The 144,179-nt window shown below is 41.7% G+C and overlaps 1 protein-coding gene across 1 annotated transcript; it reads left to right on the top strand.

The window, feature by feature from the left end:
* Positions 1 to 43,343: 43,343 nt before the first annotated feature.
* Positions 43,344 to 143,760, top strand: COLEC12 (collectin subfamily member 12). The gene is made up of 10 exons (XM_082043940.1): positions 43,344 to 43,575; positions 55,923 to 55,973; positions 124,375 to 124,497; positions 131,756 to 131,854; positions 134,342 to 135,388; positions 136,817 to 137,305; positions 137,739 to 137,875; positions 138,658 to 138,767; positions 140,479 to 140,624; positions 141,856 to 143,760. Exons 1-10 carry the CDS (start codon positions 43,569 to 43,571, stop codon positions 141,873 to 141,875), a joined length of 2,229 nt encoding a protein of 742 aa, XP_081900066.1. The 5' UTR covers positions 43,344 to 43,568; the 3' UTR covers positions 141,876 to 143,760.
* Positions 143,761 to 144,179: the final 419 nt, after the last annotated feature.

Below are 144,179 nucleotides of genomic sequence, written 5' to 3'. Positions count from 1 at the left end.
CATCAATGAAGAAACTGGAAGTTGCATTGGTGGGGAACAAGCCTCTGGCTGGTAATGTGGCCTCTTGCTTCTGCTGCATTGAAAGTGAAACCTGCTCCAGTGCCTGCGGGACAGCAAGCCCAGAGAAGGATGTCTGAAGAGAAAGCTTCCTCAATATAGCAGATTATAGGACACACACAGTCCCCTTGCTTGCAGTAGCATGGAAGTGGAAGAAGCAAAGCTGGAATGCTGCCTGAAGCTGACTTTTTCTGCATTTCAGATATCAGGGACAATTTCTAAGACGAGCTTTACTGCAATTAGAATTAATGACTTCATGCTTCTAAGAGTTCTCACTTAATTGCCGTCACACTTGTTTTTACAGCTGTCCTTTTACATAACTTGTACACTGCCCCATGTGTTTGCCTCAGTACTCAAAGCTTTAAAGCGCTGTGAAAAAACAACAGCATTAGTTACGGAGACCTGACAAATGGGAGGAGAATAAAAATAAAAACTGAGTTCAGAGCAACTGAGGATTAGAAATGAGGAAAAAAAAAAGACAGGCAGAAAGGGAAATATAGGAATATAACCCTTTAAATCCTTTCTCATTCCTCCCGTTTCCTTCTGCTCTGGTACAAAACCATTCTGGCAAAGACTGGGAGATTTGCCCACACTTCAGGTTGCTTAATACATTTGCAGGCACTGTGAAATACTGGGCACTGAGAAAAGAATTACGGTACTTCTCAGTCGAGATTTGTGTGTGCACAGCATGTGCACCTCAGCTAGTGAGTGATCTAGGTTTTCTTTGTAGCCAAAGAAGAGCTCTAGGCTAAGATGCAATTTAAATGACCTGCTGTAGGCCTTGACCTCAGAGTTAGATGAGTTGCACTTTGGAAGACGTGTTTTTTTTCTCCCCTGACAAGAAAGTGAACACAGCAGACTAACCTAAATGTAGATCTCTAAAACTGGGACAGATGAATCTCGTTGTGACATGCAGTTTCAGCATGACATGGTCTGTTTGTGTTTACCAGCAGTTTCCTGAGCTGCATTAAGAAGAGGATTGCCATCAGGTCAAGTGAGGTGATCCTTTCTTTCTACTCAGCACCGATGAGGTCACACCTGGAGTTCTGGGTCTGGTTCTGGGCTCCCCAGTGAAATAGACATGGGCTCACTGGAGCAAGTCCAGTGCAGGGCTACAAAGATAATTAAGGGACCGGAGCATCTTTTGTATAAGGATGGGACAAAAGAGCTGGGACTTTTTAGCCTGGAGAAGAGAAGGCTTGGGGGGATCTTATCAATGTATATAAATACCTGATGGGAGGGAATGAACACAAGGGAGCCAGGCTCTTTCCAGTGGTGTCCCGTGACAGGACGAGAGGTAGCGGGCACAATGTGAAACACGTGAGATTCCATCTGAACAGAAAAAACCCACTTTTTTTACTGTGAGAATGGTCAGACACTGAAAAAGGTTGGCCAGAGAGGGTGCAGAGTCTCCATCTGTGGAGATGTTAAAAACCTGACTGGACATGGTCTTGGTGGCTCTGTTTGAGCAGGGAGGGTTGACTGGGTGATCTCAAGAGGTCCCTGTCAACCACAATGATTCTGTGATTTCCTCATTTATCCAGCTCTGGAGACCCCAGCACAAAAAAAAAGGCATGGACCTTTTAGAGCAGGTCCAGAGGAAAGGCACAGAAATGGATAGAGGATTGAAACACCTCTCCTATGAGGACAGGCTGAGGGAGTTGGAGTTGTTCAGCCTGGAGAAGAGAAGACTCCAGGGAGACCTTAAACTCATAAAATATGAAGGCGAAGCCCTACAGAGCACAACAGAGCACAATAATTTACTTTGGATTGGTCTTGAATACTTCAAAGCCATGCTACCTTTTCACTTGGGTTTTGGGTTAGCTACATTATAATGAGACTCCAGCACAGTGTCACACATCTTACTTCCTGGACAGTGGCTGGTAGGGCTTCCTGATGCTGATGTTTTTATTTTGTTTCCTACAGATAATGGATGTGAAAAAAATCTTGAAAGACAGAGCCATTATGGTTACTTAGCACAATGGGGAAAATGCTGTCTACAGATCAAGAAGTCCATGAACTTCTACTTGATGGAAGGATATTTGGGGTAGGATCTTATTTATACGTTTAGCTGAGAGGTATTCTTTTTCTCAAAAAATTGCCAACGTGAATTGCTTCACTGTTTTTCAGTGGTACAATTTTGTTTATGCCTTTGCATGTCTGACTCAGCAATTACATCAAAATGTTATTCCAGGAATTGCTGAAGCGATGACCTCTTTGCTCTTAGAGGGTCTCATTACAGTGGAGCCCTGTCTTTCCTGAGCTCTGGAAAACTAAGCTGCCTCCTATACAAATCAAAGCTCTTTTGCATGACTACACTGAGATTTTTATAAAATTTGAGGATGTGAAAAATAACCACACCTCAGCTCCAACAGGAAATTAGGGAGAAAAATGTAACCATTTGCTCATTCAACTTGAGTTTTATTTAGTTTTTAAATAATGTGATCTCTGCTAGGTACAATGTAGTTACCATATGCAAATTACTAATATGAAATTTCATGAAATAAGTTTTTCCTCTGGAATACTGACAAAAATCTGGAGTATTTGGGTAGTACTCTATACTAAAGAGTAGTCTCACTGTATACTCTGAGCACCTTACAGAACCGGTTCAGCTTCGCATCTGGCCAACAGACAGATATAGAAGCCTTTAGAAAATAATTGAAACCATGAGTTAGGCATTACTTAACTTCCTAGCTTGGCTGATCTGAAACGGCCACTTTGCATTGTTTGCAAAAGGAGCCAAAGCCCCCAGTCACGTATATATAGGACACAGGAATGGTCAGTGCCTACTACTAAAAATTCTGAAATAATGCAGATTTATTTAAAACACCTTAAGTGCTAGGAAGCTTTTGAAGATCCATAGTACGGATGTAAATATGTTGCAAACATTATTCAAAAGTATTTTACTATTTGCGCTGGGAGATGATACCATATTATATATTTTCATACATGACCTCAGGAAAAAATAAGCTTTAATTTCAGCCTTTTGCCCTTGTGTCTCTAATACGATATCTCACATCCCAAGAGCAGCTTACTGAAGGCCTATTCATTTGTCCAGGTCTTATATGTTTAACTGCGCACATACACACGTTTATATATTAACTCAGCAGACACCAGGTCAGATTCTTAGCTGATGTAAATAAGCGCAGCTCCCTCATCTCTGCAAACAGCTCTGATTCATACCAGCTGAAGACCAGTACATTTTCCCTAGGTCTGGATTCAGTAAACCACACACACACAGAGTGCAAAGCAGCCTATTGTTTGAAGGAAACCTTTCTTGTTTAGGGCACTGCTGAAAAAATAAACTAGGCAGCAGAGGGAATTAGCAGGAATGAAGAGCATTAGTTCCTCAGAGAAAATAACATCAAAAAAGCCCTTGGTATCCATCAGTCAGAATTCCTTCAGTGCTAGACAAAAGCTGCAATGGAAATTGCTGTGTTGTAACCTACGTGATCCCATGCTGAACTATTTACTTGAACTGCTGTGCTTCCAACACATCATGCAGATCAAGTATCATGAGCAAGGAATGAGAAATTAAAAAGAACTTAAATAGTATTCAGGCAAAGCACTTAACCATCCATTTAACTTTTAACCTGAGAGTAGTCCCATTGATGTCAATGGGATTACTTTTGTACTTAAAGTAAATCATGCGATTAAACGGTCCTCTGGATCAGGATTTTAAAAATCTGAGTGGCTATTACTTAAAAATGGATACAGTATAACAGGGGAAGGGAAAGAGAAAAATCTGTTTTCCATCCTCCGTTTCAAGTGTGCTGACAAAGGCATGATAAGATCTAGCACCGGGAAGTCGGAGTTGGAAAATTCCAGCCTTGAAATAAGACATTTCCTCATAGCTGTGAGGAAAATATTGAGACAGCTTACGAGAAGGAAGTGGATTTACCCTCACACAGAGTTCTTATAATGACATGAAATATATTAAAAGAACAAAGGGATCAATCCAGATTCTGGGAGTAAACTCAATGACTTAATAAAATATTAGGCAGTTCCTGGAGGAGAGACCCCTCCACCAGTTTATTGCAGTGTGCTGGTGCAGGTCCAAACTCCAGTTCAAGAGATTCCTAAACCACTGATGATGAAACAGATTATTTTATGTTGCCCTGCTTTTTGTATTTCTTGTAAGTATCTGCTACTTTGGAAGTAGTACTGAGCTATACATAATTTTTGTTTAACCTTGTACAACAGTATTTCTTTTTGATATTGTATTATATGTACACACACATCATGAGAGGATAAGGCTGGCCAGTATTTGTAGTCTTCTGTCCCTAAAGTATGTCAGCCTGGCTTCTGTTTTCCACCTTTGCTCCTGAGTTTGATGGGAAACAGCACTGATTAAACTTTTTTCAGCAGTCTAACAATCCTGAGCTTACTTCAGGATTTGGGAAGGAAGCGGGTACCACTGTGCAGTCAGATGCATCTCGGTGGCTGATGATGGAGCTGGAGTCACCAGCAGCCGGGGTGCCACACCATGAAGAAGTGACCTCTGTTTCTCCTCTCCATGACATGCTGTTTCAATACTGGCATGTCTGGATAAAACTTGCATATCCTGCAATTAACTAGAGATCAAACCAGATGATCTCATCCAGTTTTTTTTCTGGCTCCAAACGCTATAAACTCTTGTCCTAGACTAGGGCCCATCAAAGTGCATCTGATTCACTGGAAACGCTCCTATTGACTTCACTCCACATGAACAAGACTTCAGCTCAATCTAGATCCTCTGTCTGAGTCAGCAGGAGCCCATAAAGAATGCAGCTCAGCTTGCAGTAAATACATATACCTAAAGGACCACAAGCAGAGCTATTCAGAAAGGACGAGTAATAGCATCTTCACAGAAATTAAGTGCACGAATACTCAATTAGCTAAAGATATCTTCAGGAGACATTCTTCTCAGCTTTCTCTATGAAAGGTCTTTTGAAGTTTAAAGCTTTTAAAGTTACTTATAGGAGAGAAGTTTTGCACAGGCTATAGGTCCCTGCAGGATTCAGCCACTGGAGAAAAGCTGTTTCACCACAGTTTGTCCATTTCCCAAAACAAAACTGAGATCAGCCCACATAATTTACATGAGTATTGGCTGCATTTTAAATGAGAAAAGACTCAGGTTCTGGGCCAGAAGCACAGCTGGTATAACCCTAAGGCTCTAGTTCAGAGCAGTAATATTTTTCTGCAGTTTTAAGCCAGAGCTCCTGCAAGTTTCAGTATGAAAACTCTCAGCTTTAGACCCAAGACATAACAGGTACTGGGAGCAATTAAGTGTGCACTTTTTGACAAAAATATCACAATTTAAGACACCTGCGTCTCTCATGGCAGAGAAATTATTGTAGTTTAAATGTTGGGCTTTTGCTAAATACTAAGCTGTAATTTTTCAGTTCTTTTTTCTGCAGGGATATAGAATCAGTGAGAAACAGATGTGTATTTGCACATAACATAAGTTATCATTGTTGTAAGAAAGGTGTTTATATCACGTTTATGTGTCTGCCTTTTAAACAACACAATTTAAATAATAAGGTATTTAAGGATGTTGGTTAAGGAATGATGAGTATTTCACTTCGTACAGGTTGCAATAGCACAAATATCTCAACAAGTTCACAAAATTATTGTCATTATGTATAGTCACAACAAGTGATATTTGCATATGATTTTTTTTTGTCTTTGTGGGTGGATTAGTCTTCTGCACTTTCCGTCCTAGGAATATAAATGCTCAGGACTTTATGAGGCAAAGGTAACTTGAGATATAACTTTGATTTACTTGGCAATTCAAAATTCCCACAGGCAAAACCAAAAATTGTAAAGCGTATAAGGATTAGGGTCAGTTTTCTCAGTGTGGGTGTGTTAAATTTGGAAGGTAGATGGTTTGCCAGGCATGACAACAAAGTCCTGATTTTCAGATGTGTCAACCACCCCGAATTTATTTTCCAGAGTCTAAGTCTCCTTTGCTACATCTGTTCTGCCACACCAAAATTTGGACTTTGATTTGCTGAACTGTGTCTCAAAGTGTTGGTTTCTACACTGTCTGAAGAAAAGGGCCAGTTCCTCCCTTATTCCTGGGCTTTTCTAGTGGTCAGCCTACCAGCTTGCTCAGGACATCAGCCAGAGCTTGACAGCCCACATAGGCAGTGTGGACGATCCGATATTCGTGCTCAAGCACAAGTCTGACTTAACAGTTAACAGAGTTAACAGAGTTAACAGAGTTAACAAGTACTGATGTACCCAGGGTTGTCTTCTGGAGCTCCTTGCCCTGGCCCTAGCAGAAGCTGAAGGTGCATCACCTCAAAACACTTGAAGGGTTTGGGCCACATGTAAAGCACAAGAAAGAACCCAAAGTCTGTCTCATCTTCATGCACTGGCGAGCAGAAGAAACCACATTTATGGCCATCAGGTGTGACTGAGGTAGCAAGCAGTAGGAAACATGAAGCACTAAGTATGTATATGTGAGCGTAAAATGCAGTAGTTGGTCAGATAGCAGAGCTGTGTGTGTTTGAGAGAGAAGACGGACCTGGAAAATTTACTTGTGGCTACAATAATAACCTCTTTTCATAAGACAGGGATTTTTCTTCCACTACTTGTTTGTGACTTGTGCTTTGTTTGCCTCTGTTTTCAATTATATTAATTGTAATTGTTGGGTTTTTCTGAAAAATTATAACTTGGGCACATATCATTGAAACCCAAATTTCATCTGTATCACAGGCATGCACCCAAGACCATTAGAAGTGATGTGTTTGGTTTTTAATAAGAAATCAGCTTTCATGTGAAATTATCTAGTTAAAAAAATCCAGCAGAAGGTACTTTTGCTATATGATATATTTTAGAAATTTCTTAGCAGTCTCCAAACTGCAAAAACTATGCCTGCCATTTCAAAACACTCTGGGGAAAGGCAACTGAATCCCACTTTTAATTGTGAAATGATAGGCATAGTTTCATGCATTTAGGGAAATGCAAACTATTTCTATTATTGTTTCTTCCACTTCTCTTGATCCCTGCCTCCTCCATCTCTCTTTCCCCCCTCACTACTCAAAGCAACATTTGGGATGGGAGAGCCATTTGTCAGACATACATATAAAAAGCCTTCACACAGAGTTTCATCAAAAATACATGTTGATTAGAGGCCATGGGGACCAGGCTTTTTCAAGAACAGGCTTAACAGGTGAAACGGAGCATTTGATACTGGAGTACAGAGAGAAATTCTGGACCGTTACCATAGGAGCTGGCAGCTGAGGAGGGAGCAGAAGGGTGTGGGGTACCACAAAGAGATCAAAGTAGCAAAAATTTACCCAAAATATAAGGGGAAATACCCTGGCACTGTTGGCCTTGAATTGAGTCCAAAGGGAAATTTTGGTGTCTGAAGACAGAGACCAGACAAAGGACTGGAAACACTTCCTGGGCAAAGATTCTGCACTGACAGGGATGCGTGTCTGTCAGCTCAAATACTGTGAGGAGGGACACAGGATTACTCATGAGCTATGAACTTCCACATGGTGATCCTGGGAGGCTGCAGCACTGACACTGCCCATCATAAATCTCCTGTGAGAAGCAAGGTACCCAAGAAAGATGTTCAGCACACAGAACAAAGACCTGACTTACATGTATCACAATATCACATCCTTCCTGGTCGTCTTATTTGCTCAGATGCTGAGTTTCCTCTGGACACTTAATTCCAGGGAGGCATCTCAGTTATGTAGATCAGCAAATCACAGCTGTTTCTCAAACCAGATGTTAGAAACTGCCTCCAGCAAGCTTCTCCCAGGAGCTGCATTGCCTGTGGTCAGCTGCACAGCCAGCTCCTCCTCTGCCCTCCTCCCCATCCCACCAGACCTGAAAGCCCGTCCCCCCCATGCTCCTCAGTGCCACCCCACCAGTCTGGTTCTTATTACAAGTCAGGACAGATAAGCCTCAGTCTGACAGTTCAGAGCTGTGGTTGAAAGAGAACTAGGTAATTGTGGAGCTATGTATCATTTCAGATTGATAAGTAATGTTTTCATTACAGACGAGGCTGCTCAGGCAATATGTAAGCTATCAGAGCTGTCTTCACTTCCAGTTTCTGGGTCCAGGCTGTGCTCTGTTTCCAGATTGGCATTAGACACGGGTGTGCATCAGCCAGCCACCTCGTCTGTCCACCCAACCCTGACATGCCCTCACAACCTGGTCAACCGGGGGACTAGCACCTTGGACATGTGTGTAGATACAAGCTGAAACACACAGGAGGAAGCACGGTGTGATGCACCACGTTGTGATACTTCCCACAAAAACTTTCACTAATTGGGTGATGAGCCCAAGGGAGATGAAGAACAGCTGTAGAAGCTGCACAGGAACTCATCTCAGTTTGAGTTTCAGAGCCATAGCTCCAGGGGGAACTGTTGTTCCTCTGGCCACTGTTCTGCATTACCAAATAAAAGGGCTCCTGTCCTCTCCTGCCTCAGTGACCTTCCTCTATTAAGGGCTTAATTGTCTCATTAGCTGTCACTGTCTGAGGGGGAAAAATATACTGGAGAAAGGGTCTTAGGAAACCTGGTGAAAAACAAAGTATGTGGCCAGTACATTTAATTCAGTAGATAAAAGAGGTTTGAATTCTTAAATGCCTTGTGTGCATCTGACCTGGACTGACGTTTATAGTTTAGGTTTCTTTTCTTCAAGATCAAACAACATTTAATAAAGATTTACTATACAGAGTTGCAATTCATAGTTTTCTGATAGTAGTGCAGATCCTTCCATTAAATGACACTTTTAAGAGTGAATAATACTCATCCTTTTACCTAATAAATGCATAAAATATTATTTCTTGCTCACCCCCTAACAAAGGAATTTGACGCTGAATCATCTCCTGTTATTACATGCGTTGGGTGTTTTCACTACATCTGAGGAAACAAACCAGACAGGGGGCACTTATTCTGCAAAGTATACTTTAAAATGTTTGTTTGCCATATCTGAACATTCATTTTTCTCTGCCATTATAGAAAAGTATGGCTTCATACTTAACAAAGATCAGTGAGAAGCTTTCTATTCTTGTTTAAACAGAAGTAAACTTGAAGACCTTGTCAAAACAAGTAGGTTAAGCTTGACTAATCAGCTGAAATCATTCTATTCATAGCCAAGGTGGCATCATTATTCCATTAAGCTTTCTCTAGAATATTGGGGGCAGGTACCTATAATCATACAGAATTGGTTAGACCAGATGAACCTTTCCAAAATGAAAATATAATGATTGTCATTTATTCTATATTTCTTCAGTCTGGGAAAGACTATTGTTTCTGGCTGAACAAAACAGGACACATAAAACTGAGACTTTTTTGGAAAACGTTATTGTTTTGCATTCTGCAAGAGTACAGTTGCTTTGTTGTGGCCTGGTTAGGTGGAGCCTGAAGTGATGTTGTCGTCCTCATGGAATATGATCATATCTGTAGACAAACTATGTTCATTGTTCATCCTATACAAAGTACTTCTCAGACAAATTATGTCTCAGGAGCGACATTAAAGGCAATTTGATACAACTACCCTGTTCTCCTGAAAGTAAGACAGGGTCTTATGCTAATTTTTGCTCCAAAACTTATTATGTTTTACATGTGTAGCTGCCTGGACACTATTTAAATTGACTTTTTCAACTATAACCAGGTCTTATTTTTGGAGTAGGGCTTATATTTCGAGCACCCTCAAAAATCCTGAAAAAAGAATCATGCTAGGGCTTATTTATGGGCTAGGGCTTATCTGGGGGGAAACAGGGTAAGATAATCAGGAAATGCCCTTTTGATTTCTGTCAGCCTCATGGTAGAAGGATATAAAATTGAAAGAGAGGTAAAATCAGGTTTTATATTTTCAGATTAAGCAGACGCAAATTTATCAGCTACATACAAAATATGATTGATTACCCGGGAGCTCACATTCTGTTGCTATTCATCATTTCCTTCCTCCATAATATGAATCACTTAATCCAACGGTGCCTTGTGTAAAGAAGCAAAGTCAGCACTAGGGCATCCACTGACACCATTTGGGTTTAGTTTTCTTTTTTGTGACAGATTCCCCTCCAGCTCTAGCTGGTAAGTGTTGTCTATGGCTCCAAGAGAGAGCTGAACTTTAGATATTTCTGTGCATACTTTCTCTAAGTTATTATCAGCAGTACTGAAAAACCTGGGCACTTAGGTTGAAAACCCTTCCCCAGCAGCAGTTTCTCCTTCTCATCTCTCCTAGGAAAATGTCTCCATCTCAGAATCTTTAGCTCAAAGAACAAAAATGCAACAAAATTTTTACCTAAGAGAAAAGGGCTGAGACTGATGTTCAGCATTGCTTTTAGCCACCAGCCAAGGCAACAAACTGCAACTGAGAGCTGTTATCTATATGCTGCTGAAACCATACAGATAAGCAACTAGGACAAGCATCCCAAGGTCCCAAGTATCTGGGGTTTAGGTAAGAGCTGCATAAGCCACCCAGAATGCAGGGGCATCAGAGAAAAGCCTGTGTTTTAACCTGCATACCTCCAAAATATTAATGCTATCACTGAAACGTTTTCTCATGTTAGTAACATGGAAGCATCAAATGGACAAATGATCCCTGTCTCCATGCCATCATAATGTGGGGCACTCAGATCTCACTGTTTCAATAAAAACATTTGATAACCTTTGCCACAATCCTTTGTTGCCATCTCATGGCATCTATACTTTCTCCTTAGTAGTATAATCATTTATTGCAATGGTTTCTTGCAGGTGTAAATTTCCATGACTTGAGGAGATCAGATCCATCACATAATTTGTGGGAACATTAATGAGAAAAAAAAAAATAGACTACAATTGCCCATCTGTCTGGAACATTTCTGTTAAAAGAGCAGCATGCATAAGGGCAGGATGGATTAATAAGAGGAATGCTATCACATAAGTAAGTAGTAGGGTCTCTCTATGTTTCTTACAGGTCATTCTGTTAGAAAAGGATTTACTGCTATTGAAACCACATCTAACTTCTGTTCTGACTACACATGACAAGTATTGTAGTGTGTAAGTCAGGCTTCAGTTCTCACATATGCAAACAGATTTAGGATTTTTTTTGGTCATTGAAGAAGTATCCACACTCCCATGTAATTCTGAAGGGAACAACTACCAAAGAAATCATAATAAAAGGTCATACTCTGTGACACGTAGCAGCATGAGAAAATAGTAGTTGTTTTAATTGTCAGATTGTGTCCAAAACTCACTTCCAGTTTTCTTGAAGAACGGAAGTGGTTTTAGAAATGAAAAATGTGTACTTCATTTTGCAACGTGTTCAGAGGTATAAATGTGTTCAGATTAAGTCCTCTTAGACGTTTTTGTTATTCAGGCATAAAAATAAAATACTTCCATTTTAAAAAGCTTCATGTTTTTATACCCACAATTGCTGACAGCTACTGTATTTATTCACTCCTTCCTTTGAATTTTATAAGAGGAAGTGCTCTCTCCATTCCCTTCAGCTAAAGGAAGAGCTTCCTTCCTGTTCTAGCTTCAGAGGTGATAGATGATATTTCTTTTTTTTGTTCAAGGAAATTAGTCTAGAGACATTTTGACAGAAATTTCTTCAATAAAATGCTTTTACTTCTTTCCAAATGCTGTGAGCAACCAATATGAGTTGGTGAGCAACCAAGGAGTTGGTGAGCAACCAGTATGAGTTGGTGGGCAACCAATCTTCCATACCAGGAGAATCTTCCAATGTGCAACCAGTTAAAAGGATGCTCTTCTGGAAATCCAGCAAATCTTAGTTAAGACTGGGATAGTCATATAAAGTGGTCACTTATGCTTCATGAACTTGACTTATAACTGTTGCCAGAACAGGGAGCAGCTTAGAGAATAAAACCTAATAATCTACTTATTTCCACACCAGTCAATATTACAGAGCAATGTATATCAACAGCCTTCCAAGTGGGAGCAGATGCGCAGTTGCATTCACTCTTTTATATGCTTAAAGCAGCTGCTTTTTGCACAAAAAAGATCCCATGTAAATTTTATTCAACTAATGTTTCTAATGTTTACTTGCAATTAAATAGCATTTGTTGCTAAGCATAAGCCTTGGTGTTTGGAGCTACTGCAAAAACAGAAAAGGGATTTTTCATGTTGTGGAGAAAACAGAAAAACTCTATTTGTCAACAACTCACAACATTTATTCATATAATGTGAAAAGTCCACTTAAATGTGGACAGTTGCCAGAAATACCAAGTCTATATCCTTTGCACATAATTTTTCTGTTTCTTACTTTTAAGCTGGGTCCTCTAAGGTCTTGCTCTTCCATTTCTTATTCATTGTGTTCCAAGTAGCCAAAAAACTGATAGTGAAAGAGATTTACTGACAGACAACTCCTATTTTGTGCTTAGACGAAAACCCTATTTGCATATGCAACTGGTGGCAATTGTATTAGGAATCCAGTTATGTGGCTGTGCTTGCCAATGCAGATTTTGCAAGAGACCCTCATAGCCTGGCCAATCAAAAGTTTTCCTCAAATGTTGTCTATCAATCATCTTGCAGTTTCACTGGCAGGATGATTCACTCCTCCACCAAGAGCTGTAGCTAATCCCTCCAAGCCAAAAGAGGCTGTGCTGAGCATGTCTATACGGCAAAGACGGCACTGTCCAGGGAGGGAAACTTCCCTGGAGAAATGCTGTGGCTGGGAGAAATGCTTTTGAGATGTCCTTATAACCCTCATAAAATGCTTTGTGTCAAGGTGGCAGCGTGGTATTGAATGGCATTGGGCTGCAATAGCGATATTATTCACTGCGTGAGAAACCCTGCTATGCTCCCCCCATAAAGGAGCAGCCTGTCTTCACAACGGATAAGGAGTTTTGACTGAATGCCATTATTCAGGTAAACATATCCCCCTTGCCTAGCTCATCTGGCTTCTTTCACTGAATGAGGTGTTTTCTTCACCATCCTGCCCCTAAATGCTTTCGCGTTGATGCTAGCAACTGCAATAGCTGCATATTGCTGCTGCAGTCACAATAAGGTAGATGTTGTCTATTCCACTAAAGCACTTGGTATACAGTGTGTTTTGTTGCATTTTATTTTTATTTAATCCTATGCAAGCAAAACACCAAGCAAATCAAATCTGAGTAAAGACTGAAGGAATTCAACTCACCAATCAGTGCCTATTAAAAGTAAATGCCTCTTCCTATCTGATGACATACCAAGCCTAAACTGGAGAAGAACAGAGGCATTCACTGCATGGTCTAGTTTCTTGTTAGCTCTTCTTCTTCAGGTAACCCAGAATGTTTGCAGAGCCCTGGCCTGCTCTGCTTCGTCTGGAGTATTGGCCATAACACAGCAATAACTGCTTACCATACCCAGCTCATACTTTTTAACTTCTTCCAGGTTAGTCAGGACAGGAAAACTTACACTGCCTAATGTGCCAGAAATAAAAGTATTTCTGCTCATTGTCACATTTTTCATAATTCCAAGTTTAAGGCAATCTGCTTCACTTCTTTCTTCATCGTATTTTCTACATCTGCTTTCTTTCTATCCATTTGGATCATGGAGGTAATACATTTTGGCTGAAAACTTTTTAGCTGGTTTTCCAAAAAGCAAGATCAGCTCTTCCAGTTTTTTTTTTTTTTTTTCACTGTGTGTCTCTTTAACTGGAGCAACCTCACAGGGAAGTCATAAGGGAGCTTAATCCTAATGTATCTGTAACCAGTGGTACATAAGGAAGTATTTAGAGATGGAAAGTACCAAGGCTCAGGCTCCAGGCTCAGGCTTAGATTTGGATATATTGAGCAAAGAATATTATCAGTCCACTGTTTGGGGAATCTCCTGCTGGAGATTTCTGTGGAAATCATCTGAAACCATAGGGTTGCACAAAAGTAGCCCTGCTATAAAAGGGCTGTTGTTTGCAGAGGAGTGACTCACTTGCTGACCAATATATTGCTTTCTTAGGGGAAATAGCTCTCCTGCCCACTAAAGGATTCTTGAAAAATCAAAGGTGATAAATTCAGTCCTTGGACAGTATGGGTGGTATTTCCACTGAGGAAAGCAAAGGCAGTCCCACACACAAACTGTGAGGAGAAGACTTGGCTTGCAGAGTACATCCCGTAGGAGCACCTGATCCCCAGCAGTGGCCTCCTAAAGAAACCCGAGATACTGCTCTTCAGTTTGATCAAAACCTAAATGATGTTATTTCTGGATAACTTTGCTTCCTTCTCTTTTTTTTTTTTTTTCCCCAGTCTCTTCCTGAGAATTTTGTGGGATTTTGCTAGTTCCTTGTTATCCACCAAACATACATCGAAACTGCTTGGTGTCTATTAGCTTTTTGTACGGTACATGCAAAGGGAAGCGAGCAAGATGGCTTTGCTGCTGTCCCAAGCAGTCCTTGCGAAAACAGCCACTCTTATGTCAAAAGAAACAGTAAATCTCTGGCATAAGAAAAGAGAATCAAAGTGACTTACAAAAAAAAAAATGTTTAAGTGGTGTTATTTTCCCAACACACACACTCAACAGTATTGTAGAAAATTCCTTAAGCAACAGAAATGGAAAGAGAAACACGGTTTAACATTTCAGTGTCTTACTCAGCAAAGTTTTTTGAGGAAAACAGATCAGCTGAAATAGTATACTTTGTTAGTTTTTCCATATTCTTTATTCAAATAAAGATACGTGAGCTACATATGTTCCTGTTTAATTTGAAGATTTTATTCTAAATGCCTTTGATGTACATTAACTTGATATTTTTATTTATTAGTTTATTGAAAAGAGTGACACACGTGGATAATGTTGAATGTGCTGTAAGTCAGTGTGGTATTTAGTTTGCAGAGATTTAATCAGAAAAGTAAGATTTGTAGAAGGAGGAAATATCTTTTATTAGCCTAGCTGCCGTAGTTGGGAAAAAAGGACACAAATCTAAAAGCTTCGCCCATTTTTCCAATTAAGTCATTCAGTTTAATACAAAATAGTACCTTTCTTGTACTCTTAAACCACAAAAGTTACAGCAACAACAGTAAGACGGTACAAAAGATTAATCACTCGTGCAGACATGGCCACAAAGCTGTGTAATCTCATTGTCTGCATCTTCCCATCTCTGCCCAGAATATAAAATATGGTTATTGCACTCACAGATAATTATTTTCTTAGAAAAGCAGAGGCTGTGGTTGAGGGAAGAGAGCTGAGGCAGATAAGACCAGCCTGTCTCAGCCTCATGTTGCGGGCGGGAAGATGGTCTGTGTGGGACAGCTGCAGTATACGACAGCACCGCACATACGACCAGGAGCAAACTCTCCATTTCAGACCCTGAGCACTCACAACAAAACAAAAATAAAGCCCAGCTCTGTCATCCTTGTTTAAGTATTGCTCAGGCTGATGAAAAGACACAGGATTGAGTTTGAGTGACAAGTTTAGCCTCCTCTTAGGGCAAAGGTTTGAAATTCCTTTACCTAATGAGTAATTGTATCATACCACCCCCACTGAGTTGCTAATAGCAAATGAGAGACATTTTGGGACAGAAGGAAGCTAGGAGTCCTTTCTAATTAAGTGTGCCCCTCTCTGAGTCTCCAGATAATTTCCGCAACACTTTTTAGCCCATACTTGCATACCACACCTTTTTCTTCCTTTGCTGTTTTTCCTGCATGCTCCATCCAGTGCTCTGCAGGCAGAGAATTCCACTCGAATTCCTTTTGTGTCTGGTCATTCCATAGATTAAATCAGAGTCCCATGTTTTTTTTTATTAGGAATGCAATCACCTCTGCTATCGACATGGCTGTGGACCCTTCCCATTTCTATTTCCGCACTTAAGGTTCCTTCGAGTCTTTGATTTTGTAAAGTCAAAAGTGATATTTCTTCAGTCTTCTTAAACTATTATCTGTGAATTTATGCATCATCTGGTTTATCTCCAGCACTTTGCCTATGCCAATAAATATACAGAATGTCATAAAGTGTGCTCAGCTCTGCTCTGATGTATTGCCACTTCTCTCAGACTTCACCTAGATGTGTGCAAAGCCACTCTGAGCCCAGGACCCTGCTGTGGTTCAGGTGCTCTGTAAGGGCTGGAATGGGCTTACCACAGACTTGCACCTCATAGCTTCCATGCCTCTTGGAGAGTCATCCCATTTCTCCTTTGCATTTCATGAACATTCTCTCCCATGCCTTCAGTGCCTCTGATGTGCCCCATCCTTCCCACCACTGCAATATGGAAAACCACCTCCAGTGTCCTTCAGTGCCCCTAAATCTTATGGCCAGCACAAGCTGTGGCTGTGGGATGTGTCTGCATACCAGCCGGCCAGCTAACATGCACATGGGGATGGGTCGGGTGGCCACTTTCAGACCGAACAAAGGCTGAGCTCTGTCTGCATTCCCTTGAGGAACAGATGCTCCTCTGGCTCTTGTTTCTCTACACGAACAAATGGTTCCATCAAACGTGTGGAAACTGAACAACTTAGAGCCCTGTACCCTTCTGCCAAATCTGATTGAAACTGGTGAATTGCACTGCAAAGTTTTTAAGAAAAGAGTGATAGATGGCACACAGATCATCACATGAACAGGCTGCAAAAGTCATGCAGGAATCATTTTCTTAAGAAATGAGGCTAAAAATCTAATAGCCTGGGTGGAGAATGACATTAGGAAGCTGGATTGGGCTTCCGGATTCTGAAACTCAGCCTGTGCATTGCCATAAATAATGTTGCTGACAGGCAGTTTTAAATTGCACAACAAATGGACCAGGGCAGGGCTACTCAATGGAGCAGAGCAAAACACATCCCTTGCTCTTTCCTGCTTTTCTGCTCTTTGCTGCCAGATGCCTCCTCCTCCCCCTTCCCTTACACAACCAAATGCAAAGAAGAGTATCTGCACTTGCAGGCTTCTCCTGTCCTAAGGGAAAATAATTCCTCATGGTTATTGCAACTCCAGGTCTCCTCATGCAAAATATAGCCAACTGGTACAAATGGATCTCAGGAAGGTTGCAGCAGTGCTGGATCCCCTCATCCCCCAGGCAGCCCTGGTTGCAGTCGGTTCTGGTACTCATGTGTGGTTGAGTTCTGGTGCATATAAAACTTCATGTATTCAAGGCGGTAAAAATCCCTGTAGTGGACAACAGCTACTTGCAAATTTTTAGAGGACAGATACTAAAGTTGTCATAGAATCATAGAATAGTTTGTATTGGAAGGGACCTTCAAAGGTCATCAAGTCCAATCCCCCTGCAATGTTAAAGTAAACCAGGGGACTGCAATGAGTCCCTGCAATGAGCAGGGACATCTCCAGCTAGATCAGGTTGCTCAGAGCCCTGTCCAGCCTGGCCTTGAATGTCTCCGAGGATGGGGCATCTACCACCTCTCTGGGCAACCTGTGCCAGTGTTTCACCACCCTCAGTGTAAAAAATTTCTTCCTCATGTCTAGTCTAAATCTCCCCTCTTTTAGCTTAAAACCATTACCCCTTGTCGTATCACAACAGGCCCTACTAAGTAATGAAGGCATAAAGGGAATAAATGAGTAAGACCAGTGAGACACTATGCTTCTGAAGCAAATTTCATAGTGCGTGGGTCCTTTGCAAAAATTTTAACAGAAACTAGCAGTTTTCTGGGGTCTTTGTTATATTCCATCTTCCTGGCACCTCCTCCATGATGTGAAATGGAGCTGCTTTGGCACTGGAATTCTGTCACTCTTCAGATATTCTAATTATCTGCCCTAACAGGAGCCTAGTTTCCTAGTTCACTGTTTCTTTTTCCTCCCTCGAGACTATTTCTGGCATCTGTTTCCACATCATTATGTGAACACTGAGTCCAAAAATGTCTTTAATGTTTTAGCAAGACTCTACCTATCTTATCAAGTCAGTATGATTCTGTAAATCTGTAAGAAAATCTGTGGTCCTTTTTCTGACCCTTTTTCCCCTTACAATGAGCTTGAGAAGTGCCTTCTAACATGTATGAAAAACTTCTGATTTCCTCTCCCTTTTTTACTTCCTTACCTGGCTCACTTGATGTGAAGCATTTCTGGCTGATACTTCATTTATCTGCTCTCATACATTTAGTGCCCAGTCCTCACTGATGGTAGTGGATGTAGGGAGTAAGGGAATGCAACACCTCACAATTAATCTCTAAGAGGTAAAACAGAAATACTAGAGATGTGTTGAAGTCAGACTTTAAGTCTCAGACAAATTTTGAAAAGAGTAAGTTTAACTCATTAGGATATTGTAAACAGACTTCAGGGATTTCAAGGACTATTTGTAATTAAGCTGAAAAATAGTGTCAATTGCCAGAATACTGCTACAGACTCCTTATTCTGCAGAGAAAATTAAAGAATGGTGGCATGGGTAGATAGACAACATACTAGTTAAGTCAAGTAAAACATTTTGGTTTATGACTTTCCCCTTTAAACTCTGCATCCCTGTAAGATTATCTACATCCCACACAGACCTGCAGAATGCTCCCACTGTTCATGCAGACATTTCATACCTGCACCTTTAGCTCTTTTGTCCATGAAGAGAAACATGCCAATATAGTACAGAAGATAATTAAGATTTTATTGAAAACGTAACACCAGGAAGAATGTCTACTTACAAACTGCCTCCTCACACGTAAGTATAGGCTCTACCTTTTGTTTTCAGCTCAGGAATGAGCAAAACACACAGCAAGGATTTACATGGAATGCTTATTAAGAAACAGCAGTTTCAAAGAAGACTCCAAATTGCAGCATGCAAAAATACTAATGTGTTTTGAAGCAGATCAGAGTTGCAAACAAACTGCCTTTTTGTGTTCAGAAAGTTCACTCCTGGCAGCTGTTATTAGCTGATTCTCCATTTTACCCTCCCCAAGAAGTGTATATGTACATAAATGTCAAAGTAAAATTAAAAAAATATTGAAAATACTTTGTTCTTAATAGGAAAATGTCCATCTCACAAGTTTTAAAAGTGAGAAATCACTATTTGCTTTTTCTTCACTGAATGGAAAGCCTTTAAAATGTGAATGTGTGTAAAACAGGGCCCAAAAAACTCTTTACAGAACAAATTAGTTAGTTCTGTGGCATCTCACCATGCTGTGGAATTTATGAAAACCACATTCCTTGGATTCTAAAACACTGGCCATCCCGCTGCTCTTTCAAATAATGTTGATTTTGCTGACTAGCCTCTCTGAGAGCCAGCACAGTTGTCTAATTGTAAGTAAATAATCTCGGAACAAATCCATGTTTGACATACTGTCATACTAACATTTACTATTTTGCAAAAGGGATTTACTTCAAGGATATTGAAAAATTCCACTGGTGTTTAAGAGAAGTAGCAACCGTGACCCTCTATAAATTAAAATGCTTGACCCTGCTATATGATATGGATGATCTGAAGTATTTCACATGTTCAGATCAGTAAAGGCAGAAAACAAACCCTCCTGATGAAGGTGCAGTATTATGTTCGCACAAACATCCGCAAGGGCTGTAAAGGTTTACAAGGGTTAGCTATTTAAAACTGAGACTCTTCTGCTCATGTATAGCCCTGATAGCTTCTTTGGGAATGTATAAGGTTGATTATAAAGGTCTACCCTTGCAGATCGTATTGCTAGGAAGGGACATGTGGGCCACATTCAGAGATGCTAATATAGTGCTTGAGGAGGACACTGGTGCCTCTGCGATGTCAGAGTTCAAGAGCTTCATGAGTCGTTTAGACCACCTACAGTCCAAGGCTGCCAAATCCTAGTGTCTTCTGTGTTCAAGGGAAGAAGGAGTAATGAAACCTAGGCTAACAGTGTGGAGCAGACAGCCTGAGCATGGTCCACCACTGCTCTTCTGAGACCCTTGCAGGGCAGGCTGGGATCATACAGGGACTTGAGGTCCAGCAGCCCCACTGCTCCTGAACATAATGCCGTAGTAGCGGTGGCACCTAAGACAAGTGCCTGTAGCAGTGGGTTTGCATAGCTGAGATGTCACAACACTCTTTCTCTGTCAATATAAACAAGGACCTAGCAACATGGCATACCAGCAAGCTCTGAAAAGCTAGCTCATCATGCTCTTGAATGAGGGCACCATGGTAGCAACATAAGCACAGTGGTCTGCATTGCCCATAGTGCCTGGGAGCCCTTGCCTTGAAAACCACTGAGCCTTGCAGAGGACCTACTGACATCCAGGACAAGGCAGTTGACGTGGTGTATCTGAAGTGCAGGCTCGCCTCCAGGGATTACAGATACATACATGTACATTGAATATTGTGCCCTCTAGTCGGAAGGGTGCTGGTCTGGGGAATGAGGGTACCTGAATTCCCACCTCTCACTCTTGGAACAAATGTAAGAAGCTGCTTTGTGTGTTGTTGTTTTTTCCATCACCAGCATGAAGATACAGATCCATACATCCCTTTGTGAACCTCTTAAAGAGCTGCTGTTTATAATGTCACTATCATAGCTGCTGTTTTTATTTCCATCGGCACTGTTTGCCATAGCTCTTTTTTAACATAGCCATGAAAAGAACAGGTCCTTTCCTAGCACAGTTGCTGTAATATCACAGTCACTATACGACCTGCAAAGCTCATACAAGTTCCAGTGATGCAAAACACAAACTTGTGAGCAGAGTTACCCCAGCAAGATGCTCTGTTAAACCAGTGCACCTTATTCAGGCACAGACCAAATTCTGAACACAATGCAAAATTCCCAAAGATGTGTTCTTAGGCTCCTTAGATGTAGGCTCATGTTTGGGGTTTTTTAAGAAGAAAGCTTGCCAGGTTCTCTCAGCCTTAGTCCCAGTGCTGAATCCAGTGTGCCTCGTACCATCAAGAGGCAAAAAGATGACAGAATTTCACTACTGACTTCTAACCAAGAACAACTTAGGATATAAGTTTTCATATAATATTTTTACATGGCTGAATACTTTTTCTTTTTACTCTGTGTTTACTGTACATAGAGGGGAGAGCTTTTGCCTGAGACATATTCTAGTTCTAACCTCTTTAATAGTCCCCTTACAAAGATACGGAAAAAATGGCTTCTTGTGAACAAATTTAATAGAAATATTCATAAGAAACAACAAAAATGTTCTGTGACTAATGAAAGCACTTAAATTAGCTATCCAGATACCGAAACATCCCTGTTATTAACAAGTTTGCATTTGTCTGAGAACTCGAACTATTGAAGTACAGTCAGTGTTACGGAGGTATGTGAAGTTTTGTTTAAATTCTTGGCTCCTACAGGGAAATACTGTCTCTTTGGATTTGCATACATCTGTTTCTATCCAAAACTAAAATCCAAAGAAGCAGGAGCTGGAACAGGTTTTGGTGTTGATTCAAGTGATGCATGAAAAATCAGGTCAGTTCTCACTGGATCGGTACCAATTTCACTATTTCCAGTCAAAAAAAGCTATGATGCTTGCTATTTAAATGTTCTTGAATGGGACTGTGTAAAAAACTCCAGCGTGTCAATCCAGTTCTTTAGGACTTCTGTGCTACCCATGGAGAGATCACTAATAAACGCTGCTAACAAATTTGCCCTTTGTGACCTCATGCTGTGAAGTTACCGCAATAATTAAAAGAGTTCCTATATCAAATAACAAAGCCCCTTTTTTGACAGTGGAATGTGTAATGTTTGTAGATTTTCCTCTCCAGCAAGCTGTCAACATTTTCAAAGGAAAACAGGAAGACGTCTAGTGGGGAGATCACAAGGCAGGGAGTCAGGAGGTCTACGTTTACTCCTGGCCTTGCCACCATCACACTACATGACACATGGCTCCTCTCTGCTTCATTTTCATCATCTGCCACCCAACAGTGCTGGTCCTTATGGACGTTATCTGGGCTGTGCTCTGGGTGCTGGAGGCCATTGGGAAAGCGCTGGTAGCGGGAGATGTTCACAGCCATCCGGAGCTCCCGGGCACCTCCAGGAGTGTGAGTTTTCCAAAAACTCCAATTGCCTCTGAAAAAAACTGTGTGTTTTTTTGCCTCTCTGCAAAGTTCACCTGCTTTGCAGGGAATGTTAACCACTTTCCCATGAATGCATGTACTGGCCACGAAGGTGCCATTATAATAGTTGTCATTTAATCCAATGTTTGTCTTAAGCAATAAATTTTCAGCAGCAATCCAGTAATATTTCCATGGGATCCCAAATGGCTTCTTTTTTTTTTTTCTTTTCTTTTTTTGAAGCTGAATTAACAGTTACGTAATATAAGGAGGTTTGCTTTTTTTTTCTTGTGCTTCATAAATGATTTTTTGTTAGGCACAGTGGAAAAAGAACACCATATAACAACTCAAAATGAAGCCATCTGGCTTTGTGTCCATCTAACAATGTTAACAAATATCCCACATCTGAAAGAAACATGAAGCGCTATTTCTGTGCTGTGTTCATTTACTTCAAAGGAGCATAGCACATACATACATAAATATTTTAAATGAAGCCTGTATTTCTTCTTTTTTTTTTTTTTTTCCTGCGGCATTTCATTGTTTCTTTGCCCATGTTTCAGCCACCTTGCCCTCCATTGCGGTGAGCCTCAAAAAATCAGAAAGATTAACAAATTCTCTCCATCATGACCTTACTGTGCAGCACCTCAGTGTGGGCTCCTACCTTGCAGCCAGCAGAATGTAGGTTACACAGCCATGACTGCAGGTAAACTACATGAAGGCAAAATGGAAGGGGACTGCAGTTATCCCCAGGACACAGCTATGCTATAAGTTCATGCCTTTAATTTACTTCAAAGTAACTTATAGGCTTGCCCCATAACCAAATGGGTATACGCTTGCAGCATGCAAGCACACTGGATGATGCAAGATAAATGTGTCCCATATGAAAAATGTCTCTCTGTCTGCTGGCATTTTGATATTGCTTGTGGGAAGAAAAAGAAAAGAGCAGAAGGGATTTCAAGCTTAAATTCATGCTACTAGGAAAGTCTTACAATTAGTCTACACCCAGTGTTCCTTAATGTGTGGTCTCCAAGACATCAGAAGGGAGACTGTGAAACAATTGCGAAAAAATTAAAAGAACACACGCACACACACACATATTCCCACAGATGCAAACAAGCAAGAAGGCAAAAGGGGATAAAATAAAACCAATCAACATGTTTTTGAAAGCTAGCCTTAGCATTTGGTTGTAGTGAAAACTATCTTGGTAATACTGCGCAAGGTGATCCTTGGACTTCTTTTTTCCCCCAAAACCATTAGGTGGTACTTCAGTAAGGAGGACAGATTAACACCAGCAAACACCTTTAGTGAAGACACAGCTTTCACCAATAAATGGAGTTTTGCGCTCACACAGTAAAAGGACTTCAAAGAATAACATCGCAAATACACACAAAGTTTGTGGGGGTAAGTCTGTCAGGTTTGGAGTGTTTCTTTTTATGCTCCTTTCTGAGAAGACGTAGGCCAACAGAACTTCACAGTATGACTCTGGCCTTCCACCACAAGGATGTAGGCCATTTTGATGAAATAGTTCTGCTAGGAAGTGATGATGGGCATCTCTGTACCTGCAGCTGCATTATGGTGTGGACAGAATTGCATCGCTCTTGGATTCTCCTCCAGGAGATACTTCCTGGTGCATTATGCAAAAAACTGCCCCTTGCATGTGCACAGGGAAGGATGGGCAATGTCCACTCGTGCTGCTGCAACTCCCTCCATCCATCCCTCTTCTCCCATCTCTGAAGGGAACTGCAGGTGCTGCATAGTAGGAAATACTTCTGTGGGGCTGCTGTCTCACTTTCTGCACTTCTTCAGGCCCAGGATTGACACAGCTGAGTAAGCAGAAGTCCATAGAACACTCAAGCTTTAAGTCAGATAAATCAATAAGTAAATAAATAAACAAATGAATGTGTATATGTCCAACTCCTAATTTATATATAGCACCCGCTTACAGAATCACTTCTGAAAATTATCATCTGAGCCACTCAAAGGTTGAGAATAGTTTGGCATATACATTAACCATCACAATTTGTTGTCCCTGTTTATAAAAAAAGAAGAAAGAGTCCAAGGAGCCTCTGGCTTCAAAGGCAGGTGCCAGGGGCAGCCACAGGCAGTGGTGGGGCTCCAGCAGTTGTGAATGAGCTCTGTACCAGCTACAGGCTCTTCACAGAATCACAGAATGGTTGGGAAGGGACCTCTGGAGATCATCTAGTCCAACCCACCTGCTAAAGCAGTTTCACCTAGAGCAGATTGCATCGGAATGCATCCAGGCAGGTTTTGAATGTCTCCAGAAAATGGGACTCCACAACCTCTCTGGGCAGCCTGTTCCAGTGCTCTGGCACCCTCAAAGTGAAGAAGTTTCTCCTCATATTCAGATGGAACTTCTTGTGTTTCAGTCTCCTCTTGTGTTTCAGTCTCTTTGCCTGTTGCCCCTCATCCTATCGTTGGGCATCACTGAAAAGACTCTGGTCCCATCCTCTTGACATCCACCCTTGAGATATTTATAAACACTGATGAGATACCCTCTCAGCTTTCTTTTCTCCACTCTGAACAGACCCAGCTCTCTCAGTCTTTCCTCATAAGAAAGGTGCTCCAGACCCTTAATCATCTTTGTAGTGCCCTGCTGGACTATTCCTTGTCCTTCTTAAACTGGGGAGCCCAGAACTGGACACAAGACTCCAGATGCGGCCTCATCAGGGCGGAGTAGAGGGGGAGGAGAACCTCCCTCAACCTGCTGGTCACACTCAATGCACCCCAGGGTACCATTGGCCTTCTTAGCCACAAGGGCACATTGTTGATTCATGGTCAACCTCCTGTCAACCAGAATTCCCAAGTCCTTCTCTGCAGTGCTGCTCTCCAGCAGATCCACCCCTTCTCTCTCGTTTCGGGGATCCCAATGCTTGTGTGCACACACACATGCTTAGCTGATGCAGCTCTGCTGTTACAATCAACAGCTTTACTTCTTCTTTTTCATGACCATCTGTGATTTTGACTCATTTATTCCAAAACTGCACATCTAACTCTGCCCAGCTATCTAAAATTAAAGATCTTAGCTGATCTTAGTTGGCTTTTCCTTCTTTTTTCTTACTGTGTTTTCATTATAATTCTGCTTTTCTGCTCTTGTGACTGACAGGAGCTCATGCAGGTGTCCTAAGGCAGGGGAGAATAGCCCAGAAATCCTGTATGGTGTCATCTCTGTGTAGGCTCATGTGTCTGAGAGACCATTGAAATCTTCTGTGTCTCTGTCTCAGACTTTCTCTTTTCCTCAGCTGTGGTGACACAAGTGTTTTCTTTGCCATTAGCTCACTATGTGGGAATTGGTGGCTTAACATGCATAGCAGTGCAGCTAAAGTTTAGAATATGCTACAAAGCTTAATGACAAAAATATGTGTAGAATCAAATAAATCAAAATCTTACTCTTGGACTCGGTTTTGTGGGAAGAAGTTTGTTCTTGCATTTCATTTTAAAGCCTTCATTCATTCCTGTAATAGTAAGCTATCTGTTTTGTTTCTAATTTGGTCATTTCACACAGTTGTTCACATGTACCAGTCGATAAAAGGCAAAAACTACACTAACCATTAGATAATTGATAGATAAGACACCTCTTAACTATCTTGTTGCTTTATCCTGGATCTTTTTTAAAAGTATGTGATGTTTACAGTTGGACAGCAAGTAGTGTCTCTTACTCATCTTAGAGGGCTTAGCACCAGGGGGCCCCATCAAATGGGTGTCTCTTAATCATACAGCCAAGCCGCTAAGATGAAAAATATGATTCTTTTTAACATAAACTCACAAAAATATGTCTTGTAGAGGCCTCCCAATATGATGTCATACTAAAAAAATATAAACATAAGAATTATTCAGTGAAGTTTTGCAATCTTGACAAACTATTCATTATAAGATGGATCTTTTTCCTGAGAAGGAAAGTTAATCTTAGCATCAGAATAGAGCCACTGTCAAACTAAAATAAGTGAAAAGGGGGCTGTATTTGTTCACAAGTAGCTCAAATTTGTATAGACCTTGAAAATGTTGCAAACAAAGGAAGTCTGTTGAATTTTGCATCAACATGTAGAGAACTGCAGTAGAAACAGTAGGACTGGTATGAATGGAGCCCAAGTGGGAAAGTCAGGATGGGGAACCACTTGAAGAAGCATCGTGAAAAGGTTTATGAGCACAACAGCTACTGGAGGTTCCTGGATTAGCAGCTCACGGAGATCTCAGCTGATCTGTGTGTGGCTTCCCAGGACACCCAGACTGGGAGACACAGAGGTGGGACAGGCTGAAGTGACTGGAGTAATGACTCTCAATTTCTAGATGGTACAAAAGAGGCACATATAAAACCAAGTCATTGTCTCCAACTTAAGAAGAAACCAGGAGATGTGGAGAGGAGTTCATAGGTGGCATCCTTTGCCAGGGAGTCCCAACCAGACCACCTTGGTATTCACATCTGCATGCTCGAATGCAGCCATTTGGGTATATGCCCCTCCTGGTGCTTGTCAGCATCAACGTGTGGGCACAAGAGCATGAATATGAGTGAAATTTCCTCAGTTTTTCAATAAAATCACCTCAGCCTTTGCCTTTATCTTTTTTAGGCCATTGCTAGTGTTGTAACATTATTTCCTACAGGTCCATGGGAAATTCTGGCTTTGAAATGACTTTGTGTGGTGCTCTGAATCCGTGATCACTCTGCCACTCACTTGCAATGAGCACCAGCAGGCTGCAGCACAATTTGCCTCTAATATGGATACAAAGAGGAGTTACATATCCAAACCCATCATATGCTTGTTTAACTGTATTGGATTTGCACAGCTTTCTGTTCTCCCAATAAAATATGGGGGGGGCAAAAAAAAGGTAATCCTCTCAACATGAAGTTAAATCCTGGCTTCAACGAGACCAGTGTCAGATATCCCAGGGACTTCAGAAGGGCCAAGATTTCAGTGACAGCTTCTGGTCTTCCAAGATGCTGAATGTGAAGGTTTTAAGGAAAGGATGTCTGTAAAGGTGCCACCTTGCCAGACTCTCCAGAGCTAGCACCATCAGAAAGAGCAAAAGTAGATAAAAGTGCTCTAAAGAGTGTCTCCCAAGAGCAGCTGAAGTTCAAGCAGATATTTAATAGCTTTTCAAGAACTAAACAATACCCACCACTATAAGAGATGAAAAGTAAATAAGATATTTTCTGTGGACTTTAATGGTAGCTCAGCCCACCTCTCAGGAAGTAAGCAGCAATATCTACATCCACATCTGCATGTGTCCTTGAAATATATTAATTTCCTTCATACATAGGTTTTAATAAACTGCCATCCTGTCTTAGAACAGTACTTGAAATATTGGCGGACTTTTCCATCAAAATATTTTCCAATGCAATAGTGGTCTTTTCATCAAAATCAAACCATTTTAAAATAAGTTGATATAAATGAACTCCACCCCCAAAGGCTTTCAGCACAAATGTTGACTATTCAAGAAAATAGAATTCATCATACATCATGAAACTTCATTTCGGCTTTCTGAAATTACATTCCTATTTGTCTTGTATTCATTTTAAAATCATTTCTATAACTTATGGCATGTTATACACTACTGCAGTTGGCATAATACAGCATAGTATAATATAATGCAGACTAACATCATAGTTGAAATACTTCATTCCCTTACTGGGTGGTAATGTCTTTTAAAATCATTACTGTGTGCTGCTATCTAAGACTGAATGAAACCTCTTTCCTTGATCACGGTGTCTCCTGTTATTTTTGCAAAGAACTGCTATATCACTCCCGCCCAAGTATTTCCTGTTTGTATTGGAACTGAACAGTCTGATAAACTGTTTCAACTCAATAGAAACAGTGGAAAGTTACATCCAGAAGATAAAATGCTTTAATGACTAATAAACAGAAGCCAAACTTAATGATTTTTTAAAATCATAGAATAAAATATAGTCCCCCTGAAGTCATAAACTGATTCCAAAATACTAAAACGAGCATAAAGTAATATCAATATAAAAATGTAAAAACATAAAATAAGAAATACATCAAGCAGTTAAAAATCTTAGACCAAAATTTCAAACAAAAAAAAATTACAATTTTCTAAATAGATAGTCTTTAAAAAAAAAAAAACCTGTATCATGGGGTGTAGGGAAAATAGGTTCAAATGTAATTTCTCTTTTGATTCAGAAATTTAAAAAAAAAAAAAAAATCAATGAAAAAAATCCCCTGAACACATAAATTCTGTGTTTTGATCAGGACTAGTATTTACACAAACAAGTTAGAAGAAAATACCTCTTTCCAAAAAGCATCACATGGCTATAAAACAGCATGAGTTTGAGCAAGTATTTAATCAAAACTGTTTAAATTCAGAATGGTATTAATAAACCATGAAGGAATTCAGTCATTGTTCCAATATAAATTCATACATCATCACCATGTAGAGTGTAAGTTTATATATAGATTTCTTAATAGCCAAAAATGCTGCCCATCAGCATAATCAGGAAGCACAAGTTGAAGTAAAGCCGCGTGATTATATACAAACCATTTCAGTTCACTCTTGCCAAGAAAAACGTTAACAAAAGTATTGGCTGCATGACCAATTAATGCCTGCAGAAGGCTTAGCACATCAGACCATGACCGAGGCTCTTCACCTGCAATCCCTGAGCTTCCCAGCCCCACGCTGGCTGTGCATCTGCCCAGTCTTGGGTGTAAATGAGATCAGATATCAGTTGCTGATAGTTTATAGGGCAGTTAGAGATACTCAGTTGTCAGAAAACCCACGATCACAGACTATCAACAGGAAGAGAGAGTAGCTCTGAAGTCATTCAGTTGATTCGGTAACGCCAGGGTCTACGACCAAGTGAATAGGCCTAAATATATCAGTTGTAAGGGTGTTCTGCATGACCAGCATAAAGTTGCCATAAAACTAGCAACAACAGAGGCTAGAATCTATAACTGAAAATGAAACAAAACAATCTACTCAATAGGGTTCACCTGGACACATACAGGTTATGAACTTGCAGCTTTCACATTCATTCTTTGCAGTTCTTAGTTGCAGTCTTGTTTTCACAAGACTCTTCGGATTCAGAGTCACCTTTTAGTAAGAACAACCCATTATGAGAACTGCCACCACCCTGAGAAAAGCTTCCAGTGGTATAAAATGCTGCCGCCTACTTTGTTAGTGGAGCAGATCATATCCCAATGCTGCATTCTTCACATTTTGACCCCACCATATAAGAAATCCATTTCAAGATTTATTGTTTGGTGATCAGATGCCCACATAGCTATGTCAGTGGATGAGTTCATCTCCTGCATTATCACCTCCTACAACGGTTGTGTTTCTGGGGCAACTACCAAAGTCAGCAAAGAAGCTCCAAAGTGTAGAAAATGGAGGGCTCACAGGAGCAGTCTGCTTCTCGCTCCATGAAAGAAGTTGCGTCATGGCAATGGCATGTAACTCAGGACTATGTATTGTACCTGGTGTCAGTGCAGGGACGATTTTCATATTATATAGATTTAAAGTTGAATTGGGACTGGAATTCATTCTGAGAAGATATAAACAGGGTTACATACTCCATATTTTTCCAAATGCAAAACTTATGCAAAATTCATGCAAAACTCATGTTTGTGATTCAGCTTAGCTGCAACAGTTCCTCACGAGCACCTAGTGTGCACAGCAAATGCATTGCAATCAGTAGAAATTGGGCTGTTATTGACTTCAGTGGGACCAAGATGAATACCTCACCCAAATGAATACCTCAAACACTATAACAAGATAATTCATTTTGAATAAATAGAAAAGTGAGGATTTACTGTATTTCCTTTTTTTAAAGCTTGGAGCCAAGATGTTAAGGAAGTGGGCACATGGGCAAGCCCAGATGAGGACCCCACTGTAGAGCAAAAAAGACTGACTTTAGGGTCCCATTTTTAATTGGGACATTTGTCAAAACAAGTACTGGTCTCCAAATGCTTATGCATGTTTAGAGCTTGGCCATCCATCAATTCATCACAGTTGTCACTTTGGGAAGATGTTGAACTCTTCTTCTGAAATTGGAGGTTGCACTTCCATGTCCCTTTTTTTCACCCCAAAAGCTGTGAAAAGGTCTGAGGCATCGTGAAGAGTTACCAGAAATCGCTGTTAGTCAGAAGGAGCTCACTCCTTGCAGGAGGGGGAAGTGAGAGGTGGCTGCAGCTCAGCCAAGGCTCTGCTCACTGACTCGATTTGCTGGCAGCAGCTCCGTTCCTCTCAGGCAAGGTAATGTTTGTCCCTGTAGCCAGCAAATACAGCCAGTCCTCACCCTCATCCCGGGAGGCACTGAGCTGCTGCTGAATCAGGGTTACACCAAGATGAATGAGCCCAACGGGAAGAGGCAGGGAAGCAGAGACAGCTCACACTCATAAAACGAGAAACACAGAGTTAGAAGAATTACAGAAACTATAAAATCCGTCTACACTTTGGAAGGTCGTTCTATCAGCAGAGCCTGAGAAGTCCTTCCCCCTCCAGTAATTCCTCTTCTTTATCATCCAAACCTCAAATTCCTCTCTGGAAATGAATGTGGATGGGGCTATATTTCCCTGTGGTTATTGCTGTATGACTCAAAACTTTTCCTTCCCTTTTTCCTGTGAGACTCAGGGGCTACAGCAACGACCAGCAAAATTTTGCATTCTGTGTTTCAGCTCTGTGAAAGAAGTAGCATCTGGGTCAACAGTGCATGAAAAAGGCTTTCTTTAATTGCAAACACAAGTATTAGCAATACGTAAAATAAAATACGATAACATAAAGTTAAGCTCTTTGACTGGGTTAAGGGAGGCTTGCAGGGGTAAACAGAAAGTGTATGGCTCCATAGCAGATCAATTTAGATGTCCTGCCTTTACCACAACATTTACTATCGCTTCTATGAGCTGGGCCAAAGCAAACTGCTTCGAAGCATCCTTGCTCTATTGCCACAAACACCCCACACGCAATGTATGTTAACCTGGGTGGGGATGTCTCCAGTATATTCTTCTTATGAGTTGTCTGGTAAGGTCAAGGGAGATAAGACCACTGTCAGGTCCGCCTTATAGTCTCCAAGCTGGACCCACTGCTGAATGTAGTAGTGTCAGCAGATGCAAGGCTGAGCAATGACTTCGTTGCCTTGGTCTTCACCAACAAGGTCTCTCAGGTCTTTGTGCCTAGCAGCAATGGTCAGAGAGAAGGAAAACTCAAAAAAGAGGCAAAGAATTGACTCTGGTTTCTTGGGAAACCTTGATGCACACAAGTCCATGGAACTAGATAGTGTTTGTCCAAAAGTCGCAAAAGAGCTTCCTTATGTCACTGTAATATGTCATTACAAGTCTTCTTTGTCATCTCTGAAAGGTCATGGAGATCAGGGGAGGTCACCAGTGACTGGAGAAAGACAACTGTTGTACCAGTCTTCAAAAAGGGCAAGAAAGACAATTTGGGAAACTGCAGGCCAGTATGCCTCATTTCAGTCTCTGGAAAAATCCTTAAGCAGGTCTCATTGGCTTCCAGGCGGTTGAAGCAGAAGGTGGTGACTGGGAACCAAGGGTAAATAGTGCCTGACCAACCTCAGTGACTTGTAATGAAATGACTGGACCCAAGGATGAGGGGGCAGCGGTGGATGTCACCTCAATTTTAGGAATGCTTTTGATGCCGTCTCCCGCAATATATTTGGATTTGAATGCAAGATGGGTAGTTATGGTCAAGATGGGTGGACTATCAGATGGATAAAGAACTGGCTGGATCATCAGGCTCAAAGGATAGTGGTTAATGGTTCCCTCCTGCCTTGTCTGAAGACTAGTTACAAGTGAAATCAATCCTATTTTATACCTTTATTACTGACCTGAAGGAGATGATGTGGTGCACTTTCATTAAGCCTGTAGATGAAACCAAACTGAGGAATATATTCACTGTGCTTGGGAGCAGTGCTAGGACCTAGGCAGGCTGGGGGAATGGGCCAACAGAAATGTTTTGAAATTCAAGAACAAGTACAATTTTCTGCTTCTGGGATGGGCTAACCTACTGCAATGGGACAGGCTGGAAGCCAGCAGTGCTCCCCAGCGGCTTGGCAGGTGAGAGCAGCTTCCCATGGGGAGGTGAGGCAGAAGATGGAGCTGGGCTTTTCACAGTGGTCCATGGTGGGTGGATGAGAGACAACAGGCATGAGTTGAAACAAGAGAGGTTCAGACAGGATATAAGAAATATTTTCAGCCTGAGTACATCCAGGCAGGTGCACAGGTTGCCCAGGGAGACTGTGCAGTCTCCGTCCCTGGAGGTTTTCAAGACCCAATTGGGCAAAGCTCTGAACAACCTGGTCTGCTCTCACAGCTGACCCTACTTGGAAGAGGAGGCTGGACCAGAGACCTCCTGAGGTTCCCTCCAACATAAATGACTGTGTGTTGTACTTTGCTATCCAAGTGTTTTTTGTCCTCTGATACTTCTGCATATATTTGGATATTTGTTTCTGTGCAAGTACTTTGACAACATCCATTTAATAAATAGAAGAATGGAACTTTATTACATAGACACTTGTCTCAAGGAGAAAGAAAGCACATTACGAGCAGACCAGCTGCCTGTAACTGATTTTAAAGTATACTTTCTAAAGTCTAATGCAATGCAAAACTAGCAGCCCTCCTAAACTTAGGCAATTAAATGGCAACAGAAGAATCAAATCCTTCCATACTTAAACCTATAGACAGTCCCCAGGAACAGGTGGTGATTCTGATGCCTTTTCTTGTTTTCCTGACCCTGGGAATTGTTTCTTGCTTGCATGGCATATGGTACATGGGCTGAACACTGTGTCTACTGGTGCTCTGTGTTTCATACTCCTCCCTGCTCTTGTAGTTTTCCATCACCCAAGAAACCCCGGAGATCTCCACATCATAAGGGAAAACTTTGAATGAACAGATTTTCATATATTTCTTTCATGGTTCACGCTGATTCTGACAGGTTTTGACCAAAAATTTCTCTGTCAACAAGCATACCTGGTTTCTTCCCATGAAGAAAACAGTATTACAAGTGACAGCATGAAAACTCTACACTTCAAAGCATTATTTTATAAATATCTAGCAGAACCTTTCCTTCTCTATCCCAGCTGTCCCTGCAGTAACAAGAGAGCTGGTGAGTAATATGGAGCTTTTGCTCTTGTGCTTTGGCCTCTCTGGGAGGCAGAGAGCTGGCAGCCTCACTGTGCTCTGTAGCAGCAGCAGATGTGTTGTTGCTGGAGCATAAGGGAGTTTTTTCAATCCTAATACTCCACTGTAGCACCTGCATTGAAATGGGTTAGTAACAGCGCTTGTTTGCTGAACGTTAAACTGGAGTGCCTGGAATATCCTTTACACGTGACTCTGCAAAACAGCTACACACTGAGCAGTCATCTTCCAAGTCAAGAAAAAGATGATCTACATTCTGCCTGGGGACATCTGAGTGGCTGATGCTGAGCTTGGAAACACCAGCTGAAGGCTGTAACTCATTTCTCAGGTAGGATTGTCGGTAATTTTACGTGGAGCTCAGAAAGATATGGATGCACGTATGTCATTTCTCATAAATTTCTCAAGTAGAGAAAACTGAATTTTCTATTGGAGGAGAAAGCTTTGTAGGGCTTTTAGAAGACCTGACAGCCTGGAGTGACAAAAGAAAGGTCAAAATCAGCTTGTTCTCTTGTGTTCCCTCCATAAATATCTCCAAACACATTTTGGGTTGTATCTTCCCTTTACAGGGCTGCATGATAGATGGAAGATAAAAATCACTGGCCACCATGGTAATTCTTTCTTCATTCCTCAACTGGTTTTGGCCTTTCACTAAAATTACCCAATACTTTCCATTATAAGGACCTTATAGCTTTGCCAAAGTTCAGTCATTCTAGCTGTAATTTGTCCTGTTGGCTGGATGCCTCTGGCTGATTTTGTTTGGACTTCTTTTGACATTTTTTTTGGAAAATTTTCAGTCATTTCCAAGAAAGAACCTAGGGGAAAATGTATATATTGTTGTCTCTGTCAAAAAACTTGTAGATGTTTTCTTTCAAAAACTCTCATTTCCCAGACTTTGGAGCACAGTCCTGAATTCTGGTGGGTAGATGATATTTGTGCCTGGAATGGCCTTTTCTCTTTCCCAGTGGAAATCTGCACAGCATAGAAGCAAGATGTCAACCACAAATTTGTATAGTGAAGAAAATTTCAAGTCTTTTAAGATTTCTGCCTCACTTTTATAAAGGTCAGAGAAGAGGCTGGGGGGGGAAGAAGTTCTTATTTTCAAAGCTAGTGGCTTCGGTGATAGATAACAAGACTCTGCCAGGCAATGCCTATGTGATGTGAGCAACTGTGCTGGGTCTGGTTGAGTGAAGGTCATTTTCTTTGCATCAGTCTGGATGGTGCTATGGTTTAGATTTGTGACTAAGCCAGTGTTGATAACACACCAGTGTTTTTGCAGTTGCTGAGCAGTGCTTCCACAGCATCAAGGCCTTCTCTGTTTCTAACTCTGCTGCCCCAAGGAGTAGGCTGGGAGTAGGTAAGAGGTTGAGAGGGGACAGCTGACCCAAACTGACCAGAAAGATATTCCACACCATATACATCACACTCAGTAATATAAAAAAGGGACCTTTTTTTCCAAAGTAGCTGCTGCTCAGAAACTGGCTGGGCATCGGTCTGCTGGTGGGAGGTGATGAGTGGTTGCCTTTGCACCAGTATGGATTTTTTTATTATTTGGGGTTGGTTTTTTTTCCTGTTCACTCATTAAACTGCCTTCATCTTCATTTTTGTCACTTTTGGCCTTCCAGTTCTCTCCTCCATCCATCTGAGGGAAAGTGAGTGAGCAACTGGGTGGGGGCTGAGCTGCCACCAGCTGTCCTCAACCCACCCCAGCAACTCACCAACATCCAGCTCATCCTAGTTTATCACTACCTATGTTTTTTCTCAACAGTCCCGACAGGAACTCTAGAGTATCATTTGCAGAAGGGCTAGGTACTCACCCCTGCCATGGCAGTCAACGATATCTAGCCATCAAACATGTAAAATACCGTGCATGACCGCAGCTGGATCAATGGGTTTGTGCTACCAGCAGCACAGCAAATGTCCTGATCTGTCACCCAAATGCGGAATGTGGCTCAGAGGATGCCAGGGTTGCTTTTGCAGGTTTCATACATGTGGAAAGCAGAGAGAAGAAGGGCAGAGACAGCATTGTGTGCGAGCTGAGCCTTTTGGGGCTGTGACTAGGACTTTCAGCCAGGTTTGCAAAGTGGAAGGTGCCCTTGGGTATGCAGTGCAAAGATCAGATGTAACACTGGGTACCCTGAGAAATCACAGCACTCCGAGTGATTCACTTCTTAGGAGATGATAACTTTTAACCTTAATCTTCCTGTGTCTCAGTCCCATAAAATTTAGGTAATAATACTCCTTATGGCTTGCAAAGTTTAATTAACATTTGTGAAACATATAAATGCTGCCCTGATGACAGGCATAGAGGAAATGAATAATTTTGTCTTCAGAGCAGGGCATGAATGTTGCAGTGAATGGGACCTAGAGGAACAATGAAGAAAAGATAAAATATTGAATCGGCACTCACTAAATGAGTCCAGTCCTTTCTCTGTACTGGATATATTGAGTTACTGGAGAAAAATTAATACACTGTTATAAACTAAAATCCATATCAATATTTTTCTCAGTAGGGACAAATATGTTTTGTAAATAACTCCAAATATATGCAGTTATGGGAAATCTTTCTCCTGGCATTTCCTAGCTTGTGAGTGCTCGATTTCACCACCCCAGTAATGTTCTTTGACAACAATTATTTGTGTGTGGTATTTTTGAAGTCTGACAAGATGAAAAAGACATGGGATCTCTCCAGAGCTTTCATTAATATTTTCAGTGAATATCCAATGCCCTGTAATCTACCTGAAAGAAGACAGAAATTCTGCACCAGAAGCAACTGTTGATAATATCATGTCAGAAGCAATATATAAGGGACTATTTATCACTACTTATCATCTTTTGGTTCATTTGTTCGTTTTCAAGTCTGTTTACCATAAATGCAAGACCAATGTAAACCTGATAAATATGACTAAAAATACTTATTAGAGTGGCTATCCCTTATGGTCATTATGACCCAACAAGCAAAACTTCAAAGGTTCAACTTTCTCCATAAATGGTAATTTACATAAATTACAGATGTGCTCTACATAGTGAGCAAAATACTTTACAATTGCAATCATGATGTTCTCTGATTTTCAAAGTTTTTTTTTTCTGTATTTTTTGGGCCAAATTCGGAGCTGAAGACTTGTAATTTAATATTCCCCTGGACCTACTTACACCCACTTGTTGAAGCGTCAGGGAGTCCTGGTGGGTGTAACTCACAGGCTGGAGAGCCAAAATATATTGCAATAATGTTAACTTAATCTAGGGAGGATTCATTCTCTTTTTACTTTATTTTCTGGCCGTGCCTTTCTCCTGTGGCCAAGCAGTATACACGCCATACTCAGTCTCTGACTCTTAGGTCTATACTGCAAGGCAAGAGGTCAAGAAGACCATGTATGATGCATTTGGGCTTATCATGTGGATCTATAGTGCCATAACCAGCAAATTTGGGGAGCGGACACACCTGAACCAAGCCATGTCAGTGTCTATATATAGCCCAGCATTGCCAGCCGGGCGAGAGAGGTGATTGTCCAGCTCTGCTCTGCACTGGTGCGGCCTCACCTGGAGCACTGTGTGCGGTTCTTGGCAACACAGGATAAAAAGGATATAAAGCTACTGCAGTGTGTCCAGAAGAGGACTGCGAAGGTGGTGAAGGGTTTGGAGGGGAAGCTGTATGAAAAGTGGCTGAAGTCACTTCATTTGTTCAGCCTGGAGGAGACTGAGGGGAGACCTTATTGCTGTCTACAGCTTCCTCACAACGGGGAGAGAAGAGGCAGGTGCTGATCTCTTCTCTCTGGTGACCAACGACAGAACCCAAGGGAATGACAGGAAGATGAGCCAAGGAAGGTTCAGGTTGGACATTAGGAAAAGCTTCTTCCCCCAGAGGGTGGTGGAGCACTGGAACAGGGTCCCCAGGGAGGTGTCACGGCCCCAAGCCTGACAGTGTTCAAGAAGAGACTGGACAACACCCTCAGACACATGGAGTGAACTGTGGGGTTGTCCTGTGCAGGGCCAGGAGTTGGACTCGATGATCCTTGTGGGTCCCTTCCAACTCAGGACATTCTATGATTCTATGATTAGTTTACACCAGCTTCCACTCCCTCTAGTGCCAGGTGGCCTTACAGAAACACATCTGTGCATCACCTTACACCTCAGAGAAGTCACACAGGCACGTGCAGAACATATCCAGTTGACCCTGAACTGGATATGAAATGTCTGGCATGTAACGACAGCTAGAAGATGCACCTCTGGGCTGACAAAGCCCAGTTCTGGGTTCCTGCTTGCTGGCTCCCGCTGAAGACAACTGGAAGTCGAACATCCTTTGCATTTGAACAGTCTCAAAACATGACAACATCTTGACTTCCTTTAATCAACATGAACCAAACCTTCAACAGGATTGTTTTGATAGCACTCCAGCCAAAGAGCTGACATGGTTACACCTCCAGCGATCAGAAATTATTTATGAGGAAATCAGAGTTATTTTACTCTGTGTGTTGAAAGAAACACACACTATGAACAAACAAAATGTTATTACTAATGTATAAAAATCTACTTCTGCAAGCATTCTAATAAAATCTGGCACTAATTATTTGGTCTTGGTTTTGCTGTCTTCAACATTTAAGAATTCTAGCAGTAATAGAATAAGTTTTCATTATGTGATATTTTCATGTACAAAAGGTGAGTATTTTATTGGTTTAAAAATCAGCAGATGCAACAGCTACAGTTGTTTTCAGTAATTTTGACAAAACATTGTGCAAGGAAATTGGTCTATAAATTGCTAGAATAAAAATTCCCGAACTTTCTGAACTTGAAATAATTGTTCTTCATTCAAAATAAGAATAAAACCTATAATGATGTGTTTCATCAAATACCAAAAACATAAAAGTGGTCCCTAAATATCATCTGCAGGTAATTGTAATAGCTGTTCTTTTAATTGCATTCCAGCATTTTGCTTTTCCTTAAATTTAGGGCTATTCTATAGCTGTCTCGTGTTATCCTTCCAAGAAATCCAGGTTCTCAGAGAAGAATGTCACAGCAATTGAAAGACAAGAGAACTGGTGCATGGGCCTTTGCATGATCAACATCCAAACCAGAGCTAGAACAATTCTGTATCTCTGAGTAACTCTGGTATGCTGAAAAGATAGCCAGCTGTTTTGCTGCCTTCAGAACTTCCTTCAGTTTCCCAGTTAATCAAAAAACAGGAAAGGAAAAACAAAACCCAAACTCATTTGTAAGAGGTAAGTCTAGATAGCTAAATACTTTCAAATTACAATGCTAATTACCCAGATGAAGAAAAAACTCATTGTGGATTTAACAAAATTATTAGTAAATAACTTCACCATTTGTTCAGGATCATTTACAAACTCATTACCCAGATCCAAGGATAATGTCTTCTCTCTGGGCAGAGATCCAAAATGGTCATTAACAACAATATGAAATTGTTGTGGAGAAAAAGATTTATCATTAAAATATGTTATAATACTCAACTCTTACTTTTCAAATGTACATTTTGTATTGAACCCAAATGGTGCTTACTTCAGACAAGTGATCTCCCACATCTGGTTCCCATGTCACATGCAGTTCTCCTCAATGATGCATGCAATTCTTTTTCAGATTTTTTTAGATTTAATTATTGCCCTTTGTATCACATCTGGGCTCAGGCAATGAAAAGGCTGCCAGTCAAAAGAGAATGCCATGCATACCTACCTCCATGTGCATGGGCTAAGGCTTCCTCCAGCATTGCTCTAAGACTCGCCAAATCACCAAATAGCTTTTGGTTGGAGAAGAGAGGAGCGACGCTGACACGATTTTGTAGGTTAAGATGTGGGAAAGAGCCAAGTGAGGGTAATGATCCATTGTCAAGTTGAATCAAAGTGAACAGGAACTGTGCCCATTACCTCTGTTTCAGATCACTTCAGCAAAGTGCATCTAGGGAGATTAAATCTGCAACTTTTTCTTTTGGATTACTGCCGAATTTGAACGTGTTCTGCAGATTAAAAGTGAGTGTGAACCATTATAAATGAACTTCCTTCTTCAAGAGAAGACTGTAGCAAGGAAAAAGTGAACAACACACATGGCTGGTAAGTGCTTAAAGTCACACTATGGCAGAGCAACTGCAAAGCGCTCACTTTGGTTCCTTATTTCAGCATTCAATGAATAAATGGTAATAGTTCCACATAAACAAGCCATATTAAGCCAATACATAAACATTTCTAATCAAGGATGTTTTGTTTGGATCCCATAGACCTTCTCTGAGCCTGAATCTGTCTGCAATGTCGCATCACTTTGTGACAGGCAGCACATCACAGTAGTAAGATGTTGTCATACAATTATTATTGGATAAAAAAAGGCCTCATAATGTATGTCCTGAACTAGAGTAACAAAAAAGTCTGCAAAATGAAGTTTGTCAGTGAAATTAGATTTCTCTATAATACAATTTAAATTTTCCTAAAAATAAAAGAATATGAAAATATGCTTGAAGCTTTTTCTGAGATCTGTGGTTTTAACCAGAGAGGCAGTGTAATTGTGTTTGGCAAATCTCACTGCAGCCTTAAACAAAACTTGAAAAAATATAAAAAGTTCAAGCTCGTGAAGGTCCAGGACCAGGCAATGTTAGGTGTATGTTGCACCCTGTGTTACGTTTTGTATTGCACCTTAAGTATGTATGTACTTTGTGGTTTGCCTGGCTAGTAGGAATATCTCTTGATCCCCATGTAGTAAGAAAGGGAGATAAAGCTTAAGGTCCAAGTTTGGGGGGAGCTCGCATCTAAGCAGAAATAAGAGAAGTCTGCAAGTAGCATCCCATTCAGATGTTCAGGGTTAGTATTTGTCTGAAACCCAGGCAACAGAAGGGTACTGGACAGAGGCTGCTCTTGTTAGCTGAAATGAAGTATGCTGGGGTATCTGCACAGTAGGTAGGGCCAAAATTTGGGAGAACTGTGCTCAACTGCTTTTCAGGTCACAGGTTGTGTCTCTGGGTGGCTCCCAGTGTTCTTGTTCCCGAGTATTCTTGTGGGCAGAGCTCAAAGGGCATGAGAGGAGAAAGGGAAAGATGCCCAGATCACAGGACAACTACACCATCTAGCTCTGAGCTGTCCCAGTAAAGCAATCTGGTTTCACCCAGAACAATAAATGGTTCAAACCTTGGGACCTGTGTCGCCACTTCCTCCAAAATCAGCCTGGAGAAGAGAAGGCTCCAGGGAGACCTTATTGCAGCCTTTCAGTACCTAAAAAGGGCCAGTAAGAAAGATGGGGACAGATTTTTTAGCAGGGTCTGTTGTGACAGGACAAGGGGTAATTTTTACAATGAGGGTGGTGAAACACTGGCCCAGGTTGCCCAGAGAGGTGGTAGATGCCCCATCCCTGGAGACATTCCAGGCCAGGCCGGACAGGGCTCTAAGCAACCTGATCTAGTTGAAGATGTCCCTGCTCATTGCAGGGGGTTTGGACTAGATGACCTTTGAAGGTCCCTTCCAGCCCAAATTATTCTACGATTCTAAAATACTCCTGGAAGGTTGGCTGGAAAAAGCGACACAGGGACTGCCATGTCTCTGTTGTTATCACCCGCTCCAGTACTGTCCCCCCATACCTCCACCGTAACCCACCCAGGGACACACCAGCAGCATTTTGACTGCACCCCACAATCCACCTCCTGCAGGTAGGATGGCCTGTCAGAAACCAGACTAAACATAAGGCAAGTCTCTCGATGTAGTGGCTCAAAATATCATTTGCAGAGCACTAATCAAACAAGAACTGGAAATTTGGGGAGGTGTTCACACAGGCAATTGAAACAGAGGCAATGGAAAGAAGACTGGAGGGCTGAATCTATTTATGGATGGGAAGGGACACACTCTCACTGATTTTTAAAGCAAATATTTCTAAACTGTGCCACTCAGTGGTAGGGGTAGGGGGTGGGGGAGGTAGGATCTAGAATTCTCTTGTTCAATCAAACTCTTTTTGATGAAGACAGCATATGCTCCATAATATCAATAATCTGCTGATGTTCAGCTCATTAAATATGCTTGCTCAATTAAGCCATGTCCATGAATCACCAACAATCTGTCTTTCCCTTCATTAATCCCAGGGTTGATAAGGGTGGTGACAGTGTTTAACAGCTATATTTTCATCTGGTGGATGGAGATGGCTCAGTGAGAAGAAGAAAGGAACACTTACTTCAGACACCAAAACATAAAATACTTGGTTTTAGAGGAAAGATTGAACACATGAAACAGTTCATGAGTTTCCTGAATTTCTTTAATAACACTAGATTTTTTAAGTAGTACTAGTAGAAGCTCATCAGCCATTTAAATATATAATGTATTTATAAGAAATCTGATTGGAATACAACTTATATAATTAAAAGAAAAAATAGAAGCTTACTTTGGAAATATGAAGTGTCTCACTAGATCCACAAATTAATAAATATTTTAAATTCACAAGAATGGAGGTAGATTTCAGGCCTAATGAATCGATCATAAACTGTATGAATTCAAAATACTAATTATATTTCTTTCAATTAGTAAGGAAGATGTTTTCCTTAGAGACAGCAGTTCACTCATCAGTATCTGCAATTTTTGGTTACTAGCCTTCATTTCACTAAGGTTACTGACTGAAGAATTAGGAAAGTGTTATCAGTTACTGCTTTTGAGGAATTTTCTTAATTCTTGCAGAGGCCTGCTACTTACACATTCCCTGATGATGCAGGTTTAAAGTAATATTCTTCTTTCTTCTTCCTTTTTAAAGCATTCTTTCAGCATTGTGCTTTCAAACAGAAATACTTCTTCTTTGGAGAAATGGAGCTTCATTATTCATTTTGTCCAGTCTATGAGAATTAATGGAAAGATTTCTTCTTGAAAACATACTCATGGGCCTTGGATCAGAGTCTAGAGAGTTTCCAGTTTGGGCAACTGAATGATATTGATTCTTCAAAACAAAAATTTTGAGTTAATTTAGGATTAAAAATAAACCACACAACTAAGCATTAATCCATTTTATATACACTGCAAGAGCTGTTGTCCTAATCCAACACAACACTACAGGACATCCATAATTACTTGATGACTGTATTCAGATTTAAGTGTTTTACAATATTCACAACTTGTACCAAAAAAAAAAAAATATTCAAGCCAACTACCAGAGCGTAAACTAAAAGCTGAGTCAAGTCTCTTTGATATCTGAGCCCTCCTTTAAAGCAGCAAATGGCTACTGCAGCTGGTGTTCAAGTATTTTGGGTAATCCCACACTGAAGGTACTGCCTCCAAGTCAGCAAAACTCGCTCAAGCGGATGTCAACTCAAGTCATCAGACCAACTGAAGGAATTCCAGTTTCTGGTTTTTAACGTTTGCTCTACAATGGTTACTTTTTTGTGGATTTAGACCTCCATTCCTTGCTCTGGTGTGATTGTACCTGACAGGTTTCCAAAGCTTTTTGTCTTGGTGTTAAACTAATGCTGTGATAGTGTGCCATGACCTTCGTGGTATTTTGTGATCCTTATCAGAGCCGTAGGCCCCCTGTGTAGCATAATAATTTCACTGGGCATCTCCTCATTCAACAGACTGTGATACCAATAACTGCAAAGACAAAATCGTCTAATCTCCTCTCTGCGATGGGACTTCCTGGTGCCTCTGCTACCTTGTTGGCCCCCAGAATGAATTGGTGCACGTTGTATTAGCTCTGCTTAATCAGCACTGAAGTCAAGTCTGGATCACAAACAGTTATTACCGTCTTCAGTAGCCTTAAAGATGGGCAATTTGCAGGAAATTAAAGTGCGCCTTTCATGAAAACAAGAGCTTGGAAATGTTTTCATTATTCCTGACAACATCCAGAACTAGAGAAATAAAAGACGACTGGCCCGTATCTCCCTAACCCCACAAATATTTACACACGTTCTTCAGTGTGTGCACTGCGCGCAATCCCATTGAATCCCACGGGCCTACTCGGGGCTCTTTCGTTCCGCGCCAGGGTGAACTTCGCACGTCCTGCAGTCTCTTCCCATCTGACCGACACGCACTCAGAGCTGCGGGATCTGTCGCTCGGCAGACCGGGCTGTGAGACACGCTGCCGTGGCGAGCCCGGGCGGTGCGACACTCACGACGACAGCTTTAGCCGAACTCCCCCCCATCCCGGGTGCCTGCCATGTGCGTGGGGAGGGCAGGGAGAGAACCGTTCTCCCTCCCGGCAACACCACGTCCCACTCAAGCTCCCCGGTCACTGCGGGGTGCCCTGCGAGTCCTGTCCTGAGCTGCTCCCCACGGGCAGACCCTGCTGCCCACGGTCCCGCGGGACGCGGGGGAGCGCAGTGAGACTCCCACAGCCCCAGCCGCCGGCGGGGCCCCAAGCCCGCCCCCCCAGCCCGGCCCCGGCCGCGGCCCCTTCCCCGGGGCGGAGGGAGGGAGGCGGGGCCGGGCCGCGGCTCCGCGGGGCCGGGCCGGGCCGCACGGGGCTGGCGGCAAGAGCGCGGTGTCACCGGCGGCCGAGGAGCGACGGCGAGCGGCGGCAGCGGCCGGGGGTGCGCAGCAGGGCCCGCGGCTGGGGCGCGCCCGGCCCCGGCATGGCCCGGCAGTAGGCAGAGAGCACCGCCCGCCCGCCGCGCCCCGACCGTCCTATGCGACCCGCCCCGGCGCCAAGATGAAAGGTAGGGACGGCAGCGGGACGCCCGCTCCGCTGCCCGCACACGTGCACCGCCGGCACCGGGCGCCGGCAGGGCTGGGTGTGGGCAGGGCTGGGTGCGGGAAGGGAGCAGGCAGGTCACTATGCGGGCAGGGTGCAGGTAGGGAAGATTTCGGGCAGGGCGCAGGCAGGACAGTATGTGGGTAGGGTGCAGGCGGGCTAAGCCGGCTGCAGGCAGGGTGCTGGCAGGGCACCGTGCAGGCAGATTGCAGGCAGGGCAAGCCGGGGTGCGGGCAGAACAGCAGCGGGGCGCGGGCAGACCGTGCCGGGAGAGGCAGAACGTGAATCTTTCCGGGACCCCGGGACGGACATGGGGCAGCCCCGGCCCCGCGCACGGGGATCTGCGCTGCCGATTCGGTTGGTTCGTGTTGGTCAGTGCCGGTCCGGCGAGCGGAGTGTCCGGGTGTACGTGTCCCTGTCATTTGCGCGCTCCTCAGCACATTTTCTCTTGGCACCCAACTTCCCCCTCCCCGGCGTCCCAAGAAACAGACTTTTATTGCTCCCTAATTGTTTATTTTTTGCCAGCGTTTTGCGATGTTCTTGGTGTTACTTCTAAACATCTGGCAGTGATTAGGTGCCAGTAGAGGCTTAACTGGCTTGTGAAATGTATTTGGCATATTTGTCCTCAACATCCACCGACTGGAAAATATTTGGTCTTTGCTTTGCATCTGTTAAAGCTGAAACCTTATTGCTTTTTCTCTCTCTCTCCACCCCCGCCTCCTTTGTTTTAAATGGGTGAAACATGCCACTTCTACTGGTTGACCATGTCCTACAAAGTTGTCACAGAGAGGTACTAGATAATACACTTTTAAAACCAAATAAAGAAGCAGATTGCTAAATTGCTACACTGTAACCTAGTAAATACCTATTGGGGTGTTGCAAGAAAGTCTTCCATTTATGAAAATTGATAGCCTTACAGCAAAAGGCAGAGAATTTCCACACTGGGTAATAGTTACAATGAAAACATCAAACGACATTAGGGAAACTTTAGGAAGTAGTTGGGAGTTTGTGAGAGTCAAATCTAGCTTTTCTTCAGAGGCAAAAATAAACTTGAAGGGTGGGAAGGAAAAAACCATACACACAAGAAAATTGCTTTTGGGCACCAGTGTGCCTGCGCTTGGATTGCAGAGTTTGATTCCAGATGCCAGGAGGTCAGTAAACACCATGACAGTTACTCTTAGTTTCCAGAGTCTGGGACACCAAATGATGTGATTATTTATTCACTTGCCAGAGTAGCTGTCTGAAGGGAGGATAAGTTTTTGGGGGGGGTTTGTTCTTGCAAGCCCACACACACTATTTAAGTGACTTTTGGCACTGTGACATGGTGTATCTACAGAGCCGTGCAACATATTAAAAATAATGTATTTACAATGTTCTTTATTTATAGGGTGCTCATGCCAAAAGTTTTGTCATCAGCTTGTCATTATCAGCTTAAGTGTAATGTGAGGAACAAACCAAAACAATGGGAATCCGGTAATATAAATCCATGCGTGTTATCACTGAAAGCCTTACACTCTATTTTTGTTGGGACTGCGGCTGCACCAGTTTGGGGGGAAGAAGGGATGCAAAGGATCGAGGACGGCAATAACATATAATACAACTTGCATCTCCTGTTCTGCCTCCATCACTTTTCTTTGCAAAGTGAGTAAGTGGCATTTGGAGGGAAGATGTTACTCCTGCTGGGAGCACAGGTTGGTGCCCCACACTCCAGCGAGAGGGAGGTGATTCACTCTGGTTGCAAGTCCTTACTATTCGGTTTCCCTAAGAGACATCACAGCCATCTTATTCCTTTCCCCCGCAGAGTTACGGAAATTGGTAATAAAACACGCAATGAAGAACCCTTCAATGACTGCGCTAATAACAAGCAAAAAGAGAGACTTTAAACAAATCATCACATCAAGTGCCATTGCCAGTGTTATGGAAGTTAAGAGAGCCAAACCAAATTTTGACTCTATGTTTTCCTTTTCTGGGTACAGACTTATTTTTTGATATTTTCTCTTTAAACTTGACGGTGGTGATGACTGTAGGACTTAGAACTCAGTGTAGTTACACATTTTTCTCAATAGCAACAAAATGATCTGTTGATTGCAGCTGTCTCTGTATCTGCCCTCTCTGGAGAATGGAGGAATATCTAAATAATTACATCACTAAATATCTGTAAGGAATAAATTATATTTTCCATTGCTGCTATTTGTAATGTGTTATGTTTTAAATCAGTAAAACAAATTGAAGTTCATGTTTAAGATGCTAGCACTTTTATTTCCAGCAAACTACACTGAGCTCACAAACTTTGTGATACTTTTTAGTAATAATTCATGTGATTTATAAAGGGACTTGCCTGCTTTAGGATCAGATGTATCTTCATCAAATGATACTTCTAAGTTGTAGTTGTTTATTGGGTATGAAGCAGTATTTGTTGCCTGGGAAACAAATGAAAACAGCTTCCTCATAGTCAAACACGACCACATGTTCAAAAACATTGGCCTTAATTTAAGACAGGGACAAGTGTTGTTAAAACTGAGAATTTATTTCTATATATCTGTGATATCTTTTGTAATTATTATTTTAAACTGTATCTGTAATCACCACGGTCTTAGCAGTAATGGTGATAAGTATTTTCAACTGAAATGTGGATATTGTTTGGGTAATGACTTCATACTAATGCCCAAAATCAGGCAATGACAAAGTCAAGGTGGTCACTTTGGGACCGTTGCTCCATGATGACAGAGGAGCTCTGCATCACGATGCCCAAGGTAGCTCAGCTACTTCTTTCCACTGATCGTCCTCGTCTTTCTCCCTTTCTGCTGTCACAGGCACCTTGGTATGTACCACCTGTACAGCGATGGTGCCAGAGGATGAAATGTCTGGTGGTTTATGCTTGAGGACTGGAATGTGACCAAATACCCTGTCCCGTGCATTTCTTCTCATTTAATAAAAAAAGATGCTGAGAGTGAAGCAGTGGGACAGATTCATCCTTGAGTGTGCTCCACTGAAATCAGTGAAGCCGGCACTGCCTCAGGAATGGTCTAGCCTCAACGCCAGCTTTCTTAATCAACCAGTTTGCCGCAAAGGCAGCTCTACATGCTTTGTACACAGAGTTTTCAGTACACAGAGTACATTGAGCTTTCATGGGATACGCCAGTTTACCTCGTTTGCAGTGCACACTTTAACAGACAATTAATGACGTATCACTTGCATTTCTAAAATCATCCCTTCTGTGTTTTAACTTGGAGATGTAATCTGCAGGTATAGACTTTTTTGCAAGAGTTGAGTGTGCATGCAAATTCAGTTGCTCTTTCTTAGCTGTGTTGAGAGAGTCTTAAAATAAGTAATCTATTTCTTCTATGTTCTTAACAGATTTCATCTTTCTAACCATTTTGATGCCAGCCACCACTGTTTTTGAAGGATAAAAGATTAAACATTCTAATTTTCTAATAGTAAATTTCTGTATTTCTATCTTCATGTGCACAAAATCAAACGAATAGCCATCTGCAAATAGGTCTTTCCTGGATAGAAACTTCAAACTGCAAATTTAGAAAAATCCAGTCCATAGCACTTTGCAGAAGCCAGAAAGCATCCGAAAACCAAGGATTAGAAGTGGAGTGGTCCAGTAACCTTTACTTAGTCCAGTTATAACAGAGTTTATATGAATATAGTGACATAAACATGAAACACATGCAGGAGATCTGAGTGGTGTGTGTTGGACATGTCACAGGACCCTACTGCAGAAGTTCAAAGGAACGAGCAGTTATAATAAATGTGTGATACAACGCAGAACAAATCCCAAGCAATGCTACTATACTGTCAGTGTGTATCCTGAATTGGTAGCAAAGAGGATTTTAAACATATGGATGAGAAAGATGATTATGCATGCATATGTCAAAGGATATTCTTATTAACAATAAAGAGGAAAGCAGAGTGTTAAAAGCTGTGAAAACAAAAGAGAAATCTGTTATTGCACAGATCAAAATGTTACTGTACAGCTGTAGTGGATATTGAGCAGAATTAGCATATAAGCTATTTATGGCAGAAGTATTTTTGGTAAGAAGTTGTAATTGTTCGTCTTCACTTTCAATATTCTACTTTTCCCAGCCACATAGGACTAAGAATAGCATTGGTGAGCCTACCCCTGTGAAGATGGGAGTTGTTTCAAATCTCTTGTGGCTTTTTCTTCTCCTACTTTGGATAACATATATTTATTCTAGACTGATTTCACTACAGATGAGAGCTGAACAGAGCCCTTTTTTTGTCACAACCACTGAACAGTTTGCTTAGATATGCAAAAACCATTGTGCCCAGAGGTTCAAACACCTTTGCCTGCTAGGATAAGGAGGGAAAGGTAATCTTGAGAGAGATAGAGCTGATCAGGCCTTGTAGAGCAAAACCAGAGTAAAATGAAGAGAGAGAGCTGGAAGAAGTGTCAAGGATGAAAGCAATTCAGTGCTGCGAAGGATGCGTGCCCAGTTATCTTCAGCTTCACAAAACGTTCCTTATCCTAAGGTTCTGTGTGTCAAAACAGAAATTCCCCTCTTCCAGCCCTCCCCTTGGAAAGGAAAATAAAGACGCTTTTTACCAGGCACTGAAAGTGAACCTGATCCTCCTCATAATGTGAGCGTGGTCTGTACAAGTGACGGATCAAGCTAAGATGATTTGTCTTTCAAGGAGTTTCACTGCTTCCACCTAAAACTGCAGTCCCTTCTGTGCATAAATTTGAGGTGAGGACTGGGACGTCACTGGGGAACAAAGTGAATGAGTTATGGGACGTAATAGAGACATGTGTTGTTAGGAATGCATATGCCACTTTAATGCTGTTGTTAATTGCCTCCTCTAACATTTTTCAGTGCTCTAATGAGAACAGATCTGTTTGCTCTTAAATCATTACACTGAAATTCGATATGATTTAAACTTTTAACTTCTAAGGGTGACCCTCTGCACCGTGCAGCTGGTCCTGACCCCAATGCTGTAGCACTGCTCTGCAGCACTTACGGGCAAACAAGTTTTGTTCAAGATACACCTTATTTACTGTCTTCATTTTGTGCCTAAAAAGCAAAACTAGAGCTGTCAGTCTTATAGCTCTGAATTTCTTAATCTTTTTTTTTTTTTTTTTTCATTCTTAATGTGAGCTTTCATATTTTTCAGGCATAGCAGTGGGGAAGTAGATCAAGACTGGAATATTAAAACGCACCCATTTGTCAAGATTCATTGTTTTGTTTTATTCGCGTGTTAGGTGATGAGAGACGCAATCCAAGTGTAAGATTATAAGTGTCAGGAGAGGATCTCCATTCTGAGGCCTTGCCTCTTGCTTTCTTGCAATACTGAAAGCAGATAAATTCCCTGATATGGGGCCTTAAGGACAGAGGTGGGGAAAAGCCTCAGTCTTGTTGTCAGAATCCAGGCTCAAACAATATCCCAAAGGATGCTTCAGGATGCGGGGAGGTGGGCTCCCTTCCAGAATTGCCTCAGATGTACTTCTGCCACAGCTTCCCTAAAGACCTGGTACTCCGCAAATGCAGAATTCATGTAATTCCCATCCAAAGGAGCTTACTGCATGAAAAGTTGGACAAAGGTCCAGGTGGAAAATATGGGCACAACACACAGAGCCAGCAACAGTGACATTGTGTGATGTGTCAGTTTGGGATCTCATCAATAGGGGAGGGGTTTAAGTATGGGGTAGGTTTTTATGAGGAAGGGCTTATCAAAATAGAAGCAGAGAGAAAGACTTCAATATGAAAAGGAGCTGTAAAGAAAAAGTAGCAGAGAAAGGCAGAAGAAGAAGAAGACAAGTGAAACAAAGCATCTGTGAAGAGAGAGGGGAATGAACAGCCTGTTAGCACAAGCAGGAGTCTGTCCAGAATAAAAGCTATGAAAACCAGTGGAAACCAATTAGACTGATGAAGTCATCAACATCTGAAGGCCACAGCTGCTTGCTGTGCTTCTGCTGGCTCAGTTTCACCTCTAGGTCAGCACTTTGAATGTAGACCCAGTTAATGTTGACCAGAAATGCATATAAACCTGGTGGCTGCTCAAAAAGCTTTTGAAATGTGATATGAGAAAGATATTGGTGTTCACTGTTCTCATCTGTCTGAGCAGTTGTTAATATTACAGAAACCTCACAAGTTGACAAGTTTTGCCTTTCCCTGAGAGGGCTGAGATGTAGAGAGGAGGCAGAAATCACTTTTCGACACTGCAGGTGGTCCCTCTGGCCGGATCCTGGATGCACTTGTTACATGGTCTGAACAGAGTTCTGCATCCATGCTGGCTTATGGATTAAAGAGAAGAATATCATAATTTTCAACTAATGGGCACTGTTTCTTTTCAAATGGTACAAAAAAAAAAAAAAATCTGTTCTTGATAATATTAAAATGAATTTTACAGAGTTGCACTGGGATGCAACTATATAGTTCCCACTGAGTCGGTGGGAAAGGCAGGGTCCTAATGGTTACAGCTCTATGAGAGAGAGATTTGTTTTAAAGGAAACTTTTACACTGGATGTCTTTGTTACTACAAATTAGTCTCATAGTCCTGAGTTACTCAGGGGTAAGTTCTCAAGTACTGTAAATTCAGTTTGCAGGGGGATTATAAAGTAGCTTCTAAAACCTGAGTTGAAACTCAGCATGGCAATTTTTAGTCTAGATGCCTCATTCTCTCCTGAAGCAGATTTTCATAGATTTTGAAATGCAGTATAGAATATTGATGTCTTTTATTAATTCAAGACTTCAAACAGTGTCTTTAAACAAAGACTTTAAATCCAGTTGACTGCACACCAAAGGTCTAGAAAGGATTGGATACTATGTGTCTGCAGCCACCATACGACCAAACATCTCTAGTGGTTCTGAGGTCTGGTTCGCTTCATTAGTTAATTATGTTTAAGTGGTTGAGCGGGCTGTACCATTAAAAGGTGACAGCTGGACGTGTACCTTAGCGGCTTTCTGTAACACCTTCTGTATGCCAACAATGACACACAAAAAAAGGAAGGGGAGAAAATGGAAACAATTTCCCAAAAATCACCTTGCACCAAAGGCTTCTTGGATCTGGTGCTGTTCCAGCAAAGGGACTGAACAGTGTGGTGGTGATAGGCCCTATGTAGTCCCGGGGCAGCTTTGGCATCCTTTGTGGCTTCAGGCCAGCTCTTTCTTACTTGACCTCAGATTGACTCTTAAGTGGTCCATGATTAATTTATTTAAGATTTAAGAACAAGAACTAGAAATTACACAGTTCTACTCCACAGATTTTTGCTTTGCCTCTAGCAAATTAATCAAATGAGAGTCTAATTTGTTTTAGATGAAATGAATTCCCTCTGTTCGCTGTGTTAATCCCCAGCTGAACAGCCTTTTTATAATTTCTACTCCCTTGAAGCATTGTACTCTAACTTATTTAACTCTACAACTGTATTTATTAGAGGTGTTGCAGTAAAAAATCGTAACTGGAGGGCAAGTAGAATTTGGCATAGGTACTTGGTAGGGTGTGGATGTTTGGATATTGCAAAAATATCTCAAAGGCTATAGCTAACCACTTGTTTTTAGTGGTTTGCTGTAAGCTCCATGTGACAATCCGTTGTAGCCTCCAAGGAGACTCTTGTAAAGCTGATGAAACGGGAGATCTCTGGTGGTCCTTCCCCTACATGGTTAAATACAATTGGTTGCTCACATGTGTTTCTGTTCTGCCCAAAGTTCACCTTTTTTATGGACCTTCCTTCTGCCAGAGCTCAGTAGAAGTCAGTGAAATAAGAAATTACATTTTAACCAGCTTTTCATGTTTCTTCATCTTTCTTATTCTAGATTTCCTCTCTTTTGGCACATAGCTGAGAGCTCAGTAGAGCAGTTCATAACTAAATTATATGTCTTTCCACAACCACTAAAGAGTTAATTGCTCCAGCTGGGGTGTAATGGATTCTGCTTTATTATCTGCTTCAAGGATGAGTCTTCGTATTTTTCATCCCAGAAAATAAGCCTTGCCTATATGAAATAAGCCTTGCCTATATAGACATGTATACGTATACAACAGAAATATTGCATTAATTCCAGTCCTTTTTGTAAGTGAGAAGGGTCAGATTTAAACTAAAGAAAAATATTTCTAACTTACGGCTTTCATAATGTCAAACAAACTGCTCTTACACCAGTTGTATCGCTGCTCAAGTGTATGGGCACCACTGATGTAAAATACAAAATTTCCCTTTGTAATATCAGCCATGGTGCTCAAAACTCGTGACTTTCTTCCACTCCAATTTCTGATGCTGCCTTTAAAAGCATAAGGCATAAAAACATGCTGGAGGTTTTCTTACTATTTGCTTTCCTACTTGGTGTGTATTTTCTTAACTTCTGTAATTCATCACAGATCAAATTTTCATCGTTTTCTCTAGAAAAGCTGTTCCCTTTTTGATGAAAACTTAAGTTCTCCTGTATTTTCATGATTCAAAGATATCACAAAGCTTTGAAATTTTTGTAAAATTTGTGACAAAACTTTATTCTTTTCAGCACTGGAAGGGGGAGCTGAGGGCCAAGTTTCTGTCGCCTCCGGTGAGCACAATACTGCCCAAAAAGCATGGGAGGAGCAGGCTGGGGCACATGGCATTGCCTTGGGACTTAAATTTATAGGCTTGTTTGTCAGCTGCACTTTTAATATTCCAAACACAGATTTCTTTTGAAGTAGGACTTTCAGCCCATCCTAATCTCCTTTTTTCTGAAGGACACAGTTCTGTTCATTTCTGAGCATTTAGTTTATATCTTGTTTTATTCATTTCTTCTTCCCATCTTTATTTTCCTTAAACTTGTAACATTACCATTAATATTGTAAAATATTTGCACATGATTGGAGAAAAGTGCCTAGTGGCAATTGTGACTGAAAGACGGCCGAACTTAGTATGTTAAATAATTTTAATAGATTTCCCCTGGAATACTTTGCTGCCTGTTGATATATTGGCTCACAGTGATTTAAAAAAAGTTTGATCTGATGTTTTAGATTTTAGTGAACATGGAGCCAGGTCATCTGTTGACAAAAGTGCCCTTGCTTGTCTCCACTTCCTTTTTTGAATGCCACAAGCGCTCTTCAAAATTAGGAGGTTAATGAATAGTTACAAAGTATTCACAGAATCACAGAATGTCAGGGATTGGAAGGGACCTCGAAAGATCATCCAGTCCAATCCCCAGCCGGAGCAGGAACACCTAGATGAGGTTACACAGGAAGGCGTCCAGGCGGGTTTTGAATGTCTCCAGAGGAGACCCCACAACCCCCCTGGGCAGCCTGTTCCAGTGCTCTGTCACCCTCACTGAGAAGAAGTTTCTTCTCATATTTAAGTGGAACCTCCTGTGTTCCAGTTTGTACCCATTACCCCTTGTCCTATCATTGGTTGTCACAGAGAAGAGCCTGGCTCCATCCTCATGACACTCACCCTTTACATATTTATAAACATTAATGAGGTCACCCCTCAGTCTCCTCTTCTCTAAGCTAAAGAGACCCAGCTTCCTCAGCCTTTCCTCATAAGGGAGATGCTCCACTCCCTTAATCATCTTTGTGGCTCTAAAAAAAAGAGCTTAAAAAAAAAAGCTTAAAAAAATCATCCCTAGCAAACACAGCATGCAGTGTTGCAAATATTAAAATATATATATATATTTTAAAAGTATACAAGTGTGTATATAAATATATAAATTTTATATATATGTATATAAAACATATGTATGTATGTATATATATATATATAAAAGTCGAAAGAAACAGAAACATGACTATAAATACATGGCCAGGGGGCAATGCCATTGGGCTAAGTGTGAAAAAACAAACAACTTGAGAAGAGGCTGGGAGCCCAGGAGGAAGGTCTTGGAGATGTGGCGTAGGATGAACCTGCAAGATTTAAGCATGACCATGCTGCATACATCACATATGGATCAGATAAGCCAGGTTACAGGTCCTGAGAAACAAAGGAGGCGATTGTGTTACACCCCGATAGCAGGAGAGGGCAGGAAGCAGAGGGCTCTGGAGCTGATATCTCTTCTTGTGCAGCATTTTATCTTTTGTGCAAGAGGGAAGATTTTTCCTGAGTAGCTCACTGCTGGGATGAGCAGCTCAGTTGTTGATTGTTTATGGTTCATCAGTATTTGTCATGTTTTGGTGAGTGACCTTGTCTTCAGATAACATTTGGTACAATTGTGAGGATTTATTTGTTTTGTGTTTTTTTTTTAATGATTCTTTCAGCCTTCAAAATGAGGATGTGCTTGTTTTGCCTAATGACCATCCACTGGTTCCTCCATTTTTTAAAGTGCACTTCTGAATTTTGGGTGTAGCTTAAGCTATGGACAGGAGTGCCTCTGGCTGTTTGCAAAGTATATGTTACCCAGGGAAGAATATGAGTTTTGAGCTGTTTTATCAAAAGTGCTGTCAGAGTAAAGAGTGACATTCTGAAAAATTATGCATTTCATGGACTCCTTTGCTTCTTCAAGGTAACTTCTCCCTCAGACTTCCATGTGTGGCACCTTGCAGGTTGGAAGGAACAGGTCACGTTTGTTGCTAGATGTAAACTCAAATCATTTAGACTTTGTTGAGCCTGGATGAGGACCATATCTTTACTTCACTTTTGAAATGAAGGCTTTGTTGTGGCCTGAGTTAGGTGCAGCACCAGTGAGCCCAGTCTCAAGACACAGAGCAGCCTGTTCACACACAGTAAGTCTGTGGACAACAAATGTCTGATTGAGCACAGGCTTCACTCCATCAGATCTGTTTGTCTGCTTTAAGCATGCTTTTCCACCACTGCCCATTCAGTGTTCCCTTCTGGTGAACCCCTTGATTGGCTTTTGAGCTTGTTTCCTTCTCCCCTCGTGCCACGGAAAGGTCTGGATGGAGAGGATGCAAGTGAGTGAGTTTCCTCAGCATCCCATGCTGGAAGGGTGGCACAAGCAGCCACTGAAGTTCCCTGAGGTGCTGAGTCTGCCTCCTACCACTGCAATGCAAATGAAAGCCTGAGAGTACACAGGTTTTGGGGACCAGTGATTGCCATCAGTCCCTGGCAGTGTTTATCACAGCATGGAGGCAGGCTCACCCTTCCGCTTCTTCTTGGAAACACGGCAAAGGCAACATGATTCCCCAGCACAGCGGTGGCTGCGTACCACCAGCTGCCACTTGGGAAGCCATATCCAAGGTCCTCTTTAAAGAGAGCCCTGTGGGGGCTTCCCCCTATGTGAAATGGTGCTTGTGGGAGGGGAACCAGGTCTCCTCTGCTTCCCCTGGGAAATGGGGAAGCAGGAGATGGGCAGTCTGGGCTGTGCTGCCTTCATGGCCCCAAGCCTGACAGTGTTCAAGAAGAGACTGGACAATGCCTTCAGACACATGGTGTGAACTGTGGGATTGTCCTATGCAGGGTCAGGAGTTGGACTCTATGATCCTCATGGGTCCCTTCCAACTCAGGACATTCTATGATTCTAGGATTCCCTGGTGTGGAGGCTGGTGCTGCTGGAGAGGCAGGGCTCTCGCCTTCCCTGACTCAGCAGAAAGAGGAGTTGTGTTGGTAGAAAGAGGCTGAACACACAAACAAAAACATATCCTTTTTTTAAAAAAAAAAAAAAAAAAGTCGTGTGTGTGTGTGTTTCTTCTGCTGATGCCAGCCTTTTCCTTTGCTGCTGGAAGGAAGTGGAGAGAAATTAGGCTTCCGACAAAATACATTTGTGTATATTAGCATTTTACTCCTTGCTAGGTGGTGAAGTTGAGAACAAAAGGACTTAAATGGCTTTTATTTTTCTCATCTGTTTGAGATCCTCAGTTCCATTTCCCATTCTTTAATCGGTTCTTGCCTCTTCAGGCCTAGCTAGTGCCTGTGGGAGGTGGTGGGTGGACAGACAGCCATCCCCTCTGACTCCTCTCGTTACTTGGCATAGCTACACATAGTACTTTGTGGAAAGGGCCCAGCTGATGCATGTATAACCTGAGCCTGACCACCCACACAGTGCAGGCAGAGGGTTGGAGTGAGTGCCGTGGTTTGGGTGAGCCTGCCCAAGCAGCACAATGGTGACAGTCATGGGCATCGTGATGAGGGACATGTCTGCTCTGGTCTATACTTTGGTGGCCAAGCAAGCCCCAAGATAGCTGCCAGGTGATATAGTAGTCTGGATTTCTTCTGGTGATACTCGTTTGGGGGAAAGGCTCTGAACTGCTTTTTCTACCCAGGGACAGAGGTGGGATATAAGCAATGGAGGGGGAGAATCAGTAACATGCCTTACAAACTCAGTAAACTTTCAAGTACATTAATTTAAGAACATGCACCTATAAAAACTTCTTGTATTTTTCCAGTGGTAGTAGTAATATGTTCCTCTGTCTTTCTTTCTCCAGACGATTTTGCAGAGGAGGAGGAGGTGCAGTCCTTTGGCTACAAGAGGTTTGGTAAGTGGCAGCAGGTCTTTCAGCTTGCTATTGCATAGTGCTTTGGGTAAGTCAAACACTTGCTATGAAATTCTCTCTTGCTGGCAGCTTCAAAACATACAGGTACAGTCCCTGTATCCACTTCAGTCTAATATCTGCCCAGAGAAAGGTGTGATTTTTAGACTTGGTTTATTTTCTTGGCAAATTTGATGCTTCAGAAAGAGCCACGATCAGAAACAAGAAGTAGTTGATTTCATTATTTGGTCATTTTCATTATTAAAACGAAGCCTCAACAGAAATGAATGTGCTGACTGTTAAAAAGGGTCCACGCCTCTTACACATCCTTTGCCCAGCTGGGCTTTCCTTTGGCCCACAGACCGATGCGCAATGAGGTTTGTAGGTATTCCCAAGAGCGGTGGCATGGGACGTCCTGCAGACTCACAGAAGTTGTACTGACAGCTGAGCCAGGACATATGTTGTGCACTCCCCTCAAAAAGAAAAATTAATACAAGGTTGGTCACTTTCTTGCCATTTTTTTCTACTTTCTTTCCCTTTTTGATGTTTGTTCACTGAAAATGCCCTTTTCATGTGCAGAAGACAGTGCCACACATGGCACTGCATGGAGCGCAGCAGCTTTCAGGCTCTTTTCAAGGCTCTTGTGCTCCTTTTCCCTCAGGGAAGAGTTTCAGCCTCTGCAGCTGATGGCTTTGCCTGGGGCAGGCTGACTGCTGTCCCTCCAGCCATGAGGAGGTGACATGGTGGCCTCAGAGCTCCCACAGCACTGACTCTGTCTTGGCGTAGCCAAACAGGTTCATCATCCAAGCCACTAGCTGCCTTTACAACTGTAAGCGATCGGGATAAAAGTTCACCTTGTTTTTTCTCTCCTGGGAAAGTGGCTGAAACAAGAGTCACCTTCAACAACCCCACTTGGCAAACAGATAGGAAAGTCAGGCTGAAAATAAAAAATAAGTCAACAATTCCGTCCATCCCAAAAGGAGGAGGGGGAGCAGCGTAAGAAGATGCAGCGTCCGGGAGGTGGGGATCACATTCACATGACCTCTTCTACCCCCTGAACTACTCCACCGCTCCCTGCTGTTGCGCTTTATTTTGGATAGGTCAGCCAGCCACAGAGCCAGCATCTGTGGCTTGGAAAGTCCTGCCACAAGGCTGCACACAGGGTTTTTTCCTACTCCTTTTTTTTTTTTTTCCCCCTTTTCTGGATTAGGCCCTGGAATAGCAAAAAAAAGAAAAAAAAATCTTGAGAAATGGGAAGAAATGCTAACTCTTCATTTCTGTCACCTCCAGCTGAATAAAAAAATATGAAGATTTATTAACACCTATAGAATAGCTTCCCTCTGTGTTGTTCCCTACGTAGCTATCTCTGGTCAGTATGCTCTTGCAGTGAACTGCAAAAAGTTTTAGCAAGGAGTTGGTACCCCACTGTTGCTACTATCCCAATAGTAAGTGCACTGTTGTCACACAATGGGATTTTTGCACATTAACTTGCTTTAATTTCTCTCCTTCTCTTGGGTAATGTGGTGTTACCAATGTGAGTCATGTCTCCCCTTAAAAATGCAAGTTTTATCTGAGGTTTTTCAGAAATGCTTGTGCTGTTGTACTTCATGGGGTGGTGAGAAGGGAGGAGAGGGCCAGCAGTTTGATGGTGGCAGGAGGAGGAGATTTCACCACAAAATGAGGAGGCAGTGTAGTTCTGCCCTTAGGCAACAACCATAACCCCCATGCTCCTTCATGAAAACAACATCACTGTGGTGAGGGAGGTGTCCCAGATGTCTGTAATACTTGAGAGTTAAATTCCAAATCATTCCAAACCCTTCCTTCCTTTGCAAGAGCCTCATCAAAAGGGGGAATGGGACCATGAAGCCATAGCAATGGCACTGGTGAGACTTGTGGAATTCAGTAGTGTCCTGATCCCAGAAGCCTTCTTTGTCTGCACCACTTTTAAGCCCGAACTTCCTTGCATACCCCTTTCCTCATCCTTAGGGCAGCACAAGGAGGAGCTGACCTGACCTGGTTTCCATATGTTCCTTCACCAGCACCCGTGCTGTTTGTGGCTTTTGTGGCCCCCTGAAGGGGTTATTTCCCCTTCTTCAGAAAACCCAACTCGGTGTGTTCCTGTTTCCACAATCCTCGCTGCATTTCCAGGCAGCCTCTGAGCAACCTCTGGAGGGAGTGGGAGCCACGTGCCTTCAGCAGCACTGGCTACTTCACCTGGCAGCAGGCTCCTCCATTCAGGAAGGTGACATACACGTCTTTGCAAAACCACAAATTCACTGGCCAGCGAGGCTGGCATTTCCAGTCAAGCACCAGAGATTGCTCTTGGGGCTGAAATGCAGCTGAGTAGTTCAAGCTCCTGCCTGACCGGTAGGAAATGTTATGCCTGGTGGTCCCTCTTTGCCCTGTGTCCTCACTGGTGAGAGAAGGCAATGTGGGGGAAACCCAAGGTGAGAACCAAGTTTTGTTATACAAAGCCTTGATGAAAGGTCATTTTGAAAGGACTCTTGTCCTGTATGCTGGCTGGCGCTATGGAACTCCCAGCACTGTTCATGTACAGCCTGCTGGAGTGGGCAACGATAACAGCAGCAGTGGGTTTTTTTGTGTCAGGAGCCATGGTATAAGAGCAGTTGTGTTAATATATTGTGCCCAGAACAGTCCCTGTATGCCCTGTTGACATGAGACATGGTAGGAGGACCATGACTCAAGTGCCTTTGACTCCATGGTTTGGAAATGGGAGTCTTTGTTTGGAGTAAAACGTGCTACAGTACGACTGGTTTGTAAAAAACATGGCTTATGGTGAGTCACTGCTGGCAGCTGGGAACATGTGTTGGTCAGCACTTGGCAGGCAAAGCCTTGACCGAACTGCTTTCCTAGAGTTCAGCTGAAGAGTTTATTATTAGTTTCCTTGTTGCTGGAGCCTGTAGTTTGGTTCAAGGAAGGAAGAGATCTGCAGAGGGAGGGAAGGAGTCTTTCTCCAACAATTCTCATTTTGGGGAAGAAGCTTTTGAAAAGAGGACTGAATACGTGCTTTCCTACACCACTTCCCCTTTTTCGGAATCTTTCTGTCTCTCCTCCTCAGATAAGCTGATTTCAGAGAATGTATCATGCTACTTTATTTTTTAGTCAGCAGAAAATTAACTGGTCATATTAAGCCAAACACACTAAGCATATCACACTACCATATTAAATAACAATGAATACAGATGCAGAGAACTCCAAGATGCTAGCAAAAATACACACCACCATTTTTTCTCTTTTGAGCTTGGGACAAATTTGCTGCAGGGGATCAGGAAGGCTGAGGAAAAAGTTCATTCCAGCTGACTGATGCTGTTTACTTCATCTCAGTGGACGCTACAGATGTGCAGAGCTGCTGCCAGAGTTGGAATGCTCAGCTGCAATGCCTCCAGATCGCTGCAGTGAGAAAGCATGTGAGGAAGCGTGTTTCTTATCACCATTACTTCATGATCAGTCACTGCTCGGGCTGCTTTGAAGTTATCTGCTCCAGATAACAAGCTGTGCCTCTCCACTGGTTTTCCTCTACTGGATTGCCACTGATGTTAACTCTTTCGTCAATCAGTGTCATTGGTCTGCGCTACTGCACACACACCCCACTTTGGGAAAGAATGAATGAGAAAAAAGCAAAACTTGCTTTTCAATATTACACAGTTTTGGGATGCTAAATTCCAGCCTTGAGAGCTCAGACTAGTTTCTAGGTGGTAGATAGCAGAATGAGATCTCTTCACCACAGGGTTTTGACTCTCAGATCTGGGCTCCAGGTGTAGCCGCAGGCAAAGGAATTGAAGGGAACTAATGGACTCTGAGGTGGCAGTTCTGGTCTTTCTAGCTTGTGGCACTCCTAGGTAATACGTATAGAGAGCATGGTGAAATTTGTTTCTTTATGTTAATGTTCTAGAACTTAAAAACCTGCATTTTACTGAATAGTGTGTTTAATGTAGGAATTTCAGTGTGAAGTTATTCATTGCATAGTTTGAAGCTACGGCACAATATGGAACAGCTGAAAGCAAAGGGGATGGTCATTGAATGGTTGCCAAGCACATTTGTGATGTTTTAGAAAACAGTCTTCCAAGAAATGAGCTGAAAGCCCTGCTGATGAAGAGAAACCTCCCAAGGAATCAAAAGATAGGGCCAGTACACTACAGATAAGTAGGAGACTAAACAGCTTGTATAGGATAATTACCCTTTGCCCTTGGCAGACACAGCCAGAATTCGAGGCTGTAAGCCTGTTCTCTGTAGTACAACCTGTCTCGGTCACCCCCCTGCTCTAGATCATGAGTCAGGATCCTCCCCACCTTCACCTTCCCACTGCCACGGGGCTGAGCCGTCAACAGGGGATGGTCCCTCATGTCCCCAGGTATCTCCAGTGCGCACCAAGGCAGTGGTTCTCTGGCCTTCCCCACACCATGTAGGGCAACAACTGACAGGAGGGGGAGCGATGAAAGTTACTTTGGGGACCTCTCAAGTAAGGTAGGTACTTTATTAGGTCTCTTCCATAGGGTATGCAAGAGATGCCTAGGTCAGGATGTCACTTCTGTGCGCTTGTGAACAACCTAGCTCCTGAGCATCATTCCAGGTGTTAGGATTACACCTAGGAGTTTCTGGGCCAAAAATGGACAAATCATCCTGCCATGCAGCAATGAAATCTGCTATACTAAAAGGAGGTGGGGGAAAAAAAGTACTGGTTTCAAAACATATTTGGAAAATGTGACTTTTTTTTCCCCTGATGAGTGTTTTGGTAGCAGTTGAACTTGATACATTTAATAACTGTTTTCTCACTATATATAATTTGTAGTATTTTATACAGTGACAAGCTATATATTTTGTCTTCACCTTTGATAGGCTGCAACTGGGAAGTTTTAGGAGTGTAACAATTGATAAAAGCTTTATGAATGGTTTACAGTGAAGAATGAAAACTCTGAGATATAAAAGGGTTTAAAAAATACATTTTTTTTCTGCCCATAAATAACAATTCAAACACGATCATGGTAAGCTCTTCTTAAAACCCATGGCCTGGAATTTTGTGATAGTTTATGAATAGTGTTTATTGATTAACACTGCAAAGATAGAATAATTTTAGTCCTCCTCATCTCTGGATAAATCCACGCCATTATTCACATCTATAATAACACACACACAAAAAATGTCTGGCATCAGTCTGGTGTTGTGCTATATCCACACAAACCTTAAGCTCCTAATAAGAAAAAAAAGAAAAAAATTCTAAGCTTTAGAAATTTGTCAACTTTTCTTTATGGTCTGTAAATGACCAGTGAGGGATTTCAGGTGCCACATGCCACATCCCTCCCTGGGCATTCTTTCACATGTATGCCTGCAGCATGTAATTGTACAGCTCAATAAAAAGTCACAGGGTCACCGATACTCACAAAGCCAGAGGAAAGTCAGGCACATTGCTTCCAGTTCACTGGCCTGGCTGTATTTATCAGATGAGGATTTTGTCTGCTGCCTAAATCCACACTGAATGACGGTGCCTGTGTGGCTGTTCATTTTAAGCTGAGAAATTTCATTTGGAGTGACTCTTTAATTGCAGTGGTCAGTAAGGTGGAAGGGGGCCGAGCCAGTGCCCTCCTGAGGTGAGCCCTGAGCAGTGGAGATTGCCCAGCACCCTCGGGGTTTGTGTTGGGGCTTCAGTCCCATGCATTAGGGGCTGCATGTGGAGGCACTGCCTATGTAAGGGTTTATCTTTGTTATCTTTTATTTTCCAGTACATATTCAGAGTACTGAGGTAATTGGCATGGAACTGAAGTCTTAATAAATAAATAAACACTGACATGCGTGCAGTTGTTGCCATTGCAGAGGAGCGTCAAGGTGCTCACAAGCTGTCAAGGTGCCACCGGCTGTGTCCCTCCTCTGTCAGTAGCTTCTGTCTCTTGTGATGTAAAAGGCATGGGTGATAAATGGATTATTGCTGATACATCCAAACCACAAATTTAAAACCGCCAGTCTTCCTAAAGATGGAAAATAGTTGGTGCACCCTGATAAATCGATCAACGTCAGCAGTAATAGCGAGATCCCAAAAGTTAACAGATCTGTGTGTCCTGTGCTAACTTAGGAGCTGTAAGAGCCCTTCAGGTCTGTGGGTTTGGAGCTGCCCCTCTCCAACCTGTCCTGCTGTGCCTGGCTAAAGGCACTTTTCATTCTAATCCAAACCCAGAAATAGGCCTCTTAGCAGTGCTGTGCAAACTAAAGTCATTCCAGCTGTGTGCTTTTATGTAGGCAATCTATTTTCTCTTAGTTACGGGTTTTTCCTATCTAGTACAATTAAAATTCTTGACATGTTTCTTCATATATTGCATTTGCACGCTTGGAGCAATACCTGTTTGACTAATCTCAGTCTTTTATAGCAGTGCATAGAAAGGTGATATGGTCACCATTATGTGTAGATTTTGCTCTCTATTTTTCATTAGAGCTATAAAATAGGTGTGTGGGCTGAACAGTGTGTTGTATTTACTAATGGAATGAAAATTATTGGCCACACTGTAAGCAACATCTGGGGATTTTGTATTTATTTCCCTGTACACAAGCTGCACAAATAATGATGTTTGGTAAGGTCAGCTTGTTGCCAAAACACCTAAGCTGCCTTATGGGCTGTTTGACATCATAACAATATTACCTGTGAAACTGATGTCTTGGAAGGAAACTTAAGTGTTGTATTTTCAGCACTTGTTACTATTATGTTTCCATGCAAAGAAGTAACAAAGGAAAACTGTGAGAGAAATGAAAATTTCAGATAAGAAGCCATCACAAGAAGGAAGAAAAAATAGTTGGAAATACCTGTGAGCAGACTCTCCCTCACTGCTGTGAGATTGTGACACACATCAGCATTACTCCTGAGCTCCTCTTCAGCTTTATTCAAAATACAAGTCTGCATCTGTAGCCAGCTGCTACTATACTCTGCTCTTTACTGCATGCTGTTAACTCTAAGGCTGCAAGTCCTCAAATGTGTCTAATTGATCTTTGACTTTTCTGTACCCACTTTGGAGTCATTCCCCATCAGAAAGTGCCTGTGCTGTGCTTACTGCCAGCGACAAAGACAAACTGGTGTCTTGTGAGAAAGGGGGTGCTGTTTTCCCTTGAAATTATGTTGCTAGATGTATCTAAGAACACACACAAATAAAACACATATCTGTCAAGTGCTGCTTACACTGGTATCCTAGATTCCTTATATTTCTTGGTAATTTCCTCAAAATATCCCTGAGCTCTAACACCGATGTTAAGTGACATGGCAGAGGTGACATCCAGTGACCTGATTCTGCAGGGTACTTAGCCCTTTGCAAATGCTGCTCAGCGTCCCATCGAGTCAGACCCTCGAACGTGCAGTCTGCATGAAGCGGTGCTTACTTTGTCAGCAAATTTATGAACAACAAGTATGCTAGCAGCCAAGAGCTGCATGTTTTAATTAGCAGCTACACAGATAAATAGTTGGTACAAGTCAACTTGACAGACATGTTAATAAACACCTGTGCTACCTCATACAATACACTCCTTGCTGTCAGATTAGGAAGTCTCTCCTCCTTTGGCCGCCTTGCTCAAAAGCCCCTGTAGTCATTCCTGTTTGCTACAGTTAAAGGAGCAGCCGTGTCTCCTGCTGTCCACTTCAGCAACATCCCAGAGAAGAGGAAAGATCAGATTCAATTGTTAGTACGGTGTTTTGTCTGCTGAACTCTCAGAACCATTAGAACGAAAGTGCCAAGATGTTTTGACATAGGATGTCATTTAATATTACATCAAGATTTCCCTTTGTTTGGCTGGAGCCACTGCAAGAGAGGTAAGAAACTTCACCAGCTTGGCTCAGACCCAAACCTGGACATGTACCTGGACCTAGACACAGACCCAGCGGTCTCTGCTGTCCCCCACCCATCACACTCAGCAGCTCTGAGCCCGGCCAGTATGCTGGGACAGGTGACACCACAAATGCGGTACTTCATGTTGTAGTACTTGGCAAATTTCGTGATGATTTTCAGAGAGAAAATTTTACGTCTGAAGATAGACTTCCATGTGAAATCCGAATGTAAGTCTTAGCATGGGATTAGTTCTACCTACTTTAGGGAGCTTAGACATCTACCTCTCTAAAGACACCCATCCTTAAAATGGCAGTAGCAAGGAGAGGCTGATGCTGCATGAAGAGGCTTCCATGCTGAGGGAGAGCTTTGCTTATAGTCATTTTGAGTTACTACGTAGAGATCTTCAACTCCAGATCTCTGTATTATGTCCTGTATAAATGCTGGGGAAGGCATATAAATGCCTAAAGAAGCCTGTGAGAGAGAATGGTAACAGGGATGGGACAAATAAAGAATCTACAAGAATTTTAGGCTCATTTTGCCTGTTGCAGACACTGACAAGGGACAGTATGTTGTTTCGCTAAGTCAAAACCAGTTAAAACTCCACTGTGCTGCAGTACAACAGATTAGCCAAAGGAAAGCTGGAATAAGATCTTATCCAGTCTTGATTAACCTTCTGCATATGGGTAAACTGAAGTGAAGCAGCCAGGGAGCTGAGAAATTTCCATTTGTCCTGTTTCAGCCTGGGTTAAGTGAGTAGGCTGAGATTCTGGAAAGTGGAGGGGGTCGGGAGGGAGGCAGGAGCGGGAAGGAGCCTCGTTCTGTGCCTGGAGCCGGCATGGACAAATGTTGTGCAATGAGTGTGTGGAGAGATTTCTGTCCTGAAGATACTCTTCAGCCTGGTCAGGAATGCATCTGGATCAATCTACCCAGCCAGAGAGAGAGATTGATGCCTTAAATAAATAAAAAGTGAATGTGTTTTTTTTGTGTTTCAGCTTGTGACTCCTAATGGAGGCAGCTGGAGGTTTTGTAGGAGACTGAGTGCAAGACACCAGGACCCACTTCTCTTCAGCACAGCTAATGCTCATTAGGAGATTTTTGTGTTAAAATTCTTGTGCAGACATTCAGGCCAATGTAACAGGACTTTGTAGCATCTTTTCTGGCAGCTATTTCATAATGCTACAGATTCATGGCAGATGGAATCATAGAATTACAAAATCACAGAATGGTTTGGGTTGGAAGGGACCTTGAAGATCATCTAGTTCCAACCCCCCTTGCTTTGGGCAGAGACACCTTCCAGTAGACCAAGATACTCAAAGCCCCATCCAACTTGGCCTTGAACACTTCCAGTGATGGAGCATCCACAGCTTCTCTTACAACCTGTTGCAGTGCCTCACCACCCTCACAGTAAAAATTTCTTCCTAATATCTCATCTAAATCTACCTTCTTTCAGTTTAACATCATTGCACCTCACCCTATCACTACACTCCCTGATAAAGAGTCCCTCCTCACCTTTGGCTGCTATAATGTCTGCCCAGAGCCTTCTGTTCTCCAGGCTGAACAACCCCAACTCTCTCAGCCTGTCCTCACAGCAGAGCTGTTCCAGCCCTCTGATCATTTTTGTTCCACTTAAATTTGAGAAGAAACTTCTTCTCAGTGAGGGCAACAGAACACTGAACAGGCTGCCCAGGGAGGTTGTGGAGTCTCCTCTGGAGACATTCAAAACGTGCCTGGACACATTCCTGTGTAACCTCATCTAAGTGTTCCTGCTCCGGCAGGGGGATTGGACTAGATGATCTTCTGAGGTCCCTTCCAATCCCTGACATTCTGTGATTCTGTGATAGAGCCAAAGGATATTTTTCTTCCTTCCTCCCTTCTCCCTACAAGTTAATTGCTTCAGGTGGAAATACGGCATATAATACCTCACGTAACTGATGATTTCATTTTAAATCTGACCTGTAAGACCTAGCTTTGGGGTGGGAGAGCTCCTGTCCTTAATTAACATTTTAAATGGTCTGAAGCCAGAATAATCTGCACACCTGCTGTCAAGGTTTTAACATAGCATCTGTGCACAACTAAATCCACTTGTCCCCAGAAGTTATTGCATGCCACTGCTTGTGTGTGCAGGTGTTTGTATTTAAACCTGTGTGCTCCGTTTCATATTAATACATCCAAATTGGATTTGGGTCAGTGTGTTGGACTACATAACGGCACGACTTCAAATATACAAAAACCAGACCCATGGATATTTAGATTGCATGTAGATTCCATCTGGAAATTTGTACTTTAAATGTGTTCCCCAGCATATTGTTCCCTGGGTCTGGAAAGCCAAAAATCTGAGAGGTGGTTCTTGCCCTCAACCTGTTCCAAGTCCCCAGTCGCAAGTCATCGTGCTCCCCTAAACAGAGATGCTTCCCTAAAACAAGCCAACTAGTCATTGCTCCATAACTTGTCTCCTTAGGAAAACAGGTTTCTGCTTGATTAATGATACTGCATGTTTAACCTCTTACAAATTTATAAAAATGACCACATGCATATTTCAGTATTAGGCAAAATTTCCGTACTAAAAGTGCCTCGCATAAAGCAGGAGAGGCAAGGACTGGAGAGTAGGTAGAGTGGATCAGTTTTAAGGGGAAGCAAACAAACCAACATCTGGTTCTTCTGCTTATTGCAGATGAGCTGAAAAAGCTTTCCAAAATAATGAAAACTTTAAAATTGGTGCCTTTGTAAATAGTTGGTCACAGTTGATTAAAATAGGAGAAAACTTTGTGGTGTCAAAGTAATGAGTTCGGTGTGTCTGTGAGGGGCAGAACCAACTTAAATACTTCTGGAAGAGGAGAATTACATGTCTTTACTGCCTCTCTTTTGGGTTATCAAACAAAACCAAAGTAAAGACCATTTTTCAGAGGGCTGTAATTCAACCTCTCTTTGCTCCATCCCTGCTGGTCTTTCTTCTGTCACAGGTCAGACACATCCTTTCTGCAGCATCCAAAACAGTACATCAAGCCACACCCGTGGACAATCCCTCTGCTTTGTGCCATGTTCACAGTTCAAGTTTTAGTTCAGGCTGCCCAGAGAGGTTGTAGAGTCTCCTTCTCTGGAGACATTCAAAACCCGCCTGGATGCCTTCCTTTGTAACCTCATCTAGGTGTGCCTGCTCCGGCGGGGCATTGGACTAGATCATCTTTCGGGGTCCCTTTCTAATCTCTAACATTCTGTGATTTTGTGAATAAAACAATGTGCTTTGTGGAGACACCAGTCTGTGGTACTGTAAAGGAACCCCGTGTTTTGCTTTTTCTTTTCAAGACGAAGCAGGAGCAAAGCAGAGGTGGCTGCAGTCCCTCTTCTGTTTAGCTGAGACTCTGCTCCTTATTCCCCCCATTCTCTTTGCCCATACAGGTTAAGTCTGGAGTAGTCCAGCAGAAAGTAAAAAGCACATCTCAGGCTCAGTACTGAGCCCTCCAAGAGGACACAGCAGGGAAATTTGGTGCCTGCAGGACATACCTGCCATTGTCAGAGAGAAGTCTGTACCCTGTAAACCCCATAAACTTCACAGGTTGACTCTTGCTTCAACAAACCTTGACTGTGGGCCAGGAAGAGACGAAGAGAGGGCATGAGTTCTAACCCCTTTATCCAGCGTGCTACTACTGTGCACCCTGACAGGCAGGGTGGGAGGATGTCAGCTGGGGCCCACCATTGCAGCAATAGCCACATCTGCTCCTCTGCTGCAGATCTGACTCCTGAGAAACTTGTACTCTTGCCAAGCTGCTTTGTGAAATACAGCATGGTGGGGCTGGTTTTATTCTCAGTCTATGCAAGAGGTTACTGTGAGTAGTCCAGTGTTTTAATACAGAGAAATGGAGCTGTATTCTCCACTACAAGCCCTTTTTATTATGCTTGGTTTGAATATCAATTGAGCCTCTAATCATGTCTCCAATGGAAAGAAGATGCCTTGTGAAAGCCTTTCATTTGCTGCAGAGAATGAATTCTCACATGCATAAAACCAGATTACAAAAAAACCCTCACAAAATAACCATAAGAGCTACCAAGAATATGTGTTTGTTCAAGTTGGCCTAGAAGAGACTAAGTGGAAGTGTCTTCTTAAAAGAAGCAGAAGAGCTGACTGTGAAATTAAACAGCATCTTACGTCAAATACTTAGGTCACTGTAGTTCTCTTCATTTTGAGCTTGCGGATTAAGCTGATGTGGCACTATAATAATTTTATTTTATTTCTCCCCCTCTAGGAGTTTTCTGAAACAGTGTTTTAGAAAGAAAAGTAAATAATCTGTAATGTCTTCTCAGTTGTTCTTCTGGGAAGACTTGTGGTGAGTTAAAAGAAAATACTCAGTGAAGCTGTGAATGGGAGACATTTCCAGGGTGGGTGTGTTTTGAGGTTTGTTTGGGTTTTTATGCTACTCTACTCCTATGTCTTTTTTTTTTTTCTTTAATAGTTTTCATGTGCTTTTAATACAGTGGAAACTGAATTAGGAAAGCCTCCCTATTCTGCCAGTTGCAGGAGCTTTGCAAGGGTGGTGTGTTATAGGACTATCACCACCTTTGCAGATGTGCCCTTCAGACAGTTCTGCTGGAAGGAATCCATGATCCCAACTCTAGTCCTGCACCTTTTACTTGGGCAAATTCACAGCAAATTCACAAGCATTTTTGGCAGGCACTTGGCTCTTCTCTTGCTATGGGAATCGTATATGAAACGGACTCGTAACCTCTAAGTGACTGAGGTTGAGCTTGCTACTTCAAGAGTGTCTGAGCTCCTAGCGGGAACTGAGGGTAGTGCTGTGCTCATTGCAGTCTAGTGAGAAATGTCCTGTTTTCACCAAACACCTTCATTTGGAGATCACATAGCTAGCTCCTCTTCTCCTTCACAATGGGAAACACTTTGCATCACAGGTAGGACTTGTTCCTAAAATACTTCCTGTGTAACCTCATCCAGGTGTTCCTGCTCCGGCAGGGGGATTGGACTAGATGATCTTTCGAGGTCCCTTCCAATCCCTGACATTCTGTGATTCTGTGATACTCTGCCACAAAGTGAAAAACGAACACCTAAAAGCAAATCAGTGCTTGGATGGAGTTGGTGATGTGTTTGCACAACTTTCCTCAAGTTTTTTTAAACAAAATACTCCCGGTCCTGCAGAGCTGATCTGTTTGATGAAAGACATTCCCCCTCCGATGGAGACATTGCGTTAACTCAGCCACTGAAACCCAGCAGTTGAGGGCACAACTGTTTTTTTGGCGCTGGAGTCAATAAAACTGTATGAGGTCAGCTGGGGTTTCCTCCTGCCCTGTGCTGGAAGCAGCAAAAAATGGAGAGCCAGGCTGCAAAGCAATGGAAACGTTCTGCGGCTGCGGGGAAGCTCGAGCCCCAGCAGCAACCTGGCAAAACCAGGCAGAGCTGGCAGGGAACAGCGGGGAGAGGGTCGTCCCAAAGCTCAGCCGAAGGACTCCGTCACGAGAGCTTGATTACTATCATTTGGACACCGTTCAGCAGGGTTCACATTTCCAAGCCCATTCATAGAAAGTGATGTAAAACCCTTTGGACTGCTCCGACTGGTGTCTGTTGGGGCTGTTCCTGTGCTGCCTTGAATTGCTTTCATTTAATGTTCCAGGCTCAACTTCACCAGAGCAAAGCATGCCACACGGGTGCGTTTCAAGACAGGGTTAAAACCATCTGCAACCTGGAAAACCGGCAGGGTCCCTGGAGAGGGTGTTAAACCCCCGGAGTGCTGATCTGTTTCCTGCCTTTGTTATGATTTCTGCCCTGTAACCCAATCTCCCCCACAAACCAGCCCCATCCCCAGCCCCAGCCCAGCTGTGTCAGCAGGGCACAGACCGCCGCCGCTCACGTCGGCACGGCCAGCCTCCGAAATCCCAGCCGAGGGTTTATTAATTTGCTGCTTAAGCCATGCCGGGTGTGCCCTGAAATCGGCGGCTGCTTGCTGCCTTCTCACATGTTTTTGAGAAAGGAGAATGAAGAGGGGGAGAGCAGGGGGTGGAGGGGGTGCTAACCGGTCAGCTGCAGTTACATGCCTGTCCAGAAGGGATATATAGGGCTATAAACATAACTCATTACTTTTTATATGGGTCCCCACACACAGCCCTTTAGGAAAACCCCATAGAACATGTGTACGGCATTCAAGACTCTGTGTGAGGACTCTTTTTTCCATGTACACCTCCAAAGCTTCTAAAAGGTATCATGTTCTTAAAGAAAAAAGAGCATTATCCATGTGCTTTCGCACATTTTTAGCACAGCACAGTCTGTGTAGTCTTGAAGAGGTGAATGAATAAAACGGCATGTGGTGCAGTGGGAGCAGGGAGGGACAGCCATGCCACAACGGCCATGGCTCGCATTCAGCACAGCCCCACGGTGCTTCATCTCCCACCCTGGGAGACAGCCAGGCCCTACATGTACATCCGTTACCCACCTCCAAGGAGGGCCACCATCACCCTGGACCCTATCGCTGTTCAACAATCGAGTTAAACCCTCACCCAGGCTTGCTTGCCTTCCCCAGAAGTGGCAGCCCCAAGAGGAGGAGTGCTGCAAGGAAAAGCCCGGCTGCTGCCACAAAGAAGTCCCAGCAATCAGTGTGGGGAGGGGAATGGGGCAGTGATGGATGGCATGGTCCTCCTCACTCTGTGGGTACAAGCCCCACGGCAGAGGTGCTGTGTTGTGCCCGAGAGCCCCTGCATGCAGGTGGGCAGCACGGAGCGATGCACAGCAAGAAAATCTCATTTTCTCATTTTGTTTGTTTTCTCCTCCTTCTTGTGAGACTGATGTGAGCTGCCCTGCCATTTGATCTGCTTTTGATCTTTTTCTAGCATGGCCTGTGTGTTTTTTAAAGCATTTCGGTGCCAGCACTGACCACTACTAAGAGAGCGAAAAAGCAGTCAGCAGACTTCCCCGTTTGAAAATGCACTGGTTTAAAGCTTTGCAGATTACATTGCTTATTTTTCAACCAACTCATAAGGATGTTGCCAACAGATTTCCAGTAAACTAGACATTCAAGTTGAAGTGGCTGCTTTGAAATATTTGAACAGTGGTGTGGGCAAGGTTTCAGTGAACAATGGGGCGGAGGGGAGGACAATCTGTAATTTGTCTGCAGCTCTGCCTGGTGCAGATGAGATACCCACAGCAGACCGTCATTCTTTTCAGGTTATGGTTTGTTATGAGGATTTGGGATTTTCCATGCTGATTTCCCAGGCCTTAAAATACTGATTATGCATTTCAGCTGTTATACAGTAGGCAAAGAAATGTTTTCTTCTGGGATTTCTTCTTTCAGGCTCCTTTTGAAATTCACGGGAGCATAATTTCCTCATAATAATATTATATGGCTTTTAGAAATATGAGGGGAGCAGATAATTTTCAGACTATTTCTGACAAATTACATTCCTAGGTCACAGACAAATATTCTGTAAACAGGTACAACTCCACTGAGTAAAGCAGCATTGTCCCCACTGGTGTTGAAGTATGAAGTGACTTGACTATATTTGCATCATCCCACTGTTATAAGACAGGGGTTAAATTATACTTGTTTAAAATCCAGTACTGGATCTTCTTGCTGAGTAATAGTATTAAAAGAGTCTGTTTCCCTTTAGTTATTTAATAATTTGGTATTTACTGCAAGTTGATTTGAGATAGACATTCCTACATTCTCATTGTTGTATTATTTTTTTTAATGAAAAAAGAGATGTGGAATGTGGTCCTAGATGACTGGGTAATAAAAGGGCTAACAGATAAACTTGGTTTTATATTTTATGCTTCAAAATTATATCCATCTTCGTCTCTATTTGGTAATATATACTGTCTCAGTCTGTATGTTTCTCTTATTTAGGAAAAGGTTATAAGAAACGAGCCAGAGCTTGCCACCTTGCAGCTCTGTTCTCTGACACTCCTTTATTTCTTGCTGTGAGTCCAAGAACCATGTTGGTTACTTCTTGTTATGCCCCAACTGACTTACAAATACATACTAAAGGAGAAACAGCAAGAACCAGGCTTATCTTACATCCTCTATTTTCCTCAAAAAAGCATCAATATTCACTCAGCCCCCTTGAGGCAGGCCTCTGGCCTCATCTTGGTTTTAGAAGAATGCTTGGTGCTGCTTTTATGTAACCGGCCCCCTGTGCCATGTGCACATCCCTCAGCGGATGAGCTGCTGCAGCCGTGTTCGCTCTCACATCCAAGCAGTAGCATCCCTCTCCCTCTGCAAGGGTACATAACACAAAAAAATGAAGAGTGAAGCAAAACAGGAAGGCCAAGGCTTGCTTTTAACATGAAATGCAGTCATGGGTATCACTGGCCTCTGTGAATCGTGAGCTCATACCCATTCCCTCCATGGCATTTCCACAGTGCCGTGAAGAGACGGAAGCACCTGCTTTGTCCCCCGTGCTGCTCCATGCAGGATCACTGTGGGCTGGGCTAATCAGAACCGACAGCAATTAAGAGTAATTGAAGTAGTCTTTCTAGTTCAGTGATTTCCCTGTAGCTTTTAATAAGGAGAAATCAGAAGGAAAAACAAATGCTGTTGTTCACTAAGCTCTCACGAGCCATTTCTGATTGTCTCGGGATTCGACAACTCATTAGATGGAGCGTTGGCAGCACTCAGTTTGAGTAACACCAGTTTTCTGCATGTCTGTGTAATGACATTTTTGTTTACATTCTTTAAACATGTGGAATGTTAATTTTTCAGTAATTTTTTTTTTGGTCTTGGTACAGGGTTCTTGGGTTATTTTCAGTCCAAGCTTGTTTTCGTCTATTATGTAAGATAATAGGAAGTGTGATGTTCTTTCCTCTCATGATACCGCAGTTCAAGGAACTGCAAAGGCAGGACTGGCCAAACAGGATCCTTGTCACAGACTTCTGGTCACAATAAATCACCACCTTTGGAAAACATATTAATAATATGGGGGGTTTTGTTTGTTTGTTTTATAATATTGTCTGCATTTAGAATAACGAGAACAAATAAATACCAACTAGATTGCAAAGGTGAAACATGTTTGTGGTGGCAGCAGCCCTGGCTGAACAGCTGCCTCACCTGCAGCCTGTGTGCTGGGACCACATTTGACATACCAAACCCGTGAGCAGTGGCTGCTAGTGGCTGCCAATGAAAAGAAAAAAAATGTCAAGAGAAATATTTCTCCCTTATTCCTGTGTCTCAAAATCTGGGTTTGTTTTCTTTTTTGGCCTACATTCAGGACCCCAGAGCAATGATCGCAAATAGTTGGTGGGAGGGGGCAAAGAAGGTTCCATGTCAACTGCTTGACCTGCTGCCTACGCAGCATGGAGCTCCTCATGCCCTCTGGTCAGAGGATGCCCTTGCCACACCATACGTGTGGACAGATCTTCATATTCCCGTGTACCTGTGAACTGGGGTCCTCAATAGCTTCTCTTCGTAAAGCGTAGCTAAAATGGTGAATCCTCTACCGAGTTCTCCTCTTAAACACCAAACGTTTTTTTTTATCATCAAGCCATTCTAGCATAACTTGGGGTCAGTGATGAGCTGTGGTAGAGAGTACTGTAACAAAGGGGAAGATTGTTGGGAAAATTGTACTAATGTAAATAAGCTTTTCAGATAAAAAGAGAAGGCAGCTGCTGATAAATTCTTCTAGTGTACCATAGTTTGTCCTAGAAAATTTGCATTTTTCACTTTCTTGACATCAAACCTTCATAAATAAAGCCTTATAAGCTGGTGTCATCATCAGATACCCATCAGGCAACTCAGGTATTGTATCAGAGGGTCCATATACTCTCAGTCTATTTGTAAAAAAAAAAATAATATGTATTTATCACATCTCCTAGAGGAAGCAAATAGAATCAAAGGTCTTCACCCCGATTAGTTACTATTTTGAAAATGCCTTCTTAAAATGCTGTTTTCGTGTTTAAATAAGAAACTGTCATGTTCTTTCTTCTTACGCATTACCTACCTCACCCCAATATTGATGTGCATTATTCCTGTCATCTGTGCAGTAACCATCGTCTTTCTGTACATGTTCATTACATGCTCTGAGTTTGGTTTTCCAAAGCCTGATTAAACCAGCTCTGTGGCTCCCTGTAAAACTGGAAGAATCAGAGATTCTTCTTGACTGACGTATCAAATACATGAGGAAAGCTTTAACTGGGCAGTAGTTGATGGTTTAAAGCAAGTCTGTGACCAAAAGCTAAACCTGTAGCCATGATGGCACAGAACACCCAAGTAACAGGAACCCCACTGGACCCCACTCTCTCAGTGCTTGAGTACCTTTTTGGATATCTAGGAGCATAGAAACACAGAATCACAGAATGGTTTGAGTCAGAAAGGACCTTCAAGAGAAATCTGGTCCAAGCCCCCTGCTATGGGGAGGAACAGCTTTCACCAGATCAGTTTGCTCAAAGCCCCATCCAACTTGACTTTGAATGCTTCCAGTAATGAGAAATCCACAACTTTTCTGGACAACCTGTCCCATTGTCTCGCTACAGCCATCATAAAAAGTTTCTACCTTGTGTTTAATCTAAATCGACCCTCTTGCCTCTCATCCTGCCTTGGTAAAAAGTCTCTCTTCTTTCTTGTAGGCCCCCTTTAAGAATTGACAGGCTACAATAAGGTCTCCCCAGAGCCTTTTCTTCTCCAGGCTGAACAACCTGAACTCTCTCAGCCTGAGGTGTTCCATCCCCCTGACCATTCTTGTGGTCTCCTCTGCACCCAGTCTAACATGTCCGTGTCTTTTTTGTACTGTGGACACTGGATGGACATCCAGAACTGGATGCACTATTCCAGATGGGGTCTCACCAGAGTTTCACACTGGTTGGTACAAGTAGGTATGTCATCACTTTTAGCAGTTAATTCAGGAACTTAATGAAAGACTGGGTGGAAAATGTATTTTTTCAGTGTATTTTCACCATGATTAGTGGTCCATATATTTGTGATACAGAAGTTTCTAAGCACCAAATAATTCTATAATTAAGATCTCTTTTGGGGGATTACATGCTACAAATTGCATAGGGCTGAATTTTTTCTTAAATTCCAAGTACATTGATTTGTTTTTATTCAGAAATACTTCTATTCAAAGAGAATGCAATGCTGATGTGTTGCTGTAATACTAGAGCTTGTCAACGACTTTTTACTCTCTTGTCCCAGAGAAAACTCCAGTATTCTAACTTTTTGCTTTGTTGCCCCAAATAAAGGCAACATATGTTTTGCTCCTCACTCCCGCCACCAACAAGGGGCAGTTGTAGAAAGGATCGTCTTGGAAAAGCCTAGACTGCTTTATTTATAAGTACAATTTCAGAATTCCTGAACAACAGGAACCACTTTATTCTAGTTTGATTTTAAATTTTTTATCTTTGTTTCAAGAGAGAAACAGATCAGATAAATTATGTCTCAGTTTTCATCATGAGGCTGGGCTCCCTAGCCAGGGATGCGTGAGGTATCACAGTAATTTATTTAGAAATACTGTCCAGTTGTTTCCTTTTTTTGCTACCTCAAAATAAACACATTTCAATTGAGTGCTGCAATTTTTCAGTGTTACAGAATGTTTTTATGCTTGTTCATTACAATTTGTCCTGAGTTTAAACATTATCCACAGCTTATTTTAGCTTTCCTTACAGAAAAATCTGAAAATATTTGTAAAATTAAATCTTTCAAATGGAATTGCCTTATTCCATAGTCACAATATTCCACTGGGTTTAATTTCCCCCAAAAAAGTGTCACATTCTTCACCATGGTTGAATCAGCAGTGCCCTGCTCTAAAAAATATTACAAACTGCCCCTCCATTTACAAAAACTATATATTTCATATGTGCAGAAAAATCTGAGAAGTGACTAAAATGTTTCATGCTTGCAAAGAACAACTGTTCCCTTTCCAGTTTCTATTACTCACGGTGCTTATTTCAGTAGCATCTGCTGCTAACCAAAATTCATGCCAAGAACCGTGCAGGTACCAAGGGGCTTGTGGTCTCAGGATTTGAGATAAGCAAAGTGGGTAATAACCAGTAAGCCAAGGGAAGGATGTGATAGCAGCAATCAGCACATCTGCTCTGATGGCTTCTAGGCTGGAGACCTAAACAGAGTTGAAATATAGATTGGTAGAGTTGATTGAATGTTGAGACAGCATTTTGGGAGCATCCGTGGTTCCAGGAGAGCCTCCCTGCTGAATGGCTGAGTTCTCGAGCCTTTATGAGCAATAAATAAATTAATTCTTCTGTTAGCTGTCATATAAAAACATGTTTTTATTTATGTTGCTTTCCACAAAAATATTGTGAACAAACAATTGCTTCTAGACCTATTTGTAAACAGCTTGTAAACGGGAGACTGAAGTATTATCCAGGCATAAAGACTTCTTTTATTTTTTTGTGTAGTTTCATCTAACACATCTAGGTCTCTGATGGTACAGGCCAAGGAGGGTATTTATGTGTGGATTGTCTTCATCTCATTTAAGCTTTGTAATCTGGAATCAACAGAGGGACATTTTAATAGGAGGTTTCCAGTTACTTTTTATTTTTTTAATTTGAGTATCAGAACACAGTGTGAGTTTATCATGCACAGTCAAAAAATCACCGAAACAATATGTAGTACAGCTCAAAGGATGGTTTCTAGATGCATCCAAAATATGCCTTGGATAATGAAAAGCTCTCCAAAAAACTTGAAGAACAGGGCAGGGGGGCGGAGGATGGGGAGGGATGTAGTATTCCCATTTATTTTGATCAGTTCAGCAATGGTTTAGCATCAAGTGATGTGGTTGTGGCTACAAAACTGTTCAGATTCTCACACAGATCAGGACAGTATTTGCCCCAAGCGGTATTTGCTGCAGGAGAACTTGTTGACAGACTCCTTGCTGCAGCAGCATCATGGAAGGTATTACAGCTAATTCAGCATGGCTCTAGCAGGGGTAAGGCAAGTTTGAGGCTTCTGTGGTATCACTGTTACTTCCACATTGGTGTCTGTGAGAGCTAATTCGTCTTTTTTTTATAAGCAAATATAAACAAACCAGTTCAAGTTGTACAAATTCCAGGGGTGGTAGCAGTGCTCACAGCTGTGGCAAAGCAGAAGCGTCACCTGTCCAGAACAGAGGGATAGTGGTTTTGCTGAAAGGCTCTAAAGGCAGAGAAGATGGAACCTGCTGAAAACACATTTTTATTCTGATTAAAAAAACCCATCAAGTTACTGCATTTTATTATATATTTATATAATATATATATTATATATTCTATATACACAATGCATATGATATATATAATATTGTGTATATATATTATATTTATATATATTTATTATATATTTAACTTAAATATTTAACTTACTATACATTTAAATTATTTTGTTCATAATCTAAAATGATGACACAGGCCGCTTTTTATTATTGTAGTATGTGTTTGCATCAAAGAACAATTTTTCATGTGGTTAGACCATTTTCAGCAGAAATAAAGAAACTGATTCTTTAATGAATGAATAGAGCTGCAAGTGAAATCTGACTCTCATGCGGTTCTTCCTGACAGAAAACCGTGATATTCAGTTATACCTTTGTTCTACAACTGTGGAGACAGGCATGGTGCCCACTGAACCTGATGGAGCTCTTTCCTTGGGTTAATCAGGCAGCTGAGTCCATCAGCTCTGCCTGTTTTTTTTGTCTCAGTTGGGTTGAATGTGATGTAGCCAGGTATAGAGAAGCAAGCTGGACAGATCATGATTCTGTAGGATGCATAATTTATCAAACTGATATTCAACAGGTTTTTTTAAGACTTGCAGCCCATCCTGCTGGATGTTTGTAGGTAGATGCTAACTGCATTTTCTTTCTTGGAAAAGCTGCTATGAGAGCTTCAGCTCCACAGAGGGAGGTCAGCATTGAAGGTTCCTGTGGCACGTTACAGAGTGATCCAGGAATCGGCTGCGAATCTCCAGTGAGCTGCAGTATTATGGCTGAGGTGTTGCGTGCCCCAGCTCCCAAAACGTGTAATGTGAACAGGATGAGTATTTTGCTTTTTCTATTGATGTGTGGAAGGAGTCTGGCTGACCTGCTCTGTTGCTCTCCAAAAGCTTTTGGACAATGTAGAGGAGCTAGGGAATGGCCAGGGTGCTCAGGGATTAAATTGGGAGGAAAGTTTTTAGAAGCGGTTTAGGGTGTGCTCACTGCTGAGGGGTAATGAAGTGTAGCTGTCCTTGGCTAAGCATGTGGTAGTAAAGGAAGGGCTGATTCACCCTTGGATAACTTGGGGGGATGGAGCTCTTCAGGGAACAAGAGCTACCCTGGGGTCCTGGGGTTCCTTGAGCCTTTGCACCCTGGTTTCTGCCAGCAAACATGCTCTGGGCTTGTGCCAGTAGGTGAGAAACCTCCCTACCCAACATGAGCACTTACAGCTCGCTTTGGCCTTGGGGCTTGCTTCCCTTGCTCTCTTCCATCTCCTTACCAAGCTGCAGCACACTTTTTCATGGAAACCAAATTTCCTGGCTCCTGTAGCCACCAGAACACATCTCAAGTGACCCTGTTCCTGTGATGGTTCTCTCTCTTTTGAGGGGGTAATATTGAATTATTTACCCTATGGGCCAATCCCCTGTAAATTAAACTGCTGTTGCCTCCCCTTGTGGAGTATGGGGTGGTTTGGCACATGCCCTTTTCTATTGAGAGGACTTTCAGGGTGGTCATAACACTTCTGAGCCTTGCACAGTGTATATACATCCCAGGCGGTATTCAGTGCATGGACCTCTCCTTCACTCCACTGTCTCCAGCTCTGGATAACATGCTGACCAGGTGGGTGGAAAACTGGCCACCTCCAGCTTACCCCCTCCCCACGCCTGTGGTCAGCAGTGGAGATCCTGGAGCCGTGCTCCTGGGTCTGCTGCTGGATTTGACTCCTAACACTGTCAAACTAATGAATTTTCACTTGATCCATCTCACCAATGTAACTTGTCCAGCATCAGGCGCTTATGCCTGTTGATGACTTTTATCATGGCTAACTGAATTATGGGGATATTGATGAGAGAGAATTTTGTGTCCTGGATTCCCTATGAACTGTTACATAAGGATGACTGTGAGCTGCAGACTTTTTCCACTTTTCCCCAGTTTTCACAAGGATATCTCTATTACAAGATTAAATAACCTTCCTTGGGACATGGAAAATGGGGTGAAGGAAACAGTCATTTGGAAGAACGATAAAGCAGCCTGGAAATATATGTTAATCTGAACACTGAAAGAAACTGGATTCTTGAAAATGTTTTGCAGGGACCATCCCAAAGCCCATGTAGCTTCAGTAATCCATGATCTGTTCCAGCTGTTACCATGAGCACCACAGCATAATAATCACCTCTGCATGCATTACTCATTCTGCATTTTATGGTATCTCTACTTATTAGATCATTGACAGAGGGAACAAGCCATCCGTTGAAGGAGACCTGGATGTAATTATGCATAGTTCAACTGGATCCTATTAGTGTTAAACAACAAAAGATGTTACATATAATGCAAGTTAGTAAGCTACACAGAGTAGTAGAGCAGAATCAGGAAGACAAGGACCAATAATGCTTAGCAGAGATGGCTGCTTGCAGAGATATAGTCCTGATGATATATTAGCCAAGATTCATGTTAGCCATGGATCATTAATTTTGGCTTAACGTTCTCTCCAGGTATGAGAGAGAAACACTGAGATTACACAGGACTAATGAGAAATAAAACCTGCCTGGCACAGCAAAACGAGGGACTATTGTAGCCTATAGTGAAAACATGCCCAAAATAAGAGAAGGCAGAATATATTTCAGGCTGGTGCCTCTGCATTGTCATAGGAATGGCTGTGAAGGTCCTGGGGAATCCTCTGGCCCTGTGTAACAAAACAGTTGGAGCCAGCCAGACCACTATCAGCAGATCCCAACAGGGACACCCCATCATGCAGGTGGCTTGCACTGCACTCACGGGTCTGCCTGTGTAACTGCGGTGCAGTGCCTGGACTCACAAACACACGTTAATTAACACCAATGGGATCTGGGGTAGTGCTGCTCAGATCCAGTATCTGAGGCAGGTTATTTAATCCCCAGCCCCACCAAGCACCGAGCCTGTTTTCTGACTGACCTGCATCCAGTGTGTGGTTTGCACCCAGGCTCAGATTGCTAATAAATTCAGTCCGCTGAAGTGCTCTTAGAAGGGATCAGTTTTAGGCTCTGGCTAGATGTGAGTCTTGCCAGTGTAACTGGGCTCAAGTACTTAATTTTGCACAGATTTCCTCTTAGCACTTGGGAGACCTATAAATGTGTAAGTTGAAAGGCTGGGGGAGAAAATCCCTCAAAAGTGGAGCACTTGATTTGCCGCTTAATGTTCCCAATATCATTCCAATGCTGTGGGCCAACTGTAGAAGTTTTATTCCACCATAAAAATGATTAAAACGATACAATTTTCAGTCAATTGTGCAAGCTTTTCTTGTCAATATGGTTGTTAAAAGAAGCTTCCTGATTTTTTAATAAGCAATAAACAAAATATCTGTGGGGTTTAGTTTATACCCCACATGTTCCAACACAGTGAAACAACATAGGAGTTAGGGCTAACACACATAAGTACTGAATGCAATGATGATGACAATAATACTAGTAGAATTAGGGACATATCCTGATTTTTTTTTCTTATTGTTTCACCAGAGGTCATTATGCTACAATTTTTCTCTCAGAACCAGATTTCAAAATTAAGTGATTTTCTTTGCCCAGCCATACTTCAGATGATGCCATTCCCACAGCATATACTTAAAGAGGAAGATGCTCAGTTACATCTTGTGTAGCCATTTGACTTATTAAAGACATCTGAAGCCAAAGAAGATTTTTAATAGCCACTCCTCTTTTTTATTAGAAAAAGAGCAATCACTCTGTCTTCACCACAAATCTTTTGGTTTCTCGTGTGTCGTGTTATCGATAAACTGCATATTCATCAACAAGGTGAGGAGAGATGAAGAGTTTTTATGAAAATCTTGTCCTCAACAACAATAGGAATTCACTGTTCTTCTCACAGTGATCTTTGATCTTTTCAACAACAGAAATATGCATCATCATCCTTTTGATACAGGAGGTGAGACTGAAATGGAGGCAAGGAATTTGCCAGCAGTCATGGCAGAGCAGTGTTCCTGAGGAACCTGTAGAGCAATTACCAATTAATTTGAGCTCTGATATGAGGCAGCAAGAGAGTCAGGACATACTGATGATCTTCTAGCTCTAGTGGGAATGCCTGTATTGTGTTGGGAAATTAACTTCATGATCATCTGAAAAGGTAAGGAGGAGAAAATACGCTTAGCAGTGTTTGTGTGGTTCTCCACCTCTTAGAACAGCAAACCACAGAGCTCAGGAGAAAGTGAAGGAGCTGGAGACAAAGCAAGGCCAGTCAAAGGCATCTAGTTAACTTTACCCAAATATATCTCAGATCCATGATCCCAGCATGGAAATAAAACACAAAACACATTGAACAAGTGATTTGTAGCCCAAGAGATAAGAGCCAGAAGTTTTGGGACGCTTACTAAAAGCTTAGTGTTACTGTGGGAGGTTCTGAAATTGTGGCAATGGTGGGGAATGGCACTGTTACAGGTTGGTCTAAATCCTTGGATGAAAGGTGGCGTAGCAGTGTAAAATATCTTTCAAAATGTAGCTACAAGAAATAAGAGAAGTAACTATACGGCCAGCTTGTGCTGTGGCTAAGAAACTACACAGGACTAAACATATCACACAGGTCTTTCCGGTGTATGATCCTTAGTAAGACTCCCCAAAAGGTCCTAGGCCCCATAGCACAGTTTCTTGGTTGTACTTTAATTATATAATTCAGAACAATGTATTTTAATTAAATACATAACAGCTTCTCTGGAATACATCCTTTAGGAATTCTTCCCTCTTTACCATTTTGTATTTAATCCATAAATTTGGCCCCATGTCTCAGCTGATGGCACATTCAGAATGAGGAGATGCCAGTTGTACCAGTGCTGGAGATGAGTTGCATCCAGCCAGTAGGAATCCCAGCTCTACTGTGTTTCAGGAAGGAAAGATCAGAGCTCAACTCTAGATCGAATTTGATGTTGTGATCTTGACTCTCAAGTAGTTTAATATCTGGGAGAAATCTGCAGTTTGCAAAAAATTACAACCTTAAAATGGTAATTGTTCTTGAGAAGTTTCTGCCATTCAAAATAACTTGTAATCTTTTTTTTTTTTTGCACCCAAATAAGAACACAATTTATTTGTTAATGTACCAGTTTCTCCAATCATCTCTAGTAGTGTCTATCTGAGGTAAAGGAAATTTTTCACTGCACGAAGTAAGCATAGCCTAGTTTTCTTTTTTTTTTTTTTTTAATGAAACTGCAGAGCAACTACACACTCTGTACCAACTAAAGAACTCTATGAAGAAATCACTTAAAAGGGGTTTGCTGTTATTTTCAGAAAATCCATAGTGCTATTTTCCGATAATAATATTTTCAGGAAACAAACACAAAACTCCCAAGCCCTGTGCTTGAAAGGTATCATCCAGATTGCAGGCCAGTCTGTTAGAAGACAATTTGGCCTACCATGTAGGCCCACAGGCATTGTCCTGTGTCTGTGTGTTGCTTCACTTTTGGGCAGAGAAAACTGGTGGCTCACGAGCAGCTCCTGTTTTGCTTCCAAGCCACGTTGTAGTAGGCAAGTTAAGTGTTTGTGCAGACTGAGTTAGGAGCAGCTTTCAGCTGGTATTAGTACCTGCTGAAAGGCAGAAAATTACATTTGCAGAAGTTTTATAAAAATATTTTATGCAGAACCTTTTGTAATGATAACAGTAATGTATGTTCTTGTTTACTGCAATGCTGACTTTTTGATACATCACTCTCCCTCCTAACCATTGCACAGTACAGGGGTTTGGAGACACTGATGAGCTCACCTGGATCAGGAAGGCTTTTTTGAACTGTGCATTTACTGTAGCTATTAGTGAGGAAGGTAACCCTGAGTCTGGTAACCCACCTCCCATATTGCTAGTTTGTGCTGTTTCCCAACCCTTTCCTGCAAATGCTGGAGCTGCCATATCCATAGGACTGGAGTAGTCTAATGCATGGTCTCCAGGTCAGTGGAACAACCCCCCAACCAGAGATAGACAGGACCTAAGATAGAAAAGCAGTCACTTGAGGCAGCAAGGAAAGTGCAACTCTTCTTCTGCTGGCGGCTGAGAGAATAAAATTTGTCTTTAGACTGGCAAGGATGAGATCCAAGCTTTTTGGCTCCCCTTTGACAAGGGTTGTCCTCTTGTTAGTTAGTGTTTGTGACTCTCCTTAACCTTGGAGAAGCAAAGGGAAACTTTGGAGGAGAGTTTCATCTGATGAAATGCTTGCTTGCTGAGCTGGCTGAGCAACATTTGTTGCCTGTTGAGCTCAAGATGTATCTTAGCACTTCATGAACTGTTGAAAAAAATGCCTTACTGATGTTCAGCCAAGGTGGCTGTAGAAAAGCTTGAAGGCTTGAAGGGCTGTCATAATTCCTAAAATTGTTTTAAACACCCTGTGCTACTGTGGGCGAAGTAGCTTCTGAAACAATGTGAGTCCTTCATGGTCGTGTAACCTGGGGAATCTCTGCTGCAAGCTGCTTTGGAGGCTGCACTTCTGCTGGAGAGGACCATACGGTATGCCAAGGCTTGGCGCTGCCGTGAGCTCAATGAGAATGTCGCCGCCCATGATGCCAAGAGCGAGCTGAAGGGCTGTTTTCCTCTTTGAAATGAGGACCCCAGAGCAGAATTTACTGGTTGCACAATAAAATAATAAAAATGCTAGTTTAAATTTTGAATTAGTAAAGGACTATTTTTGGCTTTCTCAGAGACAGCATCTGTAAATAATCAGGCAGAAGCCTTTCCATAAAACAACACAGAAAAACCTCAAAGAGCATTTAGATTCTGCAACATTTAAACAAGATTTTTAACCCATGGGGAAGCCAAAATCAACACAATGCTTCCTGCACATAAAAGCATGGAATTTCTTAGCAGTGTGGGGGCAATAAATGACTATCACATTTCCCTCCTTTCTAAAAACTAAATATTTTTCAATGGAAATAGTAATATTGATGGAAAAAGAAAAGAGGACCATGAATTATGTAAGAATTTATTTAAGCTCTGAACCTCCATACATTGCAGACTGGAGGCTAATTAAAGAAAAGCTGTTCAATTTTGCTCTAATTGTCCTCCAAGTGCAAGAGATCAAGTATACTAGCTGAGATCCTTCTTGTAATCATCCACATTCATGACCGAGGTTTCAGGTTCATTCCCGCTGCTCTCAGCCAGGTCCCTCCATAATGCAAACAAAAGAGCTGAATGATATACTCTTAATTATGTCCTCTACAAAGATAGGAGAACATGATGACTAACAGCTATACATATATATGTTCCTAGCAACCTCTGACCACGGTGTTTGCCCACAGTGTGTGTGAAATCAGAAATTCATCCATAACCAACATATGGATGGGTTATTTGCTAAGGAAAAATGTAAACATTGCCCAGTGTAAAAAAAAAATCAATACTTTATTCAAGACGCTGTTACCTTGGTTTCTTGGCTCTTGTAGGAAGATTGCTGTTGACTTAAGGGGCTGCCAATTCAGGGTCTTGTGCATTTGAATGGAAAATTGTTTATGATTGGTAACTGGTAACATTTCTGCTCATTAGGTTGACCTAGCTGAAACCTATAGATCTCCAAGCTGTGGATGAATGAAAAAGTAAATACCAAATTTGAGGCGGAATGACCAGTACAGGCAAACAGAACTGAGAAATGCTACAATTTAATATGTCTCTGTGAACAAACTGTGTGGTTTCACAAACCACCCTTGGTTTGTGAACCGCTGCTAGAGAAGGGCTGAATTAAGCATTTATTTCATCTGTGTGAAACTTTGGGTAAAGAAACAAAAATCACAGTCTTGCAATTCCTGTTTACCAGTCTGGTTAGGTTTTAGCTGTAGTTCATAAGTTGTTATTTAGAGTGACTAATCATCTAGCTTCCCACAAAGGATGGATTTCTGTCTTTTCCCAGATGAGGCACAGTTTTAAAAAGTTATATAGTAGACGAGTCAAGATAATGGCATGCTAAACTGTGCCTAAGTCTGTTTTTCTCTGCTAAATGGTTTACTCATTTTGATATTCTCAGCAATGCCAAAGCTATTTCCCAAAAAACTAGTGTTTGCTTCATCAGACGCTTTCAGAGAAAACAAAACGTTGTGGTTCAGGCATAGGAAAAGATTGTCGCAGAGATACTAAGCTTACCAAAGTGCGTCCATTGTAATGAATTCCCAGGACCCTCAGTAATGGGTCAGTCAGTGTTGGTGGGACCTGGGAGCCTGGCACAGCTGTATCTCCTGGCTGAACCTTGTCTTCTGGACTGGCACAGCTGTATCTCCTGGCTGAACTATGTCTCCTGGCCGACTCCTGCTTTCTGGCTGCCCCAGGCAGGTAGTGACGGAACACAATGTGCAGAGAGCTGCGCCCCTTCCCAGACTGTGCATGGTCTCAGTGGAGCTCAGCAGTGACATTTCCAAAGGGACAAAGGACATCTAAGCTGGTTTGCACCTTTGAAAATCCTAGTTCGGTCTACTAACATATGAAAATGCTTTGATTAAAGTAAAATATGAATGAAGAGAGACTCCATCTTCTGGGGCTGGAAAGGTTTAACTCCATCCCACAGTAAAAATTTCCTCCTTTTTTTTTTTTTTTGTGTGTTTTTTGTTGTTGTTGTTTTGTTTTGTTTTGTTATTTTTTATTTTTTAACTCTGCCAAGCTTGAGAGCATCACAGATTGGCACACTTTGATCATGGCACCATGCAGAAACCAAACATTTGTAGTGTAATTACCTTCTCAGTGTAGCTTTCTTTTCAAACCAACCTAAGCTGCCATCAGAAGAACAAAAAGCCGGCGTGGAATTTGTTATCATGAGACTGATAGACCTGCAGTGATGGAAGTGTTTGTCATCCCCTATGTGTTGTCCACATATTAGTTTTACTTGTTAATGTGATTTGTGGCTTTTAACATTTTTTCTTTGACTACAGCACTTAAAATTTAAGAAAGATACACTGTAAGATTCTCTTAAGAAAGATACCCTTAAGAAAGATTCCCGTGTAAGTGGGAAGGATGCTGAGCAGAGGAACTCGTAGAGGAGAGAACTGTCAAAGAAGGGCAATCCTGCAGTTCTTCAAAGTAGAGTAAGAAAGCGTCACTTAGCTGCAATGTGGCTGATGGAAAGGTTTATTAAATTGGTTAACATGTGTATCTTCAATATACGTTTTTTCAGGTAGTGTAAGCTGGTGATGATAGATTTTTTAATACTTAGATTGAAGATATAAAAAGCAGAAATATTTCTTTAAGTTACTTGACCATACTTGTCTTATGCTGCTGCATTTTCATGCAGGTACTCCACCTTGTTGCGTTAAATGCAGCACCCATGCATGTCACAACTCATGGTACTTTTAATGAGTACAGAAAGTCAAGGTAGGAACACAGTTGATGTCTCATAGATCAAAAAAAATGAATCATTTTCCATCATCTTAATTCAATAGGTAATAAGCGCAGCACAATCAACACAGAAGTAATAGTATACAATATGCTTTTGCATTTTTTGTTCATATCTTACCCATTCACTGTCTTCATACCATGTGGGTAGCAAACAGATGTATTACATTATACTACATTAAATCCTGTGGAGGCAATAGTCTTAAGTGCTGCATCAAATATTTATAATGTGGAATTATTTTAGGACAGGAGCCAAGTGCAATATGGCATCCTTCATAGTGTCTCTCTTGTCTTTCTAAGAAGCGGAAGCTCAGCTACTGCTTTACAATTACGCGTCTTCTCTAACCTTCAACATCTCCTTTCATTTGTCACCATCTGAATATGTTTTAATTATTATCATATATTGGTATCTATTTTGCTTTCTTTATTAGCTTCAACACTTAAGCTGGGAAGGGCAAAGTTTTCAAGAGCCCCTTTCTTGCTCTACCACCCATCTGGGTGGGCAAGACCCTGCTCTCTTATGCCCGTCAGGCTCAGCACGTGTGTGGGGCACGTATCATGGAATCATAGAGTCATGGAATGTCTTGAGTTCAAAGGGGCTCATATGTATCAACTCTGTGCGCTCCAGCAAGCCCATGGCTATGGACCAGGTTCTGGGAGTGGCTGGTTTGTGAGTCCCCAGTGCGGTCTGAGTGCGAGGTGATGCCATAGCCCTGGACATGACCTGGGTGCCGGGACTCAGCTTATTATTATTCTGGCCCATGGGCAAGTGTGCGGGGTGGGGGGCCCAAGAGAAATGGGTCACAGCAAATAAGCCTGGCACATCCTGCCACCTGTTTTGCACTTTATGCATTGTAGAAGGTTATGCTTTTTGAGACTATTTTCTCTTAGGTGCACAAGACACTAATAATTTCAACAGCAAGAGATATTTCCACTCTTGCATCTGCTTTATCTGCATAATGCTGTGTTTCTAGACAATGTCTTGTTTTTCTTTTACTTTGCAAAAATGAAGACCCTAACCACAGCAGCCCATCCTGAAAAGATCAAAAATATCTGCAGCTATTTTCTCTTCGGAAAACAGGGACATTAAATGAATTTGTTGTTCATCTATAGCCATGTGTCTTCTATTCATGCATCTGTTTAAATGCCAAACATTTGCATGCTTCTTTTACTTCATTTGACTTTGAAGCTTATCCAAATCACGTTTTTATGGAATTTACAGGTCAAGTTAATAATTAGAAATTCTTTACTCAGAAATATTGGCAGTATTTTTACTCTTCATTCAGAAATGTTTCTCTCTGAATGCATTCATTAAACGGCTGTATGACTGACTTCATAATTGAATTATTCAGTTCTTCTGACTTTTTTAATAATTTACCCACACATGCAGGGTCCCAGATTCACAGTTTGACATTCAACAGGAGAACATCCTTTTGTTTGTAGATGATTTTCTGAAGGGCTTAGAATGTTGGTTTTTTCATGTAGATGAAAGTTTTGCAGCATCATCCTTGCCTACAGTTATTCTTGGGGTTTGAGTTTGGTTGCAGCCAGAGTCCATTGCACTGTCTCAGTTTGTGGAGCCAGCTAGATGCTGACCAAGACACTCCAACATAGTCTTCAGGTAGAGCCTACAAGCAACCCACAGGCTGCCCACGTAGGGACAAGTTCAGCCTGCCTTATTCACGCCCATTTTTCTTTGCTGTAAAGATACAGCCTTGAATAACCCTAGGGTGGTTTGTCTTCCTCTCACCTCCTCTTTGTGGTTATGGGTTTCAATGTTGAACTTGTTGGAAAATGCATGGGAACTCATGGGTCAGAACTCCCAAAAAAAGAACATTGCTCTCCATAATGTGCTGCCTTCAGCCTGCTGGAGAGATCAGTCCTTCCCTGTGTGCATGGCTAATGTAGCATGGAGGATTCCCAGGCATTTCCACAGGGTTGTAGTGAACCACCTCAGTCTCACGAATGGGCACATAAGGAGGACTGTTGGCCATCACTCTGTCACCTGAAGGAAGACTTAACACTGATCAGAACTGGTATGGCTGTAGATGAAATACAAGGAAAGACTGAGATGGGATGGGATGGGATGGGATGGGATGGGATGGGATGGGATGGGATGGGATGGGATGGGATGGGATGGGATGGGGTGGGATGGGGTGGGATGGGATGGGGTGGGATGGGGTGGGATGGGATGGGATGGGATGGGATGAGATGAGATGAGATGATGAGATGAGATGAGATGAGATGAGATGAGATGAGATGAGATGAGATGAGATGAGATGAGATGAGATGAGATGAGATGATGAGATGAGATAGCTGAGTGATGAGATATGGCTTTATTTTGTACAAAAAAAATGTGTGCCCTTTGCCAGCCGTTTTCTGACCAGCGCCAATCCTTACCTTTCCAGAAAAGGCATGCATTCATTTCAGTGCTATCAGTCTATTGGAAATTTTATCCACGTTTAGGAATCTGGAGAATGTATTCAACTACATCTTGTTACTTAATCAATATTTGCTTGCCTTAGAGCTGAGTTCCAAACTAAAAACACCAGCTTCTCTATCCTAATGATTATTGCAGTATGAAGGGGGCAGCTATGAGCAGTGTGTAGCAGGGAAAATGAGGACAGCCTCCAAGTTTCTCTGTAAGGGCCCTCTTTCAATACTTCCAATCCCAAATCCTGATGTGAAAGTACTATAATTCTTATCATAGCATCTTGACAAACGTAATCCTCTCTGCTAGCACAGGCTGTTGCTTACCCTTTCTCCTGTTTGAAAATGGTTTCAAAGAAAGTAGAAACTACTATCTGCTGTTACTTTAAAAAGGCGATTTAAACATAAATATCTTGGCACAGAAGTCCAAGTCAATATATTTTTTAGTTTCTCAAATTCAGTGTGGCATTTTCTCATTCCATAAGGAAGGAACGCTGTCTGAGGTTTCCAGCTTCTCTGGGTGGGCTCTTGAGCCAGTGAAATGGAGGGGTGGTTTCTACCAAGCTTGCCTCGGGTCTTGTGTAGTGTCTTGGGTCTTGTATAGCAGCTCATAAACACTGTGATTTGCATAACCTCTCCAGCATCTGAGGGAAAGAGACTGTCAGTCAACACTTCTGGCATGTTAGGGTCGTTCCGAACGCATTTGATCTGAAAGGGCACCAACAGGGTGAACTTCATCTCCCTCCACTGATGTGACCCACATACCATCCGAGACGAGGAATGATGTTTTCAATCAAGTCAAGATGAAGATGACTACAAACTGAGACCATTCAGTCTCTGAGCCTTTTATTGAACAAACTTCATATGTGGTATTCTTGAAACTATCTAAATTTGCAGGTCTCATTGAGACATAAAATACCCAGGCTGTCAGTCTGGTTTTCATTTGCACTCCTCCTAGCTCTGCTGTAATTGAGAGCAGGCCTCATACAGTCTATCTATAGCTTCCATATACCTCTTTTTTGCTTCCTGGTTTTGTACAGGGTACATTAGAACAGCAATAAGAAACAACTTTGGGAAAAAATAGAAACTGTAGAGAATATATTTTGCTTTGACAGGCTATTTGACTAGAACTTGAGGAAATTCTGCATTTTTAATTATGCTGGCTTTCAATGTTGAAAGGTGATGTTTTTTACTTGTCTTTTAATGCTTCTTTGATTTCAGCAGGATTTAGTTGTTAAGGCACTTTTTAAAGTCACAGAAGGTTTGCATCTGCATCTTTAGATGATATAGTGCTTTTAAGAGACTGTGCCTTTATGACTTGCTCTGAGCCCCAGTAGAAGCCAATGGAAGGACACTGACCATTCCAAGCCAACATCCCGGCTCCTAGGCTGCTTTTCTTTGGCTGTACCAAGGAAATGTGTGAGGTACAAGAGGGCAATGGGAAAAATTTAAATTAAACTATTAAAAAAAAATAATGAGGCGAATGACTTTGTGAAAATTGTCATGTCTGGGTCTGAATCCTTCCTTAAGCCACCCTGTATTTCTTAGGGCACTTAAGAAGCATTTCAGTCCCTGAGTAACTGGAACTCCTGCTTTCATGCTGAGCACAGTGTTAAGTACTATTCCTCTCCTCCTCTCAGCAGGCTCGAAGGAGGGAATTCTTTCAGTCAGGCCTTCTGAGGGTTTATTCAGTGCCTGTTGTGGCAAAGAAATCAGCTTCATTCTTTACATGTTTCCTCACCATTTGCCTGTTGTTGTTTGTTAGGTTTTTTTTCTAGTTCACTTTAGACATAACAAGTGATTGGATGCTCTGGTATATCTTGGTATACATTATCCCTGAAGTTCATTTAGTGCCCAGTGTTTTTCCAAAGTCTTTATTTTCAAAAGCATTCAGACTCTGCCTGTGATGTCTTTGATAGATTTCCATCTTTCGCATCCACATATGATGACAAAAGTAATATCTGAGTTGGAGATTTGTACTTTGGTCTTTTAGCAATAGATGTTTGCTGACCATATATTGTTCCAAGTGGTAAATGCAGCTGTTGTCCTGCCAGTTTGTAGCCTCACTTTGTTTTCTCCATCTCTAGGAGGATAGTATGTGGTTTCCAAGGTATGGAAGTGATTTAATTTCTGGTAATCATTCTTATTTCCAAGTAATATTTGTACTAAGATGTCACCAAGGTTCTCATCAGATTTTTTTTTTAATAACCAACTATTAATACTTTGGGTTTGTGATGCTGAATGCTAGTTAGATATTTGCATGTTGGGTGGGCTGTCACTTAGAAGAGCAGGACTATCAGCAAAACTGAGCTTATTGTTGGTAAACGTTGAGAGAGCTGTATTATGGACCGCCCCACTTCTCTTTCCCCAAGAGCAAAGTGCAAGTCAACTAATGGAGATGGATGTGGGGATATTGCTCTGGAAAGGCACAAGGTGCTGGGCTTGGGAAGACTAGGGAGGGTGCACACCCTTGGGGGAGTGCTCCACGCTCCCACACAAGTTTGTCATGGCTTTATTGAGGAAATACTCTTACCCCAAGATGTTTAGTATGATTAATAACAAACATTGGATTGGATGTAAGAAGTTGAATGTGCTTATAAAATTAAAGCCATATCCAGCTTTGGATCAGTCTGTGATAATGCCTGCCTTTTGCAAACCTGATTGTATTAATAAATTTAAAAAGAGACTGAAACGCCACAATGATGAATATCATCTGAAGAGAAACAGTTAAAGTGGAAGGGACTTCAAATGCACATCCTTCCTGTTCTTCATTTTAAATAACTTATTTTGAATAAGGTCCAAATGACAAAATCAGATTAGCTTTCTGGTGCTTTTTGTCAATTGATTTTACCTCTTTTTGACAGCTGCATCCCTGTGCAAATGTAAAATCTGAGCTCCCCACTGAGCCCCAAGTTTGGAATAATTCAAACCTCATCCGAAACTCTTTTTCCAAGCTTCAGTGCTGCCATTTTTTGCATATATATATGAAGTGCAAGCCTTTTTTTTACATTAAAATGATTGAAAGAAAATTTTACTTAACTGAAGACTAGTTGAATAATGCTTAATGTATTTAATTCCAAACAATTAGTTCCATGTGGGCTTATAAAATGCTTTGCTTTGCAAAAAAGTGGGCGCATTTTTATTACAATTTTATAATGCAAATACACAGAATGATAGAATGTCCTGACATGGAAAGGACCCACAAGGATCACAGAGTCCATCTCCTGTCCCTGCACAGGACAACCCCAAAATTCATGCCATGTGTCTGAGGGCATTATCTTGCTCTCTCTAAGTGCTGAAGACTACATGCAGCTCATAAAAGTACTAAAAAAGGTTCATGTATACAATGTGTGTGTGTGTGTGTACATACACATAAAACATACACGAATGTTACACATATCTATGTTAAGTACTATCCTATAGATTTCTAGGTACATAATTTGCCACAGTTATGTTGTTTAAGGTGATGGTAGGTTTCCAATCATATTCTGCATGTGTCACACTGAGAAACGATGAGAGCTATCCAAAATAGTTTAAATTCCTTATAATTATTTTAGCAGCTGTGGTTTCAGTTACCTTTAATTAGTTCCCCCTGCAGCTCTAAATAAAGAAAGGCTTCTGTTAGATGCAGTTATTCTCTTCTGCAGATGGAGTGGTAAATTGTGACTACCCATAAAAGGAGGCTACCAAACACTACATGGCAAACTTGGAGCTCTAAAGAAGTGTGATTATTAATTAAGGACAGTTTCTACATGGGTTATTTATGATTTCCAGTCACTATGGTTTTAGATCAGAATGGTGAGTCCTAGATTTTTGTCCAGCTGGCATTTCTAAACAGTTAGCTTAGATGCTTAGGAGCTGGTGAGATAACCCTCCACTATGGAAGCAAATGGTGCTTTGACAGTGCCCTGTATTTTCCCTAAATCATTTACTCGGTTCAGTGACCCCACCACTCCTAGAGAGCGTGGCTCAATCTCTATTAACACATGTTAAGCAGATGAAAAAGTCTCATAAAGAATATCTTACATATAGGACAAGTTCTCAGACCCTGTTCAGGCCAATATGGTTTTAAAACATTTCAGATGGAAACTGTAGGGATGCATTCTGTTTCCATGGGACTCAAAGGTATGTGCCTACCTGCATCCGTAGAAGCAAACACAGGCACTACTTCTTTCTAATAAAGATTTCCTATCATAATTTCTTAGAGAATCATTGAATTTCAAGGCTATTTCAAGGTATTTCAAGTCTATCAACTTTGCATCTGTTCAGCCACATGAAGCAAAATCAGGGTTCACAACAACACAACTTGAGTTTTAGGGGTTACATTTTAATTTTTTTTAATGTAAAAATAAATATACTTAAATAAATATGTCTGATTTGTGTTGCTTCTGATTGACAAGGAAGGGCGGTATCAGAGTTATGACTATTCCCTGAGAGTGAGCTTCAGCCTTGATGGAGCTATAAGATGCAGCACAGCAGGTATCAGTAGGCAGGAGAGCTCTGCTGGCTTCGTTCTGCAATTTCTGGATCGTTTAATTAGTTAAAGAATTGTTTCTGTTGCAACCACAAATGTTCCAGTTTGCACTGTTACCCAAGGTCAGAGCTCGCATGACCTCCCTGGCAGAGAAAGAGAAGAGTAAGGAAATCAGAAAAACAGAGAGTAAGTAAATCCCTTCAAGGAAGCCTTGTTTCTCTTACTCCCAAACCCAGCAGAGCAGAAAAGGCTGAATTGAAAGGGAAAAGGGCTAAGACTGAGATTGATTAAGAGAGGTCCAGCCTGAAGACAAGGCAAAGAATGGAACAAGTAAGACAGAGAAAAATAAACTACATTAAGAGTGAGCTTGGATGAGAAAGTCGGCCGCCAGCCAGGAGGGAGCAGCTGTGGCAGGAAGGCCCGGATCCCATTGAAACAGAAAAGGGGCCATCTCTCTGCTGGAATGAAAGGGAAACAAAAAAATTATTCACCTTTAAAGGCACAGAAATGGGATTCGAGGCTAGAGGAAGAGCAGAGAGGAATGGGAATTTGTGAATCAGAAGTGTAGCTGTGTGTTGTTTTTTGTTTTGGTTTGTTTTTTTCTGAGAGCAGCGCAATAGCTGTTAAAGTCCTCCCAGAGAGCTGGGTGATGGCACAGATAAATCAGAGCGGCCAGGGTGAGTAGGCTTCTCTGAGCAGCTTCATGTTGCGTTAGGACCGTTGAATGAATGCTGAGCATCAAGCAAATTTCCTCATTTTTACCAGGGGAGATGAGGCAGATGACATACCATACTGATGACATCATGCCTTGCTCCAGATGTGAACAAAGAGGGAAGAAAGTGTAAGATGGATGTTTCACCATGAGCCAGAGTAATCCTCAGTACTGAGGGGGAACATGAGGTTGCAAATGTCAACACACTGAGGTTAAACAAAATAAAGGACAAAAAGAGGCAAAGCAAAACCGTGGGCAACTCTGAGTGAAAATTAAAGGTTCTGGCAACAGAGAATGGGACACCTTGAGTTAAATATCTGTGCCTTCTAGAAAAGACACCAAATGAATGTCGTCAGTGCCACAACAAAAAGTTACACTGGACTGTGTAAATCCAGTAATTTAGGCGTAGGCTGGAGGGGAAGCAAAGGGTGTGGAGACAGCATCTCACCTGAAAGTGTCTGCAAGGAGGTTAGCTAGAAAGCTCCTGTGGTTTGGATGTGTCAGAGTGTTACCTGCTGCTAAAAGAAAGAAGACTGTTGATGTCCCACTTCAAGAACTGTTTCAGTCTCATGGTACCATAACTGTAGGTTTTAGGGCCTTGCATTGGAAAGCAAGGAAAATGTTCAAGTGTACTTATCTAATTAATGTAGAAGCAAAATATTCTCTTTAAAAATCTGCTGGACTGTAGCTCTTAACTATCACAGAGCTCTTCAGACTCTCCCTGAACTTTCCTGTTGATTCTTGCTATATAAGATACCAGACCTTTGCTTCTTCAGGTGAACCGTGCTGTCTCCAACCAGCCTGTGGGAAGGTTGAGACTCTTTTGTGTGATGTATCAGCAAGATTGACAAATCCTGGGGGGGAAAGGGACAATTTTGTAATATATATACTAAAGTATGGGGAATATAGCATCTAAACTCAGCTCAGGACACCTTCAGAAAGGACACTTGATTATGGGAAAGAATGGAAATATAGCTGTAAATCCTTCAGTGATGCAAATACTGTTTGGGGACATAACTAGGAGAGTGATGCCGCCTCATTTTCTTTTTCTTGATCTCAGAACTTCTTAGAAATTTTTTTTCACAATGATAGAAGTTAATAGTGGACTTGTTTGAATGTCTTGGTATTGTTGCCTTTATCTTTGAACAGATGATTTATCTTCTGTGCCTGATACTACAAGAACTCCCAGCTGCACCAGAAATTGCTGTTTCTCAGCACCACATAAATTGTCCCAGATTTATACTGACCAACTATGCAAAGACATTCTGGAGTTTTGCAATATTATAACGCGTGTTAAAGCTCTCCTATAAACTCTAAATGCTAGGTTAAAGAATGACTGCCATTTTTGCTATTTGAAACTTTTGCAACGTTTCCCCAGCTTCCAAGTACTGTTGTAAACAAACAAACAAAGCCACAGGAATGACTATGATTAGGCAGTATAAACGGGCTGCATCCAGATCAAAACAGCTAAATTCAAACAGTTATGGTTGCATTCTTATACAGAAGAGGTTGGTTTGTAGTCTCAAAGACCCTATCCCTGCTTAGTTATGCCAGGCATTCCATTCTGGTGGTTACTGTTAGGAGCTGCATTTAGGTGAACTGAATCATAGACTAGTTTGGGTTGGAAGGGACCTTCAAAAGGCATCTAGTCCAACCCCTTCCAATGAGCAGGGACATCTGCTAGATGTTGTTGAAATTCAGGTTGTTCAGAGCCCCGTCCAGCCTGGCCTGGAATGTCTCCAGGGATGAAGCATCTACCACCTCTCTGGGCAACGTGCCAGCATTTCACCACCCTCATTGTAAAAAATTTCTTCCTCATGTCTGGCCTGTATCTCCCCTCTTTTAGTTTAAAACCATTACCCCTTGTCCCGTTGTAACAGGCCCTGCTAAAAAGTCTATCCCCATCTGAAAGTTAGAGCACATCTCTGAGAATCTGTGCCTTAGCTTTAGCTCTCCAGTGTCTGGCATGACACCTCCCAGATAACTACCATCTGGTATAGACCTTCCACTTTATAAGGTGGTAACTTAATACAAACACCTGTATCCCTGCCCAGCCTGGTGCCTTCTCTGAGTCATATCCTGATTTCCCAAGGTACATGCAGCCTGAGCTACAGATCAGCAGCTTCTACTCAGTCCAACGAGGCACAACTCCGAGCAGAGCGCAGCACAGGTAGCCAGCTCTGCAGGGTCATTAGTTTGCATTTTTTCCTCATGTGGCAGAGACCCAGCAAGGACAGATGGTGGGAAAGCAGAGTGCTTACCAGAGAAGCCTGACAATGAGGTCTGTGCAGGAGGCAACAGGATGATCTTGGAGTAAAAAAAGCAGCAAAGGAGAGGGCAGGAGCAGTGAAGTCGAGCTCTAAAAGGCACTGTGCCCAAAAGTGAGATGCTGCCTTAGCTTTGTGTGGATACAGCCTTCGGTTTTCCAACCTAAGCAAGCTAGAGCAAAGACACCAGCTTTCCTGCATCTCAGCTAGCCTAGATTAATGAAACCTTGATCATAAGTGATGCAAATCTGTACAGTGTGTTGAAAGAGCTGTTGTGACATGTTGCCTGTGGTGAGCAATTCCTAGCAAGTGGGAAGCCACAGTGTGTGGCAGCTGTTGCTTCTGAGTGCGCTTCAGGGGTAGTTCCAAGCTTGAGTGCATTGCAGTAATTACATCTTGAAGAAAAATTAAATGGAAGTGGAAAGCTTTGGTTAACTACAGCAGGACCAGGGCGTGAAGAAAAAGTTGTAAAGCCTTCAGTGATGTAAATACTATGTGGGGACCAAACCAGGAGGGTGGTGCCACTTCCAAATCATGAGCTTCTTGCATGAGAGGAGAACGACAGTCTTCAAGAACAGCAGAAACAACCCCTTCCAGTGCCTCACTGTCTTTCCCTCATGTATGCCAGTGATGTACACCTTTGGAGTTTCAGCCCAGGTCAAGCTTCAGCAAAAAGAATCAGTCCAAGCCCCTCTGCGAGCCAGAAACTGGAGAAGTAAAGAAAACTATATTGCAGTGCTTTGATGAAGGCAGACTTGAAATACACATTTTGATTCCGAGTAATGCAGCAGCCTCATAGCACTTACTGAACTGGAGCAGTGGCACTAGGATGGGTAAAATAAATTGAAAACACATTTTTTCATTTCTCATTTGATTTCTTCAAAGTCAAACCGCTGTGGAATGTTTAACTAAACTTTTAATACCTATTTACATAGCAGAACAGATATTTTGTATATACTTATTGCCTCTAGACTTTTTTTCCAGTGCCACACTGCAATGCAGCTGAAGCATTTTTTTAATCCAACCCCAAGTTTCCATGGTTTTCTCAAGTTAAAGCCAGAAACTGTAGTCAAATTTTATACTAGTTTAGTGATAGGAAATGAGAATTGAGGCATAGTTAAGTTAGACTTAGCTTTGGTTTTGACCTATCTGTACCCAAGGACTTTCCCTCTAAGCTTTTCCAGTTCTCTATATTGTGTTATTAGAGAACATAACGTTTGTGAGTGGATATATAAACATCCCTCCCACAGTGTGAAATGAGGCGGCGTGCAGAATGTGTGGTTGAAGTTGTCAGCTGCAGACACTTCTCCACATGAAGATATGGAAATCTCAGTGGCATTCAGCTGTTTTCAATCAGCTGAAGTATTTTGGCTTGAGTTTTGTTTTTTTGGTGTTTTGTTGGGTCTTTTAAATTTCTTTTTGGGTTTTGGTTAAATTAAAAAGATGACAGACACCTTATAACTTCTTTATAGAATTTATAGTAGATGTCTCTGTCTGTAATTGGTATATCACACAGATACGCTACAGTAAGTACCTTCAGATGAGTTTTCATATGTGTACTTTAAGACTTGGAGTCTGGCTTTGTAGGTGCCTTCTCTGTACGTCCCTTCTCCGAAAGCAGTGACAACTCCAACACCCCTGCCTGATGCTGTTACTTTTTCAAAACACTCTTTAGCAAAACAAAACAAGGAGGCAGTTTTGGGATTATTGATGCTTCTTGAAGGCTCACTGAGACTGTGGAAGATCTTTTTTTAACTTGTTGAAACACTTTTAGATAAAAAAAAAAAAACTAGCGGTGGATCACAACTGAAAGTACTCATTGGAAAGCAAAAAACATAGGGCTCTGTTTTGACTCATAATCACTAAGTTAAATGCAGGGCTAGCCCTGCATAGATTTTCAAGAGGGCTAAGAAGAATATGAAGAGATTTCCCTTCTCTGAGCAAGGAGAAACCAATATGCTTAGCTTTTTGCTCCAGAATCACAAAAGTCTGGATTTGATGCTGGGAATTTTCTCTCTGCTATAATAAGGAGCAGTTGCAAGCTGGATACTGGCTGTGAGATCAGACTTCTAACTGGCTTTACTGAATACTGAAAATACTGAGCAAACCTGCTGTCTCAGCATGGTTATCACATGGCCTGAGCTGGATCTGAGGCTCTGAACATCAGTGGAAGCTTAGTCCTGCATCAAATTTCATGCTCCACAAAAAGCAGGCTTACTTTGAGCATCCCGTAGTGAAGTAGTTATTTATCCTGGTCCTAAGAGAAATATAAGGTTTGTCTGGCCATCTAAGCAGAAAGGCCCTGGAGGAGTTTTGTGCGCACAATGATTTGTGAGAAGCAGCCTTTGGTCTCATGAGGACATATCATCCTTCCACATCACTAATCAATCAGCATTTTTCATTTTTAGATGTGAATGCATTTGCCCAAGACCACTGGCATCTCTTCCTGGCCCCTCTTTGTTTTTCACCACACACTACAATTGTAAAAGGGTGCAGCTTTGAAGTTCCTATGCAGGAAAGTGAAAGCCTTTTTATTCTCTTGAATAAGAGTAACCACATGAGGACTTAACTTGCTTTCAGTCACATGCAACGTGCTTCATATGTCTAATTGATTTATCTTAGCTTTCCCACATGTCCTCACACAGGCATGCCTCAATGCAGCTTGAAAGGAGGGAGTGCAGCCTTATGGCTAAAAAGCTGATGGTAAGTAATTAAACCTAGCAGCAGTGAGAACCCCTGAGACAAAATCTTTGGCAGTTTTCTACACCATGTAGTGAGCTTGGGTCACCAAGGGCCTGTAAATAGCATCATAATGACTGGTTCCTCAGCAGGGATAAACATGTGCTTTGAGTTTTCTAAATGATTCAAAGGCGTGCTGTGAGATAACTACTGATAACAAGCAGATGTGAAGTTTGCTTTTCAAGACAGGGAGGCTGAGGGGGAAAGTCAAACAGATTTTGGCTTATAGTCGCCTCAGAAAGCCTGATATTTGAAGATCGTGAAAGCTTTTTTTTCTTTTCTTTTTCCTCCAGGGGAGGAACTCAGTTGTATCTGATGAAGGTAATGCTGTTTTAAACCAGTTCTCTTGAGGTCTAATGAGATACTGTAGGCAAAGCTTTCTGAGAGTTTGAACCTGAAGACAAAAGCAGTATGTTATTTTGCAAGATTAGTAAAGTTGTAGAATTTCAAAATCCATTTTACGTTATGCCAGTGTTTTTCCAAAAGCTTTCTCAAAACCTGCATATACGTAAGTCCTTTTTTCTTTAAGTGGTGCCTAAGTGTCAAGAATGTGTTCCATCCTACCAGGCAGCAGGACACGAAACAAAGGTGCTGAATAATGTGCCCATACTGGTGCAGCGCCGCTGCTCAGTGGTATAGGTGCAGTAATGCTGTGGTACTGTGAGCCCAGGGACGGGGTCAGGGTTATCTTGGAGCTCTCAGTGCTGTGTTTCATGTTAGCAGGACAGATACACGAGCAGTCCTGTAGGATGATGTGTTTGTGAGGTCTCAGAGGAAATCTGTTAGTGTCCCAAGTCAAAGGCTGTTACCAACAGGCCATCCGTTCTTTCTCAGGGAGGTCTGGAGTTTTGCTAATACTGCACAAGTGGAGTAAAATAAATTATTTAAAAAGCCAAAGACCATGTCAATATTCTCCTCAACTACAAGAGTTCCCAGCAAACTGAACAGTGAGGTGAAAACTCTTTTAGTGTTCAAGGAGAGAGTGAATCATTTAGTAAGAAAAGTGACTGCGGACATCACTTATCCACAGTGACCCTTCTGTGGGGATGGATTTTTTTTAAAAAGCAATTTTTCTGTATGTTGTTTAGGACTTCCCTTTTAAATGGCTTACCCTGATGGCACACAATACTTAAAAAAAAAAAAAAAAAACTTTTTCCTAGAACAGCAAAGGAAAAGTTTCTCCCAGCTCTTTTTTGAGAGGCTGGAGGAAGAGAGAAATTAAAAGACATGACCAAGTCACATTGGGGCTCATCAGTTGCCATATGTACCTGGTGCCTCTTCAGTTTCTGTCTTGTCCCAGGTTTCCCACCAGAAATCACTGATTCCTCCTGCGCGATGCCTGCTGGTCTGTACTGTGATATTAGCATCTCGTTTGAAGGCTGAACCCCCAAGTGCCCTGGTGATACACACTGCCCATGTGGGATCTCATCCCTGCTTTGAGGGTGGAAGGGATCAGCCAAGTTTTCAAGCTGGGAGGCTCCAACACAGTGGGGTTCTGGTGACACTTGAGTCCTGCATGCCCAGGCGGCTGAAGGTGACCGTCATGACCCACCTGGCTTTGAAAATACGAGTCCCAACTCAAGCACGGTTACTAAACGTGAGAGAGAGGTAGCCAGAGTGACAACTGGTGCAACAGGAAAACCGAGTTCAGATAAAAATCTCTTCAAGTGCACAAAGGGAACAAGCACGATATATTATTAGTATTTTCCTTACTGATCTCCTTCTACCCAAGGAAGAAGAATCCAGCATGGCTCATGCAGCATCTGTGCCCTCAGGGAGCCTTTTGCACAGACATCCATGTGTTATCTATGTGTTTGCTTTTGCAGTTGAGTCCATTTCCTATAAGGATAGCAGCTGGTTACTAGCTGTTGCAAGATACCCTCTTCAGCCTCTCCATCTAGACAGTGACTCATTTTTATAATCATATAGTTTGGTGGAATTAACTGTTTTCAACAGCTTAGAGTGTTTTAAAAGCGCATAGGCTCGTAACTTTACAACTAGAGGGGACCAATTTGATCTCACAACCTGACCTTTTGCATAATACAAGACAGAGTAATTGCTGGATAATGCCCATATTTTTTTTTTTCCTGGAGCTAAGGCACATCTTTTAAAAGGACATCCACTCTTAATTTTAAAACTTCATGTGACAGACAATCCATTAAATGTCTTTTCCATTGCTTCCCATTGTTAATCATCCTCTCATATAAAAATCATCAGCTTGTGTCTGCTAGGAATGTGTTTAACTTCACTGTCCACTACATTGGCTCTTATCATGACTTTGTTTACTGGAAAGCCCTGTATTATCAGAAAGGGTTTCATTTATGAACAAAACACGAATAAATCAGCTTAGTCTCATCTGTGATAAACTCAGTGAAATGAGGTTCTTTACCCTCTCATTTTAAGGCAAGTTTTTATTATCCTTTGGTCTATACTGTCCAAGCCATTGCTGCATCTCAGTTTTTCAATGAGTGGATGCAAAAGTGATATAGGTTATTCCAGGAGCATCACCAGACACAGTTGTGCTGTGTATCTAATCCCACTTACACACCCAGCTATTGAATTTGCTCTCTCTTCAGATACAGGGTTTCTTTCTGTCAGGCTCTGGTGGTCACCTGCCCTGCCTTCACCTGCTTGCTGAAACACAGTCACCTACCCCTCCCATATGACTAGGCTTTTTTTAATATCTATTTATTTGGCAACATTAAAAAAAAAATATTGGCCAGGTGAAGCCAATTGCCCCACAACCCAGCTGCTTTGTAGACCTGAATTATCTGTATTTTTCCAAAGTTTGTGTCCTCTGGTGGCATTTTGAGCTGCAACCCACAGACTGGGGTGAATCCTGCTAAGTACCCATCACAGTTGCCCCATACTTTATGCTGTACAGACATATTCTTCATATCCTCATGCATCATGTTGGAGATCATATTGCTATTTGAAAGGATGTGGTGCTGAATACAGGTTTTGCATCAGGCTGTTTCTGGCTTGGCGCCTCTTTGATGTGTTCTCTTTCAACAGCCAGGTGGGCTTGAGGTCAGTACTAAAGCCATTCTGACAACTGCAGCCTTCAGATAACCAAGTTTATCAGCACAGTGGTAACTGTCTTTTGATATACTGTCAACATCTGTTTCTGTCGCAGCCTCGTTACGTGACATATCATGGTTTGAGGAAAGCAGATATCCTCTGAGCCTTCATTGAAGTGGTATTGCAGTGGAAATGGGTACATTACTGTGTCTCCTGCTCTTTCAAGGACCAAGGCAGGGGGATGTTAGAGAGGTTTATTTTTTAACAAATTTTGCTCTCTAGTGTTTCAAAAGCTCTTGCTGTCAAGACTCCAGGCAGAGTAGCTATAATACTATATTCACCAAGTCATTGCACCATTCAGACTGTAACATATACAGTAGAGTCCTTACCCAGAATTGCTTCCAGGATAAGGACAGGGACATACACCACAAGAGCAAATCTAAAAGGTGGCCAGGCAGCAGATGCCTGTGCAATGCAACCACTGGATCTTGAGGGCACCAAGAACTTCTACAGAGGAGTAGGGAGGAAGAGGAGAAGGTGATGGAGCAGGGTTGGGGCTTTCTGCACAAGGAGTCGGTGCTGCTTGGCTCACAGGAGATGGAGAGACCCAACTGCCTGCTCCATGTCAGTTTTACAAATGAAAGGAAGGCGGTAAAAGACCAGGGTGTGAGGAGAGAGACATTAGGAGTGGGAGGATGGCTAGGAGTGGACCTACGGAGCAACTGGCAGGCCCGTGTGTGTGTTGTGGAGATGGAGAAGGGGGACATAGCAGAGGGATGCAGGAAATACGATGGAGATGGATGGCGGGGGAAGAAGGTAGCAGCCACCTTGAATCTCTTCTGGAGGAGGTCAGAAAGAAATGCAAGGAATCCAGTGGCAAGGGGATTTAAACCATTGAGTTCAGAGGTGGCCAACCTGGGGTCCAAATTTCTAGCAGAAAGAATGTGGGGAAAGCTTGTTGTAGAAACTTCTGAAGAAAGAACCTGTAAGATTTAATGACAGCTTCAGCAAGGAATGAACCACTGACATGCTCCCTTTTGAAACAACATAGAAAATTAGTACGTTGTTGTAAACACCTATAGGAGGGAGTTCTGGCAGTTCTAATCTCATGTTGTGCAAGGCTTCAGCTGTCACAGTAGGAGCTAGAATTGCTGAGGAGGTGAGAAACATCCTGCACAGGTAGGCGGGATACCAGCACAAGTGACGTGTAATGTCTAGCTGTATATATATATATATATATATATATATGCTCATACAGTGGAAATTAGCTATGTGATACGTACCGTCAGTAAAGTGTCAGAGACCTGCAAAGCTCTCAGGGTGTTCATGAGGGGGGAAACGGGGATGTGTGAAGAAGACTGAAGATAACTGAATAGTGAGTTATTGCACCACATATGAGTCACTGAATTTTTACCTAATCTGGCTAAAATTCAAAGTCTGGTTTCAGATGGCTAACTTATCCCAGCCTGGTTCCTATTCCTCTGGTATCTACCGAATTGACTATCTAAATTAGAAGCAAGGCCTGGGACTGGAGAGCAGGCATGTGAGCTGGGATTGCATTAATCTTAAACCTCACACTTTCATAAGTGCTCACTTAGCTAAATAATGTGCTGTTAATTATGAGGCATTCTGAATGCAGATCACTTTCTAAAACTGTTAAGTGAGCCTTTAGATTTTTCTCATGTATAACTTGCATAAAGGAGGAAGGAAATATAGGTACAGAAGACATTACAATTGTGCATGGTGATCTTGCAGAGAGACTCTAATTGTTCCTAATTATTTGCATTAATTGTTCCTAATTATATTATTCCCTACAGCCTAGACTTTATATTGCATGTTTTCAGAGTTCCCAAGGGTGTTCATGGAAGCACAACCTTGACAGGGAACCAGAAGAGACTACAGAAAGACTTGGTCCTCGGAATAGATAAGCTGATTTTGAACATAATTTTTGATGTGAATCGATGACCCCTCTTTTCAAGTCCTTTTGGATATTCCAGAAAATATTTTACAATGACAAAGCCAGAGCTTTTGGAAATGACTTCTACAGTTTATTTCAACAAGTAATTTCTTAAATACATCATACTGTTCTGTTTTCACTTGTACCAATTTAAATCCAGAGTTCCGACCCTGGAGATACCCTGGATTTGCATTGATGTAAAAGAGTTGGGAAAAAATTTGCTCAAGAAGGCAGTAAATTCCACGGAACACCTGCAATTATAACTTTCCTCAGTTGTCCTGGTTTCAGCTGGGATAGAGATAGTTTTCTTCCTAGTAGCTGGTACAGTGCTGTGTTTTGGATTTAGCATGACAAGAATGTTGATAGTACACTGATGTTTCTGGTTGTTGCCAAGCAATCTTTATACCAAGTCAAGGACTTTTAAGCATGAAGGCTGGAGATGAATAAGAAGCTGGGAGGGGGCACAGACAGGACAGCTGACCCAAACTGGCCAAAGGCGTATTCTATACCATATGACATTATGTTCATTAGGTAAACTGGGAAAAAGTTAGCCAAGGAATCACTGTTAAGGAACAAGGTTGGGCATCAAGAGGTGGTGAGCAATTGCACTGTGCATCACTCATTTTGTATATTCTGTTATTATTAATAGTAGTAGTTTCATTTGCTGTCCTATTAAACTGCCTTTATCTCAACCGAGTTTTACATTTTTCAATTGTCTTGCCCATCCCAGCCGTGGCAGGGAGGAGTGAGTGAGCAGCTGCATGGTTCTTAGTTGCCAGCTGGGGTTAGACCACAAATTCAGTGTATCTCATCAGAAGAGGGACCAGATATTTCAAACTACTGCCTGCTGGGAGTTAATTTTTGTTCCTGTGCTATTAAAGGTAAACAGTAGGACTGACAGTTTGTATTTATAGGACAAAAGGTATAAATACAGAAGAGCATAGTCAAAATTCCTGTGACAAACATAACAGAATACTGTAGATTTGGTCAAAGTGGCATATTTTAGGGCTGAAAATCTAAATTTGAGGCAAAATTTTTGTGACTAAAGCAAAGAATTTTCTGTTGGAAAAACATCAAAATTGTAGAAACAATTTATTCTGTTTTCTGTTCTGTGGTTGCTGAATCATGGAATTTTTTCCCATTAATTCACTGTTTGTCTCAAACATGTAGGTTTCTTTTTCAGAGATTTTGTTTCACCCTGTCTACTTGACCAAAATCAGGAACTCCAGTCACTTTTTGATTGACAAAAACAAGTAAGGAAGTGGGATTATTCCAGAGTTTTCAAAACAGGGACCTTGGCTATGGAAGTGCTTGCTGAATAATAATAATAGACCAAATTTCAAAAGAGATGAACCACCAGCAACTTCAGTGAACCTCCTACTCGTGTATTTAACCTTAAACTGTTTCCTTGATGAAAGGTCCAAATTTCAATAGGAGTTGCCATGTAATTTTGAAATTTAGGCTGTTTATTTAGTAACTCCCCCAAACCTGGAAGTGCTTTACATTCTTGTGGCGCGAGAGCATCTCTTTTTCATATTCCACGTAGAGCCGAACGGTGCATCCATACTGAAGAAATGCTTGCTCTGCTGACCAGCATGTCAGAAGCAGGGGAAGATATATTCAAAGAAACACAGAACTAGAAAAACCCAGTAATTTCCACTTTCTTCTCATTTTTACCAAGAGTGGTGTCTTTTGCTAGATATTCTGAAACTCTGTATTATAACACATCTTTAAATAATCTGTTCACTTGAAAGCCAATACATTAATTGGATCATCAAACAATTGCAGATTTAGGGACAAATCATGCTGATTTCCAAGTGCCCACAGCTGCAAGTGAGTTGGAGCATCTGCAAAGCCATATGAATACCAGACTTGATTTATGAGGTGAATTTATACTACAGAAAATTATCCTAATTCATTATAATAATCTTTTAGAGCCGAGTTTCAGTCTGTAATAGCTGCTAAGCAAATTCAATCTGTCTAAATAAATGTACATTCATCAAAGAAAGTCTTGATCGAGCAAGTAAAAATACAAATTATAGAAGTTATGTCTTCAGTAGCATTCTTTGTTCCACACAGCTGAAGGATGGGCTGCCCTCTTTCTTCTGAAAAGCAGTGAATGGGCAACAGTCAGCACATCAAATTTTGGTCTGAGTTTTATCTATGTGATGACATTAACTCAGTGATGCTCCACTGGAGCAGGTACAAACATAATTTGGCCTTGCTACTGTAAGAAAGTAGATTAATCTGCAACTTATCTCAAAGAGGGAGTGAGACAACAGGAACCGGCACTGAATCCAAACACTGAGTCTTAACGAAAATTCAAGGCATTGTTTTTCACTTTGTAATGTTGCCAGGTGCTATTCAGATGAGTTAAGAAGACGCAGACCCTCAGTCTTTCCTTCACAACACCTTAAGCTGAAATGCAACACTGTTAATTTAAGGCATCCCTAGCAGTAAAATGCATTTTATCTGTTAATAGGTGTCAGGCTGGATAATATGTTATGTCTGCATGCTTAGCCTTCCACACTTTGCTCCCTACCTAGATGAAAAAGGTGAAAAGAACAGTAACAGACCTACAAGCTGCAGAAAAACTCAATATGAGCATGAACATGAGCAACCTTTAAGCACGTAGACCTGAAGTGGAGGTGGCCACACACTCTTGGCAGTGACCGTCCCCCATTGATGATGGAGTCACTGCCATGCTGCAGATTCCCCAAAGTGCGCTTACCCCTTCTCTTGGCACAGCAGAGTTGTGGCTGGAAGCAGAGAACAGCCATCCTCGGCTGTGACTGACATGATGAATGGTGCAAGTTACAGCTCACAGGGAGGCAGGTTTCTTGGCTGTAAGGGGCTAATGCATTGATTACCCATTATGCCATGAAAAGCTAACAAAAAAAAAAATTTGCAAGCTGCAGGAACCTTCCAAACTGATGCAGATAAAGGAAAAATTGCAAGAAAACTGGTTTTAATGCTTCAGCCTTCATGCATAGTTGTCCAGTATTTCTAGACATCTTCCAGTATTTGATTTATTATAGCATTTGTTATGCTTTTTTGGTTGTAATCAAATCGGCCTGAAATGCAGCATTTAATTTTATTGCCGTAAGTAAGGGGTGCAAATACAACAAAGTATGCTCAGAATAGGGACCTCAGGGACTGGTTGCATCTCAGTAGTTTTCTGTGGATAACAAATGAGTTCTATCTTACAAAGTACTTCAGTAAATAGCTTCTACAAGCCTTTCAAAGTTAGCACTTTCCAGTGTCCTGGAGAATGCTCCTGTTTCACATCCTGCTCCTAAACCTTTACTTTCCATACTGTGCCTCTTAGTAGTCACTAGCGTTGTCATCCAATTTTCATTGATTTGTGTAGTCATTATATGTGTGGTTTAGTACTATTGCCTTTTCCCAGTTCATATTAATTGACTAAAATGTTCTCCTTCCCTCATACTTTTCCATATGCTTTGTTGCACTTTGACAAAAAGAGCTTACCTACGGAATTTGGTGAGCAGCTCTGAAAAATGTCCTGCAGGCCTTCTTCAGGACTTTGATTCAGTACATTTATTTAGAGGGGAAAGAAAAAAACAAGGGGCCAAGATGTGTCCTTTCACCTGTGGGTAGGAGATATATACTTGCCTTGGTGGTTGTCTCTCCAGAAGAATACCCAAGCGACAGGAGATCCTGGCTGAAGACAGCCAGGTCTCACAGTGGAGATGGTGCCTGCTCTCAGGGAAAGCAACAGAGTGATTTCTCAGTGGTGTTTAATGAACAGGACTGAAGATATGTCACTAAAGCTCTCAGCATTTTCTGGCAGTATTACAGGGCCATGATTCAACAAAATGGACTGTCCCTGAGCAGTTTCTCCCATTGTATTGTATTAATAGAAACAAGCTTTTAATTAGTCTCCAGCCTTTATTCCCTTTGATTGACTCTATTTTGTTTCTTGAACAAACAGACTTACTACATGCTTTATAAGAAACAAACAAACATAAAAACCGGAAAAACAAACCTCTGGTGTTCCAACGTACAGAGCTATGCCGACCCTTATCATCTGCTGTCCCCATCCGGTGCTATAAAACATCTGGGAGGGTTGTCTGCTCACTCCTTGTCTTAATTCTGAGCTCAGCTGGATCCGAAAGGCATGTCCCCCTCAGGTCAGTAAGATGCCTTGTCATCACCATTAATTTCCCCTCAAGACATATATTTCCTGTGCAGCAGGCCAGAGCAGACACACCTATTTCCATTTGTAGGGATTAGAGCCAAAACACTTAACTACTCTGATCTCCTGTGTATGATAGGCCATACAGTTACTCCTGTATGAAGTCCAATGATTTTATTTTTGGCTAAAGCATATCTTTTAAATGAGGAGTCAAACTTGATCTAAAGACATTAAAATACAGGGAAACCCCTGTGATGGTAATTTGTTCCAGTTGTAATCACCCTCACTGCTCGAATTTTTGCTTTACTTCTAAGAGGCACCTTTCTACCTTCAACATGCAGCCAGGGGCGTATGTTACTCCTTATGTCTCTTTGTAAAAGTGCCGTTTAGTGCTGAGGCTCCATTAAAGTACATAGAGTCTGCAGCCTAGTCTTCTGTTTTTGTGGGGGTTTGGTTTAGGTTGGGTTGGGTTTTTTTTGTGTTTTCTTCTGAGTCAGAAATGCATTTGGTTCAATTAAAGCCTCTCACTATAAATCTCAGCCCCCTGGTAAGACTCATAGTGGAGGAAATGCCTGGTAAAACTTGAAGACTTCCCACTGTAGACATGAGGATCGTTAGCCTGATTGCAGCTTCATCCCATATGTGCTACCTTGGAGCCAGTGTCCCTGGAAACTCCTGACCCGACCAGGAGCTGCCCTGGGTCACCAGTCCCAGGAGCTCTTTTGTCTTGGTCTTTGCATGACTGCCCTGGTCCTGAGCTACTGAGCTTGTCTGAGGTTGCCCAGGATCTAAGTTCTGTCTCCAGTATGAGAAGGCTGGAGAGTCACAGCAGTGGGTTGTGCTTTTGGAGTCTCTGTGTCGAACTGACTGCTCATCAATGCTGCGATGCCCAAGACCTGTCCAATTAGCAGCTCATTGCAGGAAACTGAGAAGCTGGAACTGCCCTTTAGGCCTTAACATCATGATGGAAACATTCCAGGCCAGGTTGGACAGGGCTCTGAGTAATCTGATCTAGTTGAAGATGTCCCTGCTCATTGCAGGGGGTTGGACTAGATGACTTTTGAAGGTCTTTTCCAAGCCAAACTATTCTATGATTCTATGGAAACTCTTTGGTAGTGTTTTGTCTTCTCACTTGTTACCCTCTTTGGAACCACTGTTCTCCAAGCACAGCACACAGGGCTTGTGCTTTTTTTTCCCACCATGCTCTCAGCTACATGAATGTTCACTTTCTGTAAGTGGTCCCAGCTTATCCCGTAATTCAGCTTGCTTGAATGGCTGCCCTGTACTCATCATTAGTTGTGCATTAAGTTTTGTGTTCCTTTGGAAACCTTACAAAGTTTGTGTCCAGGGCTGATAGAGGCCAAAGAAGGATCTCCCACAAAGCTGGATGCCATTTTCAGACAGTCAAAAATATTATGGAGCACCTAAGCAGTTTAGTGACTAATGAAATAATGATTAAAAATTAAATGCTCTTCTGTCCTCTGGCTTCTGTCCATGTAAAGCAAAAATTTGACCTGAGTTTGCTCATGCACCTTGGCAGAACACTTAGAGGAAATTTCTGTGAGTGTCTTTAACTTTTCTTTAACAAAGCTCACAACAAAACAAGGACTGGAAGAGAGAAGAACCTGCATAGCAAATTGGACTGCACTTATAATTTCTACAGGAGCATAACACTTCTGCTGGGCATATCCTCTTTTGTCTTTTGATAAAGAGCTACCAGAACATCTATCAAGCGGTTTAACCTATTTTAGGGCTGCATTAGTATCATGTGCACAGCTGTGCAACAGCATCCTCTAAAATTGTACAGACATTGATCCCACCAGTAAAAACTAGTATTCATGTAATAGGATATGAAGGAGCTGAATCCATTCAGTCACCTTAAAAACACTTTTGAAAGTTTTTGGGTTTTGCAGAATTAAATAAAGTCTTATTTAAGCTATTTAAATAGAGTAATGCATCATTCAAATAAGCAAACAGGATGCCACTTTTCTGGTGAATCAGGCAAGAAGTGCAGAACAAAAAGAGCATGCGAAGTCATTAAAACCATTAGTCTCTTATGTGAAAAGGTTACGTCTTATGTAACGTCTTACGCTTGTGGAGGCTTGAGTAAGATTCAGTCAGAGTACCAGGAGGTGATGTGTGAAGTATGCTTAGCAAATCAACTGTATCTCTCATGAAAGATGTTCTGCTCGCACTGAAAGCTCTGTTTTTCATGGTTCTGTTTTTGATGTGTGCCTTTAGGTATAGTTTATGGTTTTCAGCATTTCCAGCTCTGCTTTTCAGGAGTATATAGTTCAGCCATGGAAAAATTCATACTGGCTGAAATTTGGCATACAAAGAACCGGCCAAGAAATACATGTTCTAAGTCAAATAAAACTGCTCAGAAACAGACATTTTTAGAAAATGTTTTTACTCTTAGTACATGAAAATTATTTGTCAGCCTATTATTTAAAAGTCTTAGAGCAGTACTGGGACTCAGTGCCTGTGGACTCTGAAGACACAAGGAAGAGTTATTTTGAAGTTTATTGGATTTTCCTTAAATAGGTTATAGTGCTATGTGTTGATTTTTTAATCCAAAGTTTCCATTGAGCTGCAACTTTGGCTGCTTCACTTGCTCTTCTACTCGATGCTTTTAGCTAGACATGGAAGAAAAGATATTTTCCATCTCCCTGCTTGAGTGGTAGACCTACACTGATAAAAATTGCATGTAACACGTTGGAAGTCAGAGAGGTTACACTTGTGTAACTGAAATTGTGATAAGGAACAAGCGTGTTTAGTGCAGTTTAGTGCTGAAAACATTTGACACTTGCATTGGGCAAATAAATTATAGTGTCTCCACACTTAGGTTGAAAGACTGTGGGTCAAGGGTGTGATGTATTTCTCTGTTGGAGTTCAAAAGGGCAGCTGCAGAGCATGGCATAAATAACAGCCAATATTGACTTATTTAGGAGCGAAAAAGCAAGATGTATTGACCCTGAATTTAAACATTGACCCCAGATTTACTTCAGTCATTTTTTTTTTTGCTTCCAAGGGCCAAAAATCTTGATATTTGGAAAGAAACTAGTTGAAAAACAAATTCAGGCTTAACACAAATGTGTGGAATTCTATTAACTTTCTAAGTCTTTGCCACCTTTTACAATAAGTACAGAAAAGGACCATTTTCCTCATACTTTCAGTGATATATCACAGCACAACAGGGAAACCTGACTGTTACAGCAATTATTTGAGGACTTCAGCATTCTTCAAATAGTTAAAGATATGATAAAGTTACAAGTCTAGAAGAACACTGGAAACCAATGAAAAAGTTACGCAACAGCTATTTAGGTTTGCAGTCTGAAAGTCTTTGGCATTAGCTTCAGGAAGAATAATTTTTCAAAAAATATAAAAATTTACACATATTGACTGTCTGAATTCATTCAGTTCCCTTCTTTCTTCTTTCCTGAACTGTTGCCCTCAAAATAAGTAAACTTTATTTTCCACTACCTTGGGATTGCTTTCACTGAAACACAAGCTAAGATTTTTGCGGGTTTGTTTGTTTGTTTCTTTTGTTATATAGGAGTGTACCTTTCTCAAGAACTTTTAATAACATATTTACACATCAATTAAGGAGAAAAAAAAAAACAACACAAAAAACCCACAGAGGTCTCCCTTACAAGTTCTACTCTAAAATAAAATTTTCCAAATTCCAGTTTGTAGATACAGTTTTGTGTTATGCCTTCTGCCTCTTAATTAAAATGTCCTTTAGTACCTGGGATTTTCTCTTGATTAAAGCACATAAAGTTTATACTGAAAACTTCTATTTTTTTATTTATTCTTCTGGATAAGAAAAGCATTTGGTTCCCCTGATAAGACTTGTAGGAATGAGCCCTAAGCATCTGGAAAGCCTTGAGTCATCCATCTGCAGATGTGGAATCAGATGAGCTCCATACCTCATGTCAGCCCCCTCCCCTACGTACTGCTCTGCAGCCAGAGACCCTAAAACTCCCTAGATCCATTAAAAAATATTTTCCAAATACTTAGTTTTCCCTTATTTCATGAGCTATCAAGCAAAGAATTATAGATATTCTTTATAGCAAAATCAGCAAGGGGTATATGTTTCAGGAAGATTATAATTATTGCAGTTATTGTTATTACTATTGTTGTTGTTACCACAGCAACATGTTTAATTCTCTGTTAGGGGGTGGTCTAATGAATTTCCCAAGATATAAAAAAATGGCGAGTTGCTACAAGGCATATGTACACCCGACAGATTTAGTAGGTTAATGTTTTTAATGGATTTGTCAACTTCTGTTGTTTCCCTGATTGCAGCTGAGTTTTCACCTACTTAACATGGTGATGGCACTGACATTAAGAAGGCAGTAAGTAGGTAGGTGGTATGTTTGTTGGACTCCTGGATAGTCCCTTATCTTGTCTGTGACTACAGTGCTCTGGATGCCCTTCTGTGTAGCTTTTCCTCACTTCTAATAAGCAGATTTAATTCAGCAGTTTCCACTGTTTGTCAAGTGAGTGTAAATTTGCGTATTGCTTTATTAGGAGGAAAAGCATGGATTGCATTCATCAACCACATTTCCACCTCTGTACAGAAAACTTCTTTAGTAATTTATAGAACAAAAATTTCCTTTCATGATACAGGTGAATATTAAGTAGCGGAAAATCACAGAAACTGTGATGGTATTAGGTGGAAAAAATCCATTTATCAGGCCAGTTTGCTCTTTACATTGTACAGCCATTGCACATTGGCACAACTGTGTGAAAAATGTTCTGATTGCCTGAGAAATTCATTTTAAGTCTGCCTTTTATCCAGGAAACTGTGAAACTGTGCAATTAGATGCTAGTGAGGTGTGTATGAGCCAGGATGTGGGGAGAGCTTTGGAGACGGAGATACTGCAGGACAGAGAGAAGACAAGAGAGAGGAGAAAGTGGAGAACAGAATGAGAAAACTGAAAGGTGGTAGCTGTGTTGGGTCACAGTCCTTCCTCTCAGCCTAGAGATCCAGCTTCACAGAGTCCTATCTTGAAAAGATAAGATTCAGGAAAAGGAGGCAGAGACTGAGGTGGGTTGGGGGAGACTGGCGGGGCTGGAGGATGGGAATGGGATTTATTGTCCCTGCCATCAAGCCTGCAATATTTCTGAAGAAAAAAGCCATGCCTTTAGAAAGTGGTTTTAAAAGGGCGGTGAGGTGAAAAATAAATCCTAGCCCTGCCAGCCCCTCTCATTTAGAGGTGATTTACTGCTGTGCCTCGATTCTGCCGAGGGGAGTCAGGCAGCACACTTCCAGAGGAGCAGTGTTTATACCTGGACATAATTTCTCTCCTCTAGTTGAACATGTAGCCTCAGGAGATTAGGGATGAATTTACAGCCAGTGGAGTTGTGACCATGAGGTATGTTCGATGTGGTGCCTGCGGGAAGCCTTTCTGTTCTATTCAGGGATGGTGTCCCAGGCAGGCATTTTTGATATCATTACGGAAAAGGCCAGTCAGAAGTGACAATTTGCAGTCACAGCCATAATTAAATGAATGAGTAAAGCAGGCTTCCGTAAATGTACTCTGTTCTCTGGACTCACTTTGTTCTGTGAGGTCCTACTCTGTTCTTCCTCGTGACCCTCTTCATTTTTGGAGTGTAAGTCCAGCTGTGTGACTACATTCCAAATAAGGTGCCTGTTGTTAAGTATCCAGCACTAATAGAAACACCTTCACCTCCTCTTTTACATGCACATAAGTCTTTTAAATTCAAAATCATGTCCTCAGATGGACCTTTCAGTTGGAAAATATGCAAATTTTGTATTAGAATGCTTCTTAATGAAGGCAAGAGAAGCCGTACCACTAAGTCCAGCGAAGATTGGGTAAAGGTCTGTATATTAATTTGAGGCATCAAATCAGGTTTACCTTTTTTCAATTCGGCTAATGCCAGCTTTTCCAGCATTATAACTGGAATATGAAACAAAGCCTGTAGATACAACTTAAATCTGCATTTTAATGCTAACAAATCACAGTCTTTATAACTCTCAAATTTTTGCTTTTCCACATGAAGCTGTGCATACTTGTTTGTAGTCTACAGGCATTTTATTTTTCCTGCTGAAAGCCTCATCAAAAGCAGATCTGTATTTTTCCCTAATGGAAAAAGAGAAATGCAGTTTTCCTGCCATCAAATATGGTTGAAACTTGATGTTGTTCTGCTGCAGCAGATAGGGGAGGAGAGATTAAAAAAAAAATTACAAATGAGAGGGTCATCCAGTGTGTTTCCGACTACTTAATGAAAATTAATTTAGATTCATATGAGTTAGAATCATAGAATAGTTTGGGTTGTAAGGGGCCTTCAAAAGGCATCTAGTCCAACCCCTTCCAATGAGCAGGGACATCTTCAACTAGATCAGGTTGCTCAGAGCCTCGTCCAGCCTGGCCTTCAATGTCACCAGGGATGGGGCATCTACCACCTCTCTGGGCAACCTGTGCCAGTATTTTACCACCCTTGTTTAAAAGCACATTGTGTAGAGACACGTGGGACTTTAAAATGCCCTTGAATGAATTACCTGCCTTGACTGTGTTAGAGGTGCATGCGTGCATCTATGTACATGCACAGAAACATCCGCAGAACAGATGGTCTCCAAATATTCCAGTTTGACTTGTGCAGGTGCATTTCAAAGTTTAATTTCTCTAGATAGCCGGAACAGCATTTGCAACAGCATCAGTGCATACAGAAATGTTGCCTTGTTGTGCATGGTTGCAGTCTTCATTTGGTGAGGGCGAGCTTTTCTTTGGTCTGTAAAAGAGTGATCCAATGTTTCCAACATTATCCTTCGCATAATGTTAAACGTTGCAGAAGTTAGTAAAACCAAGGGTGAAGGTTTCCCCTGAAGAGAATGGCTTTTCCACCTGTTCTCTGGACAACTTTACCATGTCCCCATTGAGTCGCTCTGCAGTACAGGTGTCACTGCCGGTGGTGTTGGCACCTGCCACACTCCCAGCCCCGGATGAGATCATGTTGCTGTCTTAAAGAAATGTATCTCAAAAGCCACAAAGCACAGAGTTATTATTTTTTCTACCTACCAGTCAATGTAACACCATTACTAGGGTCACTAACACCAAAATCTGCGCGCGCGTGTGTGTGTGTGTTACCTTTTTTCCTCCTTTCAGTCAAATGTAGTTTGAATTAAGACTAAAAATTTTGTACATTAATAATCAAATTATATCATCTTAATTAGCAGCTATGTTTCATTAAGAAGGTTGTTTATTTAAGAAGGGAGGGCCTGGAGTTAGACAAAAGTGGCATTACTTTGCCACCTGGCTAAATGCCATAACTCTGAAGGATGGATAACTTCCGTGACTTTGCTAATGCTTTGTTCACTCTAGTTTAAATTAACTAATTGGATGGAATATCCTCAGGTTGTCTTAGGAGTCTGTTGCACAAACCAAAGATCTGGCTTTGATCTCCCTATAGATCTGGCTGTATATCTGCTTGAGAACTGATCTAAATTCTTCTCTCTTGGGATACAGTTTGGGAGAAGCACTTTGCTGTGATGTATCATGGCTGTCTTGCCTGTCATTGAACAGATCTTTAGTTCATACATGATTTTCATCTTCTTTTAACTGTTCTAGTTTTTCTCTCATCTTCTGAACAGCCTAATTAGATTTTTGGGTTTAGTTCCAGGGACGTGCACTGAGTGATCTCTTCCTTGATTTTCAGTAACTGAGGGCAGGCACATCTCTCTTTCTCCAGACAGTTACTTTAAAGCACCAGCACTTGTTGGTTTTTGTTCTGGTTTGAGTTAAGCTCTACATGTGTCTTTACATCTAATAGTCAATCGGGTGCTGGTGTGTGTCATATTCTTACCGCATTGCTACGGCTGGACCTTAAACCATTGTAAATCCATGATTTTTCTTAAAATTTACCACTCTAGTCCTTCAGTTCTGCTCATAATATTTGCCCAACATGCAGTTCAGATACTCAGCAGTCTTTCCCTAGCCTGTGTTGTGGTTGGGTTTTCTGTATCCTTTCAATTAAGATATTTAGTGTTTAATCACAGTAGGACATTGTTTGGTCATACTATATAATTAAATGGTGATGGTTGGTGAAGTGTATAATTAGGATTTCTGACAATTCATTGTGAATCTCTGGTCTACTGTGAAGAAGAACAAAGCCAGAAAGAAAATGCTGGCTGGGTTATATAAATAAGTAAGAGATGATGGTCAGGCTGAAAATGAGGGTTCTCCCCTCCTTTAATGAAAGGGTTTGTGTACATTAAATAGAATAAAGTATTTCTTAGGCTGAAAGCTTTCCAGAGATAATAGTGTTGGCCCTCTGAGGCTCTTTATTATGTCAGATGTGGGATTTGGATTTACGGGAAGCGGCCGCTGCCTCCGACAGACTCAGTCTCGTGGAGGGGAATTTGCCCGGCCTCTCCTGCCTGCAGAGCTTCAGGCTGCAACCTGTGGATCATCAAGGGTGTTTTTTTTTCCAGGGTGTCCCAGAGAAGGAAACTCCCTGTTTCCACTGAAATATCTTGGGCTCTTGGGAAAAAGTGTCCCCCTCCGGCTTCAGGGGACGAGGGACATAGTGAGCCCTGCCAGCCCCAGCCCCAGCTCTCAGTGGTGAGAGTAGCTCTTTCGGGGCAGGATTACGAAAAATCCTGTAAATGGTGGATTCTTCTATTGTCTTAAGCCTTAAGGAAAAACTCCTCCCCACCTTTCTTTTTTTAAGTCTAGGAATATGCTGTTGTCCTAAAGTGCAAGCTGAAAGACTTGTAATTATATAGCTGCAAGAATCATAGAATCATAGAGTAGTTTGAGTTGGAAGGGACCTTGAAAGTCTAGTCCAACCCCCTTGCAATAAGCAGGGACATCTTGAACCAGATCAAGTTGCTCAGAGCCCTGTCCAGCCTGGCCTGGTATGTCTCCAGGGATGGGGCATCTACCACCTCTCTGGGCAACCTGTGCCAGTGTTTCACCACCCTCATCATAAACAAAAAAAAATTCCTTATATCTAGTCTAAATCATCCTTCTTTTAATTTAAAACCATTAACCCATGTCCTATCACAACAGGCCCTGCTAAAAAGTTTTTCCCTGTCTTTCTTACAGGCCCTTTTTGAGTACTGAAAGGCCTCAATAAGGTCTCCCCAAACCCTTCTCTTCTCCAGGCTGAACAGCCTCAAGTCTCTCAGCCTGTCCTCACAGCAGAGCTGTTCCAGCCCTCTGATCATTTTTGTGGCCTCCTCTGGCCCCTCTCCAACAGGTCCATGTCTTTCCGTGCACCGAGGGCCCCAGAGCTGGACACAGAACTCCAGGTGGGGTCTCACCAGAGCAGAGCAGAGGGGCAGAATCACCTCCCTTAACCTGCTGGCCATGATGCTTTTGATGCAACCCAAGATATGGTTGACCTTCTGGGCTGCAAGTGCACATTGCCGGCTCATGTCCAGTCTCTAATCCACCAGTACCCCCAAGTCCTTCTCTGCAGGGCTGCTCTCAATCCTTTCATCCCCCCACCTGTATTGATACCGGGGGTTGTCCCAGCCCAGGTGCAGGACCTTGCGCTTGGAAAGGAGCACCAGGGTAATCAGCATAAAATCAGCATAAAATCACAGGAACTGGCATCACTGGTCTTGGCAGGAGTCACACAGCTCTTTTGAGCCATCAGTTCTCAGACCAGGCTTTTGAGGTGTGTTTTTTCCTCTCCAGAGGTTATTCGTACAAGCTGCCAGCTACATAACAGGGTGATCGGGTTATGCAGGACCATGTAGCAACCTGTGAGGATGGAGTGGTTCAGGGTTGGTCTATTTATTTATTAATTTATGAAGAAAGAAGCTCTGTGTATCGCAGTGTTTACTTGAAATATAGAGTGGCTGTTTTGGCCTCTATCTTGCTGCTGTGTTTCATGATTTTCCACCTGGCATAGGAAACCTGGCACAAGTTAGGTGAGTACATACCCACCGCTTAGATTTCAAGTTTTGCTTCTTTAATTGCTTCCTAGTACATAACCAAGAAAACTTTTCAAAACAAGCATAGCTTGTGTATATCCCTGTTTGATTACAAAACCAGAAGCAAAACTAGCAGATTCTGGAACAAATGACAGCATGTTTGTGCTAAATATTTTTTCCAATGGCATTGTGAAAATCTGACAGTGAAGTTAAGCAGGCCGTTGCAGTCCGCCTGCCTGCAAGGCTGCACCACCTGGGCAAACGGTTCCATTGGCACTGAGGAGACAGGGCTTATGAAGACTGTGGATGTGGGAGGAAGGCTGGCACTCATGTGCCCCCAGGGCCGAGCAGAGAGGAAACCACGGGAACAGACAAAGAGCGAAGAAGGAGGTGGTAGCAGACACAATTTGGTACTGTCTCTTCTGGTTTATGATATGCAATGAAGGGCCTTAGTTTCCCTGGTCTACAGCTCTTCTCAACAAACCCTGGGGATGGATGTGTACATGCAAGGATGCGTGGCGTGAGGAACAGCTCAGTTCAAATGAAGGCAGCAGCACAGCTCCTCCAAACCAGGTGCTTCACAACTGCAACCTGAGGGCTTGGTGCTCCCCTGCAGACTGGTTGTGCAACAACTGTGATGTTTGCTCCTTTAGGCACACTTACCCCGAGACGGGCTACTCAGCAGCATTTAGGTCGCAGAGCCAGAGAAGGGCTGGGGGCATCGTGCAGCAGCTGGAGGGGCAGCTGCTCGGAGAAGCCCCAGTGAGCGCTGTGCTGCTTCCCATGCCTGCAGCCTCACGCTAAATGCCCATCCAGTAACTCAGGGATGGGCACGCACCTTTATGCATTAGCCAGGAAAAATTTAGAGCGTCTATTTACAACCTAGCTCAAGCTATAGCCTTTATAGTATAAGACCATACTCTAAACTGGAGGAAGGAGATTTATCTCAAAATAATAATTTAAAAAAGCATAAAACAGTCTCAGTTTTTGCAATTTATAACAATTATAAATAACTATTGCTTTCTGAGCTGTGTTAGTCATATGGAGCTGTCAAATCATCAGTTTTGCTGACTGCAACAAAACCATTCATGGAGGATCACAGGAATTGTTTTCGTGAAGAGTATGTTAATAACCTGTAACATCACACAGAAGAGAAGACAAAAAATCTCATTTTGAATTTTGTGGCTGGATGGATCCAGTAATCTCAAAGTTATACAAAGTCTATTGTTGGTGAAGATGTGTCTGCTTTTGATTTGAGTGTGCTAATGTAGTATGCTGGGTTTGTGTCAGCACAAAAGCTTCTCTGTAAAAAACATACACACACATATGTATTTGAATATGAATATATTTGAACATAAATGTGTGTGTGTGTGTATGTACATACTTATATGCCTGAATTTTAAAATCCTCTCTGTCCTAAGAGACAGACTTACTCTCCTAATGCCTAGGCATGCATACTAGTAAAAAACAAGCATTTTACACTTGGGTGCCTGAATTTAAGCACTTACAGCCAGGTTGTTCAAGCGATTTAGTTATTTAGACCTAGAGAGAGCTCCTCATGAGATCATCTACGTTTGCTAGTGAGTTAGGCTCCCACTGGGAGCTGGTTGCATTTCTGCATGGTTAAGTACCTCTCAGTATTTAATTCCTACCTACGTGTTGAATCATAGAATCATAGGATGGTTTGGGTTGGAAGGCACCTTGAAGATCATCTGGTTCCAAGCCCCTGCCATGTGCAGGGACACCTTCCTATGGCAGGGCGGTTGGAACTATTAATAGATGTATGCAGTTTGCTCAGACCCCTTTAAATACAACCATTACATTTACTGCTCATCAGTTTTGAAAACATTAGCATTGAGAAATTTATCATTTGAAGGGTGCAAACTAGGCTTGCAGTCTTCCTTACGAAATTCAAGGGATATTATCTCTTTTCAATGAATCACACTAGGGAAAACCCCTCCTGACTAATGTATGTATTTTCGTTTCCTGTGCTGCATTTCTTCAAGTATCTTATCAGCATATTTTTTGTCAGGGTTACAAAGGGAACTTTGCATCTTTGTCAAAACTGATATGCTAGCAGAAATATTAAGAGACCACCTAATATACTGCAGCAACAGCCAAGAAAAGGACACAGAGGCAAATGATTCTAAAAAAATCATTCAGGAAAAAAAGTATGCATATCATATTTGACTGTTCACAGATGTGCTCCTGAAATATAATATAGTTGAGGAGTCAAGCATTTTGTAAGGTGGTTACTCTATGTCAAAAAGGAAAGATATTTAGTCTCCCATTAAAAAACACACAACAACAACAACCAAAAGAAGAAGAAGAAAAAAAAGCAACAACCGAAAAGACCAGCTTCTCCCCCAGAAAGACTTGTGCTTATCTGGAGCCCCAAAGGAATCTGCAGATGTATACCCCCTGCATGAGAACAAAGTCTTCAGTTGCTGGAATGCAATGCTTTAAAAACAAATACTACAAAGCCTGATAACAGGGGGATGTCTCACTTGCATATTTTTTTGTGACTATCTTGGTTTGCAGAGAAGGGGGTCCCCAAAGCATGTGAGTCAGCAGGATCCCTTTGTACTGGGTCGCTGTCTGTTTGGCCAGATGTCTTCCCAACAGTGAGATAGAAAAACCAGAGCTCTTATTAAAGTTAGTGGGGGAAAGGAATGGAAAAAAAGCATGTGTCCAGCGAAACGAGGCACATTGTGTCCCATCTGATATTTATTAAACGTTGATCAAATCAGCAGTGAGAAATGCACATCATGCGGAAGTGACCCTGGCTCCCCGGGTCTGGAAGTTAGTGACAAATGTCTGGGAGCAAACCAACATCGAAAACACGTGTCCAGGACACAGAGAGGAGCAACAACAACAAATGGAGAGGGGCTGACTTCAGCCCAGAACCCCCTTTTGCAGGTTTGACATAAGTTCTATCGACAGAACTAATGTGTAGGGTCTTTCCCAGCTTTCTAGATGAGAGGTTACACGTCTCCTGCAAGAACACTGCATTTTATGTAAGTCATGAAAGCAAGCAGTTGACTGAGTATAAGTGGGCAGTTTTGTCAAACTAAAGGCAAAGCATGGGCTCCTTCAGGCTTGACTCACATCTTTTGTGATAAACCTGCATAACTTTATGCTAACTTGCTGGGTTTTGTGTAATCACTGTTGTTGCTTAATGTTTTGGCCATCAGGTCTTTTCAGAGCAACCTCTCAATAAAATAAGTGTCCTCATAGCCCAGATTAAATGCATCTCCTATATCAGAACCATCTTATTTGGGCTTGGTCCTTAAACAGGATAGTGGGGAAGAACAACAGAGCAGGTCGAAGCCAGGTTTCCTGCTTGGGGAGGTCGTGGAGCCCTGATTATACTGTAATTCATCCTTACACAGAGAAGGTTGCATTCCTGGCTTTTACCTTTGCTCATAGCCTGGATTATTTAACTACACAAAAAGACATCAGAATGAGCCTTCCAAATCTTTTCTTCACGGTACCTCTACCTTTAGTAATTTTTATTTCTTTAATAAACTAGAAAAACAGCTGTTATTAATACTAGCAGTGGAGTTAAGAGCTATGTATTTCCACTAAAGAGTAAATTTAATAGCTCTGAAAGACTTTACTGTGTCCATCTCCAGGCAAAGGAAAATAAAGGACACCATTAAAGCTTCCTGGCTTTCTACTCCAGCCAGGGGCAAGTTACATGAGGGTAGTGGGGGTTCGATGGCAGTCAGATGCAGTTTTAAGCTGAGAGACAGAAAGCACCAGCAGGCAATGCAATATACAGTTCCAGCCCAGCTCATTTAATGGAATCTCTCCTACCTATATGATCACTGTGTTTATGTTATTGAAACCAACGGTGCTGGACTGTTAAAGGATGGAAAGGTCTGGCTTTTGTTGGGGTGCTGTTCTGATGTCAGTTTGAAATACACTGAAAGTAAAAGTTTTGAAAAGCCAAAGTGCTGTTTTATTGAACGAGCGATAGAGAGGACTGAGACGAGTGAAACAAGATCCTAATGAAGCACTGGAACATACATGATGCTGGATGCTGAACTGCAGTACATCCAGTGACATCAGTGAAGTTTCAGCTCATTACGCTGCACAGGAAGACAGAGTACAGTGACAGAAAGCAGGTCATGTCATAAAATGAGTAATCTTAACATGAGATTGTAATCAAGTGAAACTTTTCTATGTGCAGTTCCTGTCGAAGGTTTTGTTTTTATTTCTGCCTTTCTCTGTGCTTTGTACCTCTGCAGTCTATCAGTCTTCCCAGATATGGACCTGGTCCTGCTTCCATTAACATTAAAATAAGGAGGCCTAAGCTTACTATTTTCTGTGGATTTAGAAGCTGAATGTGAGGTGCTTTTTGCCCCAAGTTTCTCATGAAGTTTTTTGATATCTGGGATGTTCAAAGATTTACGGGATTGGAGTCTGAATTTTAAATCTTTCATAGGATGAACCTTGCATTTAGTGCACAGGAGCTCAAAGGGCACATTAGTACCAGCTAACAGCAGCAAAACACCATGAGTTCCCACGGTGAAATAGTTTCAGTCTCTAAATACCTACTGCAAACTTTTAGAAACTCCGCTTTCCCTTTCTAGCTTTTTCAGCAAGCAGAGCTTGTCCACTATCAAGCTCCTTGAGACTTGCAACCAAACAAAGAAAAGCATCAGGATCCCTAAGCAAACTTGGCTAATGAATTATGGAGCCTTCACTTTTTCTTTTGTAGTGAAGCAGTTGTCAGTCTCCAAAATCCAAGTCACCAGTAAATGGACTATACAACTGCCCGTCTCTGTGCCAGCTCCCTTCCTTCCCATGTACACAGGCAGGAGAGATGCCTTTCCCCTCTGAAATTTCTGCTGTTAGGTTTATGCTTACAAGTCCTTGTCTCATTTTTCCCTGATGCTCCTGTCCCTGAAAAAAGAACCAGATGTTCCAAACTGATCTCAAGCCTAAACCCCAAGGAACCCAAATCTGTGACATGGCTTTCATCACATGGTAACAGAACATGACATCACAGCTGACAAGTTTAGAAAACACATGAGATGACATCATGTGGAAAGTGGGCTGAGCTGCGAGAGATGCATTTCTGCCTTAGCCAGCTAGCATATGTGCAGAGGGAACTGAGGAAAATACCTTGTCAAATAAACTTAGTATAAATACTCTTCTTGAGTTTCTCCAGTATAGTAAGCCCTTCTTCAAGTACCCTGGGCTTAAGGAAGTCACTGGAAAACGCTGTTCTTTGAGAGAGAAATACAGTTGACTTAACTTGATATGTCGGTCACCCGTGCTTTGTGAACCCAGGGGAAGTGGCCTGTGCTTTCCTCTTAAAAAAATGAAAAATAAAAAACTGCTCTGCAGAAGGTCATGACTTGGGGAAAGTATAATCAGCTGTGGGTTAGGCCTCAGGGGAAATATAAGTTACTCATAAAAAGCTAGGAGCAAGTTTTGATTAGTTAAGTAATCTGGTACACAGAATTTATTAGAGCTTAAAGCTTTCCTGTGGGACTCCCCTAATAGTACACAAATAGAGTAAAATATCAAAGAAATGCATTTTCTGACAGAGACAGAAAGCTGCATTTATCGTGGCCTGCTTAATGCACATTGGAAGGAGGGATAAATCCCACCATTTGTTCCGGCACAGCGGTCCAGTTTTCATGTTTTTACACGTTTGTGTTTCTGATTAATTTCTTGGTAACTTAATCAAAGCTTCCAACACTCTCAAGCTGTATCCGAGGAGCATGTCAAGAAAAGAGGAATATTGCTTCCCTAATAGACTCACAAATGAGTCTGCAAAAAGCTAAAATGTAAAATAGTAAAGGCCTGTTCTCTCTCATCAACTTGAGGCCCTTTTTTTTGTCCACAAGGGAAAATTCACCAGCATTTTTCTGTTGGTATAGATGTATCACTGGCTTTACCGGTATAGCACCTCTTCTTCTCTTTGCAAATAGTACTCTTCAGACCCCCTAAAAATAAGAAAAAAAGTCTCTCTCATTATGGAAAGAACATGTTCACATGGTAGCCATTTGTGGTAATGGTGGCAAAGCAGGACAAGTACTCCTACCAGGTTTTCACAATCATTTCTGTATTTCCTTCTGTCAGAGCATTTACTGTCTGCTAGGGAGACTGAATGCTAAGAAGGAGCTGCTGCAGTGTGATACCTGCCAGAGGAGATGCTAATAAACATTTGACTTCCAAAGGTCACCATAGTCTTGTTAGAACAATCAGGAAATAGTCCTGTCTCTCAGGAAAGCCACAGATTTTCCTATTTCTCTTCCACATGCTAAAATCTCAAAGTGATTGATAAGTATTGATAAGCTGATGCTTTAACCGCCATGGTGTCTATCCTGGCAGAACAGGCAGATAGGCACCTATATTATCATCTGCTTACATAAATATTTATTTCTTTAGAAAATGGAGGAGAGGAAATGGGGAGACAACACTAGAAATGTGTTCTTTACCATTGTTTTGAAATTCTTAAAATCTTCTTTTGCAGGTATTCAGGAGGGGACGCAATGTACCAAATGTAAAAATAACTGGGCACTGAAGTTTTCCATCATCTTATTATATATTTTATGTGCCCTGTTAACAATCACAGTAGCCATTCTGGGATACAAAGGTATGTATGCATTGAGCACAACATTCCACTTTCAGCTAAGCATCCAAGCGTATTTACACATATTAGATAGACAAGCAGTTTATCACATTTTTACCTTAAATATCAATACCATGGCAATGTTATTTGTTCTACACACATGATCATTCTTCCACCATGAAGGAGTACTAACCCAAAGACTTAAAGCTCTTTCTATACCTTGATTTCACTGAGCTCTTTTACATATATCACACCTTTCCAGAATAAATGTCCTCCTTAATGGAACAGCCAGAAAGAGTCTTACACAGTATTTATCACAGGCACAAAATGTAGGATCAGTATTACTTTGAAATATCTGGCAGAAAGATTGAACCAGGATGTGCCAATATGTTGAGTTATCTACAACTATTTTGATGAACAAAGATGCTTAGACACTTTTGACAGTTATCTCAAAGATTCTGGTAGTTGGGCAACCCAGAAATAGAGAAAATGTCATTTGTGCAAGTCATCAGTTGGGCACATTGGAAAGCACAGCTGAAAATTCCCATACGTCCTCAGCACTAATTATCTGTAGCCACTTAGGCATTTTTATGAATGGATTCATGTAAATGTCTGTTTGTTGTGCAGTCACAGATATAATAAGTTAAACAAATAGGATGCGAGTTTCTGGTAAGAAAAAGAAAGTGAATAGCATCATTGTGAGTGTTATAACAGAACATCGTGGCATGTTGCGGAGAAACCCAAGCTGGCTTTAAATGAGCTGCTTGAGTATGGCTCTGAGAGAAGCTTCAAACCCCTCCAAGAAGCTGGGTAAATATTCATGTGATTAGCATGCAGTGCGTCCTGTACCGCCAACAGCTGCGCTTGTAGTAGAGCTGACATCACCTCTGGTCCTTTGCCAGTGAAAGAAAAGGAAATTGTAGAAATAGAAAGGGATAAATACTTATTTAAGAGGATTTGGTACAGTTTTGAGCAGGAAGAAAATTAAAACTGCTTTGTTTGGATGGAAGATTTAGCCAGGAAGATGAGAGAATGTGAAGTACAGATATAGACACGTTGGTATTCCTTTTTCATAATAAAGCAGATGAAATGTGGCAAATTAAAATCAAAAGTAAATAAACGCAATACATACTTAACTGGTCAGACATTCTCCTGAATAATGTGTAACTGGTCTCTGGAGGTCCGATTCTGAGAAAAAAAATCTTTCCAGGATTCATAAACTTGTTCTTGATCAATAAAGATAAGGTCATTTGGTTATATGGACTAGGGGAGGGCAAGATTAGGCCTTTTGCAGGTACAAATGTGCAGAGATCTGCTTACAGCAGGGGGAGATGGATCCTTCTAGGCTATAACCCAGCCGTTAAATGCCTGAGGTTTAGCAGAATTTTCCTCAAGAAGGTTTTAAACAAGTTCTGAGGCTCACCAGAAGACTCAGGCCTCACTTGACATCACAAATAGCATATCAAGTTGGAGGGACCATTGCTCTATATCTTGTTTTTGCACATGTTTGTTTGTCTGTATGTAGGAAGCAATAGCAATAAGAACACTGTCCAAAAGATCTCTTTGGGAGAGGGAGTTTCTCTTCATTGTTTCAATTCACAGTTTTCAAGCTTCTTTCTCCATGAAGGCTCTAGCCTGTCTTTTCCTCAGGCTTTGCTCTCATCTTGAGGCCTCATCTTTGCTACGCTCATTTCCAAACCTCCTTCTTACACTGAGTAATCATTTGTGCCTGCCCAGGGACTGCCCAGGGAGGTTGTGGTGTCTCCTTCTCTGGAGACATTCAAAACCCCCCTGGACGCCTTCCTGTGTAACCTCATCTAGGTGTTCCTGCTCCAGCAGGGGGATTGGACTAGATGATCTTTCGAGGTCCCTTCCAATCCCTAACATTCTGTGATTCTGTGGTCTTTCTATCATAGCAGTACCGAGACACATCTGTCCGGGGAAAGGACAAAATAATTTATTTTTCCACACCAAAAAAAAAAGGGGGGGAGGGAAGAAGACTGTAGGAAGGTGAATAATGCACATCTTACAGACCTTAAGACATCTTGGTGACCACTGCTCCACTGCTCGCCAACTTGGTGACTGCTCCGCCTAAATGCCAAGGGAAAGAGGCATATGCTGGAGTAAAGTTCAGTTTAGTCCAAGTCATCCCTTCTGTAATGCCAAGCACCAGATGGTCTAATGTCAGGCATTAAGTTCGCTCTTTGTCCCTGCAAATTAAGAACTTCATCTCCACAGTGCCTAAGTTCTGATTTGCTTGACATGAGTTAGACAAAACCCCAGTTGACAGTACATATTTAAAGGAATTATTGCAAAATTTTTGTTCATTGGGAAGGAATTAGGAGTTTGTGGAGGAACAAAACTCAAAAAAAAATTTTATAGAGCTCTTGAACTCTGCATCAGAGTTTGGCTTGTCTTTTTTAATTGCAATATTACACTGAAAGAAGGAATTCTGCTGGCATCAGGGATTCTTTCAGTCTCTTAGCTAAGTTTCCATTAAATTTGTCTCCCACACTTATGTTTATAAAGCCCAAAACAACTCTTAAAACTTTCATTTCCTACGTGGTATTTAGATATCCTTTGTGATTTAAGACGTTAAAACTACTGATCAGTGGATTAAATATGGCAGGCAGAAAAATAACTCAATGGGAGGCAAAGTCAATATAGAGCAAACCTCCAAACTGGTGGTAAAAATTACATAGTAGATTGGAGAAACCTGAAACCAAAACATGAATTAAACATCAAGGTCATGAAGGAATAACAAGCTGAGTTTACTATTAGTTTGCTTTGAGAAGACATATTAAATTATTGTTAAAAACATTAATAAATATGTAATTTTTAATGCATACTTTCTTCAATTAGATGAAAAATACAATGCTAAAATTTTTCTGGCAGCAGCCAGTGTCAGATTAGCTGATTGAAGGTGAATGATCCTCCTGGGACTCACACCAGTGAGGGAAGCTAGCATGCTCTCAGCTTGAATTTCTGGTAGCTTTCAATCTCTGGTCACTCCTTGTTTTTAGGTGTCTTGACTGATACACACCATGACTTTCATCTACTTCTTCCATCTGTCTCCCAGACAGAGTTTGCCTGCCATCACCTAGGGCCAACACACCCTGCTGACATGGCTCATTTTATCCCCATTTCTGAAACAGTGGCTTAGATGCAGACAGTCCTCACTGTTCCGGTCAGCAGCTACTTGAAATTTTGGCTTCTATTGAAGGTTCTTTACCATCTTTTCCATAGTCACCTTGTCAGAAAGTGAGCGGTAATGTAGAGAGATTTGACCAAGCTGAGAATTCAGGTGAAGCTATCCAAAAGCAAGCTTAAGGCATAGACAGACTTGGCATTTTCAAGAGCAGCAGACTGTTGAGAGCAGCAGAGTGGCCTTCATAAGGGATATTACGGCTGGTCTGCCTGTTTTGCCTTTGCCTTTTTCTGGAGAAGATGGAAAGTAGCTGTTCAAGCCCATGGCACTCCCCAGAGGTTGACTTCCACTCCTGAGAGTGCTCCATGTGCTCACCATCCAGAGATGGTGGTAGGAGCTACTGCTGGAAAGGCATTCCCAATAATAGGACACCCATCCATGTGACCCCTTTTGACAGCAGGAGCAACAAAATCTACTTTGGCCACAGCTCTCTACTCATTCTCCCCAGAGTCCATCCTTTCCACTTGCAGAGCTGTGGCAAGAAACTAAATAAACTACAACTTGCTTGTGGAAGGAGTTCAGTCATATCAAGTCCCTTAGGACTGCAATTTGTTTGAACATGGAGGTAAAGTTCCTTCCCCTGTACAAAGCAAATATGTTCATTGGTTTGTCTATGGCATGACAAAATTCAGCTTAGGCTGCGTCACTGGGAATCCTTGAGCTAACCCTGCAGTTCATGTTTGCAGAGACCACCCCTGTTTTTGCTGCTGGAGCTGGGTGGTTTGAACTTGGCTTTGGCCTCTGTCCTCTGCTCTTCACATGACAGGGCTGACTTGCCCTCTGAGGGGAGACAGAAATAAAATAAAGGAAATGGTTTGCCTGATAGAGCTAGCCTGCACTTTGCATCAGTTAATCTGGGTAAGTCATCACCAGCTTAGTGTCAAATAGACAAAAATCAATACCTTGCATATTTGAAAGCAGCCTTTTCTTTCTGGCCTCTCTAAACCAGCATCTTCCAGCTAAGTGTCATGCCAGCCCTCCTGATTGCAGGCTGTTGCCTGGCATCCACTTACATGCTAGAATTAATATAAAAGCTATTACTTTCTGTAGCAGACAGGCTGCTGGGACTGAAAGACCTTCTAACAGTGCTCATTACTGATCTTTCAGACACAGTCCAAGTATGGTCTGCCCCAAATACTATGGCCAATTGTCAATAATACCGGTAAGGCTTCTGAATAAATCCTGCTTCAAGAAATTTTTGGAGTGTTCCACACAAAGAATGTCCATAGCTACAGACCCACTTTGCTCTTTTTTCTTGTGAGGTGGGATTATTTTGTACTTTCAGCAACGAAAATACCATATGCTGTTGTATCATAGAATCACAAAATAGTTTGGGTTGGAAGGGACCTTCAAAGGGTATCTAGTCCAACCCCCTGCAATGAGCAGGGACATCTTCAACTACATCAGGTTGCTCAGAGCCCCATCCAGCGTGGCCTGGGATGTCTCCAGGGATGGGGCATCTACCACCTCTCTGGGCAACGTGCCAGTGTTTCACCACCCTCATTGTAAAAAATTTATTCCTCTTGCCTAGCCTGAATTTCCCCTCTTTTCATTTAAAAACAGGCCCTGATAAAAAGCCTGTCCCCATGCTTCTTGTAGGCCCCTTTTAAGAACTGAAAGGACATATCTTTAATTCCATCCAATCTCATCTAACTGTCATACAGGCAACTACATATTGATAGCATTCCTACTATTTTCATTTGCTTTGGACTGTTCAGGGGAATATTTTAACCCAATTTCCAGTGTTAGATTTCATTCAACCACAAAAACAATTTTGTTATTATAGGACAGCATAAGATCTCAATTTTACAAACTTCAAATCTGAAGTACAAACCAGCATGCATTTGAACAGCAAAAGGAAGAGCCTACATTTTTCTTTCATTATTGATAATATATATTTTCACTATATAATATCTATTAATTTCCCAACTCCAAGTGGGGAAAACAGGTGAATATTACACTAAATCTGAATTAGCAAGACCCGTAGGTGACGTGAGATTGCTTGTCAAGGCACAGGTGAAACAGAAGCACTTGGAGTATTCCTGCTTTTAAAATCCAGATGGTTTCATGAAGTCCTGTCGAAGTGCCCAGAGTAAGCCGTGTCCTTTGCAGTCACTACCCATAAGAAAAGCAGACCACCACAGACTGAGCAAGGAGCTGCCTAGACCTAGCCAGAAGGAAGAGCCAAGTAGGGTCCTCATGCTCACTGCATGTGATGCATAGGTGTATACATGCATCAGTGGAGTGTGAGAAGTAGCTGAAGGAACTTTGTTGATCTGGGCTCCAGCCTGGAAGAGAGTTGGGCAGGACAAACAGAGAATCAACTCTGGCTTCATTTAGGAAAAGTGCTATATGGCTTTTTTGGCAAGTAACTTTAATGGGCAAAAGAACCAGTGAAGCATTAGTGCTATACTGGGGGGAAAAATGCATTTGAAAGTAAAGGATATTGAGCAATGGTCCTCCTGAAAAAGCGAAGCCATTATCGTAGCTTAGATGTGATATTGAGCAAGCCATGCGCCATCGTCCCAAACAGAAAGCTGCACTCTGACTATCTTTGTGTACACAGAAGTCTGTGTTTTACTTGTTAGCAGTATAGAAAGGAACAGGCAGGTAATTCACCAAAGGATGTCTGGTCTGTCTGAAAACCTTGAGACTTTTTCTCTGTTGTAACTCCATTGACCTCAGTGCAGTTGCAGCAGAGATAATCTTGGTGTGCTTTTTCTCCTGTTAGTTTTGGGGAAGCAATAAAAGCCTGCTGTGTAACTGTGGTACCCAGACTCAGAAAAACAAGGGCAAAAGTTAATGAAGGAGCACTTGGTGGACTACACTTTAAAAGTCCAGGATTCTTGTGGTTGCTCGTGAGCAGCAAAAGATTCCCTAAATTTCCGCCTCTAGTAAAAAGCCCAGTCTACATAGCAGCAACTTCTATGAGGCTATTTCCTAGCTGCAGATTATCTCACAGACAGAAAGAATTAGTGGTACCCTCTACCCCACACAGATTTACAGAATTGGCTTCACTATCTCAGGACATTGGAAGCACCTTATTTCTTCTGTTTGAAAGGAGGGGCTGGCACAATAAGTTGTGTAGCCTCTCCCAGGGTTGGTTCAGATCCATTCTGCTCCCAGTGTAGCAAAAGGGCCAAATAATCTTTTGATTAGAAGAAATTTCTGTCCCTTGTTGTGGCTTCAATGCAAAAGCCTATTAGACAAGGTTTGGTGTGGAAGATGAAGGCTGCCTCTGACCTTGCAAGCATTTCATGTGTTTTGCCACAGATCCACCCCTCATTCTTTATTTGTTGCTCTGTTTTTTCCATTTCCATATCAATTCCATCAATAATCAGATTGTCTCAGTGACAAGAAGATGACTCAGACATTAGTAAATAAAGACCACATCAGCCATAAATCTGCACTTGCTGAATGATCATCCTTTCAACGGGGCAGAATTGTTTCAAGACTGTTTTGAGTGATCTGCACCGTTATCAAGATGTTTAAAAGCTGATTCCCAGAACATGTAGTAATTGCATCTTCAAACTGCTATCTCAGACCAAAGTTTGCTAGCCAGGTGGCAATTTTTAACTATTAAAAGGCACGGGGAAAAACAAACAAACAAACAAAACGTTATTTTTAAGGAGAAATGGCTTATAGTAAAATAAAAGCATGTCTTCTCTGATACGTCTGAGCCTTTAGCAATTAGTCTGCCTTTTCCACACCACAGTACGCTTGGAGCATGGAAATACTGTTCAGAGAAAAGGACTTAGTTCATGAGGAAAACCCACAAAGAGGGATTTCCTTATTCAGGAGAGAGATTGCTCATAAGCAAAAAAAGTTTGGGGACTGTTGTCAGACTGAAGAACTGGAAGAATGCTGGATCCCACCACCAGATAGGAGCTCATCCTTCCAACATTTCACAGAGCAGGAGCAAAGTATAGTGGCAAACAAGGCAATTTTAAAGTGGTTTATTTTTTTGTTTGATGGTAGCGGTGTTTTATTTGTTTGTTTGCTTTATTGTTTACTAGATTTTTTTCATAATTCCACTTTTCTTCTTTCCATAACATACTGTTCTCTTTCCCCTAGTTGTAGAAAAAATGGACAATGTGACAGGTGGCCTGGAAACGTCCCACAGAAGATATACAGAAAAGCTCACAGAGGTGGAGAGTGATCTGAAGAAATTAGGTAATCTACACACACGCAAAGCCCCTTTGTATTATGGCTTTGGGGTGTTCTCCTGGCAGATGGTGGCAGGAAATTTATCTGAAAAATCTCTGGCTATGACAAGATACAGCACTTCTATTCCAATTTCTCAAGTATTTGGGAAAGCACTTAAAAAAAGTTAAGATCAGCTCTACTTAGGACAGCATTTTAAGTATACTTAAATAGTTACACTTCCCACTGAAGTCACTCTGAAATCATTTATACTAAAATAAACAGACACTTACGGTTGTCCTCAGGAGAGGGTCTTCTCTGAGGCGGAGATGTAAAACATAGCAGAAGCTGTTCCACAGCACAAGAGACTCTACATAAAATGAAAATCTGTCAGCCAGTCATCCTGATGCTGTTTTAGCAATTACGATTCAAAACTGAATGACATTTTAAGGGGTGCACAAATAATCAGCTGTTGAAAATTCTTATGTCTGAGGCAAGTTGATTACTTCCATAAAATGTTTCTTAATCATCTCAGGGAATACAGGATACAAGGTTGTTAAGAGTTCAGGTCTCCCAAGTGCTATCACAGTTCTCAACTTGCAGGAAGACGGAAAAAGATCATGGATAAGGGTTCTACTCACTAAGTGCACTTTTCTACCTTTCTTCCTTGTCTGGAAAGGAAACGGAGCTGTTTATTATCAAATGGTATATACATAGACTTATAGTTTGTATAATTAGTTTTTCTATGAATATTAATATACACATAATTCATGTCCTCTTGAAATAATTTTTTTTTTTTAGCTTCATAGGAAAAATTACTTGCTTGCAGCTTGATCATAAATTTTTACAATGTTTTCCCCTCAAAAAATAGCTGGATTCTGAAGTATTTGCAAACTGCATTTAATTCAAAGACGTGGCATAATTCAGAGGCATATACTTCTACTGATACATATACAGAAGTAAATGTTACACCTTAAAGCACATGCAACCTTTTGAGTTATATTTGGGATATTATGCAGATGAAATTTTCACAACTTGGAAGACCTTTCATTCATTCATTCACACCCACGCATTTTTACACACTGCTGGACGGATGGCCGATGAGATGCTCGCGACAATCAGTTCCCGTTTAAGTGGACTTGCCATGGAAGAAGTTAAAAAATTTATGGGGCAATGTATGTGGGAGGCATAAAGGTAAGAAAAGTGCTGTAGGGCCAGAAGGATAACAGTATGTGGTAAATGAAAGACAGACCTTCAGGGACTAGCTGTATGTGGACCTGGCAGTTGTCAGAGCTGTTTGAGGAACAAAATACAACTTGAGCTATAACCGAGAAGTAACCAGAGTCAGAGCTGAGAAGATCCTGGATTAAGACAAGTGGCAGGTAGAGGAACTGTGCTTGGGAAGACTCCTTAAACACTTCAGACTGAAGTCTCACAAACCACCATTTGATGTTCACCATCATGTCTCATTCAGGCACCCCAGAGGAAAGCTCTGTACCCAGCTATATTCACTGTAGTTTATGAAAACCATTCTGCCCTTTCTTGGAGTCATCTGAAATTATGGTCTCCAGACTGCGTAATTCATAAATATAGCTACACTTAGATGAGGACAAAAATACATGGACTGTGTGTGGAGAGGGAAGTGATTGAGGTCAAGAAAGGGAATCTTCCCTGAAAATGAGTGTTGACTGCTTATTTCCTTGGTTTCTGTGTCCCGGCTGATGAGCTGTGCAGCCTCAAAAGCTTAATCATACTCGGGCAGGCTCCCAGAAGTATACTGTAGGGCAGTGTAAGTAAGAGCAGAGATGTTCCTCTAAGATTAAAGGTTTCGCCTTCCTGAAACTCAGAACATGAGGAAACAATAACAGCAAAATAAATGTCATTAAAAGCAATAGTAGTATGTTAGAGAGTAAAACAGAAATACATCGTATCCTGTCATATCTGAAGTAGCCTGCTGGCTAAACTTTTGCCTCTAACCCAGATTGTTTTAAAACAGGTATTAGAACTTTTCAAAAACTAAACCAAAGATTTAAAAAAATGGAATTATATGTACTAAATCTCAATGAAGATATTCTGCCTGCCAGGAAAAGGAAGAAGAAAATATGAACAGCTAAAATTTACCTCTGACCTTTCAGCAATAGCCAATTGTAACGTCAAAACATAAATGTAGTTATACCTCTTTAATACTTTGAATTCTGCTTACCATTCAGTTTTCCTTGAGAATACAAGCAAAACTTATATTCATCAGTTTCTAATGGTAGTTCTTCCTGTATATGACAACAGAATGACCATTTTGTCTTCCTCGGCAAGATACAAGGTCTTCATCCCTTTGATTTTTTCCTCTGTCTAGGGGCAGAACTTTACTTAGTGGTTTCTCTTTTCTGGAGTAGATAACATAGAAGTTCTATTGACAGAAATTTTTGACAACCTGACTGTCCTTAAAATAGACTATGGGTTTTTATACTGTGTTTTATAAAACTCATCCTAAAACCTTTCCATTTTTTTCCTCTTCAACAGATGATCAAGCTGGACAAAAAGCCATGAATACTAACACTGAACTGTCTAGCTTCAGATCTGACATTCTGGCTCTTCGTCAGCAGCTTCATGACATTGCAGAGAAAACTACCAGAAACAAAGATACACTAGAGAAGCTACAAGAGTCTGGAAATGCATTAGATGATAGACAGAGCCAGATGAGAAGTGCCTTAGATAGTAACTCTTTCATGATCATCAGTGTCAATAAGACTCTTCAGGCATATACTGGCTATATCAACAATCTTCAACAAGACACAAGTAATATTCAAACAAACTTGCAAAACCAAGTGCATTCTCATAACGTGGTCATCATGAACCTGAACAACTTAAACCTGACACAAATACAGCAAAGAAATCTTATCAGTGCCTTGCAGAAGTCAATGGAAGATACAAGCTCAGCTATTCTAAGTATCAAGAATGACTTTCAAAATCTGCAGCAGGTTGTCCTTCAAGCCCGGAAGGACACTGACTGGCTTAAGGAGAAAGTACAAAATTTACAGACTTTGGCTGCTAACAACTCAGCACTGGCAAAAGCTAACAATGATACACTTGAAGACATGAACAATCAGCTCAACTCCTTCAGTGGGCAAATGGAGAATATCACCACAATTGCCCAAGCCAATGAACAAAATCTAAAGGATCTCCAGGAGCAGCATAAAGAATATGAAAACAGAACTTCAGCCAAATTCAGCCAGCTAGAAGAGAGGTTCCAGGTCTTTGAAACTGATATAGTGAATATCATTAGCAATATCAGCTACACAGCTCATCATCTACGGACGCTGACTAGCAATCTCAATGAGGTCAGGACAACTTGTACAGACACCTTAAGTAAACATTCAGATGAGCTGATTTTTATGAACAGCACTCTAGCCAATATTCGCTTAGACTCTGCATCTCTCAAGATGCAGCAGGATTTGATGAGGTCAAGGTTAGATGTTGAAGTTGCCAATTTGTCAGTAATCATGGAAGAAATGAAACTGGTAGATTCCAAACATGGCCAGCTCATCAAAAACTTCACTATCCTACAAGGTATGCAGCTTCTCTAATGATGCTCGTATTCATCTGTGCTGAACTCCTGCTTGCATTACTTCTATAGTTCTGTGGAAGTTAGTTAGTGCATGATGATACAGAGTTTTCTATTATCTAATCCTAAACTTTGCAAATGTAAATATAGCTTGAATATTCCTTACTAATTTCCCTATGCCTTCTCTACATACCTAGAATGGGCATGTTATGAAATAAGGTTCTGACTTAGCAAAAATTCGTTCTGAGTGAATGACTGACTGGATCTGCTTTTGATTTAGTTTCTAAAATAAGCTAGTGAAGGTGTGGAACCTCAAGAAACCAATCCCTGCTAAGGAGGAAATGGCTAAAAAATATACATTGGACTATTCCCAGAAAGGTCCACCCTTACTGAAAAACAAGTTGCTATTTCACTTTAAGCCAGTTTTTAGTCTGCCAGAAAACATCCTACTTTGCTTAGTTTTAAATCCTGGGATATTTTATTTACTCCAGAAATAAATAGCATCAAGTTTAGGAGGTTTCTCCCAGCCAAGTATTATCCCAAATGAAAAGAACACTTATATTTCCAACCTGATATGAGCCAGTCAGGCCAAAAATTCTAATCACAAATATAAATCCATTGCTCCGAATAAACTAAGGCTGAATTAGAGCCAAGATTACATGTCAGTAACCTTCACCTTTCTCATTTCAACCAGGCTTAAATTATTCCAGTTTAGGAATTTCTCTCTGGAGGAGTTTAAATTATGTAGATTGGCCGGGGGGAGTGGGTATTGGCAAGGCATTTGCTCATTCATGATCAGAATTCAAACTTGTTTTGTTGTTTATTGTTGTCACAATATTGCTATTTCCTATATTGGGTATTGTTCCCTTTCCTGTTATAGCTGGCCAGTTAGCAACTAGTACTTCTGGTCTTTCCCACTGTTGGCCTGTTGCTCACTATCCATTGTGTTGTCTCTTTTTGACATCCTATTATTGACAGAGCAGCAAACACGGTCATTGCAGGAGAAGAGTCCTGTAGTCTAAGAGCGGGAAGATGGGGCTAGAAAGAAAAGAGGGTGTAGCAGAGTGAGGGAACAGGAGCATCAACACGCAGGACCATGTGTGTCAACAGCACCGAGTGTGTCTGGCTGGGACTGGCACCTCAGCCGGTCACCTGGGGCATGGTGTCACCATCTAGTTCACAGGACAGGGTGCATCAGAATGTTTTCTTCTGTATCCTATATTTCATGAATGCTGAGGAAAGAGCTATGGTATGTAGTGCCTGAGGGGCAGACGTACTTTTACAAGCACTGATCGAAGCAGCTGTTAGCCCAGTTTTCACAGTGCTGAGTATCCTGTGTTGCTGGTCTGAGATACACTAAACAAGGACCTCACATGGGCTTTTTGCTTTGTTTCCTGTCCATATACCCACTTTGCATGCTTGCATTGTTTCAGGCCCTCCTGGTCCAAGGGGACCTAAAGGTGACAGAGGCCCTCAAGGTCCTCTTGGCCCTGCTGGCCTAAAAGGACAAAAAGGAGATAAAGGAGAGCCTGGACCACCAGGACCTGCAGGAGAGAAGGGCCCACCTGGGCCAGCTGGACCACCAGGAGAAAAAGGAGGGAAAGGTTCAAGAGGATCACCTGGCTCCAAAGGTCAGAGAGGTTCTCCTGGCAAGACGGGTTTGCCTGGACCAAGCGGAGACCCAGGGCCACCGGGTCCACAAGGCAAAGATGGTCCACCTGGGCCACAAGGCCCACCAGGATTTCAAGGCCTGCAAGGAACTGTGGGAGAACCAGGAGTACCTGGACCTCGAGGACTACCTGGGCTACCTGGAGTCCCTGGGCTACCTGGTCCAAAGGGCCCACCTGGCCCACCAGGGCCACCAGGTCCAGGAATGCCAATGGCACTACAAAGTGAACCTACATCGGTGCCTGAGGCCAATGGTAAGCATGCATCTTTTACTGAGATACAAATATATCTAAGCACAGGGTGCTCACCACTTAGTTACTGGGTCAAATAACCTCTGCTACCTTAGACTAAATATCTTGGATTTACCGTAAAAAGCCCTTTTAAGTGAATCCATACCTGTTGGTCTTCTTTCTGATGGCCTAAAATTGTTTTCAGCTAAAGTTTAGGGCTAAAGAAAAGGTGGCAGTAGTAAGAGTAATTAATGCCCTTGACCACACAATTTATCCTTGATTTCACAGAGTCAGGATCCTAATAAGTAAATTCCCAAACTGTATGTAAGTAGTTTAGGTGACAGCACACTGTAAATGGGTATGGGATCCACCACTTATTATTGTCCCTACGCAGAAAGTTACTGCTGGCCTATTGAGTTATCAATAACTGGCTTAACATAAAAAATTCACATCACAGGTTGTTCTCCTCATTGGAAGAACTATACAGAGAAGTGCTATTACTTTTCAATTGAAAGAGAGATTTTTGAAGAGGCAAAGTTATTCTGTGAAGAGAAGTCATCACGCTTGGTTATCATAGACAACAAAGAGGAGCAGGTAACTACCTTCTCTTTTCTTTTCAAGGGGAGGGTTTGAAGTTATTTCACATGAGGAAGCCACAAGGCAAGTGGGAAGCTGAGAGCATCGTGAGTTCATATAGTGAAGCAGACACAGTGAATGACTCCAGTTAGCATTTTGTCTACCCTCTGCCTGCTCAGTAGCTTCTCCGTGTGCAGAAGGGTAGTGTAAGCAGAGCTGTTGCTGACCCTGAAGGTGGTGAGCATGGAGCCACCAGAAAGGCTGGTGAGAATTGTAGTTTTGGACCTTTAAAGATGGAGTCAATTATGCTTTGCATATTATCCATAATGTAGTTTTTGCAGTGACGAATAAAATTTAATTTAAAATTGTCTAATTTAATATATGCAGCCTAGGACTACTGTGGCCCAAAAGTATTTTTAATCTAGCTATGCTTTTAGTACTGTTCAACATACTATGTGTTGCATAATTCTATAATTATTTGGTGGCTACAAAGCAGTGGGGACATCAAGATACAACTGCTTGTATTTTTTTTTCAATTTATGTCTATAAGACATGGGCTGTGACTTTACTTCAACACGATTTTCATGCCTAGCTTTCTCTACCTTGCATGCAAACTCTGCTATGGATTCTAGTGTGGGCAAGGTGTCGCAAGGCCAACTCCTGAAATGTATCTTCAGCTTAGAAAAATTCCATTTGCCTTTCCTATTCTGATAACAAAGATACTCATGAAACCAGAGTAGCTTATTGGCTCCAAAGATGGTTGTGTATGTTTGTTATGGACTAAGATCTTTCTTCCACAGCAATGGATAAAAAGGCAGATTTTGGGGAAGGGCAGCTTCTGGATTGGACTAACAGATTCAGAGAAGGAAAATGAATGGAGATGGCTGGATGGATCCTTACCAGTTTACACGTACGTAAATGAAAAACAATGGTGTTTATTTTCTGCAGATGCTACCACTCTTGCTGACACTTCTAAAAGCAGCATCTAGAAGTAATCCAATGAATCCAGAGGGTTGTAGATGCCAATGAAATAATTCATTACTGAGGGTGCTGTTGAACTCAGTTTTTTCTCTCTCCCTTCTCCATGCACAAGGCTTTCTTTCCCTGCCAGACAGAAAACTGAATGTTGAATGAAAGAATCACATAACTACATAGCACAGTGTTTCTTGCCAAAACATTTGCTTATGACTTTTATTACAAAGTAGAGATGGAAAGCACAGACAGTTTTGCTGTCTTGGTGTAATTTTCCTTATTTGCATTACAACTGGCTATAAATAGAGTGCTCGTTCTGATAAAAAATGACCAGCCTTTAGATAAAGCCCAAATCCAAGTGGAAAGCATTAAACATAAGGAAAATGCATGAAAAGGGGGTGTCTAAGCTTTGGACAGATGAGAACTGAATTGGCAGCTCTCCAGGAATCCTAGGGCTACACCTAATTTGTCCTAAATGGAACAGATTGCAACCACCCAAATATTTAATACTGAGGAGTGGACTAAAGAGTTTATAGAGCTGAGTATGCTGTGCGCCAGAAAAACATGCTACAGTCAGTCAGATGTTACAAAATGATTAGCTGTGATCTCATTGGTGTTCATTTTGATGAGAAACATGGAAAAAGTCAGATGTATTTCAAATGAGCTGTAGTAATTTTCCCTTTTTCTCCCTCCCTGTTTTCATCTTTATGGCAGCACTGTGGCTGATTCCCACTTCAGCCACTGCTTTCAATAGGTTTCCACTACACCATGGTTTTAGGTGCCCTGTCGTAACCTCAGGGCTGTCAAGTTACTGATTTCCAAAGTATTTCATTACTTTTGGAAAGCTGCGTGTCCTCCCAGGTGCCTGGTCAGACGCTCTGTGTCAGGCAGGCATGTTTTTCAGCTGAGCACGGACCGTATCAGCCAGCAATCACAAGCTCCCTTCAAAAACCTGTTTCTTCAGGAAAACAGAGCTTTTAAGTCCCAAGGTTGGAAGCGTTTCTCACTCGTTAAACAAAAACAGGATGAGAAAGCACTTGCTGCAAGCTTTTTACATGCTGCGTTAAGTTTCCCCATCAAAGCTAATGATCTGAGAAGATAACGCATATATATACTTTGTACATTCCTTAGAAGTCCAAAAATGCACTTCCCATGCAAATATGGGTCCGTAAAACAGATCAGACTTTGCTGTGCCTCCTGAGAAGCCCACCCTGGTGCGGGCAGGGGTCTGAGAACCTCTGCGGTGAGCGATAGCAAGGTGCTGACACCCTGGGTAGCCCTCAGGAGCCCGCGGCCCTTCTCAGTCCCACCCGCTGGCAGGAACACAGTGCGCGGGCTTTGCAGGATTGGAGCGATGCGCACGGAGCACGGAACACTCCCACTATATGTGCATGTACACTCAGAAACTAAAATAAAGTTCATCAGTCTAATTTTAGGTCTCTGAGTTTTGGCAGCCCAAGGCCGAATAGATTCCCTGCTCTGTAATACATCTGTTTTCCATTTTCAGCAAGAGTCATGTATTGTTTGTTTCAACGTGTATTTCCCGTTCAGAACAGACCTCATGATGTTTTCGTTAATTTCTTGCGGTGAAAAACTGTCATGTGTGCTGTGTTGTGCAATCATATATCTCTTGCTTTTTTGGTTGAAAGAAACTGGAAAACCGGGCAACCTGATAACTGGAACCATGGGCACGGGCCAGGGGAAGATTGCGCCGGGTTGATCTATGCTGGGTTCTGGAATGACTTCTACTGTGAAGATGTTAATAATTTCATTTGTGAAAAAGACATGGATAAAGGTAAGCAAGGTGCTTGGTTTGATTATTTCACCCTAACAGGGCAAATTCAAGTAAATTTTCCACCGCTATGGGGGAGAAGGTTGAGGCATAAGGCCAGATGCTATGGCAGTGCCTCATTGAGGAAGAGGAGGAATCACACGTGGAGCACTTCTACTAAGATGCAGCCCAACATGGGTTTTTCTAATACTCTGCACGATGTAGGTGCTGGATTTATTGTAATAAGTCTTGTGCTCTTGTGCTCTTTCACCACAAGACCAGCCTTCAAGGTGGTTGTAGGCATAGCATGCTCTGCATCTTGACCATCTCCTGCAGACTTCAAACACGCCTGACATTTCAAGCACAATTTGGCACATGTGCTCCAGACCCTGGCTGCACCAAAAGCTGGTTTTATCAGCTCAGTGGCCATGCTGGGGGGAAAGCTGGTCTTAGGATGTCTCAGGGACCAGCCTTTAAAAAGCAAAAGGACTATCTTGAGAGTTTGTGCAACAGGAGGCACTTGGTGACTGCTGAGGAGGTCTTAAAGTCCCCACTGCTGCCAGGAGATGTCCCATAGGGCTGAGAGGCTGGGTCCACAGGCCGTAAGCAACTCATCTGTTGCAGTTGGTGTGGAGGACTCATCAACTGCCAGTGTGGCCAAGCAGTCACCCTTGTGATTGCTACGGGCATCTCTTTCTGGTTATAGAGGCATTTCTGCAATGGCAGCGGGCAGGTTGTTCACATGGCTGCTTGGAAGCTCGCCCTGTCTTCACAGAGCTGGGCGGTATTTGTGTTCATGGTGGGGCTCTGCCCAAAATAGTATCATCTCCTCCATGCAACCTATTTAAACATTGCTTTGCCAAGGGTGCCTCCAGTTGCGAACATGTAAGCTGAATTTCAGTGAAGGCAGAGGGAACTGTCAGCTAGAGCCAAAATTATATCCTACCCACAAAAAAATGCCCCCCTAAACCAAAACGAAGTGCTGTATAAGCTTTGTGTGTGTATAACTCTATCTGTCCAGAGTAAAGAAGAGTGTGTAACAATGTAATTTGCCCTCCTTTTCCTACAGACGTTTGTTATTTTAGGAAAACTTCATGGTTTACAAGTATTTATCCTCCAGGACTTAGAGGATCTGAATATAAGTCCTCTTAAATTTTTAACATACCTTGATCTTTTTGGAAATGCGTTTAATCTTCACAGGCTTTTTACATTATTTTTTTTCTCTTTGTTTTTCTTTCTTTCTCTCACACCATAGAGCAAATATTTGGAGTGTAATAGGCTGTGACTTTACAGATACCTACATATTATGGAAATTTACTTAAAGAAGAAGAAAATCCTGGCAGAGAGCAACATTGCCTACCAAAATTGGGAAAAAAAAAAACAAAGGCAAGCACTGAAAACTGGTTTAAACATGTAGAGGAATTCAGCAGCAGCTCTTCTCCAGCATCCTTCAATTAGTCGAGGCCTTTCAACCCACAGCATCAGGAAATACTATTGGACTAATTCTGATACAGATTTTTTTTCCCAATCGGTAACCGCATACATAAGCAACTTCTGTCTTCTGAGAAAAGACATTCTCACAATCTGAGTAAGACTGTTGGTCACTCATATAGAAAAACATATAAAGCAACTGTGTAAACAGTATGTTTCATTTGCTAACATCCTAAATGTAGGAAAATTATACAGATACACGAATATATAGATTTTATATAAATATATATATATAGTCCAACTCCTATCAATAATATGGAATATACTTTTAAGAGCTTTTAAAACTTTGTATTTTTGTACAAAATATTTGCTTTTTACAATTGTTCTCTTTTTTACTGACTTTTTTTACAAATATAGTGCACAGGGGCCAAAGAAAACAATAAAGGTACTAATAATTCATTAAGGTTTGCTGTCAGGCCTAGCTCAACTATAGAGAAATAATTTTCCAGTTAGAAATATTTGTACTTTCCCAGATGATTTGTTCTGGTTAAATAACTTTTAAAGCAGATTTTAGGTAGTGTTTTCCTTATTATATGCAGTCTAGTCTGCGTGTATAACAATTAATTTGACTAAAGACTAGATACTCATCATAGCTCCGATCACAGCCAATGTTTCACCGGGGTACTATGCAATGACCAAGTTAATAAAAGCTTTTCCTTCCTCCCTTCCTGCTTTCCTTCCTTCCTTCCTGCTTTCCTTCCTGCCTTCCTACCTCCCTGCCTTCCTTCTTTCCTGCCTTTTCTGCCTGCCTGCCTTCTTTTGCCTGCCTTTCTGCCTGCTTACCTTCCTTCTTTCCAGCCTGCCAGCTTTCCTGCCTTCCCACCTGCGTGCCATCCTTCCTTCCTTCTGCTCACAAGAAATGCCACAGAAGTAAATCTCCACATTTTTAGAATGATTTTGAAATTTTTGTGTTCCTTCTGGTGAGGAATTCTACCCCGGTAGGTGCTACCCACATTGCAAGTCAAACCCAGATGAAGGATTTTATGAAAACAGAAACGGAGCTGCACAGACTGAAATATGGTTTTTTTTAAGACAGATTACAAAATTTGGTAAGAAAAACATGCCATACTCAGAAAAGTCTGATCAATTTGCACTTCTCCAAAGTGCTTTGTAAATCAATCTCTCTGTTTTCTTGGACCAGTACTTACTTCTCTCCCAAACAAACTAGAAAATAAAATATGCTGCAAAACAGAAGGCAGCGTGGCTAATAAGATGATATCATCACCCAGCCAGTTTCCTCCATGGTCCCATGAGCCGTTGTCTAGGCAGCAGTGCTGCTTATCAGGAATTTAAAAAATTAGCAACCAGTTGAAGTTCATTAGCAGAAATCTTGGTTTCAGTTCTCAGTTTTGATGTTCTTCATGGCCACATGCTATACCACGAAGGAAGTTGTTTTGCCTTCTTGGGAAGGAGGGTTGTTTTTCCATTGCCTCCTGACCTGCCGTTTACCTTGGCTGAATGCAGATAAGTTTGTTGAAATACTCCAGCTCTGTTGGAAAGAGACAGGATTTTGTACTTGAGACTTTCAAATATTGCTCATAAGACCAACTAATTAAAGGCTGCTGCTGTCCTACAGCCCACACTCCCTCCAGTGTTCATTTGAGACATGGGGTGGCTTTTAATTTTAACTCTAATTTTCTTAAAGAAAACACACAAAGTGTTAACAATTGGGAATGTGTCCTGTGGTACATACTAGATATGAGACAAGAACAACATGGAAATTGCATATGTTTAATTAAAAGGGAAAGGTCTGTGTATTTCAGCTGCAGAAACCATGTGTTGCCATCTTGGAGGCTGGGGTTTTCTTCAGACAGACTGTATTTCCTGAGACACTTATTTTGGCTTTTTCATCAGGTTTTGAATACATGATTCTGCCACACACCCTGTCATGCTGTACCTAGGAGCTGTGTGTAGATACACGCTGTAGTGTTTACATATATATTTACACAGTGTCTGTGGAGATAATGTTAAAGTGCTATTTTTGGATAACAAGGTACAAAACTATTACTTGGCACACCCAGAGATCCTCAGAAACCCTGGGAGTGGAGCTTCAAAGAGTCACACTGAGACAGAAGCACTGCTGCCTTT

This window comes from Streptopelia decaocto (assembly GCF_964273445.1).
Source record: "Streptopelia decaocto genome assembly, chromosome: 2".
NCBI lineage: Eukaryota > Metazoa > Chordata > Aves > Columbiformes > Columbidae > Streptopelia > Streptopelia decaocto.
Note: the sequence above shows the minus strand (reverse complement) of the source record. Positions and strands in the feature narration are given on the sequence as shown.

Bases quoted from the DNA above. Each gene is read 5' to 3' on its own strand.
- COLEC12 (XM_082043940.1), top strand. The intron at 131,855-134,341 runs GTAATCTACACA...CCTCTTCAACAG, and splicing joins GAGTGATCTGAAGAAATTAG to ATGATCAAGCTGGACAAAAA. The intron at 135,389-136,816 runs GTATGCAGCTTC...GCATTGTTTCAG, and splicing joins AAACTTCACTATCCTACAAG to GCCCTCCTGGTCCAAGGGGA.